General features: G+C 48.4%; 1 protein-coding gene across 1 annotated transcript; it reads left to right on the top strand.

The window, feature by feature from the left end:
* The first annotated feature begins 17,960 nt into the window (after positions 1–17,960).
* Positions 17,961–117,931, top strand: GNA12 (G protein subunit alpha 12). Its single transcript, XM_045993628.1, has 4 exons — positions 17,961–18,376; positions 62,428–62,643; positions 113,947–113,997; positions 115,263–117,931. Exons 1-4 carry the CDS (start codon positions 18,062–18,064, stop codon positions 115,830–115,832), a joined length of 1,152 nt encoding a protein of 383 aa, XP_045849584.1. The 5' UTR covers positions 17,961–18,061; the 3' UTR covers positions 115,833–117,931.
* Positions 117,932–125,149: the final 7,218 nt, after the last annotated feature.

Consider the following 125,149-nt stretch of genomic DNA (forward strand, 5'->3'; position numbering starts at 1 on the left):
GCAGGTGGGTCTTGGCCAAAGCCATACTGTGGCTCCCAAAACCGTCCCCGGCATTGCACAGACACCCTTCACTGCCTACAGATGGATGGATTTCTTTTCCAGAAGAATGAGCCTATGAACTCTGTTTCATGCCAACCACACAGGCATTTTCCCACAAAGCACAAGGTGGGTCTTGATGCATTTTTTTACTGACGGTGTCAGGTGGGTTCTTCGGACACTGAAGGGCGGGCGTGTTGTCTGGCCCCACGCAGCCCCGGTCTCCATGCAGGACCCAGAGCAAGCCTGGGGGCGGAAGTCCACACACCTGTGTAACACAGAGCTGCCCCGAGACGGTGGCGTTCCCAAACCAGAATGGGCACAAGATCATCAGCCGAGCTTGGGAAAGGCCGATCTCTCGACGCCACCCCCAGGACTCCAGTCCTGCTGCTCTGGGCGGGGCCCGAGACTCAACATTTCTCATGAGCTCCTGGGTGTGAGCTCCCTGTGCCCAAGAGAGACTTCTCAAAACTTGTCTGAGGGCATCAGGCCATATATCAGCAGAAGAGCCCAGAATGCCAGCATGAGCTTGGCAGCAGTCTGATGCTGGTTGGTGGGCCCCAGGCCAGGCCAGTGGGGAGGTTTGGTCTGAGCTGCATTGGCCATTGGACTCAAAGGGAGTCGGTAGTCAGGATCAAAATCCTGTATGTGGCCCTTAGGTCCAGCAAGACCGGCCCTTGCCACCTTCGCGGCCTCGCCTGAAATATGATTCCTGCTACCTGCCCCCCACCTTGGGCTCCCACAAAGCTGTCCTTGGTGCAGTCCCTCTGTGATGTTCTGATCCCCTGCTCTCTGATACCCCTTTCTGCTGGCTAACATTTCGGCTGTGGGATCCCCCCCTGGAGAAGCCTCCTTGACCTCAGGACCCTGCTGCATCGCCTGTCCGTCTGCTAGCACGGGGACGGCCCTCACTCTCTCTTCAGGAGGCCACCGCCAAGGGAGTGCCCTGAGCTGCCGGGCCCAGCTGGAGGCAGCCCTGGGCGTGGAGGGGCTGCCATTTCTGCCCTTCCCACGACTCCTTGTGACCCCCCGGCTGGCCTGGGCAAGACTGTCCGAAGCTGCCCTGCCAGCCGAGGCTCTCTCTACCCACCCTCCTTCTTTCCAGGCATCACATCGTGCTCGCCAGCTAGTGTCTCCTCACGTGCTGGTCTGCTACCCAAACGCTATTTTTGGCGAAGTGTCCATTCAGATCGTTTGTGCTTTTTTTATTAGGTTGTTTGTTTCTTTGCCCTTGAGTTTGGAGAGTTCTTTATATATGCTGGATACATGTCTTCGTCAGATGTGGGTTTTACCGCAGCCTCATGTTAACACCGAGGCCCAGCGTGAAGGGTGGGTTTCTGTGCTCCTCAAAGTCAGCCGTCAATTTGGAAAACAAACCTGCAGCAGCACCCACCCAGCGGCGAGGGGCCTGGGCATCCTGGGAAGCTGGAGGGAGCAAGCGCCCACCGGCGGGAGGGGTTGGCCAGGTAACTGAAGAAGAGAACGTGTGTTGAGAGGAAGAGAAGGAAAGAACATTCTAGACCTCTCTGTCCAACAGGCTGGCCCCTGGCCACACGTGGCTATTGAATATTAGACATATGGGTCATGAGACTGAGCAACCAAGTTTTTCAATTTTCTTCTAATTTGAAAACTGACACCGTTCAGTTATTGGGAAACTTTTAAGTACGTTCGGTGCACCTGGGGTATGCGAATCTCTCTTCCCGCTGTAGGTTTTGTGACATCTAAACGCAGATCAACTCTTTCTCATTAAAATGTAGCACCAGAGCTGAGATGCCTTACACGCGGAAAATACACACCAGACTTTGGAGACTTAAACCTGCATCATCAATAACTCGTGTATTGATTACATGTTGCTACTGCTCACACTTTAAGTAAAATATGTTCTTAAAATTTATTCTCGCGGTTCCTTCCTCCTTTTTTAATGAGGCTACCAGAAAATTTCAGGATACCTCCGCGGCTTGTGTTTGCAGCATGCATGCTGTTTGCAAGGTGAGCGGCTCTGCTCTAACCGCGGGAGCGGAAGCTCAGGACGCCCTTAGCGCCCGCGCACTGCCCGGCACACACCTGCCCCAGCGCACACGGACAGCCACGGCAGGGCTGAGCGTTCTCACGTCCAGATCCGAGGAACGAGGCCACGCCCCTGCCACGTGGAACAGGTGTGTTTGTTTTAGCGAGGCCAGGTGGTCCTGGGAGCGCCACCCCACCCGAAACACACAGGGTGCGCCCATGCGCACACCCCCTTTTGACCCCAGGCCTACCCTGGCGGGGTAGGCAGATATCCCCTCGGGGGAGAGAGCTTGGAAAGCCAAATCTTGACCATTGTGGTAGAACAAAAAATGTGGCTCCAAAATCTCTGGAAAGAAACTAAGATCCAGAGAACGCATTCTCCCTGCTCCTAAACTAGCCGGAGCCCCTTCTAGCTGGGGAAGGAAAGAGGAGAGACAGAGGGGAAAGCATGGGGTTTGGATGTCACTGGGGGTCGGACAAGGGGTCCTGCAGCCTGCCCCCTCCAGTGGGAGAGGAGTGAGAAGTCCCCAGGACTTGGACAGCTGGGGACAGACAGAACCCAGGGAAATCTGGTAAGTTGGGGGGTGCCAACACGGAAGGAGCTGGTGGGGGGGGCAGAGGGGACAAAGGGCATGGAAGTAAGTAAGGGACAGCGACCAGGCTACCGAGGAGGAAACTCTCTGAGGCCTGGACACCTCGGGACAAGTAGAGCAAGAGGATGAGACATGCCCCTGTCCTTTCAGGGGACACTGGCATCAGGAGCAACCAATGACCAGGCACCTGCTCAGTGCCATAAGTCTGTATGACCCCCTAGAACATAACTGCCACGCCAGGGCCAAAAGAAGGGCAAAGGGACCCTCTAAACTCTTGAGTTTACCCAGAGCTGGCCAAGATGGCGTTTTCTGCCATGGGTCCAAATAGGGGCTCAAAGTAGCCATCGGGCTGAGTTACCGAGAAACACAGTCCTGGTTTTGCTTCACCTGAGTCCCTGATGGAAGAAATGCATCCCCACCACCCAGGTCATGAGACAGGTGTCCCAGGGTGTGGTCAGAAGCTTCCAGAACTCAGCTGTGTGGGAGAAGGCAGGCGTGGCCAGACCCCTGGGGCTGGAAGCACCCACCTCGAGCTACAAGCAGGGAGAATTCCCTTGGAGCTGTGTCAGGAGGCTGACCTCGCAGCCCTAGGCTTGCTGAGCCTCTGGAGGCTGGGGCAGTTTGTGGGGGGTGGGGGTGGCAGCATGCAGTGGGCTGATGAGTGGCCTTGCTCTCCCAAGTGGCCAAGACCAAGCCTGGTGGACAGGCATAGTGGGAAGCGGTAGAGCTGCTGGCTGGATGGGAGTGACAGCCACAGGCACCCCTGGTCCCGACCCCAGCAACCCCCTCCCCGTGCCATCATGCTTTCTCACCTACAGCTGCCCCTGGCCAGGGAAGGGGACAAGGCCCGGGGTCCCAAGACGCTGGTCACCCTGTCTGGTTCTGGAGAAGGGAATCCAGGCACTAATGAGAACAAATGGCAGCCTGGAGAACTCATTTGTGGCTCCCAGATGAGATTTTCACCCCCCACACACCCCTCCTCATCCGCAGTTCAACAAAACCCGCTCTGAGTTTCCTTGTGTGGCATGAGCGCCACCTGGCGGGTGTCAGTGGGGATTTAAGGCCATGTTCTCCAGGAGGCCAGACCAGTTCAGGGCCAAGGTGAGACCACCCCCTGAGCCAGCAGCCGCTCAGCGGGAGCCTGAGGACTTGGACACAGTGGCAGCAAGGTCTAGCTACAGGGGCCACACCTCCCAGTCAGGAGGACTTCATGCATTCTTTCCCCCAAGCATGCATTGAGTGCCCAAAGCCTGCTAGCTCTCGGGGATCTAGAGATGAACGAACGGTCACATGCCTGGCTTCACAGAGTGTCCACCTTAATGCAGGAGGCAGAGAATGAGCATGTAAATAATGAGATAATTTCATAATGTGTTCGGTGCTGTGAGAATTCTCGAGCTCAGGAGCAGAGTCCAAAATGCTTCTCAGGGTCTTCAGTGGGCCTCGCTTTAGCCTTGTCCCCCAGCACTCACCTTGACACAGACCTGGGCCCCATCCTCCCGGAGCTCCCTGCAAGTCCTTACCTGCTATGCTGTCCAGGCCGCAGAGCCACATCTGTGCAGGCCGTTCCCTCCAGCTGCTTGCCCTTTACAACAAAACTCAAAGATTACCTCTTCCATGAAGCCTTCCCTGATACTCCACAGGCAGAATCAGCCCCTACCACCATTGCCGTAGTACTCGTGCACCTTGTATGGACGCTTCCACAAGGTCAGAGAGTGGAGCATAAGCGCGGGATATGGAGCTGGGAAGACCTTGAGTCCTGCCCTAACTTGGCCACTGCAGGGGTTTGTGGCCATGGGCGTGGTTCCTAACCGTTCTTAGCCTCAATTTTCTCATCAGTGAAAAACGGGACTTAAAATAGCACGTCCCTCCTGGTTGAGAAAACGTCAGTGAAGAGCTCTGCACATCTCGGGGCACATAGAAGACGTGTTAGGTAAAAACAAGCTGCATTCATTCAATGTTATTATTGTGTCAAAGCCAGATGAGCAGCTGTTTGCTTTCTGGCTTTCCCCGCAGAGCTCTGAGTGTCTCTGGGTCTTGTCTTAAGAAGAGGGCCATTTCCTGCTGTCCCAGAACTGTGATCCCGGACGCCAAGCTGGAGGCGGAGGAGTGTCAGGTCCCCCCAGCTGGCAGTGAAAGGGGTAAGATATCTTCTCAGGGCTGAAGTGACCAAAATGCCAGCCCGTCGTCTCCCCATCCCTCCACTGCCGGCCATACAAGCGGGAGACAGGGAGGAGGCAGGAGGCAGGGGGACAAATCGGGAGTCCTGAGGCAGGGGGTGTGTCACAGTCAAGTTAAGAAAGAGACACCGCCCTTTTTGCCCCTCCACCTCCTCTCCCTCCTCTACACCACTCAGGCTAAGCAGAGAGAGAGGAAGAGGAGGGAGGGGGCAGCTGGTCCCTCCTCCCCGCCTCCCTCCAGCGGCCCTCAGGACAAGGCCTGGCTGTTCGCAGGATGGGACAAGATGACCGTGAAATTGGATTTGAGATGGAAGTTTTAGATTCAACCCAACAGGCCTTTTTATTGCCCCCAAAGTGCCCAGGAAATGACAGAATGTGTCCGAGCTCGGGCCAGGAAGCAGAGAGTGGAAAGAGCAAGGCTGAGGGGAGTGAATCACTAGCGGGGAAAACCAAACCATTTCCTGTGCATTCCCGAGGTAGGCCAGAGCGACCATAAACAGCTACGCATGTCCCCAGTGCCTGATGCGAGCGGGTGTCCAAACCCAACTTTGCAGGAGGACGGGGTAATCTCTCCACCCAGGAATTCCGTGCCCCAGACATGCTCCCCGTGAGAGTCTTGGCCCTGGATGCCCCCACACACTCCTACACCCCTGTCTCCATTCCCCCCACCCTTGTGCCCATGCTCTCAGCACACTCAGAGCCCCACACCTACTCTGTTGTTCTTCTGCCTTGAAATTCCTAACACCTTTTGAACCGAGACCCCGTATTTTCATTTTGTACTGGGGCCTGCAAATTTTGTAGCCAGTCCTAGGACAGCTCCTTGCTCCCGGTCCTGGAGGACACAGAAACCCACAGTAAAGTAGACAGCATTTCCAGACAGGTGCCATGGGATGAGAAGGCCAAGGGCAAGGAGGGAGCCAGTCTGTAACAGGAATAAGGTAACCGCCCACATGCCCGACTGAATTCCTCCCGGCTATTAATCCGTTTCATCTTTACAACCTGTTCAGGCTTGCTTAGTTCATCTCCGTTCTACAGAAGCAGAAACTGAGGCACAGAGAGATAACAGGTCTAGAAGTCGGCACAGCCACCAAGCGGCAGGCAGAGCCTAGTATACCCAGGATATATTCTGCTCCCTAAGTACTTTCCGTGGAGTATCTCTAACCTTTGCAGGAACTCCACAGTAGTTATTAGTAGTAACCAAAGATTTGGGGTGTCTTCATGGTCCCTTGGTTGAAACAGACACAAGCAGCTGTGGACCAGTGTGGGGCTTCCCCAGAGGACTGGAACCAAGAAGCCATTATATACACATAATACTATGTATATAATAATTGTGTATCTAATGTGGTATATATATATATATTTATTTATTTATTTCTCAAGAGGCTTATATTTATGTACAACAAGAGACTTATTTTTTTTTTTAAAGATTTTATTTACTTGACAGAAAGAGATCACAAGTAGGCAGAGAGGCAGGCAAGAGAGAGAGAGGGAAGCAGGCCCCCTGTTGAGCAGAGAGCCGGATGCGGGACTCGATCCCAGGACCCTGAGATCATGACCTGAGCCGAAGGCAGCGGCTTAACCCACTGAGCCACCCAGGCGCCCCAAGAGACTTATTTTTTAAAACTGGCTCACAGGGTTGTAAGGCTGACAGGTGTGAACGCTGTAGAACAGGTCGGCAGGCCGGAGACCCACGCAGGATTCCTCTGCTCAGGGAAACCTCAGTTTTTATTCTTTGTGCCTTTCAACTGATTTGATGAGGCTCACCCGCATTCACAGGTTAATCTCCTTTACTTAGAGCCCACTGATTGTAGGTGTCCACTACGTCTACAGAGTGCTGTCCCAGCAACCTCCGGGTTAGTGTTTGATTAAATCACTGAGTATGATGGCCTCCCCAAACGCCTCCAGCTGACCATCCCAAGTTCTGGCCAACAAGCTGTGCAGGAAGAGATTGTCACTTCCTGGTCGTTCATTTCACTGCGGGTCCAAAAGCCTCCAGAGCTCTTTCTTTCCCTCTCCTGGGCTCAGCAGTCTTCAAGGTGGTGGCTGCTGAGTCAGCCTGAGTCCCGGGATGAGTTGAAATAAAGATCTCAGGGTTGCCTGGGTGGCCCGGTGGGTTGAGCGTCCTACACTTGATCTCAGGGTCCTGGGGTCAAGCCCCGCACCAGGCTCCACACTTAGTGGGAAGTCTGTTTGGGGATTCTCTCTCTCCCTCTGCCCCTTCTCTCTCTCTCTCTCTCTCTCTCTCAGATAAATAAAATCTCAAAAGGCAATCCCCGCCCCCAGAACCTTCAATGGACTTGAGGTGGGAGCCAGAAATGAATAAATCTTGGGTTTAGGAGAATTCCATGAGTCTAAACTAAGTCCAAAGAACGTGTGAACTTCTCCTTCACCTTGCATTTGTGTAGCCCTTGTGAGCTGGCTATTTCTTAAAGGAAATTTTCTTCTTTTTTTTAAGATTTTATTCATTTATCTGACAGAGAGAGATCACAAGTAGGCAGAGAGACAGGCAGAGAGAGAGGAAAGGAAGCAGGCTCCCTGCTGAGCAGAGAGCCCAATGCGGGGCTCGATCCCAGGATGCTGAGATCATGACCTGAGCTGAAGGCAGAGGCTTTAACCCGCTGAGCCACCCAGACGCCCCGAGCTGGCTATTTCTTGAGCATCCCTCAAAGGCATCCCCAGATCCTAATCTGCTCCTCAGAGGTAATACGGAATTCTCCACATGTGTGGCTACCGAGGGTGAAATGATAACACACACCAACCTGTGATGTTTGAACCCGGACCAACACCTGAAACAAAAACTCACCCCACTGTCCAGATGGCTATCTGGTTCTCAAAATTGCTAACTCTTAGATCCCATAAATGTTCTTCTTCTGGCACGTGGGGTTAGGTTAAGTAGAACCTAGGTTCAAATAGAGACGTGCCAGCGCACATGAGTCCTGGGCCCATGACTCATGTTCCTTAAAAACATGCTGACTCTGGGTGAAATAGTCAACCAGCAAGACAACTCTATTCTAAACCATGGCAGGCACCACCCTGAAGAATTCCCTTTTCCCCTTCCAAGAGAAATGACAAGGCCTATCTTAAAGAGAGGTTCCTTTGTGATGCCTTCAAGGCCCCTGGAGACTATGCCTGCCATTCAACCAGCCATCTACTCATCCACTCATCCACCCACCCACCCACCCACTCACCCACCCGCCCATCCACCCACTCATCTATCCATCCACTCATCCTTCTATCTAACCACCCATACCCATCCATCCGTCTACCCAGCCAGCCAGCCAGCCAGCCACCCATCCATCCATCTATCCATCTACTCATCCATCCATACATCCATCCATCCATCCATCCATCCACCCACCCACCCACCCATCTATCCATCTACTCATCCATCCATCCATTCATCATCTAACCATCCATCCATCCATTCATCCATGCATCCACTCACCCACCCATCCAGCCATCCACCCATCCATCTGTCCATCCATGCATCCATCCATCCATTCATCATCTACCCATCCACCCATCCATCCATCCATCTTTTATTCCCTTCTTTCTTCCCACCCACCTACCCAACAAGTAGTGATTGAATTCCTACTAAGTGCAGGTGCAGGGCTCCACCCTTACATAGACAGACTGCCTCATCGATGCCATTGGTGAGACATTCGACATACAAGGACACAAATAATTTTAAGTGTGATGAATGCTGGAAGTGGAAAGCATGGGGTACTAGAAGAGCAGACAATGGGAACTGACCCTAGTTTGGTGGGTAGACGGGAACGTTTGGGGTCAGGAAAGGCTTCCTGAGAAAGTATGGTTTGTGCTTAGCCCAAAAGGGTGAACGCCTGGGAGACAATTGAGGGCAGGACAGTTTTGGGAGCTGAGGGACTAACGAGAGGAAGATCCTAAGGCAGGAACAATCTTTCCTCAGAATATGAGCCAGAATCACTAAATTCTTCAGAGTGGATGGGCATGAGGGGAGCAGGGGAAGGAAGGAATGGTGACTCCCTTCCTCATCCTTCAAAGGGGGAGACACGTGATGCTGTAAAGGGGGCAAAAGCTGCCAAGGAAGGTAGAAAAACAGGGGTGAAATTCTGGCTTTGCTACCTCCTCAGTGTGTGATTTTGGGTGAGAGACTTTACACTGCCAAGTATCTGTGTCAGTGTATAGAATATGAAGGTAATAATCATAATAATAATCAACATTTACAGAGGTCTTACTTTTCGCATGTCTTTCTTCTTAGGACTTCACAGATCTCATCTAATCTTCAATAATTTCAACTCATACCATTATTGTTCGCACTTTACAGATGACGAGAAGCAGGGCACGGCGAGATTAAGTAATTTGCTCAAGGCCACACAGTGAGTAGAGGACGGAGCCAGGATCAGAATAGAGACACGCTGTGGACTGTATCGCCACATTGCTGTTGTAGCAGTAGGGATACACTAGGTTAGGAAGCAAAAACAACCCGTGATCTTTTTCACTTGATACTGTAACAAACAAGTTTAACAAGCTGGGCTATTTGCTTAGAAAGTCTATTTCTAATTTATAAAACTTTGCAGCTTTCAGAAGATCTACTAACGTTAATGACATCAAATTTAACTTGACACTTTTTTTTTTTTTTAGGTAGTAATATCAAATTTAACTGCAACATGGTCAGAGAATGAGGTCTGGATGACACCAGTCCCTGAAAATGTGTTGAAACTTGCCTTCTAACCCCCCTGGTGGTCAATTTTGAAAATGTTCCTTGCATTTGAACAGAATACGTATTCTGTAATTGTTGGGATCGCAATTCAGCCTATCTGTAGTAGGTCAGACTTGTTCATTGTCGCTTAACTTATTTATTGGTGCATAACAAGTCGGTCCAAATCTTAATGACTTAGCATTTCATGTGGTCATAACTCTACAACCTGGACTCAGTCAGGCAGCTGTGCTGGTCCTTCCCTCGGTGTGGTTCTGCTGAGCCTGAGGGCACAGCTCAGCTGGGACACTCACTGGAGCAGTCTCCCTTTGCAGGTAGTCCTGGGTCTTCACCTTTCCCAGTGTCTGCAGCTCAGCACCTGGACTTGTCAAGGCAGCACAGGGCTCTGAGTGCCCAAAAACAGAAGCTTGCAGGCTTCCTTAAGAAAGCCACGCTCTAGGGGCCCTTGGGTGTCTCAATGCGTTAAGCCTCTGCCTTCCACTCGGGTCATGATCTCAGGGTCCTGGGATCGAGCCCCACGTTGGGCTCTCTGCTCAGTGGGGAACCTGCTTCTCCCTCTCTCTCTTGGCCTGCCTCTCTGCCTACTTGTGATCTCTCTCTGTCAAATAAATAAATACAATCTTTAAAAAAAAAAAGAAAGAAAGAAAGCCACACTCTATTTGTCAATGCACACCCCACATCCAATCCAGATTCATACTGGAAGTGATTGTTCTGGGGGCTACAGTAATAGACTCCCACAACGGCACCTTTTGATTTCTTCAACTATTAATTACTGGCAGAAGTATGTTTAACCCACACCCTCACCCCAGCAGTGATGGTGGATTCCTCTGTGAGGCTGTGTCCATTCTTTCCTTTCAGTGTTTGAGGATGTTATTAGGTGCATACACGTTTAGAATTGTCCTCTCTTACCAGTGCCATAAAACTTTTATTGTATAAAATGACTCTTCATCTCTAGCCGTGCTTCCAGACTTAAAATCTACTTGTTCTCCTATTACTATAGATAGGCCAGACTTCTTTTGTTGGGTATCTGCCTGGCAAATCTTCCTTTACTCTTTGGCTTTGATCTTTTCTGGGTCATCAGGTACGTCCTTTAGGAGCAGACAGCTGGACCTTGTTTTTATTTCATCTAGTCGGACAGACTTTGTCTTTGAACTGTTTCAGTCTGCCCACACTTCTTTTTATGAACCATATATTTGGATGTATTTACACCTCATTCTGCCCCATTTGTCCTGCCTTTATTCCTGTGTTTCTCTCTCTCTTGTTCCTCACATTGTTTTGTCCTGGTTGATTTCTGCTTCCTCATTCCATCTTTCCCCTCTGCCTGGGTGGAATTTATGCACTCTATTTCTCTCTTTTTGTGCTTACCCTCAAATTTTCAGCATGAATATTTAACTTGACAGAGTTTAACATTAATCAAAATGTTTATTCACCTCTCAAACAATTAAAAGTTCTTAGGACACTTTATTTTCATTCTCCCCACGTATATATATGCTTTTGGTATAATGCTTTTTGGTGTTTTAGGGCTATGTTCTCTTTAACCCCACAAATTAAAATTATTATTGTTATTTAATATTGTCAGTGATAAGAATTACCTATGTGTTCACAAACTGTCCCTCTTTCTTTTTGTCTGGCGGACCTTCCTTCTGAGATGATTTTTCCTTCTTCTTAAAGCAAATTATAGTAGATTGCCATAGCAAAAATACTGCAGACTCGATGGCTTCACAATAGAAATGAAATTCCTCACATATGTGGAGGATAGAAGTCCAAAAATCAAGGTGGTGGCAGGTGTGGTATCTTCGGTGGCTTGTCTCCTTGGGTTCTAAGCAGCCGTCTTCTTCCCGTGTCTTCACATGGTCTTCCCTCTGTATGCATCTGTGTCCAGACTTCCTGTTCTTATGAGGACACTGGTCATGGGGTCACGACCCCCACCCAATGACCTTGTAACTTAATTACCTTTTTATTTTATTTTATTTTTTGACAGAGAGAAACCACAACCAGGCAGAGAGGCAGGCAGAGAGAGAGGAGGAAACAGGCTCCCCGCTGAGCAGAGAGCCCGACGCGGGGCTCGACCCCAGGACCCCGGGATCATGACCTGAGCCGAAGGCAGAGGCCCTAATCCACTGAGCCACCCAGGCGCCCCTTAATTACCTTTTTAAAGACCCTATGCCCCAACAGAGTCACATTCTGAGCCCAGGGGATTAGGAGTGCAACATATGAATTTTGGGATGAAGGCACAGTTACGTGCCCATAACACACGTTATTAGGATAAAGTAATTGTCTGGTTTTGTTTGAAATGCCCTCATATACTCCCATTTTTCTTGAAATATATTTTTACTGGGTTTACCATTCTAAGCTAATGGTTATGTCCCCTCAGTGCTTTTAAGATATTAATTCCAGGGGCACCTGGGGGGCTCAGTGGGTTAAGCCTCTGCCTTCAGCTCAGGTCATGATCCCAGGGTCCTGGGATCGAGCCCTGCATCGGGCTCTCTGCTCAGCAGGGAGCCTGCTTTCCCCTCTCTGTCTCTGCCTGCCTCTCTGCCTACTTGTGATCTCTCTCTCTCTCAGTCAAATAAACGAATAAAATCATTTAAAAAAGATATTAATTCCAATCTGGCTTCTCCTTTGGCCATTGAGAGATCAGCTGTCCATTTCTGTGGTTGCTTCCCGGGTTTCCTGAGCTAGAACATGCAAAATGCTTAGAATAGTGCCTGGCCCCTAGTAACTCTCCTATAAATAGTAGCCATGACTGCTTTCTCTCTGGCTGCTTTCAAGGTATTCTCTTTGTCTTTGATGTCCTTCAAGGTCATGATGGTGTATCTCCATCCAGATTTCATTTATTAAGCTGAGCAGTTTGTGTTCTTTGCTGACTTAAAATTCTAAGCTGTGATTTCTTCAGATATTACCTCTTCTTCTCTCTAGTCCCTCTGGAACTCTGATTAGATGTTCAGTAGGTCTTTCCTGTCTCTTATTCTTCGTATTTTCATGTTGGATTCAAGGCGATGCTTTCAGATCTGTGTTCCAGCTTCCTCCATTCATCTGTGTCTTAGTCTGCAACTTAACATACCCATTACATTTCTATTTCAATTGTAGTTTTCATTTTTAGATGTATTATTTGGCTCTTGTTCGCATTCTCCTGAATGTTTTTTAATAGTCTCTTATTCCTTATTCATACTTTCAATATCCTCTCTTATTTCTTTTTTATTGATTGATTGATTGATTTTAGAGAGAGAGAACATACCCATGCATATGGGAGCAGGGGAAGGGGCTGGAAGAGAGGAGAGAGAGAGAGAGAAAGAATCCCAAGCAGACTCTCCGTTAAGCACGGAACCCAACATAGGACTTGATCCAAAGACCCTGAGATCATGACCTGAGCCAAAACCAAGAGTCAGATGTTCAACTGACTGAGCCATCCAGGCTCTTTTATTTCTTTTGCGATATTAAGCATCTTCATTCTATCATTTGTATTTGACAAGTGCAATATCCCACATTTTTCAGTGTGATTCTGTTTCTGTATCTTGGGCTGGCTTTCACTCATGATCCTTTATTTTCTTCGGTGTTCACTGGTTGTTAAAAAAATGTACACTTGCTTCCTTTGGAACTTAATCTGTTGATAAATGATTGACATCCATACTGTTGATTTTACCAGCTCTATCATTGAATATGTAGTCCTTTCTGGTCCTAGGTTTACATGGGTCTCTTCTATCAGACTCCCTACCTTCAACGATCTTTAGGTTTTTATCGCCTGAAGCCGGGAAAATAGAACCCTAATCTTCAAGAGTTCAACAGATGTTGTCAAGAAAGCTGGTGGCTTCAGCTGTTTAACTCAGAATTTTTTGTTTCCATTTTGATTTTGGCCCCCGAGTTTTTCTTAATCAGCTCAGTGACTCTTAAAAAAAGTTTTGAGTAGTTTATAAGGCATTTTTAATTTTTGTAGCAATTTTTGAATATTTGGTCTGCAACACTGTCAGAAAAGGAAGTCTCTTTACTGCTTCTTTTTTCCATCCCTCTCCCTAATCCTTCTAGAACTCTTAACATTTCCATGTAACTCTCCCTTCCTTCCTCTCATGATTCCCATCTCTTTATACTTGTCCTCTGGGTTTCGAGATTTCTTTCACTTTATCTTCCAGTTCTCTCATCTTGTTTTCAGTATTTCTCAATGGTTACCACTATCATTTGCTGTTGTTGTACAATGCCTCTTTATCATTTTTATTTTTTTAAAGATTTTATTTGTTTATCAGAGAGAGAGAGAGAGCACAAGTAGGTAGAGAGAGAAGCAGGCTCCCCACTGAGCAAGGAGCCCGATGCAGGACTCGATCCCAGGACCCTGGCATCATGACCTGAGCTGAATGCAGCGGCTTAACCGACTGAGCCACCCAGGCATCCCTATCTTTTTTATTTTTAAAAAAGATTTATTTATTTGAGAGATAGAGTGTGTGAGCAGAAGGGAGGCGGAAAGGCAGAGGGAGATAGAGTTTCAAACAGATTCTGCATTGAGCACAGACCTGATGCAGGGCTTGATCTCATGACCCTGAGATCATGACCTGAGCTAAAACCAAAAGTCAGGTGCTCAACCAACCACATCACCCAGTTGCCCCTACAATGCCATTTTATTTTTTTTTAAAGATTTTATTTATTTATTTGACAGAAATCACAAGTAGGCAGAGGCAGGCAGAGAGAGAGAGAGAGAGGAGGAAGCAGGCTCCCCGCTGAGCAGAGAGCCTGATGCGGGGCTCGATCCCAGGACGCTGAGATCATGACCTGAGCTGAAGGCAGAGGACCCACTGAGCCACCCAGGCATCCCTACAATGCCATTTTATACCATGAACAACTCTCCTGAGGAGGGATGATGATGGCGGTAATGGACGGTGCTGATGGTGACGATGGCGGTAACGATGATGATGGTGACGATCATGGTAGTGGTGGCGGTGATGGTGATGATGTCACGCTTTCATCCATTTATCATTATTTGAGATGTTCCGTTTCTTCTCCCTGGCCCCTCGGTCCCCTTAAGCCTATTCAGACTTTCTCTTTTCTACTCACAGCTCTTTGGCTTCCAGGGAAAGCTCTTAGGGTCCCTTTGTAGTGAGGAAATATGAGGTAACGGGCTAGATGTTGCTCCCCTGAGCCCACAGAGGAAGCTCCTGTGTTTCAGCAGTTGTGGCTGCTGGCGAGCTCCCATCCTCAGAGACGGGGAAGCTTTCAGCCCCTTTGCCCACGCAGCTCTCCCACATTCTCTCCAGGCCAGAGAAGACATCACACAGGACTACATTCATAGGATCCAACGGGAGATTATTCCTTTTGGGAACCCCAGAGTCTTGGGCCTTATCCCTGACCTTGAAGCTGCTGATGAGTGAGAGTGAGAGTTGGAGACTGGGAGTCCTGTGGCTGTTCTCTTTTCCAGAGATCCCAGGGAAGCTCGCTATTCCACATATGCATTCCAAGCCCTGCCATTGGACCCTCCCTCCTGGCTGCCCCTCAGCTCGGGAGGCAGGATTGAACACAAGGTGGGAGGAGCATTCAGGCCACCCCTCCCACCCCTCCACCAATCTTTAAACACATGGTGGCCATCTGTTTACCAATTTCGGTCTTGCTTATTTTTAGGAACTGTATGTTATTTCATCTATAGGGCTGTACCTGAATTTATTTAACCTGACCTTTCCCCAGGTTTGAGATTTTAATATCATACAGTGTCTGGTCCTTCTGGACTCTTCCTCATCATGCCTGTATCATTGTTCTAAATTTCTAGCACTGGATCCCCGTGGCTCCAAGATGACGCTAACAATGTTAGAAATTAATGAACGCCCATATGTGTTAGGGCCTTCCTTCTATGCGTGAGCTTATCAACACTTATCACAGCCCTGTTTTTTCTTGATTTTACCGATAAGGAAACTAAGTCTCAGAGAGGTTAAGTGAGATCACATAGCTAGTAGGTGGTAGAGCCAAGCTTCCAAGTTCTCATGCTTTCATCCATTTCATACTGCATGAAGACACTGGGTCAGGTCTCCAATCAAGCTTCCGCAACTTACTAACTATACTTCCCGCGACATGTGACGTGAACTTCCTGGGACCCAGACTGTCCTGACACAATAATCTCTGCCTTGCCTCCCTCCCAGCAGAGGACAAATGAGATGGTGTATGTGGAAGCACTTAAAAAACTACAACTCATCACACGAATGTAAGGGGTAATTAAGAGGTCATTATTAAGTACACAGATAAGCTTGTTTACTTCAAGCACCTGAGCCCTTTGACAAATGTAAGGGCTATGCCCAGACGCCTTATCAACTCCCCAGATGGATACTATGTAATAACTGCATAAACACAGACACAAAGTTATTTATAAAGATGTAAAGTTATTCGTAACTTGCTCAACAGTGTTTTGTGCCTTACCTTTTCATAATTTCCTTTAACTGAATAAAGAGCTAACTCTGGTCCACCATTGAAGTCTACATTTTCCTCTTTATTTGCTCAAAAGTCCCGTTTTCTGTTTAAGAAACACTGCTTTCTGAGGCTTCAGCAAGTCCTTTCCACTTCTGTCGTAACACCGGTGTTGTGTCTTTCTGCGGAAGGCCATTTTCACAAAGAAACAAGACTTTCTTTTTCATCATGTTCGAAGGATGACAGAGTACTAGAACATATGTTGACTCATAAGTAATAAAAATTCATGCCCCTGTAAATGACATGCCACCCATCATTGGGACTTCGGCTCCTCGGGGAGTTGAGATCCTGGAATATACTGGATCTGGGGCAGAGACTAGGGACTCCTGTAGTCTCCAGTGTGCTCAGTGACTTGAGCATCCTGGTTCCTTAACTAACGTGGAAGTTTCTTGACACGAAGAATACATCTTTTCCATCTTCAGCTTCCTCTCCTAAAGTCTCAGTGCCTGGCGTTTTCATGAGTATGTAAACGTTATTTGTAGAATGGGATGACCTAACATTCAATATCACTTTTTCCAACACTCACTCCTCTCTACTCAGAGGCACTGATACAGGGAAAGAGAGAGCAGGGCTCCAGTCCATCCTGTGTAGAACCTGGGTACTTGGGTCGGTCGTTTGCAAGCTGGTTTTTATTTTATCCACCTGGTGAGAAGTGTTTGGGGACAGGATCATCTTTAAGACTTGCTAAAACAATTCAACAAGGAGGCCATTAGACTAAAGTGTCTTTAATGCAGTGATGGCTTTGGAAAGCAAACCAAAATCCAAGCCTGTAAATGCTTCACAGTTACAAAATCAAAACGCTGAAGACAACCAGCTAACCTTTAAGCTATAGAGAATCAATTTCCTTTCTTTGCTCCTGGCACTTTCTCTATAGAAGTCTTTTCCCTGGCCCATTCCGAGGAGTATTCTTAACCACTTCTGGTTTGACTGAATTTTTGCTCCAATACTGCAAACTCTTAAACATTTTAATACACTTCAGTTTGGCTTTTAACAGACCACGGTTCCCAAATCTGGCCAGTCACCTGGAGGTTAAGAGACACCTGAGCTCCTACCAAGAGGTTCTGACTCGCTTCACCTGGAACAGGTTCAACTCTGTATTAAGGTCCGCTAACTCCTAGCACGATCTTACTTGGGTCTCAGCGGACTTTGAAGTGTTTTACAAATTCACGTTCTCAGTCTGTGTCTTCATAACCGTAGGAGGTCGTTGCTCTAATCGCCCCCACTTTGCAGAGAAGATTGACGCTAAATAAGCTGCTTATAAGCTTCCGCAACCAGTAAGGGGTTGAGGGAAGATTCCAACTCAGACCCAGCAACTGCAGACCCCAATCACTGTGCTATCTAAGACTTTTTCGGGGTGGGAGGGGGTGCTTCTGGTGATTTGGATGCTTACATCAGCTTTCAGAGAAGACAGACGCCCAGAGGCCATGCCACTCTCAAAGGGTGCATTTGTTTGAAAATGTGTGTCCCCTTCCCCCGTGTTTCTCGAAGGAAATGGTTTAGGAACAGCTGTCTCTGTAAGCCTTTAAAGAGCAGCAGCACCTCCTATTGGCATTTTCCGGCAACGCATAGTCCACTCAGCGAACCTTCTGGTCTCACAGGTTGACCCAATCTGGGAACCCAGGGTGCATGTTTCTGTACACCTGGCACTTCTGGTCCCGCCCGGTTTCGCCAGTCCCCCAATCCCAAGCCCGTTCGCCGTGATGGACGTGATGCCAGAGCAATTATAATTGGTCATGGCGGACGGCCGCTCCACCTCCCCGGCCACCCCGCCTCCCTTTCATTCTGAAAGAAAGAACCTCATCCCGGGCGCCCAATGAGAAGCGCCCCCACCCCAAAGATCCCGCCTCTTTCGGCGCCGGCCCCGCCCCGAGGGCGGAGGGGCGCCCGCCTCCCGGCGCGGCACGGCCCAATCGGAGGGCGCGTTCGCCCGGATGGACGACAGCCGGCCCAATCGCCGGGCTCTAGAGGCGCGCGCACCGCCCCTCCGCCGGGGCCGAGCGGCGGGCGAGAGCGGGCCTCGGGGCGGCGGCGGCGGACCGACGCGGCCTGAGGGAGCGGCCGGCTGCCGCGCGGGGCTCGCCTCGCCCGCGGCGGGGTCCATGGCCTGAGCGGCCATGTCCGGCGTGGTGCGGACCCTCAGCCGCTGCCTGCTGCCGGCCGAGGCCGGCGGGGCCCGCGAGCGCAGGGCGGGTAGCGGCGGCGGGGCCCGCGACGCGGAGCGCGAGGCGCGGCGGCGCAGCCGGGACATCGACGCGGGGCTGGCCCGCGAGCGGCGCGCCGTGCGGCGCCTCGTCAAGATCCTGCTTCTGGGCGCGGGCGAGAGCGGCAAGTCCACCTTCCTCAAGCAGATGCGCATCATCCACGGCCGCGAGTTCGACCAGAAGGCGCTGCTCGAGTTCCGCGACACCATCTTCGACAACATCCTCAAGGTGCGCGCGCCTCCGCGTCCCCGCCCGCGCACCTGCGCCCAGGTGCGCCCAGGTGCGCGCAGGTGCGGCCGCAGCTCCCGGCTGCCCGGGCTGGGGAGCGGGAGTGCGGGGTGGCACGGGAGGGCGCTGGCCGGGGAGGGGTGCCTCCGCCTCTCCCTTCTCGGGGGCTGCCGGCTTCGGGAGGTTGGGAGGGCCGGGTCCTGGACGCCGGGTCGGGGACGCGCCCTTGCGGGATGGTTTCTGGGCGCTTCCCACAGCCAGCCTCCGGGGGCAGGGAGCGCTCCTTCTCCTGCCCTCCCAGTAAGTGCGGACGAGCCTCGTAGACCGGAGGGGGAACCGGCTGCAAGGCCCTCGGTGGAACTGCTTCTTAGGAAAATTTCAGACTTACCCACAGTCCGGAGAATAGAAGGAGCCGTCCGCACCAACGCCCCCTCCCCCACTTTCGGCCCTGATCTCCTCCTTACAGCCGGGTTCACCCAGACCCCTGCCCTGTGGCTTGCGGCAGATCCCAGACACAGTGCTACGCCGTTAGAAACTCTCGTAGCGTCTGTCGCCGGAAGATAAGACCTCATTTTAAAAACAGCCCTGGTACCCTTATCAAACCCAAGAGTTCGTAACTCCTTACTTAATATTCTCAGATACCCAGCCTGTGTTCACATTTCCTCCGCGGCCTGTAATTGTTTTGTTTGTCTGCATCAGGATACATAGTCCTTCCTTGCTTTGCAACTTTCAGAGTATCTCTTAAGTGGTATGTAATCTTCTGGCTCTCCTATTCCTTGCCCCTCTTATTCTTGCCAGTGTTTTGGGGGGAAACCTGTAGAGCTGGCAAAGTCTGGGTTCTAGTCTCTCTCTACTGTGAGTCTGTGCCAGAGGGCCCCAAAGAAAGGAAATCTGGATAAAATTGACCATGAGCGGCAGGAAGTAGTTTCCCTCCTGCACCTATGATCATTGCAGAATTTTTGTTTTGTTTTTTAGTTTTCCCTACTCCTTTCCTAGTCCTCTCACCTACTCTTTCCTGGGCCCATTTTGGGGAAAGCAAATTACAGGTATGTCTCAAAGCCGAGGTAGAGGAGAGTTTGTCTTACCAGACAGCTGTCTGGAGACTAGATTTTATGGTGCTCCAAGGGACTTTAAATTTAGCAGAGGGCTGTAGAAACCTATCTGGTACATTTCTTTCACTTCACCCATGAGGAAACTCTCCAGGCCTTGGAGGAAAGTGGCTCCTCATGGGGACCCGAATGATGGAACCCTGGGTCTGGCCTCCCAGGCCTTCCTCCTTCCAGGCTTGCATTGGTATTCCCACTCTCTGTATTTGTTATTAAAATAATTTATTTTAGTAGAAATAGCTCTTTTAGAATCTTGCTGGGGAATGAAAGGAAGGGAATAATTTGAATGATAAAACACTCCTTTCCTTTTCACCTCTTTCAAAAGCCTCTCTGTGAGTCAGCTCCGGCCAGTACTTCATCAACTTTAAGGCTAGGAGCCCAGTGTGATTCAAGGGGATCCACTGTGTGCTTAAAATTCCCCTCATCTTCTGGGGTAAAGTGCATGTCATTGTCTTTTTCTATCACAGAGCCATATTGTATTTTTGCTGCTTTTCTGAACCTCCAAAGCAAGCAGGTATAAAAGTATAAGGATTTAGCTGACTCCCTCCCACTTTCTTTTAACGCTGGAGGTGGAGAGAATGTTTAGAAACTTGGAATCTTAAATCTAAGTCATCGTCTTAAGTGCATTTTAGAAAACTCCATCTTAACCTTTTCCCATTGCTCAGAAACATTAACTTTTACAGACTTCCTAGTCAACAGAAATAAGATATGTTAGCCAATATCCTATTTTCCTTCCCAACTTTTTACTAACTATAGTTTCATTTTGAACTCACTTTATCTGTTGTGACTATTCAGTAACTAGTTAGAAATTTATCTTCCAATTTTTAAAACCAAAAATTCTTCCCCGGCCACACCATTTTTAGGCCGATCAGTTTGGGAAAAGACCTTTTAAAGTAATAGCTTTGTCATGGCTTTAGCAGTGGACGTTTGAATGACACTGTTTAGAATAATACTTGGGTCTACATAGGGATGTGGTGTTAGCAAGCTGTTTTCAAAGTACTCACTGTGCCGTGCATGTTACCCTGTCCTTCACAAATGACATTTGCCACTTTTTACCATTTTTCAGTTGGTATTGTTCCATTTAGCAAATGAGAAAATTGAGAATAGAGAGTTTAAAATCTGCTCAAGGTCAGCCTCCCAGTAACACGTGGCAGAGCTGGCGACCAGACCTAGTCCTTTTTTTTTTTTTTAAACTTTAATTTTGGGATAATTGTGGAGTCCCATCCAGGTGTAGGAGAGCCCATGTACCCTTTACCCACTTACCTTCCATGGTAATAGCTTGCAGAGCTGTGATACAGTATCACAACCAAGATATTGACAAGAGAACATCATCAACATGCAGAACATTCCCATCACCATTAAGGATCCTTTATGTTGCCTTTCATAGCCCCTCCTTTCCACCCTTCCCTGACCCTGGCAGTAACTAATCAGTTCTCCAATTCTAAAACTTTAATTCATTCCAGATTATTACGTAAATGAAGCCATGCAGAACATGACCTCTTTTATCATTCTGCACAATTCCCTGGAGAATCGCCCAAGTAGTTGTGGGTATCGAAAATCAATAGTTTGTGTCTTCTGTTTGCTGAGTGGTATCCGTGGTACAGATTTAGCACAGCACACCATGTAACCATTCCGGGCCTCTGGGTTGTTCCAGTTTTCTGACTATTATGAATAAATCTGTGAACATTCATGTGCATGTATTTGCACGTACGCACATCTTCACGCGTGTGGAATTAAGTGCCCAGGAGTACAGTTGCTCAGTTGAATGGCAGTTGCGTGGATAATGTTACAGCTGCTTTTAGAGTGCCTGCATCATCCTGCATTCCCACCAGCCACGTGTGAGTGACACTTTCTCTGCATCCTCGCCAGCATCAGAGGGCCCTTTCTTTCTTTTTTTTTTTTTTTTTAAAGATTTTATTTATTTGACAGACAGAGATCACAAGTAGGCAGAGAGAGGAGGAAGCAGGCTCCCTGCTGAGCAGAGAGCCCAATGTGGGACTCATCCCAGGACTCTGGGATCATGACCTGAGCCTAAGGCAGAGGCTTTAACCCACTGAGCCACCCAGGCGCCCCTCGGAGGGCCCTTTTATTTCAGCCATTCTGATAGGCGTGTAAGAGCTAGTTTTTGTTTCCCTAACAGTGGATGAGGTAGAACATCTTTTCATGTGTTCATTTACCATCCATAGATCCTCTTTGGCGCAATGTCTCTTCATGTTTTTTACCTGTTTTCTAGTTAGGTTGCTTGTTTTTTGTTGTTTGTTGTTTATTGTGCTTTATTGTTGGTAAATGTTTTGAGAGGTGTTTGTGTACATCCTAGATACCACGCATTTGTCACGTATTATGTTTTACAGATATTTTCTCCCGGTCTGTAGCTTTCCCTTTCACCCTCTTTTTTTTTTTTTTTTTTTTAAAGATTTTATTTATTTATTTGACAGCGAGAGAGAGAGAGAGAGATCACAAGTAGGCAGAGAGGCAGGCAGAGAGAGAGAGAGAGGGGGAAGCAGGCTCCCTGCCGAGCAGAGAGCCTGATGTGGGACTCGATCCCAGGATCCTGAGATCATGACCTGAGCCGAAGGCAGCGGCTTAACCCACTGAGCCACCCAGGCGCCCCCCCTTTCACCCTCTTAACAAGGTCTTTCACAGAACAAAACTTTGTTTGATGAAGCCAGTTTCTCCAGTTTTTCCCCTTTATAGGTAATGCTTTTGGTATCAAAGCTAGGAACTCTTTGCCTAACCCTAGATCTCCAATTTTTTTTTCCTAAAAGTTTGGTAGTTTTACATTTTAAGTTTAAGTCCTTGATCTATTTTGAGTTAATTATCCCATGAAAATGTACAAGGTGTAGGTTTTTTTGGTTTTGTTTTTTTGTTTTTGTTTTTGCCTGGAATGCTCAATTGTTCCAGGACCACATGTTGGAAAAATTGTGCTTCTCCCATTGAATTGCTTTGCTCCTTTGTCAGAAATCAGTTGACATAATTGTATGGACCTATTTCTGGGTTCTCCATTCTGTCCCACTGATCTGTATATCTCTCCTGCCATTATCATATTCTGTTGATTACTACAGTATACAATAGGCCTTAATATCAGATAGAGTGCTTTCTCCCACTTCATTTTCCATTTTCAATATTGGCTTAGCTATTCTAGGACCTCTGCCTTTCCATATGAATCTTAGAATAAGCTTGTCTGTGTCTATTAGAGAAAGAAAATCTTGTTGGGATTTTGATAGCAATTGTATTAAACCTATAGATCATTTTGGGGAGAATTAACATCTGTATATAGTGAGTCTTCCCATCCATGAACATGGTTTATCTTTATTTCCATCTTCTTTGATTTCTTCATCAGCATTTTGTATTTCTCAGCAGACAGATCTGGTTTGTGTTTTGAATTTAAACTATCTTCTTTTCCTTAGAGCAATTCTAAATGATACTGTGTGTTCTTTTTTTTTTTCTCCAGTTTCCACATACTCCTTGTTCATACACAGTAATAGACTTGATATTTCTATCTTGATTTTGTGTCCTGTAACCTTGCCAAATACACTTAATGGTTGTAAGGGCTTTCCTATGGATTCCTTGGGATTTTCTACACAGATCATTGTTCCTTGGAGATAGGGACAGTTTTATTTCTTCTTGAAGCATGCCCTTTATTTCTTTTTCTTGCCTTACCACAGTGGCTAGAACTTCTGATATTATGTTGAATGAGAATGGTGAGAGGCATATCTTCTCTTTCCTTCCTGGTGTCAGTGATTTGCATCTTTTATTTTTGTCAGTCTTCTTAGAGGTTTATTACTTTTATTTCCCCCCCTCATTAAGAACCAGCTTTTTATTTCATTATCCTTATGGCTTTCTTCTTTTCAATATCATGTATTTCAGTTCTTATTTCCTTCTTTGTGTTTATTTTGCTCTTTTTTCTCTAGTTTCTTGAGGTAGAGATTTGGATTATTTATTTGAGACCTTTTCTCCTTTCTAATGTAAACATTTTAAGTGCTATAAATTTCCCACATGGCATTGTTTTAGCTGTGTCCACATATTTTGTTATGTTTTATTTTAACTTTTATTCAGTGTCATGTGTATTTTTATTTCTCTTCAGATATTTTCTTTGTCCCATGTATTATTTAGAAGTGTGTTGAGGCTTCCAAGAACTTAGAGATATTCCTGTTATCTGTTATTGATTTCTATGACTTTATTAAGGTTAGAGAACATATTTGATATTATTTCAATTCTTTTAAATACTTAAGGTTTGGGGGTTGTCCGGGTGGCTCAGTGGGTCAAAGCTTCTGCCTTTGGCTCAGGTCATGATCCCAGGGTCCTGGAATGTAGCCCCACATCGGGCTCTCTGCTCAGCAGGGAGTCTGCTCCCCCAACCCCCACTTGCCTCTCTGCCTACTTGTAATCTCTTTGTCAAATAAATAAAATCTTGAAATAAATAAATAAATACTTAAGGTTTGTTTTATGGCCCAGAATATGGTCCATCTTGGTATATATTCTGGGGGCCTTTGTTGGTGAATGTTCATGGACACTTGCACAAAATGTGTATCTGTTGTGTGGTAGAGTTTTCTACACAGGTCAGGTACTGTTATTGATGGTGGTGCTCTGTATTCTCACAGATTTTCTGGTTAGTATTTCTGCCAGTTCCTGAAAGTGAAGTGTGGTGGTCTCCCAACTATAATTGTCGATTTGTCTATTTGTTCTGTCACTTTTTGCTTCATACATTTTGAGACTCCGTTGTGTGATGTATAAATATTTAGGATTATTATGACTTTCTGGTGGATTGATCATTTTGTCATTATGTAATGTCCTTCTTTGTCTCCAGTTACTTCCTTTGCTCTGAAGTCTGTTGTATCAGATATTCTATTTTATTTATTGATTGATTGATTTTTAAGATTTTATTTAGTTGACAGAGATCACAAGTAGGCAGAGAGGCAAGGCAGAGAGGGGGGGAGCAGGTTCTGCTGAGCAGAGAGCCCGATCTGGGGCTCTATCCCAGGACCCTGGGATCATGACCTGAGCTGAAGGCAGAGGCTTAACCCACTGAGCCACCCAGGCGCCCCTGTATCAGATATTTTAATATAACCACTTTTTTTTTTAAGTGAATGTTTTCATGTTGTGTATTTTCCCATCCCTTAAACCTACCCACATTGTTACTTTGAAGCAAATTTCTTGTAGACAACATATATTTACATCATATTTTTTTTTATTCTGGCCGATTTTATTAATGTGCGTATTTAGGCCATTTACACTTAAGGTAAGGTAATTAATATGTTAGGGCATAAGCCTCCTATTTTGCTGTTTTTCTGTTTCTTTTGTTTTACTTTCCTGTGGGCTATTTAAACATGTATTAGGATTCCATCTTGATCAATTGGTGATTGCTTTTTGAGTGTATTGATTAAAGCTTTGTTTACTTTCTTGGTTCCTCAAGGTTTATAACATACACACATAGCCTATCCCAGTGCACTGGCATCAGTGTTTAACAGCTGTGAGTGAAGTGTGGGAACTTTATTTCCATTTGGATCCCTTTACCCTCCCCACATCTTAAATATACATGTTTTAAGTATTTGTTTGAGTATTTATTGTTATATCCTGAGTCCCACATCGGATGGTTTTATGTCAGTCATGAAATAGGATTTAAGAAACTTGTGAGAAGTAGGATGGAGAAGTAGGATGGTTTTGTTATTTGTTTTTTATATTTTTATATTTTTTTATTTTTTGTTTTTGTTTTGTTTTGTTTATGTTATGTTTTTGTTATATTTGTTTTTTATATTTTTATATTTGTTATAATTTATATTTTGTTATATTTTTGCCTGCTCTGAGGATCTTTTCTTCCTGAGGTTACCCTTTCCTTTCTCTGAAGTTTCCTTAGGAGAACTTCCTTTAGCCATTCTTAAGGATGGCCTTGCTTACAACAAACTCCGCTTTCCTACATCCAAGAATGTCTTTGTATCCCCTTCGTCACTGAGATCTCTTTGCCAGTTACAGAATTCACAGCTGACACATTCTTTTAGTACTTGAAAAATGTGCCTTATTCTTGCCTCCCTGGTTTCAGATGAGAAATCCACTGTCATTTGAATTGCTCATTCTCTGTAAGTAAATGTGTCCTGTCTCTCTGGTTGCTTTGAAGATTGCTCATTAGTCCTTTAGTTTCCAGAGTTTAACTCTGATTTGTCTGGACATAGGTTTCTTTCAGTTTATTATGCTTAGGGTGTGCTCAGCTTCTTGAATCTGTACAGATGTGTCTTTTGCCAAGCTTGGGAAGTTTCCAGCCATTATTTCTTCACTTTTTCAGCCACGCTTTTTGTCCCCTCCCTCTGAGACTCTGGTGTTAGGAGGGTCAGTTGCTCTTATTCCTGACCTCTAGGTCCCTGAGCCTCTGTTGCCTTGTTGAGTGGGATGTGACATCAGCTCGCCCTGGCCTGGCTGGTCCCAGGGTGTACTGGGGGCAGCACGGTGGCACCCCACCCAGCCTCCCACCTCCTTTTCCTGCCCTCTGGGACTGGGTCAGGGTGAAGGCTTGTCTTCCCACTGAGGCCACCCGGGTCCGGGAATTGGAGCACCTTCTGCATTTCCAGGCAGGGGCTAGGAGAGGAGATCCTTGTTTGGCCCTGCCAACATTACCTAGGCCACTTAGAAGATGCTTCCTGGTTCTTCAGGGCAGGAAGGGGAAATGGGAGATCAGCTTCCCTTTCAATCCTGCTGAAACCTCAGTGGGTGATGTGTGCAGTTTTTCTGTTGGCATTTGGCTAGAATAGGATAGGTGTTGCCAAAAAGACTTTTCTGTTGTAAGACCACCCTTTCCCCAGTCCTTCTGCTAGGAGGGACAAGCTTTTCTCGGAGCTCTTTTCCATCTGCACCTTTTGGCTTTCCAGCTTGGAGGCTGTGCAGCATGTGTCTGGGGACAGGCAGTAAGGACCTGCGGACTCCCAGCCAGGTGGTTCCTCAGGTCCTGAAGTCTCAGGCAGCCTGCCTTCCTGTCTCCACCGTCTTTCCTATTCTTGCTTGTTGTGTTCTGTCCAGAGCGTCTTTAGTGGTAAGGGAGAGGACTCAGGAGAAACGGGGCTACTTGCATCTTGGCAGAACCAGAAGTTTCCATCATCCTGGTCTTTTGATGACTGGTCCAGGACTCCTCTTTCAGGATCACAGTTGTGCCTGAATTTGAAACTCTCATTTCTTTAACTTCATCCCCTCACACTACCCTCTGCAGGGATGATTTGAATCTATTCGTTGCTTTGACCTCCTGTCAATATTCCCAGTAAGACTTCTTATTCATTCTTTTCATTTTTGTAATCTCAGAGATGCTAGTTTCTCCCTCTCTGGGCTGTTCCTAAAGCTTGTGTATGTGGTGTTCCAGAACTTGTGTGGTAATGCCTCTGGTGACGGCAGGTGCCGGTGTCTACCCTCCAGGTACTCTGACTAGCTGGGGAGATGGTTATATTCTTTAATCTAAAATCTGAATGGATGTCATTGTAAAAGGAGACAGGTGGCTTGGTGAGAACAGGGAAAATTAATTCTGGCTGAGCTACCAGGAAACGCCCATGTAGGAAGTGTGATTTGAGCCAGCCTCTGAAGGCTCCATGGCGATTTAGTAGGTGGGGGGAACACACACATGAGAACATCTCAGTGCCACGCATTTCTGCCAGTTAGGACAGAGAATTCTAATAGTATGGAGTATTAAGGGGCATAGGAGCTAGACAGAACTTTCTAGTGCAGAGAACTGGTCATAATGCAGTGGCTGGCTAGAGACCTTGGTCAGGATGCCCTTTATTTGAAAGCTGTGGATCTTTCCCTAGGAAGTTTGTACACCTGCACGTAGTTTAAAGGAGTTCCTCGCCATCCTAAGCCTCAGAGTGGGCCTACTTGTGCTCTGTGGATTGCAGGTTAAGAAATTTAGTGGTAGAATGCTAAGATTATGTTAAATTGCAGTAAATTAACATCTTTTTTAGGATTGTTCTGTGTCATTACTTTTTGCAAAGGCAAATAGGACCTTGAAGAAGCCTCCACTGCTGTTCTGTATTATTAAGCACTTTGAAGCTCCTGGCCAGCAGAGTCTTTGTTTCTTGGGTTCAGCATCCCTTTGTGCTTGATGCCACAGTGGGCTTACGTGAGAACAGACGCGGCAGTGCAACTTCCAGGGCCTGGGAGAACAGTTGGGGTTTTACTGCCTTGTTGGCTAATTGCATTTAAGTAAGCAAACTTACTCTTACACGTGGACACACGTGGTTGGTCCTTTGGTAATGCTGAGAAACAAAAATCTCTCTTTGCAGGGGTTCACAAAATCCAGAGGCCCCTCCGGCCCTTGTTGGGGATTCGTGGCACACGGACGGTTGGTCTTCCCCTCCAGCTTTCAGGCTGACATGTTGGTTGTTTAACCAAACCGACTTTAGGGGAGCAGTTTTGACCCTCTGTCATCAGTCATGTGAGACTTGAAATATAGCTGTGCTTGATGTTAGATGGCGTCGTGTGGCTAGCTCATGATTATTTTCTGTTATTATGAAGTTGAGAGCGAGGACAGGATTCTGTCCATTGTGAATGGTGGATTCATACTTCAGGCTTATCTAGAGATGTAATTACAGGGCGATCTTCAAACCCAGGAAACCAGTGTGTGCCCCACCTGCCAGGCGTCGCCCCGAGGGCAGACCCTCCCTTCTCGCAAAGGATGCGAGACTTTGTTTCCGGTGCTAACTCTTGTAGTCTCTATTTCAGCAAAAGCAGTGCTCCTCCTTGCCTCTTCTGCCCAGTGGGATGGACAGAGCAGCTGCTTAGTTCCTCCCGAAGGCCTGTCGAGTGGGCAGAACATGAGTAATGGTTGCTGACCACAGAGTTAGCTTTTTGGAGTGATTCTTTGGTGCGTGAAGATGTGTGTCCGTTGGGTGCCCGTTCAGGTGGGCCTGGGCACGCTGGGGTGTGGAAAGGAGAACCCAGGTTGCGTTCCGCAGTGTGTGTCGGGAAGCCACTACTTCTGTGTCGGTTCGGTGGGCTGGGTTCATCAGGAGCTTGTGCTCCAGAGGTGCCGTGTCCGTAGGACAGAAGAGGACTAGTTGGTAACTCTTGGGAGTATTTGCAGGTGGATAGAAAGGACCTGGAGAGCTGCCATGCACTTGTCAGGGATGCCAAGAAAATGTTCCCACCTCTCCTGTCTTTAGCAGAGGCCGAGTAGACAGCGCCTCTCTCTGAACTTGGGCATCTGATTTACTCTCTAGCCTAAAACCATGGCCCCTGCTTTGCCGAACAGCTCTGTGACATCAAGACTCAGCAGTGAAGACTGATCTTAATAAACACTGACTGGTGCTGGCCAGTGAACCCAGGCCTTAGGGTGGCAGCTCCTGAAACTGAGTGGAGCAGAAACGAAGCCACAAGAACAGTGATTCAGAATCCGTGTACTGTGTTGTGTTAATATTGTCATTGCCTTGGTGGAAGGTTCTGGTGATTGTGCGTGGTGTGGGTTCCATCTGGTCTGGCGCAGGGAGTTTCCCTGCTGTACCCAGGCAAGGCCAGGATAGAGGTCAGGGGCACAGCAAGACCCACTCCTGATTCAGAGCCAGGCGCCTTGCTGTGCTCTGTGCCCAGGGGTGAGTCCTTTTGCACCGCGTACCTGCCTGGTTGGCTTGTGTGGGGACAGGAAACAGGGGAGAGTGGTAAGGAGAGGGGACATCACTGGGTAAGGCACTGGGAGGGTGGGAGCCCCAGCCAGCTGAAGGAGGCCATCATCATCCCCTGCAGGATGTGTGTTGAGATTCCTCTGGACCTGTGTCTGGGATGAATCAGTGACCAGACTGCTGAGAAACCTGTAATAGGGCAGCTCGGTGCTGGGCGCTGGGCCAGGGGTACGGGCTTCACAGCCGCCAACCAAGCCCCCCGTGAAGCCCAGTGCCGGCCTTTATGGGATAAGATGGTGCTCATCTCTGTGGACAAGTTACACAGCATTCCCGGCAAAACACCTGCCATTTGCCAAGGGAGGAGAGGGAGTGATTCTTTAAACTCTCACCTTGCTGCTGGTTTCTGTTACAGGTGAAAGAAGTAGCTGCTTTAGAAGTTTGTTTCTGGAATTCTATTTTATTTTGAGGATTTTTTTTTTTTTTTTTTAAATTTGAGAGCAAGCAAGAGAGAGAGAGGGAGTGCATGCATGAACAGGGGCAGAGGGAGATGGAGAAGCAGGCTTCCTGCTCAGCGGACCCTGGGATCATGACCCGAGCCGAAGGCAGACGCTTCACTGACTGAGCCGCCCAGGCGCCCCTGATTTTGGAATTTTTCTAACACGGGATGTTTGATCTGTGTTTTCCATCAATTACCAATTCTGTTTCTGCAGTTAGCACAGATGGGATGATCCCCAAGTATATATTTGCGGCCACTTACATGTTTTCTCCAGGAAATGAAGCTCCATAATTCTTGTTCTAGGTAGGGGAAGGGCAGGGCCTTCGCCCAGAACTCAGAGGACTTGATTAGAGACCTGTAGGCTGAAACATGCGAGTGCGGACCACGTGGGGGAGGAGACCCTCCCTGGGAGGTTCGGGGCTGAGAGCTGGAAGCCTGGCGCTCTGCTCCCTAGTAGTCCGCAGCCGTACGAGGATAAAGGAGTGCGGTGGGGTGTGAAACAGACGCTGCCAGAGCGCCCTCCTTCCAGCAGATGTCTCGTCACAGCAAAACACAGAGATAGAGAGATCACAGAAGCCAAGAGGACCGGCTCTTGGAGGCCCCTTCTACTCCTCAGTAACCCTGTGAAGTCAGGGTGGGGGTTTTACCCTAACTGGGGATGGGGCTTCAGGTCCAGGGCGCTCTTGCCTGCCTTCCCAAGCCCTCTGTGCTGACCGGAGGAGGAGAGAGCCCCGAACCAGTGAGTTTGGAGGAGGAACGTGCTGGTCTCTGGCCCTCGAGGCTCCCCTCTCTGGAACCAGCCTGTTCACAGGGAGCTAGCTTTCCTGTTTTGGGGCCTTCGCAGTCGGGCGCCCCTCCCCTGCTCCATGTCTGCCCGGCTGTGATGAGGGATGCCGACTGCTCACTGGTCTGTGAAAGCCTGGGGCTTGACAGTACCTCAGAGTCCCTGAGCTTCTACCGTCCCCACAGTGTCCCTCACGGGGGCACTTCAGCCCTCCCTCCCTTCAGCAGCTCTTAGGCCAGGAGCTCCCCCTGGGCCACTCCTATCCCCGGATATGCTTCTTGAGGCCGAGTCGTTACAGGGGGCCCTCAGACGCCTGGCCCCACCTGACACAGTGTTCCGGGGAGCAGCACAAGCTACAGACCCTCCTTCTGCGTGATCGCTTTCGACTTCTCTGATTTACTCAACGGATTCCCTTCCTACTGCAGAAATAACTCAGAACAAAACTGGGTTTTCCTGCCCACCCCCCATGGGTAGAGCTGCTGTTAGCCCCGTGCTGTGCCCTCGGAATCCGTGTCCTTTGGGGGATTCCGTGACTGGAGGCGGAAGCACGTGAGTCCCGAAGACAGGAAGGCAGCGGCTCTGCGGTGAGCTGGAAGGGAAGCCGTCGGGCAGAGTGACTGAGGAGCAGGCCCCGGTGCGCCGAAGCAGTAAGGCAGGGAAGCAGCTGGCGGTTAGGGAATCGATGCTGGGCGCACGGTGGAAGAGAAACCCGGCTAGGATCTGGCTGGGTCCCCTTGGCCAAAGTCATGCCCCTGGCAGTGGGCCGTGAGGGCAGAGTTGTGAGCAGGGGATTGCCGTGATTCCCTGTTCGGTGACCCGTCTGGGGCGGGATGTGAGGATGGAGCCGGTTCCCGGGACCTTCTCCCGTCACCTGATGGGATGCGTACATACATTCACAAATGGATGCGCATCTGTTTAAAAATCATCTTACATGTGAATATGAAAAAATTCGCCAGAAGGGAAAGAGGCCTTATTACATATGTAGGTTGAAGTGTCTGAAATTCTGATTTTTGAAACTCTTGACCTACAAAAAAGAGCAGTTTCATATGGTCCAATCAAAAACAACACAGCCAAAGGCAGGAACATGATTCTCGGGCCAGGTGGTTCAATTCTTGGCCTCAACCCCAACCCCCAACAGTGGTGTTGAGAGAGGGTGGTGGGTCAGTGCAACCCCGAACATCTCACTGATCCCTTCCAGTTTGGAGAGAAGCAGAGCAGTGGTCTGGAATGGAGCCCTGGGAAACATGAGGGAAAGCGCTGAGAAGCAGAGGGACCTTGGCAGAGGCAGAATGTGTCCTGAGCCAAAGCTCATGAGACAGGAAGTGAACTTGAAGTACAGGACATTTCGTAGGGTTTCAAGAGAAAGCCCCCTGTGCCCCAGACAGGGTTCCAGCTTCCTTCCCCTCCCTTCCCGCAGACACAGATGGAAAGCAGCATCCGTCTGTCACACTCAGCTCTGGTCTGGGAAGTCAGACGAGGAAGAAATGCTATCTGGGAAACTGCCCCAGAGTCCTTGTGTGACGAACAGGTTGGTGGAGAGACTCTGCCTGGCCACTGTGAGTTCTGTACCCAAAGGAGGTCGGGAGTGGCAGGCGGAAGGCAGGTGAAGATCCAAGTCTGGAAAAGAAGGTGTGCTGTGAAAGCATTTATTGTAAGACCAGAGCCTAGGGGTCCAATAAACAGTAACATGAGAAAAAAAGGACAAGTGCAGGGCCAGCAAGACACTGAAAAGTCACACACGCCATTGGGGTCTCATAAGTAAGTCAGACGCAGGAAGGGCCTGCATGGAAACTGCGTCAGGACACGGGGGCGGGTCCAGTCCTGCCATCACTGATGTCCCCCCGTTGGGGAAGGGACCTTGGAGCACCAGCCGGAGTGCTGCTGGCATCTGCAGGGAGACACGCACCTAAACCCCATGTCCAAGTAAGCCCTGCTCTTCTCATCCCTGTGCCCGCAGAGGTGGACAAGTGCTGCACCGTTCTCTCGTTGCTCCAACTGTGAACTATTCCGGCAAGGACTGCAGGTGGGCTCTGGGCTTCAACTCATCTGTGTTTCACTATGACCCTTCAGACTCCACAGCAGAGAACGAGCCTTCAGGTGTAGGCCTGTGCACTAAACAAGGATCTGTCTGAGCAGAGGGGAACTTCCTGCCCTGGGCACCTGCTACGCTGAGGTCCTTGAGAGCAGGAATATCTGCACTGGTTCTGCTTCTCTGGTGTTTAACCTAGTGTGCACAGCTAACGGGAATGGGAGGACTCAGGGGCAGGCACCTACAAAGCTGGGTAACAGCCTGGCCTTTCTCCCACCTGCCTCCTTGGCCCCATATAACAGCACTGACTTCTGCATGCGTGTGGCCTTATGGTTTTTAGACCTCCTTTCCCGAGGGTACCTCCTTAACTGTGGCAGCTTCCTAATCACAGGTGAAGGGCAGGGTCGGGGCCATGCTTCAGGTGAGAACACCAGTGGCTGGCTGTTTGTACCACGTGATTTTGCCGAACGGGATTTGGGGAGAGAGGACTATGTTGACTTTGGCTCCGCTTTTTAAAAAATGGGCGTGTTGCTTAAGCGGTGATACCCTTAGCAGCAGTAGTGTGTGGTTTCGCTGTGCTAGGACAGTAGTGGTAGGTTTGGAAACTGCAGTGTGACAACTGTCACCACCGAGTCTCACGTGGGATTGCTGCACAGAACTCAGAGACACATGCCCTCCGCAGCAGTTCATGGACTGTGATCTGTTGTACAAGTAGGTGTGACCGTACCAGGAGAAAATACCAGAAGAGTAGCAAAATGCCACCTGTTTATTTCTGTGAAGCAATTATGAATCTCTTTTTTAAAATGTGTGTTCTGCGGTAAACATTAGAGTGCCTTGTCATAGTAATTTTATAGTATGCGTCCTTAGGAATCTATCCTGTGTGATTAATGTAATTGATATAGCTATGATAAATACAGTTTATATTTTAAAAAATCCAGTAGTGATGACTTAAAGTCCTTTTCATTTTTAATTGTAGGTGTTTTAACTTTATTTGTGGTTTGAATCTTCCTTTAGAATTTTTGCAATCTTGAATATTTTCAGAATGTGTAAATATTTACCAAGGAGACCACAGCATCTTTAGCATTTTTTTCAACATTTTTTTTTAATTGGAAACCTGTCTTGTTTCCGAATGCTCAGAAGCTTCAAGAGCCACAACATTGCCTGAGCTCTCTTTCCTGTATCTTCTACAAAGTAAAACTCTCTGACAACGTAAAGGCCTTTTTCTAGTCTTCCCTTAACTTTTAAAATCAATAACATTCTTAAAAATAAAGTATTGGGTATAAGTTTTTAATGTAGGTGTTTTTGAAGTAGAGTAAAAGACAAGTCTTGAGCCTTGTCCACTGTTTTTATAAGTAATTGGTGATACCCATGAATAGTTATTTTCTTTTGCACTGTTTTTATAGTTAATTACTCAGGTAATTGTTTCCTTGATGATGACTTTTTCCCCTAAATAGTTTTGACATTGCTCCTGTCATCTAAACTGTTTTATGTAAACAGTGTGATCCAAGAGGAGACCTTTGAGTACTCAGTAGATGGAATCACAGATAAGTCACGGTGTTGTCTGGAGGAAAGGTACTTCCCTGCACAGAAACATTCTTATTTCAGACTGGTACAAGTCAAGGATGCCAGGTGCTAATCTAATTCAGTGACATTGTGGAGTTTCTAGTCGATTAAATAGAAAAAAAAAAAAAAGGAATTATGCATATCTACTAGAAAAGAAGGGACAAAATTAGCATTGTAAGTGGTAAATATCACCCAGAATGTTGTTGGAATTAAACACAGTTCCAAAAGTTGCTGAATACAAAATGTTGGTGTTTGAACATGTGTGCCCATGTACTTTCCTATAATAGAAAAATATCCTGGGGAAGGGAGGGAAAAATAAAATAAGAGAGGAGAGACAAACCATTAAGAGACTCAACTATAGGGGCGCCTGGGTGGCTCAGCAGGTTAAAGCCTCTGCCTTCGGCTCAGGTCATGATCTCAGGGTCCTGGGATCGAGCCCCGCAACGGGCTCTCTGCTCAGTGGGGAGCCTGCTTCCTCCTCTCTCTCTCTGCCTGCCTCTCTGCCTACTTGTGATCTCTGTCTGTCAAACAAATAAATAAAAATCTTAAATAAAAAAAAAAAGGTAGTGGGGCGCCTGGGTGGCTCAGTGGGTTAAAGCCTCTGCCTTCGGCTCAGGTCATGATCCCAGGGTCCTGGGATCGTGCCCCGCATCAGGCTCTCTACTCTGCGGGGAGCCTGTTTTCCTCCTCTCTCTCTGCCTGCCTCTCTGCCTACTTGTGATCTCTGTCTGTCAAATAAATAAATAAAATCTTTAAAAAAAAAGTAGATCTTTAAAAAAAAAAAGAGAGACTCAACTATAGGAAGCAAACTGAGGATTGCTGGAGGGGGAGGTGGGTGGGGGTCGGGTAACTGAGTGATGGACATTAAGGAGGGCTTGTGATGTAATGAGCTCTGGGTGTTATATTAAAAAACAATAATACACTGTATGTTAATTAATTGAATTTAAATAAAAATTTTAAAATACATATCCCATTCATAACAGCAACCTAGGATAAAACACTAGGAATAAGCAAGGAAGTAAAACCTGTATGAAGAAACCATGAAAGTGTGCTGAAGAACATAAAGACTGGGAAAAATTTTTTGTGAGTAGGAATTCTTAATACTGTAATAATACCAGATTATGAAGTGAACACAATACCAGTCAAATCCCAATTTATTTTTCTTAGAACTTGACAGAATGATTCTGAGATTTGCCTGATGAATAAATTCTGGGAAAAAAATGCTTTGTGTTTGGGCAGTTACCACGAGAAGCTGCTGCGATTAAAGCAGGGTCGTACTGGCCCAGGAGTAGGATTGGTGAGGTAGAGACTCAAATCCCAGACCGACCCACCTGTACCAGGGCCTTTAGAATATATGAAGGCAGGCTTTCAGAACAGTGGGGAATGAAGGATGGCTGAAGGAATGGTGCGTGGAAATGGCTAATCATGTAGGAAAACAAGAAAGTTAGATCCCTTTCTAATACTGTAATTCAATATAACTAAGAGCAAAAACATTAAAGTCAAAATACTGTAATAAAATGTAGATGGGTACTTCTGTGATGTCAGGCTAAGGAAGGCCTATGACGCTAAGGACAGGATAAAAGGGATGGGGTATGGATCTCTTTGACTCTGTAACAATTTCTTAAATTCTGCTTGGCAGAAAGGAGATTGAAGTGGAACAAATGGGGAAGTAGTATTCATGGGATATGATAAAAACGGATGTCTTTAGTCCTCTGATATTCTACCATCTACTGGTAATTTCCAAGTTCACACATTTAGCCCTGATTTCTGGACCCTTTCACACCCCCTGGGTTAAGTGTTAAGTGAAAAACACTACACATAAAAGGCTACACATTTATATGAAATAGAACAGGTAAGTGAGAAGAGGGTGAGAGAGCACAGATTAGTGGGTTCTGGGAGGGGGTCACAGAAGGCAGTGGCTTACTGAGTCCATGTGTGTTGTTTTCCCTTTATCCTGTCCTCGACGTCTCCACCTGAGTGTGCAATGGGCATCTCAAACATGACTCGAAGAACCTAACTCCGGACCCGTCATTCCACTGTCCTCTGCCCGGTCCTGCAGTCGCCCCCTGGGTGGCCTCTGTTGGGAGTCCATCTGCTGGCTCTGCTCTCCATTTGGGTGCTTTAAATCAGGACAGCAGTGTCCGACATTTCGGTCAGACATCGAAAACGTAACTGGCAAAGTGCTTTGACATGATCTTTTCATTTTTTCTCTGCTTTTTCCATGATCAAGGTCAGAATCACATATCATAAAATTAACCATTTTAAAGTGAACAGTTCAACGGCATTTAGTACATTAACGGTGTTGTACAGCAATCCTCTCTGTCTGGTTCCAGGGTATTTTCATCACCCCAAAGGGAAACATGGACTCAGTAAGCCATTGCCCTCTGTGACCCCCTCCCAGAACCCACTAATCTGTGCTCTCTCACCCTCTTCTCACTTACCTGTTCTGAGTATTTCATATAAATGTGTAGCCTTTTATGTGTAGTGTTTTTCAAAAACTTAACACTTTTTTTTTTAAATTAATAAACCTTGTTTTTGTTTTTGTTTTTAAGTACTTTCTTAAATCACAAGGGTGGGGAGGGTAGGGAAGGGGGTAGAGGGAGCCCCTAACGCAGAGCTCAATCCCAGGACCCTGAGATCATGACCTGAGCCAAAGGCAGACACTTAACCTACTGAGCCACCCAGACTCCCCGTGTGACCACTGATCTTTTACCATAGTTTTGCCCTTTCCAGAACATCATATAGTATGCAGGCTTTTCAGCTTGGCTTCTACCATTTAGCAATATGCATTTAACGTTCCTCCATGTCTTTTCATGGCTTGATCACTCTTTTCTTTTTAGTGCTGAGTAATATTCCACTGTCTGGGTGGACCATGGTTTGTTTATCCATTTACCTGTTGAAGGATCTCTTAGCTGCTTCAAAGTTTTGACAATTACAAAGAAAGTGTTTATACTGTAAACATTTCTGGGCAGGTTTTGATGTAGATAAAATTTTTCAATTCATTTGCGTAAGTGCCAAGGAATGTAATTGCTGGTCAGAGTTCAGTTTTGTGAGCAAGAAAGTGAGAGAGAGAGAGAGAGAGAGAGAAGGAATTTTAAGAGTTCTTTGTTGTTTTGAATACCATGTGCACTGAGATGGTTTTCTCCCAGCTTGTGACTCGTCTGCTCATTCCCTTCACCTGCTGTTGGAGGGCCCATCCACGCCGCAGCACACATGGGCACTGCCTGGCTTCTTAGGGCCAGATCACATTCCGCTGTGCGAGGAGAGCGCATTCTGCCCCTCCAGCCCTCAGCGCCTGGACATGGGGGTTACTCCCCCTTTGGGCGCCTCTCTCTAATGCTGCTGTGGACTTTCGTGTGTGGGTGCGTGTTTTGCGTGAACGAGTTTTCTCTCGGGTATATACCTAGGAGTGGGATCGCTGGAACACAGATGGTCAGCACTTGGCAGAGCCTTGTCCGCACCATGGTACGTTCCCTCGGTTCCCTCCAGCAGCGCACGAGCGCTCCGGCTTCTCCTCCTCGCCAACATGTGCTCTTGTCTGCCTTGTGGATGGCTGCACTTGGGGTTTTGACTTGCATTTCTCGTGGCACTGAGGAGCTTTTCATGGGCTTGTTTGTGTTGCTTTCAAGACTCTTCGTTTTAACTTCTTCACTTCCACTTCCTACTTACACCTATGTGAGGAGTCACTGTATTTTTATAATCGTGTGTGTGTGTATGAAAGCTACTGTTTTCACCATTCTGATGCCAAAGAATTGGAAATATGAAGAAATATTAAGGAGGTTTTTAATTATTTTAAGGAGAATGCTGAGAACCTAAAATTAGGGTGAAAATGCTTCCACGGCGGGTTCTTCTGTGCTGTCTTGATTGCTGTGTGCCTGCATTTCCCCAGTAGCCATTCTGCTGGTTTGTGTGCTCTGTGTTCCTATTTCTTTCATGCCCTTCCCATGACTGTCAGCGTGAGCCTTCTCAGACGGTTTTCAGAAGGCTGTGTTTCTGCTTCAGAAATTAGTGTCCTTGATCTCCGTTTAGACCCGGCAACTTCTAAGCCAGAGCTGACCACAGTCACTGTCTATTGGCACAGATACGCTCCCTGCCCTTGCTAGGATGGTTCCCTACCTTCCAGTTCCTTATTTTTTTACCTGACATTTTCCTCCCTGCTTGGCTTCTGTATATTTCGCTATAAAAGGAGGACACACTGATTCTGGGAAAAGGGAAAAGTTTCTGTGGGAGTTCACATCTGGCAGCTTCTCTGGGCCCCTCCACCCTTTCAGCTCAGCTCTCTGCCCCACAGGGCTGACCTGCACGAGTTTGGTGCTCTCTGGCTTCTGCTTGGCCAAGAGCCATCCTCCCACAGCCTTTGGTTTGTATTTCAAGTACACGTAGACCACCTGGGGGTGCGTGGAATCCCATGCCAAGATTCCCGTCTATAGTCTGGCCACAGATGGGGGTGGAGAGGGAAGAGCATGAGATCAGGGCATTTGCTCCCCCCGACATATTTTCCCAGTGCCCCTCAGCCCTTTGTAATTGATCCCTAGTCTGAGTGCGCTGCTGGTCACAGGGGTTTGTGTACCACCCGGGGCCAGTGCGTCACTCTGCGTGACCCGAGACAGGAGCCTCCCTCAGGGTCACACTCGGGGCACCTGCTCACCTCCCCTTGTCTGGGCCCTTCCCTGTGCGTGCAACTTCCCACAGTCTTGTGAAGATGCAGTGTCCTGTTCAGTAGGCCTGGGAGAGAGAGGGCCTGTGGAGCAGCATTTCCAGTAAGATCCCGGGTGGGGTCCAGGCTGCTGCTGGTCCTCACCACACTTTGAATGGCGAGGGTCCATGCCGCAGTGGTGTTTGATAACGCTGACCCCCGAACACCTGACTGCCAGCAGTAGGGGGTACTTGGTTCCATGATAGCGCGCACTGGGTACCACATAGCCAGTGAGAAGTCATCTCACTCATTTATTGGATGTCCCTACGTGTTACGTACTTAGGATGCATCCGTGGAAAGAAAATCCCTTTCCTTTAGAGCTTGTACTCTAGTGTGGGAAATAGGTGGCCAACACAATCAACTCTTAACTTCTCCAGAACATTAGAAGGTGTGAGGTGCCGTGGGAAAAGGAAGGAGAGCGGAGGGAGGAGGCGGGGCGTGGAGCAGAGTGGCCTGGAGAGAGCCTGCTGTCAGAGGTGACACTTGAGCAGTGCGGGGAGGCCAGGAGCTAGCGGGGGGCATGGAGGCAGTGCTTCCCACAGAGAAAAATGCCAAGGGGCTGGAGCCTGGCAAGTGGGTGGCAGCTTGGAACCAGGAGAACCCCCCACTCTGCCCCAGAAAGGGGAAGGGCCTGAGAAGGGGTGCAGATCCAGTGGGGCCTTGTAGGTCCTTGGAGGGACTCTGGCTTTATGTCTGGGGGACACGGGCTCCATGTGACGGGTTTCCCCAGAGGAGTGACCCGATCGATTGGAGTTGGACATTCAAGGGTTAGTGACATTCAAGGGTTAGTGCTTCCCGTCGCTCGGGAGGGGGTGGCCGGGGTGTGAGGGGTAGAAATGGTGAGAAGTGACCGGGTTCTGGGAATATTTCAAAGGTGCTGATAGTGAAAATAATGTGTTTGAGGCATGGAAACATGCTTGTGATATGTTTAACCGAAAGAGGAGTGAGCTGCTATTCTTCAAGGTCCAAAGTTTGAGTGAAATAAGTAAGTACATACATACATGCGTGCATGTGGGGGGGTTCATGATTATAGTCACCAAAACATGGTGTATACGTATCTCTCATTACAGGGGATTTATTCTAGGGATGCCTAGGGGGCTCAGTCGGTTAAGCCTCTGCCTTCGGCTCAGGTCATGATCTTAGGGTCCTGGGATCGAGCCCTACGTCAGGCTCTCTGCTCAGCGGGGAGCCTGCTTCTCCCTCTCTCTCTGCCTGTCCCTCTGCCTCCTTGTGATCTCTCTCTGTCAAATAATCTTTACCAAAAAGGGGGGGGGATTTATTTTTATTTTTGCTTACTTAGTAAGCGCATGGGTTGCTTTCATCAAAAACAAAGACTCTAAACAACTTTTTCTGTGCAGTTTCACTGCAAGCCCTTTACTCCGTCACGGCCGCCCATTGGCAGTGCACTTTATAGATATTAACCTGTATTTCGTACTTTATTGTGTCTGCAACGTGCTTTTTAAATTTTTTTATCTTTTTAGTTAATTTTGTGCGTCGTCCAACTAGAATTCAAGACCCTTTGAGGTCCAGGAGGTCCTTTTGATTTTCTCTGTGCTCCACCTTGGACAGATTCTTCTAAGTGCTTATTGGACAAACTGTTCCAGCTCCTTTGAGGAAGGACTGGGCCCCTTCCAAAACGGTTTTCTTTTTCTAAATCTGTGGAGGTTCGTCATCGTATGATTGAAAGACCGAGAATGTCTCATTCTTCCTGGCGCTCAGCTCCTCACATGCTCCATCACCTTCCTGGGGCGCTCATCCTGTCCCGCTGGAAAGGTCTCAGCTCGCAGAAATTGTAGACCTGGGACCCAGTTTGCCCTTCCTGCTATCAATACTTTAGTTAGATCTGTAGCCCGTTCTATAAATAGTCTTGTCCCTGCAGTCGCAGAAAAACAGGGCCCTTGGGTCTAGTGGTGGGCGGGGTGCCGGTTCGAGGAGGAGGACCCAGCCGTGCGGGGAGCTGGCTCTGGGCTATTCAGACCAGCACAGGGGGAAGAGCCCTTCCAGCAAAGCCTGTCACAGGACCTCAGGCCGGACTTTTTATCATTACAAATAACATAGGAAGAGTCACTAAGAATTAAAATTACTTGTTTCAAGGCATGGTGGTGGTGGTTGGTTGCTGTAGTGTTCCTGAAAGGCTATTGTAGCTAATCTCTTAAACCGTATTGAATTCTGGTAAGTGTGAGGGAACTGGTATGAGGAATTCTGATGATAAATCCAGTGCTTTTCGGGTGGGGGGTGAGAGGGCCAAGGATGTTAATTTTATCCAGCTCCTCTGCAAGTCACTGTCTTTTTCTTTAGTGGGGCTTGAGAAAGGGCCTCCCTCAAGGTAGGTCTTGGGTTTGGGAGGTAAGAGTATGCAGATCTAAGGTCCCTGTTAGGCTGAATTACCACTTCTGGTTATCGGACACCTGCAGATGCTGGTTCAGATGAGAGGATGGTCTTTGAATTCAGAGACATGTGAGAGGGGGAACAAAAACCTTGCGAAAAGGGGTGTCCAGCAGCAACTTCATAATTTGCAAATAGAGCTGAAAAGTTATAAAACCAGAACATAGGAAAGCCAAGGAGGTAACATTCTAACATTTTTTAAGCTAAATTTATTAAGAAATTGTCACATCATTCTGAATCTTTTCAGTCTGTGTGCCTTTATTACATTTTTACCTGGTTCTAGTTGGTGCGTCCTGGAATGCCAGTCCTGGGAGGATGTGCGGGGACCTGACCTCCTGTGCCTCGTATCCCAGAGGCCCGGCATGGTGCGGGCATATGGGAGTCATTCATATATTTGTTGGACGTACAAGTAAGTGCTTTTAGAGGAAAGAAGTCAGAAAAAACTCGAAAATCCAATTTTAATTTTGATGATCTCATAAAATATTTTTCGTGTTTTAATAACATGAAGGTCAGGACTGTCGTGTATTTCCTGGCCGTTAGTCCTGTGCTAGTAGGAAAGGGAAGGAAGAAGAATCGCCTGCCTGGTCTTGTGTAGAGCTCTCTTGGTAAGGTGGAGTGGAAGTGGAACAGAGGGCGCAGAGGGTAGGACACCTGCACAAGCCACCATTACCCCCCTCCCTCACCCCAGGAGTGTTCAGGGCCAGTCGCTCTGCCTTGGGCCACCCGCTGAGTTAGCAGGGAGCTGCAGCCTTGTTTCTTTATATACAGCCCTACGTACGGATTGGGAGGTGTATGAGTATCTGATAAAGGGGGTTCTGTCTTCATTATTCCATGTAACTGAAAACACGTGGGTTTAATTCCTCTCTGCGGTCAGTTGAGGGCCAACATCCATGTTCTCACAGTTGTGTTTACGACCTACCGAAAGGAATGCTAGTGGATTAGTTCGTCCATGAGATCTTTCTGCAGGGGGGCAGGATGGGGGGGGGGCGCCTTTGGGCACCTGAGCACGGGAAGCAGCAGGTTTCCCACTGTTGAAAGAAGGGGTCTCCGAAAATAAAGCCCAAGTGATCCTAACGCTTTTCTTTGTCAGCCTGTCTCAGTGGGATGTCGATAATCTAAAAATCTTCACAAAAATTTTTAAGCCTATGTACAATAAGCAGAACATTAATCAGAAAATCATTCATCTTTCGCTTAAATCACATTTTGTAGAACGTGTGGGATTCCCGTGGAGTTTTGTCTGTGTTCATTAGACTGTGGCTGCAGTTCCATCTTTTTTGAGGTACAAGGTCAAAGCCACGGTGGTCAGTTAACCGGGCGAGCATAACTGATTTGTGGGAGCAGGTCTGGACGTCACACAGCTGGCAAAGACTCCCAGAGGAAGCCAGCCCTGCTGATAACTGCGGGGAGAGTGCTGCAGGCAGGGGGAACAGTGACTGCCAAAGCCCAGAGGCTGGGTTGTGCCCTGGCATTGGATTGACAGGGCAAGGTCATTGTGGGTGGAGTGTAGTCAGCAAGGGCAGGGATGGGGAAGATCATACACGGTCTTAAAGGCCACACTAAGGATTTCACGCTTAAAACCAAGTTTGATGGGGAGCTCCTGGGAAGTTTTCAGTAGAGAACCAAAATGATCTGACTTGTGTTTGTAAAGGGATTGCTCTGGGTACCAAGTGGGGAAATGGGACTATGGGCCAGAGGACGGGGAGGGGGAGATCACTTGGAGGACCTCAGGAGTCCGTGCATATTATTACTGATAGTTCAGTTAGGTTGGGATCAGGGGACGTGGGTTTTTCATCATCTTGCTGGCCTCAGTCTTCCCATCTGTGAAATGGGGGTAATAACTGTAGCTGTCTTCTGGTTGCCCTAAGAATCAAGTGAGTTAATGCCTGTCAGACTGGTCCCTAGACATAGTTAGGGTTCAGTGAACACTGGCTTCATTCTTAGCCTTATTACTACCAGCTGCTACCTTTCTCCCCAGAGCAGCCCCAAGCATGAATTTGATTGTATTCACTCTGTGTTTTGATACTTTTAGTACCTGTGTATGTATCAGTAATCAATATTTATTTCACGTGTTTGTAAGAGTTTATATAAGGAGCACCTGGGTGGCTCACTTGATTAAGCGATTCTTGATTTTGGCTCAGGTCACCGTCTCAGGGTCATGGGATTGAGCCCCACATTGGGTTCCACACTCATCTCCAAGTCTGCTTGGGATTCTGTCCCGCTGCCACTACCCCCCAGCATACATGTGCATGTGTGCGCACACACATGTGCGAGCATTCTGAAATAAATAGTGAAGAATTTATATAAACGGCCTTTTGAGTATATTATTTTAGAAATGGTTTTGCTCAGCAGTATGTTTGCATCCTGTCCATGTTGGTACCTACAGATCTAGCTTGTTACTTGAACCATCGTGCTAATTGCGTGATTTCTAATCTCTTCCTATTAACGCGGAGCAACATGGCTTCCCGATTTCCCTGTGACCGGCAGAGCCATCCTATGTGTCCTCGTCCATGTCTGTGGAAACTGTGGCCACAGTTTCTCCAGAGCATTGCTTACACGTGGACTTGCCAGGTCAGGTCTGTGCATCCGTAGCTTTGCGGAGTGTTGTCAAATACCGCTCCTCGTGGAAAGTCTTAGCGAAGCTATTAAATGAACTGGAGAACTATTCCTTATTTCAGCTAAGTGAAAAATTCCCTGTGTATGTGTTTGAGTGGACAAAGTATTGGGACTTGTCAAGTACATGAGCTAGAGGAGCCTAGGAAATTCACCCAGATTTGTTTTAAGTGCGAGTGGTAAGACACATTGACACGGAGATGGCGGTCATGAAGGAAGAAGTTCATACTGACTGATCTTCAGCACAGGGGCACGGCCCACCTGTCAGGGCCCCCAGGAAGCACCAGGGTCCATCAGGAGGCAGAGGAGGAAGGAAAAGCATGGCCGGGAGCCTCGGTGGTACTTTTGTGGGAAAGAGTGAGCAGAGCAGGATGAGAAGCACCCTGAGATGGGGAGAGAGTTGGCAGGGATGGTCCCTGCTTGTCCAGTACCTGGCCTTGCATGGTTGGAACAGGGGGATCCTGCCTCCTGGGCTCCGCATTGGCTGGTTTGTCTATGAGAGGGAGTTAGCTAGCCCTGGGGGAGGCCATCCCTCCAGGATTGCAAGCCCCACAGATGTCTGGGCATCATGAATACAGAAAATAGAGAACACAATTAACACAAGAAGAAACAACTCAAAGATAGCTGTGACCTAGACTAGGAATGCCCAGAAACATGAAATTGCTCTTTTTTTCCTCCTCCTGCAAGCCTGTTGGCCCTCATAGTTCAGGTGGTAGGAGGTCCTTCTGGAAGGGCCCAGCTCAGGCTCCACCCCTGGAGACTCCCGATTCTGTGGGTCTGAGGTTCAGCCTGGGCATCAGGATGTTTAAAACTCCCTAGGTGACTCTCCCAGCAGCCAAGGCTGAGAAAGTGGTCTGCAGAGAGAGGACCCTGAAAACTCATTCACAGGACTTTGTAACATCAGATACACTCACCTTGCAGGGAAGAAGCAGAAGTCACAGGAGTCAGCAAATGTTCTCTGTAAAGACAGTATTTTAGGCTTTGAGGGCCAGGAGTCCATATCAAATCTATTACGTAGATTATCCATGTAATAAGAAAGAAAATTTAAATGAATTTTTTTGCTGATAAAATCCAAAGTGTAACAATGAGACTTGTTACGTAGTTTTATGTAATACGGGTGTACTCTCAAGAAGAGGATTCTCGGGGGCACCTGGGTGGCTCAGTGGGTTAAGCCTCTGCCTTCAGCTCAGGTCATGATCCCAGGGTCCTGGGATCGAGTCCCACATCGGGCTCTCTGCTCAGCAGGGAGCCCGCTTCCTCCTCTCTCTCTCTCTCTCTGCCTGCCTCTCTGCCTACTTGTGATCTCTCTCTGTCAAGTAAATAAAATCTTAAAAAAAAAAAAAAAAAGGATTCTCGGGGGGGGTGGTGGATGACATTGACTTTAATTGGGGTTCAAAGCTAGTGTTCCTACCATCGAATCAGATGCAGATATTCATGTCAAAGAATCATTCTTAGCTCACAGGCCAAAGTCAGAAGATAGGATGGGTTTGGCCTGCAAGCCTCCATCTGCAGACCTGCCCCACCCCAGGCGAGCCAGCTGAGAGCGTGGAGTTCTGAACTGGGACCAGGAGGGCCTGCCGCTCCCTGTTTCTGCTCGCAGGTGTGACAGCGTTCCCTCTGCTCTGGATGGTGCTCAGCCCAGGGTGGCCCAGGGAAGAACATTCTGTATATTTTTTGGTATTGTGAGAGTGCGATGTAGACCCATTTGTGGTACCTCGAGGTTTGTGTTTTCCCCCGAGGTTCAGACGACTGCACGCTGCTTGCCAAGGGTCAGCTCCCGAGCACCGGGAGCCTCCGGTAAAGATGGTGCTAGAACTTTCACTTTGCCCACAAGTACAAGAAGCCCGTTCCCTAAAGTGTCCTCTCTGCCCTGAACCACCACTGTGTGTTGAGGGCACGTACAAATAGAACCCTCTGTTCTCTTGTCTTCTTGACGGATGGTGGAAAAATCTGAAAGCACCTCTGTACATGCGGGTAAACTGATAACCCAAAGAGCCCCGCTCCCAAGTGGGCTATTTCTGAATCCACTTTGGCACATTTTTAAGATTGTTTGGTGAAATGACACTAACATTACATTTCTCCTAGTCCTAAGTTATGGTTTGTAATATCTTTAAACCATAGTCCAGGAAAATTGCCAACACCCTGCACCTCGGCAGCCTGTGGAGTCTGCACCCACAAGGCTCGACTGCGTTCTCCACTCCCCCCCCACCCCCTCCCTGCTGGCCACGCTCCAGCCCCTCCGGTGTTTGGTTTCAGTGTTTAGAAACTGCTAAGCTCAGGGCCTTGCTTCCCTTCTGCTAGGAAAGCCCAGCCTGCCGCTTACCGCATGGCTGGCTCCTTCCTGCCCTCCAGGTTAGCTGGTCACCCCACTGGCCTTCCCTGACAGCCCTGCTGACAGTGACCTTCTTCCTCATTCTCTCTGCAGACCCGTTAGTGCCTGGAGAGCACTCGTCCCCTCCCAGGGCTGAGTTGCTGTGGTTTCTTCTCTCTCTCTTGCCTTCTCTTGATTCGTCTCTCCCCTTGCCCTCCTCGTGAGCTGCAGAGGGCAGCGGCCTGTCTTGTCTCTGCCATAATTTGCGTACCTGCCACAGTGCTGGCACCTGGTGGCTTTGACAATGACCTGAACTTGACCGAAGGGGCTCCCCGCCACAGGAGAGAAATGTATTCCTCGTTGCTGCCTGTGGTATAGCATCCCTACGGTGTGTCCGGCGTAGAAATAAAATGGCACATGCGTCCCAGGCACTGTGCGGAGAATACGGGGCCTGGTGGGTGCCATGGCGAGGGAAAGGTGAGCCGAGGGCTGTGTGGAAGAGGGAAAGGTGGGGGGTAGGGGCACAAGGCTCAGGAAGGTGCTTAGGAGTTGTGGGATAGCACAGGGAACCCCTCTTCCTGTCAAACATAGGCTGGTAATCTTTTACAGGTAGAAAAAGCGGATATGTATAAGGAATTCCTGTCTGGAGGGTGATTTGTGGCTGCACCTTTTAGAGGTCCTTCTAACTTTGAAATTCTGTGAAATTCTGTGCCATGAGAAAGTGGGAAAAGGAAGTAAGGAGGTTTGTGGTGGGAACTGTGGTTTTCGGTAGGACAGTTGGCTGAGGCCTCACTGAGAAGGTAGCTCTGGAATAAAGACTTGATGTTTGGGGAAGACCCCCGGAGAGTGTTGAATTTGCCCCCGACTGGACTTGTGAGCCAGCATTGGGAGAGTCTTTTCTTCTGGTGTCTTTTGTTGTCCTCAGTTGAGGTTATGGGGTTCGTGGGGACAGAAGTTGACTTGCATGCAGCAGGACAGAGGACAGAAATTGGACGTCTGCTGCTGGGCTGAGCACACACACGCCGAGTGCCACTACGGCTGCCACCACGGCCCGGACTGCCACCGCTCTATGCGCCCAGCCAGAGCCGGCTGGAGCCAGGCACCGCTTCCGGAACGGCTCCAGCTGGTCCACGAGTCTTTGCAGACGGGCGGACCCAGCTGTGGCCTCAAATCCCAGTCTTGTGACTAATCCCAGTGCCTCCTGATTTTCCAGTTCTGCTCTTAAACCTCACACCGGTGGATTGCCTGCGTTTTCATCTTGTTTTTCCCTCCCGCACTGCTTGGCCCCTCCTTTCGGGCCTGGCCACTTTTTCCCATCTCAGTGCTCTCCCTGAATGACTGTCATTTCGTCCCCAGCGTCTTCCTCTGGAAGGGCCACAGGTACAGTCGGTCTCTCGGCACGAGCTGGGCTTTACTTGCAGGGACAGCAAATGTCCTTGGTGTCTGTAGCCCCTGTAGCATGGGGCACCCAGTGGGTACTCTGCGTCCTCTGCCCCAGGGAGGGGGCTACCTAAAGAAATTGGTGCTGTGAGCGTATGTTCTCATCTACTCGTTAAATAATTGACACCGTCAAAAACGTCATCCTGCTGAGAAAGAGCATTCTGTTTCATCAAAGCTGATACATATTTACAGTTTCGAGGCTATAACCTCTTCTTATTGGAGATGAAGTCATTATGTTTTAAAAGTCACTCACTTCTTCTGATTTTGTGTATGTGCCATTGACCCTGGAATGTCGCAGGTTTAGACTACAGTCCACTTATACATGCTTTTGTGGGTTTTTTTTTAAAGAAATACAACACTGTATGTGCATTTTTCCTTCTTGATGATTTTCTTAATACTTTCTCTACAACTCACTGCTGTAAGCATACAGTACAGAATCCATAGAACGTGCAGAATGTGTTAGCTGGGTATTTGTGTTCTCCCTAAGGCTTCCTGTCAAACAGCAGTAGTCAAGTTTTGGGTGAGTCACAGTTACGCATGGATTTTCAACGGTGTAGGGGGGTGGGGACGGGGTCGGCACCCCTAACCTGCACTTTGTGTACAAGTCAGGTGTGTTTATCCTCAGATCCATCTACCGATGCTCGGTAACTGTGACTGTTTACCAGCTTTATCCCTAGTGAAAGGTGCAGGTTTTGCGGTGCGTTGCTTGTCTTTTTCTGTGCTCCCCGCCCCTCAGGTTATCTAGATGGCCTTGGAAGATCACCGTGAATGTTTGTGTGTTCACCTGGCTTTGGCAGTGCAGTCAGGGAAATCTGGTGTGTCTGAACGGTTTTAGGAAATTGTAGAGGTCTAAAGACAATGTTGGTGTCTTAGCAGCTTTAAAAGAAAAAGAAAGCAAGCTAAGGAAAACACTGCCTCAATGATTTATCATAATTTTGAGGAAAAGCAGATGTGTGTTTTTAAGGAGATATTTCTACTTACTTGAAAACTAAAAATAGTTTGTTGTTTTTTTTTTAACGGAATTAGTAATACAAGGATTAACTTAGTCTGCAGGTTTCTGGTGAAGAACGGTCTGGAACACTGGTTGTATTTAGCACTTGAAAACCTCTTGGACTACCTCTCCTGTAGTTGTAGTGTGGCCTTACTAAGGAAACTCTGGGAGGTTCCTTCCAATCTCTAAATAACTAATGCTTTCTGTGTTAAATGTCAGGTTTCCTTTGGTTTTATATGGAAGCAGTATGTGACTTTTTACCTAGTTCTTTATGGAGGGTGCTTTTTTTTTTTTTAAAGATTTATTTATTAGAGAGAGAGAATGAGTGTGAACAGGGAGGAGGGAGCAGAGAGGGAGGGGAAGCAGACCTGCCTCTGAGTGCAGAACCTGACCCTGGGCGGGGGCTCCATCCCAGGACCATGAGATCTAACCTAAGCTGAAACCAGGAGTCAAATGCTTAACCGACTCAGCGTCCCAGGTGCCCTCTGGATGGTGCTTGCTATGGCCTGTGGGGCTGTGTTTAAATGGTCAGCAGAACCCATTTCGGGGGAGCGAGCCCCTGCTTCCCATCTGTGCTGCGGGAGCACTTGTCTGAGGGCCCGGAACTACCAGCACGACCCCAGTGCTGGCCCAGCAGAGCCTCCCTTAGGTCCACCCAGTGGAAGGGGTCAAGTGTTGCTCACGGGGGCTCACAGTTCAGTTTACAGCCCCTTCTTTAGAGCTCTCCAGCCTGTGAGTACGGGCAGTGGTCTTGCAGGTACGCTGGTTTCACACTGCTTCTCTGAGTTCCTTTACTGGTCAGGAATAAGATGGAGCTGAGTAACAAGCAGTGTTCTCTGACTCCCCTTCAAAGTGCTCCCGCTTTCATCTGTGTTGGGGATCCCAGGGCGGGCGTGGATACACTGGGGTTTTGGTAGCTTTGTTGCTCTTAGTCTTCCACGCCTGCTGGCCCAACACCTACAGCGGCGCCTCCAGGCTCGGTCGCAGTGCTGCGGGGCTGGTGTTAGGGAGAACCAGGTCGGCAGCTGCAGCCTCGAGTACCAGCTGGGACCTTCTTTCTGGGGCTGACATCAATGCCTGGCCTGGGGACCTCAGGCTGGGGCTTCCGCCAGCTCTGTATTCCCAGCCACATTCTCAGCTCCTTTTGCTGTAGAAGAGGAAGTCTCCTCGCTTGACTGTGCGAATGTCCTCATTGTTTCTGGTCCTGTGCGTACTGTCTAAAATGGCCGAGCTGCAGGCCTCAGTATCCCCTGTTGAAGGGCATCTTCCCTGGACCATCCTTCCCTGTTTGTTCTTATCATCTTTCCAGGGACAGCCGGGATGGTCTGCTGGTCAGGAGTAGGTCTAACACCGGAAGACTGCTCCAAGTGCATTATGATTTTAGATAATTATTTGTATCTTACTAATCACAGAAGCATTTGTATATTTTGGAAAGAAGCGATACACAGATGTGGGGCATTTCTTTGATTTAAACCTTCATACTGAAGTTTTAATTTACTTGCTACAGTAAATTAAGCTATCTCTTTTGTTGAACTTTTCCTGTAAACTGGCTTTTTATCTTGGACGTATAGAAAGATCATTTTTAGAGGAATTTCCAGACCCATTATACAACTAAATTACTCTCAGGTAATACACGAGCCAGTGTTGAGTTATTAATCTCAGTAATGACTCCTCGTGTAAGGAGGTAAGATTTCCAGTGAGAAGTAATGTGAAGTGACTGATGACGTTTGGTGTGCACTGTTTGATCAGTTTGGGTACAAGACTTGTCTAGTTGTTAGTATGCACGTACTTTCTTCATGTATTCCTCACTGCACCCTCAGAGGTAAGCAGAAGGGTAATTTTTGTTTAGCACATGAGGAACCTGAAATTCAGGCATTTGTCCTCTCAACAAGTAGACTGCCTACTGTGTGCCAGGCCCCGGGAATGGAATATGGGAGTGAACAGAACAGACCAAGGTTCCCACCCTCAAGGGCATTCTAGTCCCCTGGGAGGAGAAAGCTAATACACAAGATGAATAAATGGACTATAGGGTTCATTAGTCAGCTAGTGTTCAGTGCTAAGGAGGGATATAAAGTGGGACAGGAGAGGTGGTGGGGTGGCAGAAGGTCCCAGTCATATATAAGATGGCCAGTGGAAGGCCTTGCTAAGAGGCTGATCTTTGAATAAAGAATCAAAGGAGCTGAGGGGGAGTGTATTATCTAAGGCAATCAAGGGATATGTGGGGCCAAAGGGAATGGAAGGTGTTAAGCACTGGGAACGGAAGGTGTAAAGGCCCTGAGGCAGAAGCAGGAAAGCCGTGTGATTGTAATGGAGCCAAAGGGAGAGATGAGGAGGAAGTAAAGTCTGAGAAATAACAGGGTCAGGTCAGGTGGGACCTTCTGGGCCTTTTTAAGGACCTGGGCTCTAACTCTCATGAGACAGGGACTCCTGTAGCATCTGAGCAAAGAGAGCCATGAACTGACTTATTTTGAAGATAGACTGGAGGAGACGCCTGCAGATGTGACCTGCAGAGTGCCCCGAGGGAACTTTCCTGTGGGCAGAAGGGTCCCCGAAAGCGCGCTGGGCCAGATGTGCAGCGGGGCCGTGCTGGTCTGTGTACAGTGCTGGATGCCACTGCCCGTTAGCTCTGCATTGGTATCTGAAAAAGGAGGTGGTGGAGTGTGAGTCAGTAGGAAACACATGCACAGAGTCACGAAATACATAGTGAAAATCCTGGCGGCCCCACAGGCAGGGCCTCCGTGTAGCAGCTGGAGCACGGGAATGCAGGAAAAGGTGCGACTAATAACAGGGCTTGTAGGTGCTTTGACCTTGTTTAACCATAGTTCCTCCTCTGCGGGGCCAGGAAGCCGGGTTTGTGATGTTCCAGCAGCTCCTGATGGCACCAGCAGCCACCTCCCTGTTGCCCCCCTGCCCAGGTGTGTGCACGCCGGAGACTTGACCTGGAAGGGTCTCCGCAGCTGAGTGGGAGTCTGCCTCGTGCTGCTCTCAGATGTATGACACGTCCACATGCATTTTTGTGCTGCTTGTGTTCTGCGGTGGTAATTTTATCTTCTTTTCCCCTTTCTCCAGTTAGTCTTGTAGCCAGCCTCAGACTTCGTCGGGTGTCTTAGGAGAGGGGGATGAGAGTGGTCAGCAGGCTGGTGTGCTGTCCCGGCGATCTTTCTGCCTCTTGCCGTTTATCTTAATGCCTCACCATTTCGATCGGTCTCTGTACAGATAAGACTGGGCGTTAGCCCTCCCATCAGATTCACTGCTCTCCTGATGGGGAAGCTTCTAAGATCTCAGGCTAAAAGGTTTTACCTCTTCTCTCTGCCTTCATCTAAGATGCTTTACTGGAAGTACTGGCTGATCTTCACTCTCTGATTGGAAGCAGACACTTTAGAAATCAAGCATTTTTATTAATGGTTACTTCATGACTTGAATCGCTTTTTAAATAACTCACTTTTACTCATCATTTGATGTATTTGGCTTATTATTCATGTTTTATTATTAATAGAACTTAGAGGAGAAATGCTTCTATAAAAGCTTGCTTGAAGTATAGAAGCCAAATGCCTAATAATGTACTATTTTTTCCACACTTTGGGTTGTCAGTATCTATGTGTATGTGTTGTGACACACACATACACACTAAATTTGCTTCATTTTTTTCTTTTTCATTTTTTTAAGATTTATTTATTTTAGAGAGAGAGCTTGAGTTGGGGCTGAGGGAGAGAGAGAATCTCAAGCAGACTGTGCTCAGCACACAACCCGACATGTGGCTTGGATCTGACGACCCTGAGATCATGACCTGAGCTGAAATCAAGAGCCAGATGCCCAACCGACCGAGCCCCTCAGGCATCCCATAAATTGGTTTCATCTTCAGTTTGGTAGTATTTGGAATTTCCCTTGGAACTATGGATTGAGGATGTGACTGGTTAAATATTATTGTAGAGCAATTTTAGCAAAGCCGAACAACCGATTAAAAAAATCAGTTTCAGGAAAATGAAATTTACCAGCTATAAATATGTGTACATTGGTACAGCCTTTCTGGAGAGCAATTTAGTATAATACTTATCAGGAGCCTCAAAAATGTACGCATCCTTTTGACCCAGCAATTTCATCATGCGACTTTGAGGAATCTGTCACAGGACAGGAGTCTGATACGTGCAGATGTTCCCGTCCATCTGCGGAGCTCCCGGCCTTGTTGTTCATACTTTCCATGCTTTGGAAACAACTCAGAGGTTCAGCAACAGAGGATCCGCCTAATTATAGCCCTCCCCATAGGTGGGATTACTACACAGCATTTACAGATCCTGAGGTTTTGAAACAGTTAATGACCTGGGAAGTGTTTATGATATAGTGCTAGAAATGTTTTTGAAGACTTAGAAGATGTTTATACATACATACACAAAGACAGTTCTATGAAGAACAAGACCGATAACATTCTGCGTTAACAACAGTCATTTCTAAATAGTAATATTCTTGAGGACTTAATTTCCTCTTAATGTATTTCTGTATTTCCTCTGTTCTCTATGCTCAAAATATTTTTGTAATCGGAAAGAAACAAACTGTCTGAAGAAATGTTCACGTGAGTGATTCAGTCCAACAGAAATATAATGTGAGCCACCAATGTACTTTAAATTAGCCATGCTAAGAAAGGCAAAACAAAGAAAATTAATATATTGTGATAACCCGAAATATCAAAACATTATAATTTCAACGTGTGATCATTATTAAAAACTAAAAGACATTTGTGTTTATTTTTCATAAGTCTTTGAGAGGCAGTATGTGTGGATAACACTTCTCCACTCAGACTGGCCACTCTTCCACTGTTCAGTCGTCATGGACGGTTAAGGACCTCTGTGTTGGACAGAGCAGCCGTCGAATGTTCTAATTTTGTGCCCCCAAGGTCATTTACGTGAGTGAAAGGTTCTTACTGTTCAGAGATTAAAGTATGATCCGAACTCACTAAATTTTCTCTAACTTAGCCAGGTGTAGGCATATCCCATGCTTCTAGATTTTAATTACTCTTTCTTTGTTTGTTTGTTTTAAATCTTACAGAGAATACCAGAAATGTCAGGTCCTCAGAGGTCAACTCAGATCTGGTTGTAGTCTTGGGCCTGCTGTCAGCTGTGCGAAAGACAGGAAGCAGACAGACAGCTTCTGCCTCCTGCCTTTGTGCCTTCACTTCCCTGATAAACCCATAGAGGAATAGACTATAGGTAGATAAGAAACACCACCTGTAGAACCTCAGAATCACATTTAACTGGCTGTGTGACTGAGCTTCAGTGTTTCCCATCTGTAAAAAGGGCACACTCCTGCTCACCTTACAGTGTTACAGATGAGCTCATGGACGTTAAGCACTTGACGCAGTATTATTCACATGGCAAGTACTTTGGTATGAGTGATGTTACTGTCACGTCCCTGACCCAGCCTCTGGCTTGCTGAGAGAGCATGACTTTTGTGCATGTCTGCATCTGCTCATTGGACGCCCTGATCAGAATTTAAAGGATTTGTGGAAAGATAGCATTTTCGTGACCTCCATGTTGTTGTTTCCCACCATATGCCAAGGCCCCGAGCTTGACTAGGCTGGACACAGCAGCTCTTTTCCGGGACTGGCTTCTGATGTGCGCGTTACACCCCCGACCTCGGGACGAGTGGAGAGGCAGTCTTTCTGCAGCCCGTGTTCACTGCTTGTCCTGACCAGAATCTGCAGGGTAGAAAATATCATGAGATGTGTGCCCGGACCTCTCCTCACTGTCCAAGATGACCCTGACAGTTGGGCCAAGGTTGTGTTTCCTCAAATGCAGTCTAGTGGCCCGATTTTCTCACACCCCCTCCCTTAACCTCTTTCCACACTGTTATCTGTTCTTCCCCAAACCCAGCTCCTTACTGTTTGGAGTTCTGAGCCTCAGCTCAGTCCTGTTAGCTTTGAAGTGGTAGAGGCACAAGAGAGGGCCCACCCTAGAGCAGAGACCACGCAAGTCTGGCCAAGTCTGGCCCCGTGGCTCTCTGAGCACAGTGCACGGCAGAAAATACATCTTACCCAGAGCGGGTGCCTATGCAGGTGCCTGGACATACACAGACACGTCCATCTGTGTATATACCTCTCCCTGTGTATGCAAGTCTTGCTTTAAAACAATTTTTTTTTTAAATATTTTATTTATGTTTGAGAGAGAGAGAGGAGCACAAAAGGGTAGAAGATCAGAGGGAGAAGCAGACTCCCCATGGAGCTGGGAGCTGGATGCGGGACTCGATCCCAGAACTCTGGGATCATGACCCGAGCTGAAGGCAGTTACTTAATGAGCTGAGCCACACAGGTGCCCCTAAAACAATTGGATTTAAGTAGGCTCCACACCCAGCATGGAGCCCCTCTTGGGACCTGAACTCACAGCCATGAGATCAAGAGTCAGACGCTCAACCGACTGAGCCCCCCGGGCACCCTAACACAGAATTTCTGTGAAACTCTTGCTGCTACTATTACAGGTTATTCGGATATTTACTGTAATGTTCTATTCCATTTTTTTAAAAGTTCACTGTGCGGATCCTGACTTGAACTTTGAAAACACTGAATTAATTAGCACACTGAGCTGTGTTCCCAGTGTGTAGTGTTTATGGGATCTCCCCCCTCCCCCCACCCTGGAGTGATATTTTGTATTTATTGTTCTTTATTATTTACTTGGACAAGAAGGTTTCGTTCCCCCTTGCGCCAGGGCTTGTCTTTATAACACTTAGTAGCTGTTTAGTCCAAGCCGATTCCCAGGTCCCGAGCCTGCCACTTGAAAGAGAGGAGGAAAGGTTGCTCCCTGCGCGGCTCCAGGAGGCGACTTCAGAAGCCTGCAGCCTGTGGGCTCTCGAGTTCTGACATTCAGCATGGGTTTTCACATTCCATTTGAGGAGATCTGAGGAATTCTGAACTGATGTTGAATTCCTTGTTTGCTTATTTATTTTTTAGCTTTTAGGAGCACCAGCCTTTCCTGGGTACCCGGAAAAAGCTCGTGATTGACAGTTTGCTTCTCCACTGTGCTTCCTAAATCCAGAGTTTTTCTTACAGTTCCGTTTCCTTAACGTGTTGCCTTGGATTTCCTGCTGTCCAGTTAAATTTAATTTGTCTTAAACTTACCCAGATCTCCCCCATCCCGAGCCAAACCGTCGTCTGGATTCAGCTCGGGAGAGCTGATTGGTGGTTTAGTTGTGCATTCTCTCCGCTTGTCCCACTCTCCACATTTGGTGACTTCTTTCTCTGGCTGTTCATTCTCGTCTTCCTTTTGGGGGGTGGGGGGCTTCTGAATGCCCCCCCCCACACCTGCACTGGCTCCGTCCCACCACTGAGTCTACAGGCAGAGGCTCCTTCCAGACCTGATGTTTCCTGCTCCCTCCGAGTACACACAAATACACACACCCACCCACCCACCCCCTCCAACTCCACAGCTCTCTGCTCCTCTCCCCTGAGGGGGTAGTGCCCGGCCACCTCCTCCTGCCTCTGAATATGGCCTCTGCACGTGGTGCTTTGTGCTGCTTCTTGGGGGCCCCGCGTTTACCACCTTCCTGGTCCCACCACCTTCCCTGGCACTTGTCGTTGTCTGAGGGACGTCTCAGTGTAGAACTCCCAAGGTGGCTTTCCTGGCCAGTGACGGGTGAGGACCAGCCTGTTCTGTTACTGGGTTTGTTCCCAGGAGCCCCGTGGGGAGGCACGGTGGGGGAGGGGACTGGCCCAGGAGGCCGCAGTCCCTGTCCCAACAGTAGTGGCGCTCTGCGGACCTGGCTGTCCGCTTGCCGCTTCCCCTTCTCACTTGTTCTCTGACCTCTCAATTAGAAGCTCGCCTTCGCTTCAGTTTCAGAGAGAAACTAAGAGGAGCCATCTGCCTTTGCTTGCTGGACTCATTAACTTAAAGAAATGTATCCTGTTTACATTTCTGGCAGCATTTCTTTTATTTGGATGGCAGCCAAAAGCAAACAACTTGGCCCTCGTGGGCTTAAAAAAAATAATGTAAGAAAAAGAGCTTTCCAAGTAGATACGTTGTTATCTGATTGGGGAACATTCTAAACCTTAACATGTCCTTAATGTCACTGTTTCATTCTGTAGAAAAAGCTAATTTGATCTAGCATGTTCGATCTATCTCAGCTTTAGTATTTACTGTGGGAAGATTTTAGTAAGGAATGACCGAAAAGATTTGGTTTGATTAGGGGCTAAACAAACAACATTTATTTTGAAATGAGATAACAGGATTTGCAAGTTTTGGTCTCCATCCAGTAAAACTGAAAAGCCCCCAAATCTACATCCCCAGCACACAGGGAACCTATTCTTTGACTAGAAGTTTAAATTGCTGGATTTATAAGTTGTCTTAAAAATGTGCTCTTTGAACAGTCTAAAGTGTTACATAGTATCAAGATGAAGTCACCAAACTGCTAAAGCCTTTAACTGTTCATATTTGTGTAACTGAATAAGGGGGATAGTTCTCAAAAAATTAATACTTCCGTAACATTGTTACTGAAAGAAGAGTTCTCCTTAAAGCCATTATTTAGACAAGCAGATTGTCTCCTGCCTTCATTTTTTTTCCTTTTCTTCTGAGTGTATACGGATTTTCGGGATTTTCTGGACTCTGTGTTTCAGGAAATAGATTTTTCATCACAAAAGAATGAGGCGAGGTGTTTTATTTTTTGTCATATGCCTGCTGTATAGCAGTATCTTTCTTTGAAGACATCAGCAGCTCTATAATGATGGTGAACCCGCGTAGCTATCAGTTCTGCTAAAGTATAGTATATAGAGCATTTCCAACGATTTTATGCTCTCTAAAAAGCAAGAAAAAGACTCCAATTTTAGGCAGATGTCCCAAAGTAGAAACCTCTCCTTTACCTTGATTTTGGATGTTCAGAACAAAGTTGGCAGAGAGTATTTTTTTACTAGGATAAATTTAAAAGGGCAAGAGGAAGCTCTTTTTTCTTGATGCTTTTTTCCCCTCCAAATGAAGAGACTAAAATATAGAAAACAGTCCATAGTTAACTGGTATAATCCAAAGTTCATCAGTTTTGTCAATTTCCTTGGATTTTTTTTTTAAGATTTTATTTATTTATTTGACAGAGAGAGATCACAAGTAGGCAGAGAGGCAAGCAGAGAGAGTGAGAGGGAAGCAGGCTCCCTGCCGAGCAGAGAGCCCGATGCGGGACTCGATCCCAGGACCCTGAGATCATGACCTGAGCCGAAGGCAGTGGCCTAAACCACTGAGCCACCCAGGCGCCCCTCCTTGGATTTTTTTTTTAAAGATTTTATTTATTTATTTGACAGACAGATCACAAGTAGGCAGAGAAGCAGGCAGAGAGAGAGGAGGAAGCAGGCTCCCCGCTGAGCAGAGAGCCCGATGCGGGCCTCGATCCCAGGACCCTGAGATCATGACCTGAGCTGAAGGCAGAGGCTTTAACCCACTGAGCCACCCAGGCGCCCCAATTTCCTTGGATTTTTAAAAAGAGAAATAAGGAGACTTTTCTTCGTGTTTGGGAGCAGTTAATTTGGACCAGTTCCAAGCTTGCCTGGGTGGCAGTGTGCAGTGGGAACACAGGCTGCTTTTGGATAGACCAGGGTTTTCTAAGCCAAACCTGTATTCACTCCAATAATTAGGGAAGGCCTGGTCTGTGCTGTGTTGAAAACAGGCTTGGGAATGATCACTTAGTCTTCTAACTCCGTTTTGATTCCCTGCCTTCAGCTCCAACATATAAAAACGAAACTCCCTAGGGAGCAGAGGTTCAATTTCCCTTGTGAGCTCCTTGTGAGGCTGAACTTTTTTCGTGTGTGAGAAGAGCACTGAAAAGATACCTGGTGTGTCAGACCGAATTTGCTGGGTGTGACTTGTGCGGGCTGGGCTGTCAGGAATGGTAGGTGGGCTGGTTGCCTGACTGGGGTCTGGGGTTGGGGGTGGGGCTCGAGATTCTGACTCAGCTCCTTCGCTGAACAAGGTGCCTCATGTGCCAGGACAGTGGGGAGCTTTGTCTGATTTGCACGAAGCTGCTGTGACCCTGCATGTAACCCTGTACTAGACCCTGTACTATAAATCTCACTGGAGCGATTTCATTTACCTTCTCTGTACGTAGATACCTTTTTGTCGTGCAGCATGTGGAGAATATGAAACGCCTTTGTTTTTTTAGGTTCCTGAAGCTTTCCGATATTGTCCTTTTGGGCAGACGGGAGTTTGGTGTGAAGTTGTCAGAGGAAGTGGGAAGATGGGAAGGACCCAGAAGCAGGAGAGCTGAGGATTTAGTCAAGTCCTGCTCCCCCGACTGGGTGGGTTCTAATCCACTCGTGCCACTTGCTGACACTGACCTGCACTTTGAAAGCTCCCTTCAAGACCTGTCCGTCTCGCTTTTCCTGCTGGCCCCTAGTAAACCTTCCCTTTCCACACCACGAAATTGGAGCATTTATCGTCACGGCTGCTGGTTAACGTCTTAAAAAGCTTTTATTTTGAAATAATTAGTTCTCAGGAACTCAAAAAGATCACAGGGAGAGGTATCACACAGTTTCCCCCAGTGGTTACATTTTCTAGAACTGCAGTGCAAACTCATCACCAGGAAGTGGACGCTAGTGCTGCGTGTGTGTGTGTGTGTGTGCGCGCACGCGCATGCGAGTAAGAAAGATTCTGTGACGTGCTTTCCCACGTGAGGGTCTGTGTAACCAACACAGCTCAGCTCCATCACCTCCAAGATCTTCCAGCTACCCAGTCACCTGTCCTCCTGTTTCCCCGGTCATCCCCGGTCCCTGGCAGCTGCTAATTTGTGTCCTGTCTCTATAACTTCGTCACTTCAGGAATGTTATAGAAACAGCGACCCAGTACGTGACCTCTCGGGACTGCCTTTTCCTACTCGGCATCATGTTGAGATCCACCTGGGTTGTCCCATGATGCAAGCGTTTGTTCCCTTCTACTGCTGAGTCCTGTTCCGTAGTGTGGAGGCCCCCACGGTGTGTAACCATTTCTCCATTGAGGGACTTCAGGGTTGTTACAAATAAAGCTGCTCTGGACATTCTTGCACAAGTTTTTGTGAGGACCTAAATTCCCGCTTCTCTGGGTTCAACGCCCAGGAGTGAGATTGCTGGATTGTATGAGACGTATGTGTTTAATTGTTGAAGAGACTGGAAAACTGGCTTCCAGAGTGGCTGTGCCATCTTGGCCCCCCCCCCCCCCCAGCACATGAGACAGCAAGGACCTCTGCATCCTCACCCTTATTTGCTGTCCTTGCTGGATTTGTTTTAGCTGTTTTAATGGCAGATGGCAGAACCTTGCGGAGGTCCCACCTGCTTCGCCCTCACCTGCTCACTTGCTGTGTGTGCGCACGCTCTCTGGTGAAACATCTCTTCATATCTGTTGCCCATTTTCTGACTGGATTGTTTTTCTAGCTGTTGAGTTTTTGGTTTTGTTTTTGTTTAGCTGTTGAGTATTGAGTGCTCTTTATATATTCTTGATAGGAGTCCTTTGTTAGAGAAGTGGTGGGTAAATATCACCTCCCAGCCCAGAGAGCCTCCCTTCAGCCTCTTTTTTCTTGTTGTTGTTGTTCTTCTTCTTCTTCGGCCTCTTAAAAGAGTCTTTTGCAGAACAGAGTTTTGATTTTGATGAAATCCAATTATGGGTATCTTTCTTTTATGAATCATGCATTTAGGACAATGCTGTAGATACTGAACATTTTCCCCCCCCTCTCATTTTATGTTTTGAGTTAATTCTGTATAAGATCTAACGTTTGGGTCAAAGCTCCTTTTTCCATTGCCTGTGGTTGTCCAGTGGCTACAGCATCATTTGTTGAAATGGTTGTTCTTCCTCGGTGTAATTGCTTTTGAATTCTTACAAAAATCAACAGGCCATACTTGTGTGGGAGCATCTTTGGGTTCTGGCCGGTGTTCAGTTGACCTGTGTCACTGAATCCACACAGTCTTTATTATTGTAGCTGTATAGGAAGTGTTGAGTGATTCCTTCCACTTAGTTTTTCTAAACTGTTTTGGCTAATCTAACACCTTTCCATAAATTTCAGAACTAAAACACACACACACAGAACATATACCATATCCACATCTTTACCTATAAAAGAATTTGTTGTGATTTTATAGACATTGTGTTAGACTTGTGTACCAGTTTAGAGAGCATTGATGTCATTACTGTTTTAAAGCTTCCAATCCATGAACATGGTATGTTTCTCCATTTAGTAGGTTTAGTTGGATTTCTTTCATCAACATTTTGTTTTCAACATACAAGTTCTATACATGTTTTATAAGATTTATATTTTTCTAGCAATTGCTAATAATACTGCCTTTTAGATTTCCATTTCCACATGCTCACTTCTAGTAAACAGTTGACCTCTGGGGGTTGATTTTTACATCAAGGGACCTTGCTGAATGAGTTCATTTGAATTCTAGGAGGCTTTTTTGGTAGGTTCCTTGGAATTTTCTACAAAGACACCATTTCATTTCATCTGAAAGGAGGCTTGGTTTTATTTTCTATCTCTAATCTTTACACCTTATATTTCTTGTCTTTACCTTGCCATACTGAGGAGAACTACCATTACCATGTCAATTGGTGCTGCTTAGAGTGGCCAGCCTTGTCTTGTTCCCAGTTTTGGAGGAAAGGATTCAGATGTAGGTTTTTTGTCAGTGTTCATGAAGTTTTGGGACGTTCTCCTCTATTTCTAGTTTTCTGGGCATTTTTATCATGAATGGGTGTTAATATTTTTTAATTCCTAGGTCTTTCTGTCTAGCTAGATTCTGAGTTCCTGGAGATCAGACTCTGCTTCGTAAGCATTTTTGCTTGCCCGCAGTGCTAGCTTGTGCTTTTCCCGGAGTAAGCGTTGAACGCATGTTTGTGGATCAGTACAGATGGGCCTGGTTACCAACGGCAGATGCGTGTGGGCCCTAAGGAAGGAACTCACAGGAATGCCTGTCACCAGCAGTCCTGATCTGCCAGGCCTGGAGGAGATATCCTCCCTACTCTTTTTGGTCCCCGTTACATTCAGCTCGGTGGTTCCAGGCAGAAACAGGTCGTAGGCACCAAACCGATGCAGCAGGAGATATAGTAAGGCAGAACTGAGGAGTCCGCTCTGACCCAAGTGTTGGAAGTGAAACTTTTTAGGATAGCTGCCAACTAAAAACCACTGAGTTGTACACTTTAAATGGGGGAATTGTATGTTGTATGACTTATATCCAATAAAGCTGTTATTTTTTTTTTTTTAAAGCAAGTCCCAAGTGGGCAGTGAGCATCCTGGGGTTCTCTGTGCCAGGGGGTGAGTTACTGTTCCCGGTTGTTCGGGGTCCTGCCAGCCTACTCTGAGCCCACGAAGGCTTTTCCAGACAGGCCCCCTGCTGCTCTTGGCCCAACACCATATCCACTGGATCCCCTCGAACTCAGAAACTGGCTTACTACAGTACTGCTCATTCGGAAGCCCTAGCCTAAGAATGATGAACTGGACCTGATTCCTGGGGAGGGCCTGTCCCCTGCAGCCTGGACACCTCTGCTCCTATACTTAAGGCGGTTCTCCATCCCCTGGGCCCCGACTGCGAGGTCAGAAAGGGGCTGGAAATACTTATATTTTAACAGTGAGGAACTAAGGAAATGATGAAAACAGTGGGCGCCTGGGTGGCTCAGTTGGTGCAGCATCTGCCTTCTGCTCGGGTCATGATCCCAAGGTCCTGGGGTCGAGTCTGCTCAGCAGGGAGTCGTCCTCTCTCTTGCTCTGCAGCTCCCCTCAACTCTTGCTCTCTCGTGTTCTCTCTCAAAACAAATCAAAGTCTTAAAACAATAATGAAAACAGTTTCTCCTCATCACTAGCAGTGGTGGCATTAAATCGAGGATCTGCCCCCCCCACCCCAGTTCCTGTTTTAGTGCTGGGGCAGGCCGCTCAGCTTGTGGTCCATTTCGGTTTTGTCCTGCCTCCAGACTGCTGACCCCTCCTGAAGCTGAAAGAGGCACTGTGTCCCCCTGGTATCGAGGAGCGAACCAAAGGACAGGGGCCTGGGAGTTTCCTACTCGAGGACAGTTGATGCACGGGCAGAGGCTCTCTGTGGTTCTCTCATCACAGTTAAACCCCTTCTGTGTCTTTCCTCTCGCAGGGCTCACGGGTTCTTGTTGATGCTCGAGACAAGCTTGGCATTCCATGGCAGTATTCGGAGAATGAGAAGCACGGCATGTTCCTCCTGGCCTTCGAGAACAAGGCGGGGCTGCCCGTGGAGCCTGCCACCTTCCAGCTGTACGTCCCGGCGCTCAGCGCTCTCTGGAGGGACTCCGGCATCAGGGAGGCTTTCAGCCGGAGGAGCGAGTTCCAGCTGGTGAGTGTGTCAGCCTCCAGGCGGCATGGTCGCATGGTCGCGTTGTATGCAGTTGCTTGGACCTTCAGCAGAAGTTCCTTGAATACCGTCAAGGTCCCAGCAAGCTGCCCATTGCTGTAAATCCTAGTAGTTAATGACGGGGCTTTCCCATTGCCCCTCTCAGGCTCGGGACTCCGAGCGGCCTTAGTCACCACCTTCCTTAGTCTCGTGACCGTGACCGTCCTCCATCTTTTCTTGGTTTCTGTGGCCCTAATACTTAGAGAGCACTGGTCACTTACTTTGTGGAGTGTCCCTGTTTGGGTTTGTCTGGTATTTCCTCATCGTTAGGATGAGATGATGCATTTTGGGGCAGGAAAACCGCAGAAGGGATGATGTGTGCCCTCAGAGCTCAGGGGTTCAGCTCCTGGTGACGTGAGCCTACAGCGCTCAGGGAAGGCCGTGCTTGCCAGGGTGTCTGCTGGAAAGTTCCTGTCGCTCTCGTTACCATTAAATATTGGGAAACAATGCAGATACCCGGTTTCTCTCAAGCTTACGCCTACTCATTTTGCTCTGCATTGGCGGATCTTACAGGTGACATTCTTAGAACCCTTTCTCCCCCTCGCAGTCTTTTTCAAGTTTACTTTAAAAATTAAGGTGGAAGAGTCAAAAGAATGAGAAGGTGGTTGTCACGGAAAGGAAACCTTAATCTTCTAAAGGGCAGGAATATCAGAAACAACCAGGGAATACGATATCTCGGTGTGAACTTGGGGTCGAAGTCTTTCTCCCTGTAAACTGGTATGTTCTGGGAGAGAAGGCGGAAATTGCTACCCACCCATTGAGAATTTACCAAAGCAGCAAGTGTAACCATCCAGTGCCAATTATTTACAATTTGTGTTGAAGAAGCGTTCGATCTGGGAGGGTGGTATGCTGGGGCAGTTTTGCCAGACTTCTGTCTGCTCGTTCCATTGCATGCAGTATCCTCGAGCTGGAAGGGACCTACTCCCAGCTGAGTAGGTCAAGGTCTCATGTGGGTACAGACAGGGAAGCAAGCCAGAGAGGCTATGGTTTGCTGCAGGCCGTGTCTTCTTAGTTATTACCATAAGGAACTCGGGCCTCAGAAGCCAGTCTGCTTGTTTCTCCGTTCATTCACTCATCGAACATTTATGGAGCACCTTCTGTGTGCTGGCCACTGCAGTGTGCTGGGGTACAGCAGTGATAAGACCAACCATGAGCCTGTCCCCGAGATCTTTTAATCTAGACTCAACCTTGGCCTGGGGTTCAAGTAAAGCTGCCAGAAGGTGGGTATCGGTCTTTTTGTTTCCATCTTGTGGGCCCCCCCACCCCAACCAGCTGGGCTTTCAGAAGACTCGGTACCCGGGAAGCGCACGGTTCCAGGGAGCTTTGTGTCCTTCAGGCCTGTCCTAAAGCAGGGGCCACAGTGACCGTGGGTTTGGTTCATTGGGTAGTAGGTACATGTGTGTTTGTTACTCTCATACTTTGTGCTTTTCTGTATGCTTTATTTTAAAAAATTAGAGCCTTTTCTTAGAATAGGTGGACACTAGGCCTTCCTCATCCTCACTGCCAAGGCGTGTTGTGAGGGGTGTGAACGTTGTCATACATCACGATCAGCCCTCCCTCCCCCGTCTGCAGTGCACCCCTGGCCTCTCCTCTCTGTGGATCTTCCTCTTTGTATCAGAACCTTTCTAGTGTGATGCTTCATCAGCTTGTTTTTGCTTTTTGTCTCCTCCCCGGGTGACAAGCCTTTGACGGTCTCTCAATGGAGAAATCCAGTAGCTTTGAGAATTGCTGTCAGCCAGGTGTTAGATTTTTTTTCCTGTTCCCTCTGCCCTCTAGGTTTTACTTGCCATTCCAGGCAGAGGCAGAAACAAAAAGGAGAAGAAGAAAGGCCAAGTCTGGTGACAGCTTTGTGAGGGCCCTTTCTCCTTGGTGGTGGGTAGTAGGGTGGGTGCGCAGGGCGGGGACTTCTCCCACTCTGGAGAGGACACGGCTGTGCCCTTCCGTGTGTTAGTGGATGTCGACTGCCATTCAGACACAAAATTCAATACAACCCCTTGCAGCTCAGGAAAAAGAAAGGAAGATAACCCATACCATGTTGGACCGTAGCTTTCGAATAAGTAAGACATAATGAGATGCTAAACCAAGAAGTTTTTCTTATAGGCGCAATGAATATAAATATTGTCTACTTCTATGACCTTTTTCTAATAAAAGAGAATTTTAGATTTTTAAACATGTCTTGCAAATTATAAACTAATTAATCTGCTTGTAATACCAAATAGGGATATTATTTCCACAGTTTGTCTGCTTTCTATTATACCTTTGAATTTAGGGTCTCGCTCATCAGAACGGTATGGCATTGGTGTGCCTGCTGTCTTTGGGGCATAACTTCTGCAGCGACAGGGCCCATGGGCTTGCACGTCGTCGTCCTCCTTGCTGGGCTGTGGCCAGCGTGCTTTCCCCCTTCCTGCGTGCCAGGTCCTGTGCTGAAGGCGAGTTCCATTCATTCTGAAAGCAGGTGTGCAAACAAGTGATAGCAGTAAAATGCCGCAAGCAATATACTTGAGGAATATAGAGTCTACATTAGGGTGAAAGGGAGAAAATGGGCGATTCTAATGTGGCAGGTAGTGGTCAGGGGAGAGGTTTTTTCGAGGAGATTTGTAAAGATGAGATAGATTGAACCACTGGGGACGTAGGCAGTGAGATGGGAGAGGGGGCACTGTGGACGACGGGCAGGGCCATGAGGGCAGTAGGAAGCTGCTCTGGGCCTTCCGTAGTTCTGCCCCCTTCTCTGGGCTCGGGCCTTCCGGGTCTAGCTTCCCTGCTGGCTTTACCGCTACCAGGTGGGGTGGGGGCTGGTCTTCTGCACTCCCCTTTGTTCTATAGTTAATTCTCCTCTTCACCTTCACCATCGGACTCCCCCAGCCCCCCAGACGTGCCGGGTGAGCAGTGAGGGAAATCACAGGGTGCTGATCTCCCTGAATGGGTGGAGCCGGTTGTGGCTTCTCACAGCGTGCTCTCCAGAGTGTGGCTGACCCGCTGCGTTTAGGGCTTGGTGCTGCTCCAGGTCCGGTGTGTCCTCTGCTGGTGCCTCCTGTTGGAGTCCTCACGTGCCTTCCCGTGGCATTTGTGCAGAGCTGGGGCCACCGCTCAGGAGGTGTGCCTCACACACAGGACAGGCCACGTGGATTGTAACTCACTTCTCACAGCCGTTCAGCGCGTATTTCCAAGTGGCAGGGCTTGCCTTCCTGAGACTGCCTTCCTTCTCTGGCTTTGGAAGATGGGACTCAAGGCTCAGTTCAGAGGAGCAAGTTTATGTGGACTGTGTGGGGTTTCTTGATTTCTGGGAATCAGGTGATTGTGCTTATGACACAGAATGATTTTTGTTTCCTGTCACATTGCAAGGAACTGAGTCCCCGAAACCTTTCCTGGAGGTTGCTCGGAAAGGCTGGGTGTTCTGGCTGCTTTCGATGTGGCAGACGGTGTTCATCACAGTTCTGTGTGTGGATGCTGCCTCCTTAGAAGCCACCGAGTGTGATGTTTCCAGGGTGGACGTGACCCTGTGGCTTAGGGAATAGCACGCCGGCTCTGAAAGAAGCCCTGGGATTGCCGGCCTGGCGCCTGGCATGAGGTCCCCATGCGTCAGACTCAGTTCGGTGGTGCCTGGGGCTCCGGAATTACTCTGAGTTGATCACATAGCCCTGCCAGGCACGGTCTGTTGGGGCTTCGCCTGGCCGCCTGCTCCTCCTGTCCCTCACCCCTGGGATGTGGGCTTCTTGAGGGCTTAGGAACAGGCTTTACAAGTTCTTAGGCTTGGAATGCCTCTTCCCTAAAGCTCCGGGGTAAAGTAGTGCCCCAAATTCTCCTTCACATTCCTGAAACAAACATCAGTTACATCATTTGAGGAAAGAATGAACCGGTCCCTTTTCAAAAGGCTGGATGCCGCAGGTTCACGTTCCTCAGCTCTCTTAGTGAGCCTCTGGGACTCCAGAGGGCGAGGCTAAGTGAAGATAAAGCAATTTGTAGCTACAGTCACTTTCCGTGGCTTTTCTGAGTGCACAGGGTCAGAGGGCCTGCTCCCCAGCAGCACAGTTACCGGCAGCCAGCCCCGTCCTTCTAGGGACAGATGTCCTCCATGGTGGCCTAGCTGGTTCTCTCAGCCACGCAGGCAGTACTCCCTGGAAGCTGGTGGGTTAGGAGTAAGACTTGAGGTCACAGCGTGCCCGGCAGGTGACAGGTTATGTCTGTGGGCTGTCTGGGGAGAACGCAGGCATTTTCCACTGTGTCTGGCTGGGTCTCTGCCCGCCCAAGTGCCGCCCGGGCACCTGCCGCACCCTGGACTCCTTCATTCCATCTTCTCTCTGCTCTCAGGATACCCTGTGGCCGTGATTTTTTTAAATGCTGTCATTGGAGGTTTTAGACGAGAGGGAGACATGAAAATCCCCAGCAGTGCAGTGAGCATTGCCTGTAGCTTGCGATATTTCCTGTAGTGCAGTTTGGGGCGTTTTAGACTATCTTTCTGCTTTCAGACGATGCTGGTGCTCCTGGGCGTCTGCTGCTGCTGCCATATTTGGTGGCACGTGGCAGAAAACTCCACATGGGAGGGACTGGTTTTTTTCCCCTTCTCTGGTGAAGAAGTTCCGGGACAGCCAGTCCAGGGATGGGAAGGCAGGCCTCTGTCCAGGCCCTTCCCAGTGTCCTGTTGTGGGGCTCCTTTCCCTGGCTTGCTCCCCAGCCAGAGAGCAGGAGTGGGTGTGGAGGAGCGGCCGGCCTCTTCCTTCTAGGGCAGCTTCCTAGGAGTCTCGCCAGGCGCATCGTCATCAATCTCGTCTTGGAGCTGAGTCCTCTGGCCACACCTGCAGGGGGGACTGCGGCCTGTGGGCCCTCCCAGCCTGGTATTCCTGAGCCAGAAACACAGAACGGCCCCAGGCTGGGCTGGCAGCCAGCAGCCTCTGCCCAGTCCCTTTGGGACCTTTCTGCCTCTGAGTTGATTGGGGGCAGGGGTTAGTGCTCCATATGGAGCCCCAGAGAGGGGAAATTGGGTCTCTAAGTTACTGGAACTCTCCTTTGTTGAGTAAGGAGCCAGTCATAAGAGCACATAACAGAACACGGAAGTATCCTGTACAGACTGATGCAGACACCTCCCAACTGTGCTTGCCATCTTGTGTGTCCTTCTGAGTTCTGTGGAATTCATTCCTGCTGCAAATATTTGTGGAGCAGCCGCCCTGTGTCCTGGGGGGAAAGCAGCAAACAAACAACGCAAGGAGCTGACTTTCTGATAAGAGGATCCAGTCCCTAAACCAGCAGGCATGTGTCGTGTGTGTTAGAGGAAAGCATCAGGGAGCTGGGGGAGTGTGGGGAGAGAGAAGCCTGCTTGGATAAAGAGGGTGATCGCAGGGTGGGCGTTCTGTGCTCCCTGCCGTCACGGTAATCGAGTTGAGCGTATGGCCCCAGAGCCAGGCTGCATATTCTACTATGCAGGGTCGGGTGCAGCCTTGGGACTCTGTTCCGAGTCTTAGTCTTAAAATGACTGGACACGTCTGCCCCAACCCCTCCGCCTCTCCACAGGCTATTGACCAGTGCTGAGAACCTGGGTGCTCAGCACAAGCCCACAGTGGAAGTGATGTGCAGAACACGGCAGAGACACCCAGACCACTTTGTTGAAGACTCTGTGTCTGTATTGGGAGCCCAAACTCCTGTAGCTTCCCCCAAGTGGCACTTGAAAACCCTGAAGGAGGTGGGAGAGCAGGACTTGTAGGTGTCAGGGGAAGGGGGAAGTGTCCTAGCTGGGAGAGTGACCAGTGCAAAGGCCCTGGGGTGGGGTCAAGCCTGTGTTCCAGAGCCCAGTGACCAGGTAGAGTAAGAGGGGACAGGGTCCCAAGAGCAGAGCAATTTCTGTGGTTTGATTTACATTTTAACACAATTGTTTTGGTGGCTGTTTTGAGAATAGAAACAGGGAGGCCTGTTTGGAGGCTTTTACAGTAATCTAGGTGACAGAGTGGGGGTTCGGACCAGCATGATCATGGTGGAGGCAATGAGAAGTGGTCAAGTCTGTGTCTTAGAACTGGAGGGAAATTTGGAGATCCTCCAGTCTCACTGCCCATCCAGCTTAAGAATTCCCTCAGTGTTAGCCCTGTGGCTCATACTGAACCCAGTATTTTATTTTAGATTTAAATTGAGGACACTGTTGGAAAGTCCTTTTCTCTTTGCAAGTTACTTCCGGGCCGCCTGTGTGTCTGAAACGGCCTCTGGAGCCCACGGAAGTAAACCCTGCGTTCATGGTATCTGTGTCCAAACGCACTCTGCCGTCTGTGCTCTCTGCATCAGGCTGCACGTCCCCATCTTTCTGTGGAGGTCAGTCACCCTTCATTTCCTCCAGGTGCCAAGAGTGAGGATCTAGGGCAGCAGAGGGCAGCTTAGAGACCTACACGCCCCCGGGGAAAGCGTCAGCCCCTCCTGTGCTGCTAGGGGAGCAGCGGAGGTCACAGGTGTCCCATTAGCATGGAATTGGTCTTTAATTGGTGAACACAGAAGTCAGCAAAGAGCCCCTCTCATGCCTGCAGCACAGGACTTCCCTGTCCCCTCCTCCGTCCTGCGTTTATCTCCAGCCATGCTAGTTTCATTCCTCTTAATTCCTTAAATTTTTACCCTTAAAATTCCTTAAAATTTTACCAGCTGAAAAGTGGAACAACTCCATGATTATTAGGTTTTTTCTTATGTATATTAGCCACTTATAGTTATTCTTTTGTGAGTTGCCAGCGATACCCTTTACTTCCTTTCTTCTTTGGGGAACATGTTTCCGTTGATTTATACGTGTCTGTTTCTAGGTGCCTGTTTTTGTCAGACTTTTTTCTTTAACTTCTTAAATTTGATTTAATTAATGATAAATTAACTTCTTAATTTAACTTCTTGATATTGAAGTAATCATAAATTCGTGGAAGGTTGCAAAGAGAGGTCCCTGCGTCCTTGGCCTGTTTTCCCCCATGGGTAGATCTCACAGGACTCCAATATAATAAGAAAACCATGAAATCGACATAGGTGCAGTGTGTGTGCATGTGCGCGTGTGTGTGCATGTGTGGTTCTGTGTCACAGGTAACCGCCCCTGGAGTCAGGACACGGAACGAAGTGCTCCCTCACCGCGGAGATCTCCCTCGTGCTGTTCCTTTTGTAGTCACACAGCTCCCTTCCTCCCCCACTGCGGCCCCTGGCAACCGCTGATTTGTTCTCATCCCTAAAGTTGATCAGGTTGTATGAATGCTGTCATTCAGTGTGGGACCTTTTGAGGCTGACCTCTGTCTCAGTGTAATGCCCTTGAGATGCAGCACGTCCGCCGTGTGCCTCTTTATTTCCGGGGAGCCCTTCCTGTGGGGGCCATCACCGTGACTACAGATGCAGCCAAGGGTGCTGGCACGGACTCCTACGGATGGACGGACAGAGAGCAGCTCAGAAGAGCAGCTCAGAAGTGCTAGAAATTCATGGATAACTTCAGGAGAAAGTGGAGTTCTGTTTCAGGTACTAGGAGACCAGAGGTTAGTTTCACTTTGGTACCGTGTGTGTGCACGCGTTTAACCTTTCAAACTGAGGTAACTTTCATAGTGTGATTCGTAGTGGAAAATGCAGCCTTCTTAAAACTAACTGTTCATGTCAGAGGGGCTTGAAATTCTCTAACCAAATCCTCCTGTTCGCTCCTGAGATGGGTTGTGGCCTGGGAGTTGAGGCATTTTGGCTGCAGTGACACAGTTAGTGAAGGGCCTGGCAGAACTCCAGTGCAGAGAACCCCGCGTAGCTCCAGCCTTTGACGGCTGCTCCGGGTCCTGATCCCAGTGCCAGGCGGAGGGGGGGGCAGCGAGGGGGCCACACCGAGCTTTCCTCCTGGTGGCTCTTGCCTGAGGACACAGAAGCAGGAAACAGACTTGTGCTATTCTTGGATCAGGGGCTGGTGAGAAACTTACATGTTCTTGCTCATGATGTTGGCTTTTCCCTTTCATTAATCATGAATAGTATCATATACTTACAGACCTCTAAAATCTGCTTCTTTAGGGGGAAAAAACATGAAGTGTTAAGCATTTTAACGCAGATCCCTGTGGATAATGTTGCTGTCAAGCCCTGCCTCTGGAGGGTTTGTAAGCTGGTGCCGTCGTGGTCCAGGTGGAAATGTGATATGTGCAGGCCGACCTCGTTCCCTGGCACTTTGCACGTCGAGTGTTCTTTACAAATTAAAGGGTTATGGAAATAGCGGGAGCCCCAGAAGTGGAGCCTGCAGGCAGAGCTGAATTGCGGCCCTTGAGAGAATGAGGGCCTGCTCCTTACTGAGGAGCTGCGAACGCAGTTTCTCGAGATGGCGTTGGCTCCCGATGAAGATGCTCTGAGGGTTGTTGAAATGATACCAGAGGATTTAGAATATTGCATAAACAGAGTTAGTAAGGCTGCGGCAGGGTTGGAGCGGATTGACTCCAGTTTTGAAAGTCCCGTGGGTAAAATGCTATCCAACAGCATCACGCGCACCAGGAAAACCCCTCGTGAAAGGAAGAGTCCGTCCGTGCAGGAAACGTCATTGTTGTCTTATTTTGAGAACTTGGCACGGCCATCCCAACCTTCAGCAGCCACCACCCTGATCATTCTGCAGCCATTGACGACAAGGCAAGACTAGGACTCCCTAAAGATTAGGACTCCCTGAAAGCTCAGGGAATGGTTAGCGTCTCGTAGCCATCAAGCATTTCTTTCTTAAGGCAATTCTAGACATAATGCTTCTGCATGCTTAACAGACTGCGGCGTAGCTTAAACTTAGTTTCTGTGTGTAGTGGGAAACGAAAAAATTCATTTGACCGGCTTTATTCTGCTGTGCACTTTACTGCAGTGGTCTGGAACCGAACCTGCATCATCTCTGAGGTGTGACCGTGGTGGAGTTAATAACGGAGTATTTTGTGTGATAACAAGGCCAGAAACCCCAAGAGAAAGAATAATGGATTTGACTGAGTTAACATTTTTCGCTTCTGTATGGCAAACATCAGCACAAAGAAAATTAAAGGGGAAATACAAATTAGGAAAAAATCGCAACATGTAACAAAGGTGTTTTTTAACATGTTGAGAGCATAGGAAACAATTCCAACATGAGCTCTTAGGAACCAGCACGTGAAGACTGCAGAAGTCAAACCCGCCATCCTCACCGCTCACCTTGCAAGTGCAAATACAAAGTAACTTTTCTTTTTAAGATTATTTGAGAGAGAGAGAGAGAGAGCAGGGATGCAGGGGAAGGGCAGAGGGAGTGAGAAAATCTCTAGCAGACTCCTCGCTAAGAGAGGAGCCTGATGTGGGGCTCGATCTCACAACCCTGAAATCATGACCTGAGTTGAAACCAAGAGTCAGCCGCTTCACCGACCTCCCGGGCACCCCAAGAAGTAACTTTTCGTCAGTCAGACTGGTCGTGGTGGTGAAGAATTCGCTGATTGAGGTCCTGGGAAATAGGTACTGTCATCCGTAGGTGGCAGGAGAATGAAGTGGTTCGGTTTGTCAGTGTATGTCAAAGCAAAGAGTGTTACTTCCTCTGGCAGTAATTCATCTTCCCAGGAATTTACTCTGAAGCAGTAACTGTGAGATTTCTGGCTCCTAATTACCGCAGACTTGTTATCCAGAGACTTCTGCCGAAGATAACTGAAAATGCTCAATGGAATGTTGAAAACAACTTTATGAAAACCTCTAAGTGCCGAGAAGATGGTAAAGACTCACCAGGCCAACCTGAGAGTGTGAGACCTGCAGAGGTGAGCTGAGCCCTGACAACTGCTTCCCTGAGATGTCCGGTGATCTAAGCCATGAACCTGAAACTGCGCTGTTTCATAGACTTTTCAGGGTTCAAAAGAAGGTAGAGACTTAAGATTGCCAGAGTTGAGGAATCTGATAGGAAATCCCCCTGCAGTGAGCTGGGACCTCAGGGTATAGGGGGGATGAACCAAAGTAAACCCTCAGAATGGGGAGAGTGGAGACCACTGCCTGACTGCTCAACCGGGGCAGGGAGGGGGAAGAGACGAAACCGTCTAAGGCAGGCTCCCTTGAGGACGTGGTGCTCGGCTCTGTAAGGCAGTCCAAGAAACCCCCCAGCGCTCTGAGTTTAGTTTAAAGTGATACCATATGGAGTGGTGTGCCTGAGTACCTGGTAGAAGCAGATAGAAACCTCTCTGGGAAAGACACTTTCATCCTAAACCTTGGATATTCCCCAGAAATGTTTTTAAGGATAGGGGTTGGGGGGAGCATCCTTAGAGATAGCCATAATCACAAGGAAACAAGGCACAGTGCCTAGAACCAGAAGAAAGGACAGCAGAAGTGTTTAGACATTGGGCTTACCAGACACAGACTTTAAAACAACTATACTTGGGCCGCCTGAGGCTCCATCGGTGAAGCATCCGGCTCTTGGTCTCAGCTCGGTCTTGATCTCAGGATTTGAGTGCAAGTCCTGTGCTGGACTCCACGCTGGGCATGGGCCTACTTAAAAAAATAAATAAATAAAGTAAAACAATGATACTTAATGTGTTCAGGAAAATAAAAGTTAGAAAATTTCTCCAGGGAAAAAACCTGGGAACTATCAAAAGTGACTTAACATATTTTTTAAAAACTTCTAGAATTGGCAAATACAAACACCAAAATTAAAACGCAGTGCATGTGGTAGGCAGTAGTTTGAGCCCAATAAAAGAGAATATTAATAAAGTAGAAGAAATACAGGAAGCAAATTTCAAGAACGTAGAACAGAAGGACGAAGAAGGAAAATAAAGTTCAATTGAGAGGCACGGAGCCTGGTGCGAAAAGGTCTAACCTACTTTTCAGCAAGAGTTACAGAAAGAAGGCTGGAGTAAAGGCGCTACTGAAGTGCTAATGGCTGGTAAAACATCAGATCACGGTGAAGAATCCTAATGAGTCTAAAGCAAGATTAATTTAAGAAAATAAATAAAACACCTAGAACTAGACCTATCACAACAGAACTGTAGAAGCCAAAGACAGAAAAATCTTAAAAGCAGCTACAGAAAATGGTAGAGATGAACTTTCATGGAGGGACAGTTTGGCAGTTTGCTTCCCAAGAGCTACAACAGAAACTATAAAGAGTGAATGATGTTTGAGGCAGTGGTGTGTTTGAGAGAGTATAACCACTAACCTAGAATTCTGCAAAATGCAGGTAGAACAGAGACATTTTCAGACAGAGAAGGAGATTATTATCTGCTATACCAAAGACTCCACTTCAGGCAAAAGGCAAGGGATTCCAGATGGAGGGTTTGAAACATGAGAAAGAATGAAGATTAATTTATCTGTTGTTTCTTCCTTTGTTGGTCACGCTTTTGGTGTCAAATAAGAAATCATGACCAAACACAGAATTAGGAAGATTTATCCCTATGTACTCTCACATTTTGACTGTTGATCCATTTTTTAGTTAATTTTTGTATATGGAGTGAGGTAGGGATCCACGTTCGTTTTCTTACACATTGATGTCCAGTGGTCCCTGTTGAACATCTGCCCTTTCCCCGTCGAGTGGTCTTAGCCCCCTGGACAAAAATCGGTTGGTCATACATGTTGGGTTTATTTTCTATCCTTTTGGTCTATATGTTTATCCTAGGCCAGTAACACACTATTTTGATTACTGTAGCTTTGTAGTAAGTTTGAAATCAGGAAGTGTAAATCTTCCAGCTTTCTTTTCTTTTTCTCGTTGTGGTCTTGAATTGCTCTCCCCTGAGAACTAATATGTCAAGCTACTTTTAAAGAAAAATAAAGTAGAAGGGACTTGCTCTTCATAGAGGTCAGCAAACTACGGCCCGCAGGCTGACTTTCGTGGCATGCTTTTGTTCAGACCCCCCGCCCAAGCTAAGAATGTTTTTTACATTTTTTAAAGCTTAGAGAAAAAGAAGAACATGCAATAAGATGACTATATGTGGTTCACAGAGCCTAAAATATTTACCATCTGGACCTTTACAGGAAAAAAAAAGTTTGCTAATCCCTTCTCTAATAAATCTGACACTGCGATTTGTATTAAAAAAAAGAGTTAATAACCAGTACAGTGGGGAATTGGTGCAGCAGAATAGGAAGTAGGTCGGCGGAACTTCATGGAGAACGGTGAAATCGGACCCTGTGGATACACACCCAGTTTCAAATGGATTAAAGACCTAAATCTGAAAAACAAAACGATGTATTTTTTAGAAGTTGGTATAGAACAGTCTATATGATCTTGGTACAGAGAAGAATTTAAGTGATTAAAAGTGCAAATGCCGGGGGTGCCTTGGGTGGCCCAGTTTTTCAGGTGTCCGACTCTTGATTTCGGCTCAGGTCATGATCCTCAGTGTCCTGAGATGCAGCTGGGGTCGGGCTCCATGCTGAGCCAGGGAGCCTGCTCAAGATTATCTATCTCCTACTCTTTCTGCCCCGCCTGCCCCCATGCACATGCGTGCTCTCTCTGCTTTAAAAAAAAAAAAGTGCAAATAAATGCAAAAGAAAAGGTTAATAATTTGACTACGATCAAATTAAGAACTACAGTTCATCCAGAGACCCCACCAGCTGCGGGAGCGGTGAACGTGTTCGTCATCTGTAACTGACAAAGGAAAAGTGTCCAGAATGTTTAAAGAACTTCCACAAATCCGCAAGAAATAGTTCTGTAGAAAAATGGGTTAAAGGCTTAATGGACATTTTCAAAACAATGAAATGATATTAATAATATCATTATCTTGTGGCTTGCTCACCCGATTTGCAGAATTAAAACATTTGACAATCCCGAGAATTGGCAAGCATGTAGAGTGATGAGAACTCTGGTAAGCCCTGGTGCTAGTGAGTATATAAATCCAAACCTCGTTTAGAAAACAGATTGGTGTTATTTGCTCAAGTTGCAGATCTGCATTCCCTGTGGCTCAGTAGTCCCCCTCCTGGCTGTGCAGACAGATGTGTGTGCCCATGTGCAGATGGCAGCATCGTTCATAACTGGAGGCAGTCCAGATGCTCCTCAGTGGTCAGATGGGTAAAGAAGTTGGTTTTTATCCGTGAGTACTGCAGCAAAAACGGACAAAGGACCGCTCCTGTCAACAGCTACCGTGATGTTGAACCGAAGAAGTCCTACCTGCCGGCGTATTACCACAGGGTTCCAGTGCGAGGCAGACCCTTGCTGAGTGCCCATGCTGTGACAAAGCTCCAGGGAGCAGTTAGGAAACGTCCTCACCAGCACTGGGACGGTGGCTCGCTTTACAGGCCAGGGCGGGCGCTGTCCCTGGCTCACGCTGCCTGTGGTGGCCGCTGTGTTTACAATCCAGTTGGACATTTCTCTCTCAGGCGCTTGTCTTGTGTCATGTGTCATTCATAGTAATAATGGTGAGGATTTGAGAAGGAAAATGTACTTAGATGCATATGCAAACAGTATGTGTAGAGAATGTTCAATGTTTTGCTCATAAATGCTAAAGCAAAGAAGAACTAGCCCAGACACTCTGAAGGAGGGACTGGCTGACCACCTGTGAGGCCGCCGACCATGGAGCCGATGCGGCACAGGTAGGAGAGAAGCTGGAAGAGAGCCTTGTGCATTGACACGGGAACAGTTCCCTGACACATCAAGTGAAAACAGACCGAGAAGCAGTACACACATAAGAAAGAAAAAGGTGTAGTGTATATTATATTAGTGTATATGTATATATGCACAGAAAATTAAAGCCTCAAGTAAATATATCCACTGGACTACTCCAGCTGTTACTTTCCATTTTATGCATGTCTATAATTGCAAAAAGAGTCTATTTTAAAAATTATTTTTAATTGTGGCAGAAATATATTATTTTTATAATCAGAAAAAGCCATGAAAACATTTTAAAATGAGTTGTAAAAAGTAACGTCCACAGACAATGATTCATAAATCTTTTGCATTGTTCCCAAAAGAAGGCTTAAGGTCTGAGGAATTCTGGTTCACTGAAACGCACTGTTAATCTGCAAGTTTCAAAGGATGGCAGTATCACCCTCCCCCTTCGCCCCCACCTCCTCTGAGCAGATTTCAAGAAATGCGGTCCGCTTGAGCACGTGCTGAGTGAGCTCAAGACCTGGGGAGAGGCCTGGACTCTCATTCCCCTTTTGCTGCCTGTCGTGGGAGCTCCAGTTCCGCACGTCTCCTTTTAGATCAGCTCTGAGCGGTAAAAACACCTAGTAGCATCATGCTGCCGTGAACTAGTATGCTGGTTTAGAATGTCTTCTGTACTCAGTCCTGGGCTGTGGACTGCAGGCGGAGGCTTCTCTTCCTTCCTTCCCCCCAACAAGCCCCCCGCCACCAGGCACCAGGGCACCCCAGCACCTGCATCTCCCCATGTGCGGAGAAGTCCTCATAAGCCTGATGGTCGGTCCCTGTCACAGAGACAGCTGGACCTTGAACAAGGTGGGTTTCTAACGAAAGCCCTCATATGGACACAGGAAGGAGGCCACTGCCAGGTTGATAAGATCGACAGATAAGTAGTCAGGAGACTGAAAAACTCGGCTGGGTCTAGGGAAAGAGGCATCTAGAAAAGCAAGCATTGCCCTGTTCCTGCTGTCCTTAGGGGAACTTTCCTGAGAATTTTGTATTAAAGCCAGATGAAATGGTGGATTTATCGTTATGCCTTTTGTTCTTTCTTCCTTTTTTCTTAATTGTGGTGAAACACCTTTTCTTTGTTGTAAGTCACCAAGGGTTTCTAGCAGGTCAGTATTAACTGAGCAAATGTATCCCAGCGAGTCTCGGGAAAGTCTAGCTTGTGTGTGAGCATTTCCTTGGGGATTCCTTGAGGGTGCGGACGGCTGGCCATTTAACAAATAGGTCAGGAGATTGGATGGGGCCCTCATCTTCTGATATTGGAAAGCACCTTTGCTGGGATCACCAGGAGCGCCCCACAAGCTTGTATAGCACACTTGCTGCTTGTAAGTTCAACGTTTAGAAACCGATCAAAGGTGTCATCTGTGAACCTTTCAGATCGGGGCCAGCAGATCCCACGGCTGCCCATCCTGACTAGAGCTGCTGTAACAGAACACCATGGCGGCTGGAGTGACACAAATAGCGGGCATCTCTTTCTCATGGTTCTGCAGGCAGGGGGTCCAAAACTGGGGTGCCTACAGATCTGGTTCTTGGTCAGGGCCCTCATCTTGGTGCCTGCTCAGACCAAGCTCTGGACTCTTTCCTCTTAGGAGGGAGAGTACTAATCCCATCGTGGAGCTTGTCCCTCAAGACCTCCCGGTTAGCCCATTTACCTCCCAAAGGCTCCACCTCCCAGTCCCGTCACATTGGTGGGCCAGGGGAAGACACAAACATTCAGCCCACAGCAGTGACCCTGCCCTTGCTCACTCTTCCCTGCTTCCTTTCCCAAAGGCAGTTAACCAGCCTCTCTTCCTCAGCTTACTTTAGTCCTTTGTGTTTGTGCATTTCTATAAGAAGACATGTTTTATGTGTTTGGCTGCATGGCTAGATCTGCGTTAATGTTATACATTGGATAAAGGATGCCTTTCTAGCTAAAGTAGGATTGTCCTCCGCCCTTTCCAAGAGTTTGGAACCCAGAATATTAGATGGCATTGAAATTTTTATTTTAAAGGAGATCTCAGCCCCCTGAATTGTGAGGAAAGCAGAATTCAGGGAGAGAAAGAGGAACCAAGGTTTGCGTTTGCTCAGGGCATTAAATGTAGGACGTTTAGAATGCTGCTGTGTTCATAATAAGGGTAGCTCTGAGATGCACTCAGCCCTATGAGCCCAGGACAGTCTCTGCTTTTTGCCTTCCCCCTCTGCCCTTAATCTGGTGTTGGCGGTAACAAAACTGGTCACCAAAACCTCTGCTCAGTAAATGGGGTCTCAGTCCCGGAAACCAAGTGACTTTTTATTGCCAGTTTGGTGTATGCACTTTCCCTGGGCTGACGTGATTGTGAAGTTCCGAAGGCCAAGCTGATGGTGTGCATGGGTGCTTTGGTGCTGTGACATGGTACCCCGGGAGGGACAGTCCTGGCCGGAACCTGTCTCACAAGGCACCTTCCTTGATTTCATTCCTTATGGGATATTTGATATAAAAGGAACTCTGTATGGCCGAGGCCCACTGTATGGGTGTTTTGCATCATTCCAGGCATTTTAGCAAATTCTCCAGAGCTTCTTTCTGCGTTTGTACTTCCCAGGAGGTATGATGGGACGCCCAGTGGGACTGTCCGTGGAGTTCTGGCATCAGTCCTGGTTTCTGCCTGAGCACAGGAAATCGGTGACTGCACAGTAGCCCATGTTCCCAAAGTGCCAACAACCCACAGCCCCCGTCTTCTCCCACCTGGTTGTGCTCCCATTGTGAGTGCTGGGTTCCGGGGGTCCGACCCCCGCTCTGTTGGCACCTTGCTCAACACTGGCTGCCTTTCTCTCTTCCTTTTCATGCTGATTCTCGGATTTCAGGTATCTCCTCCTGTCGCTCCCCTTGCAGGATAGCCTCATGCACCCCATTTTAGTCCTGTCCCTTGGGGGACTTTCCCTTCCCTTTGCTGCTGTCACAGGCACTTCAGAATTGCAGAAGGATGCTGGAGCCAGAGAAAGACTGGTGGGTGGCCGGCACTGCCCTATGAGTTTCTGCGGCATTTATTAACAACACTGGCAGAGACTCGGGGCATGGTGGCCCTCCTGAGTTCTGCTAAGACAGGGGAGGGGGACTCAGGCTCCATTTCCAGGTTATTTTTCCTCTTCTCTCTTATTCTTGACCTGGTGCTCATTTCCATCCAGAACTTCTTCTGAAATCCTAGTCTCCTGAGACCATTCTGGCTGGCTGATGGCTCATTCCAGCTTATATCATGGTGTTTAACCCAAAACAAGATTGTCAAATCAGGAAAAAGCAGTGTACCAACTCCAGGAAAGGGATAACGTGATCAAGCTGAAGACCTTAATAGCTGGGAGACCTATTTCTCCAGGGCTCCCCTGACCCTCTTTTTTAAACTTTGTGAATTTTGTACTATGTACATATATTATCTATTCAAAAACTTTAAAAATGTTAAGTGATTCATAATACAGTGAGAAGTTCAAATTCTATAAGGAAAGTATGTTACCAGCAAACTTGAAAGAGGAATGTCAATAAACTTAATTATGTAATTCACAGTTTTTAGATTATTATTGATTGTGACATTAATAGTGATTCCTGTATAGTAGGTGCTTAACTGTGCTGTCCACTACGCATGAGCCATAAACCAAACCCCGAGTAAGAAGTTGGCTCTTCAAATACATGTTTTGTTTGATAAGTATATGCAACGTTGTCTTTTTTTTTTAAAGGAAAAACTAATAGACAAGGCTTTATGCATATTTTTGTTCTTATAATTGTTTGGTTTTATTCATCTTTGAAAGTGTTTTGTCTAAAAAGGAAGACAAATCTTAAGTCCGAAAGAGTATTCAGTAATAGGTGTTAACTTATGTTCTTGAACTTTGTGTTTTAGCTGTACTTTAAGTAATTAAGATGTTTGATGAATTAATGATGTGGAATCCTGTTTCCCCACACTCCTACCTCCTGCTCCTTCTCTCCTACATTCTGCTCTAAGCATACAGGCCTTCTTGCTATTCCTTCAACATTCTGAGCACAGTCTGGCCTCAGGGCCTTTACACTTGCTGTTCTCCTTCCCTGGCATCCTCCTGCATCTTAAGTTGATTCAAATGTTACCTTCCTTGAGGAGTTTGCCCTGATTTTCTTGATTAACATCGTGACCCCACCCACCACTACCTCACTTTTCCCTGCTTCATTTTTAAAATACTGTTGTTGGAGAATTTCTTTCACATGTATATATATATATATATATATGACACGTGTGTGTATATGCATATCTATGCGTTATAATTATATATATAAAGAAGTGTGTATATATTAACTCAGTTTTCACAGACTGAACACATCCACGTAACCTTACCCAAATCAGGATACAAAATGACCAGCACCCCAAGATCTGTTTTCTTGAGTCCCTCCCGCGCTACAGAAGTAACGAGTCCTGACCGTCAGCAGCATAGAAGGTTTTGCCTGGTTTTGTACTTGGTATATGTGGTTCCATCCATTATTTACTCTTCTGTAACTGGCTTCTTTCCTTCCGCATTGTGTTGCATGAGACTCATCGCATCAGGGCACGGCGTGTAACTCCTCCATTCTCACTGGTGTGCAGGATTCTCTTGAGTGGATATAATGCAATTCAAGATGCACCCCCCTGTTGATGGGCACTCGGGATTTTGACAGAACATACTACTGTGAATATTGTAGTCTTTTGATGAAGAGAGGTGGGCATTGTTGTCTGGAAGTAGAGTCACTGGGACAAAGGATATGTGTATGCTCAGTTCTAGTAGCCTTTTTGCAGCATTTGTATCCATTTCTACTCCAGCAGCAGAGTTCAAGTCTAGCCCCTTCCCCTCCTTACCGGCCCTTGCTATTCTTTGTCCTTTTCATGTAGTTATTCTAGGGACCATGTAGCGGTGTCTCACTGGCTCACTAACTGAGAAATCACTGGCGTACATGAATGAACAAACCCTAAGTGTGTACAGCTCACTGAATTCTACCTGTGCATGTACTCATGTAACCACCACCTAGTCTAAAATTTAAAAAGAAATTTTTTAAGAGTTTATTTATTTATTTGACAGAGAGCGGTCACAAGTAGGCAGAGAGGCAGGCGGGGGCGGGGGGTGGGAAGCAGGCTCCCTGCTGAGCAGAGATCCCGATGCAGGCCTCCATCCCAGGACCCTGAGATCATGACCTGAGCCGAAGGCAGAGGCTTAACCCACTGAGCCACCCAAGCACCCCTAAAAAAGAAATTTTTTTCAGCGTCCCACAAAGATCCTCCTGCTTCTTCCAGTTGATACCACTCCTCCCAGTGATACCACTGAGGTTTTTATCAATATAGATTAGTGTTTTACCTGTTTTTGAAGCCCATTTAACTGGAATAATTTATGCCCCTAAATCTGGCTTAATTGTTTAGTATAATGACCAAGATTTATCCGTGTTGTTACATTATTGGTAGTTCATTATTGTTTACACACAAAGGGAAGTGAGAAAGGAATTTAAATCTTTCGCTACTTTCATGGCACCTGGGTGGCTCAGTTGGTTAAGCATCCAACTCTTGGTTTCAGCTCAGGTCATGATCTCAGGGCTGTGAGATCAGGCCCCAAGTTGGACTCCATACTCAGCAGGAAGTCTGCTTGAGATTCTCTCTTGGTCCCCTGCTCACACGTGTGTGTATGCTCTCTCTCAAATAAATTTTTTAGAAACTCACTACTTTCAACTAAACACAAAAGAAAACAGTAATGCAGGAAATGAATACAAAAGCTACAAAACAAATAGCAAAATGACAAAGGTAGGGCCCTCCCTATCAGTAATTATTTTAAGTGCACATTGATTAAACTGTGCAATTAAATGACAGAGACTGGAAGAATGGATGAAAACACATGGCCCCATTATTTCCTGCCTGCAAAAGATTCACTTTAAACCCAAAGACACAGATAGATTGGAAGTGAAAAGATGGAAAAAAATATTCTGTATAACTAGTTAGCAGAAGAGTGTAGGGTGGCTATACTAATATCCTGCAGAATAGACTTTAAATAAAAAAAAAAGTTGCAAGAAACAAAGGCTTATATATTAATAAAAGGTTCACTACAACAAGAATATACAAGTTATTAACATGGATACCTAATGACAGACCATCAAAATCCATGAAGCAAAAAGAGACAAAGGGAGAAGTAGACGGTTGTACAATAACAGCCATAGACTTCAACACCCCACTCTCAATAATGAACAGAACAACTGGACAGAAGATAAAGATGGAGATAAAGGAAATAAACAACACAATGAACAATCAGACCTAACAGGCTTATACCAGCCACCCAACGACAACAGCCTACACACACTTCTCAAGTGCATGTGGGACATTTTCCAGGATAGACCACTAACTTAGACTACAGATAGATCCCAGTAGTGTTAAAAAGGTATCATAAAAATCATCTTCTTTAATCACAACAGGATGAAGTTAGTAATCAATAATAGAAGTAAAACTGAAAAATGCACTGATCTGTGGAAATTGAACAACATACTCTTAACCATTGGGTCCAAGAGAAGTTAGAAAATACTTAGAAATGAATGAAAACAAAAACACAACACACCAACATTTACATGGTGTAGTAAAAGCCATGTTAAAGGGGAAATTTATAGTCGTAAATCCTTACATTGTAAAAACAAGAAAGATCTCAAAGCAGCCTAACTTTACAACCGAGGGAATTGGAAAAAGAAGAACAAACTAAACCCAAAGCTAGCAGAAGGGGAGAAATAAAAGATTAAAGCAGGGATAGACGAAATAGAGAATAGAAAAGCAATAAAGAAAATCAATGAAAGCAAAAGGTGGTTTTTCAAAAAGATCAACACAGTTAACAGACTTTTAGTGAGTTGGACTAAGACAAAAAGATTCAAGTTCTAAAATCAGAAATGAAAATGAGGATTTACCACTGATTCTACAAAAATAGGGCTCTAAGAGAGAGCTGTGAATAATTGTATGCTAACAAATTTGATAACCTAGATGAAGTGAGATAAATTCCTAGAAACATAAAACCTATCCAGACTAAATTATGAAGAAATAGAAAATCTGAATGGACCTATGACCAATAAGGATATTGAATCAGCAATCAGAAATCTCCTGGCAGAGAACAGCTCTGGACATGATGAATTCTACCAAACATTTTATTTTTTTTTTAAGATTTTTATTTATTTATTTGACAGGCAGAGATCACAAGTAGGCAGAGAGGCAGGCAGAGAGAGAGAGAGAGGGGTAGAAGAAGGCTCCCTGCTCAGCAGGGAGCCTGATGCGGGTCTTGATCCCAGGACTCCGGGATCATGACCTGAGCCAAAGGCAGAGGCTTTAACCCTCTGAGCCACCCAGGCACCCCTCTACCAAACATTTTAAAAACAACTAATACCAATCCTTCTCAAAATTTTCCCCCAAAAATGAGGAGGAAGAAGGGAACACTTCCTAACTCATTCTGTGAAGCCATCTTTACCCTGATACTAAAGTGAAAGACTATAAGAAAACCAGTGTCCCTTACAAACATAAATTCAGAAATCTTCAACAAAACACTAGCAAACCAAATTTGGTGGCATATTAAAAGGACTGTATACCATGATCAAGTGCAATTTATTCTGGGAATGCAAGGATGGTTCAACATATGAAAATTGATCATTGTAATACCCCATGTTAACAGAATGAAGGATGAAAGAACACATGATATTGTCAGTGCAGAAAAAGCGTTTGACAACATTCAATACCCTTTGATAAACACAGTCAGTAAGCATAAATGAATGGAATTTATTTCTGTATGATAAAAGCCATATGAAAAACCCACCACTAACATCATACTATGTGATGAGAGGCTTGAAAACGTCTCCTCTAAGATCAGGAACAAGACTGCGCTGCCTACTTCCACTACTTCTGTTTAATGAAAGGAGCTTTCTCAACTTGATAAGGACTATCTTCAAAAAAAGCTATAGCTAACATCACATTTAATAGTGAGAAGCTAAGTTTTCCCATAAAGTTCAAGTATGAAGCGTGAATGCTCCTTCACCACTCCTTACCAACATCATACTGGAAGTCCATGCTATTGCAGTAGGCAAGGAAGGGGAATTAAGAATACATATTAGGAAAGAAGACCTAAAACTGTTATTTGTTTGCAGATGACATGATCATCTGTGTAGAAAATCCAAAAGAACTGACCAAAAAAATCCCAGAACTACAAAGCAATTATAATGTGGTTGTAAGATGCAAGGTCATACAAAAGTCGGTTTCTTTCCCAGATGCCAACAATGAACAAGTGGAATTTTAAATTTAAAACGCAACATCATTTACAGTAGCACCCTAAAAATGAAATACTTAGGCATAATCCTAATAACAGAATATGTACAAGATCTGTATGAGGAAAACTACAAAATGTAGATGAACAAGATCAAAGAGCTACGTAGATATTCCATGTCTATGGATAGGAAGACTTATTATTTTCAAGATGTGAGTTCTTCCCAGTTTGATGTACAGATCCGTTGTAACCCCAGTTAAAAATCCCAGCACATTATTTTATGGATATTGATAAACTGATCCTGATGTTTATATGGAGAGGCAAGAGAAGATCCAGAATAGCCAACCCAGTATAGAAGGAGAAGAACAAATTTGGAAGAGTGATGCTACCCACTCTGAGATTTACTGGAAAGCTATGGTAATCAAGACAGTGAGGTATTGGCAGAAGAACAGAAAAGTAGATCAATGGAACAGAATAGAGAGCCCAGAAATAGACCCACATAAATACAGTCAATTGCTCTTTGACAGAAGAGCGAAGGCAATAGAGTGGAGCAAAGGTAGTCTTTTCAACAAATGGTGCTTGAACAACTGGACAGTCACATGCCGAAGAGGAAGAAGAAAAAGAAAGACTCTAGACAGAGACTTTACTCCCATCACAAACCCAAAAAGGATCACAAACCTGAATGTAAATGCAAAACTATAAAACTTCCCAGAAGATCTTAGGAGAAAACCTAGATGACCTTGAGGGTCTAGGTCTTGGATACCTTCTAGTGACTGCACCGAAGACCTGACCATGAAAGAAAGAATGGCTTTGCTTTAAATTAAAATTAAAAACTTACTCTCCACGGAAGACAATATCAAGTGAATGAGAAGATGAGCCACACAGACTGTTAGAAAATATTTGCAGAAAATGTACGTGATGCGGGCATGTTATCCTAGACACAAAGAACTCTGAAAACTCAACAGTAAGAAAACAACCTGATTTAAAAATGGGCCAGAAACCATAACAGACAAGATACACAGATGGCAAGTACGCACACGGAAATATGGTCCACACTGTATGCCAGCAGAGAAGTGCAAGATAAAACAATGAGCTACCGCCTCGCACCTGTGAGAACAGCCCGGATCCAGAACGCAGACAGCCCTGAGTGTTGTTAAGGACATGGAGGACCAAGGATTCTTAGACATTGCTGGTAAGGCTGTGGAATGGTACATCACTCGGGACACCTAGGTGCCGTCTTACAAAATCAGACATGCTCTTAGCATATAATCCAGCAGTCATGCTCTCAGCTATTTACCCACAGGAACTGAAAATGTCCATCCACACAAAAGCCTACACATGAATATTTACGGCAGCTTCCTTCCTAAGTGCCCAAGCTTGGGAACAATGAAGCTGTCTTTCTGTAGGCGAATGCATTAATCAGCACTAGTCCATCCAGACCATGGAATGTTATTCAGCTCTGAAAAGTAATGAACTTTCTCCAAGCCTTCCAGGAGAGAGGGAGGGAGGAAAGGGGGAGAAGAGCACCCAGTGTCCAAGGCAAGCTTGGCACTCCCTGTGCCCACCGCTGGCACAAAACATTTTAAAAATAATAATAAAAGAAATAAAAAGAAATGAGCTACAAAGCCATGAAAAGACATGGAAGAACCTTAAGTGAAAGAAGCCAATCTGAAAAGGTTCCCTACTATAGGATTCCATCTCTATGACATTCTGGAAGAGGCAAAAAAAAGACAGATCAGTGGTTATGGCTGGCACAGGGCAGGGGGTAATGAAGACATTGGCCAGAGGATTTTTTAAAACAATAGAAACATCTTATTACACTTTTGTCCAAACCATACGATGTGCACCACCAAGAGTGAACCCCAAGGTAAACTATGGCCTTTGGGTGATTATGACATGTCAGTGCAGGCTCAATCTTGGTTTAAAAAAAAAAAAAGGGGGGGGTGCCTGGGTGACTCAATGGGTTAAGCCTCTGCCTTCGGCTCAGGTCATGATCCCAGAGTCCTGGGATGGAGCCCCGCATCAGGCTCTCTGCTCAGTGGGGAGCCTGCTTCCTCCTCTCTCTCTGACTGCTTCTCTGCCTACTTGTGATTTCTGTCTATCAAGTAAATAAATAAAATCTTTTTTAAAAAAAAGCTTCATTCTGGTGAGTGGTGTGCGTATGTGGGGGCCAGAGGTTTGGGGGAAGTCTCTGTACCTTCTCAATTTCAGTCTTTTTGAAAAATAATTGTACTTTTATGCATTAGCAATAAATAATCAAAAGTTGGAATTAAAGTAGCCTTTACACTAGCACAAAAAAAGACATACTTTGCATTAAATTTAATAAAAGATGTGCAAAATCTTGCAGTATTCTGAAAAATCACAAAAACATAGCTGAGATCCAAATAAATACATGTATAGATAAATAATAAATAGAAGATCTAAATGTATAGACCGCTATACCATGGACAGGAGTCAGAAGACTTGATATGTCAACGTATCTTTTCTTCCCTAATTGATCTATAGGTTCAACAGAATCCCAGTGGGCTTTTTGTAGAAATTGACAATTTGATTCTGAAATTTATATGGAAATGCAAAGAACCTAGAGTAGCCACGACAACTTTGAAAAAGAATAACAGGGGCGCCTGGGTGGCTCAGTGGATTAAGCCGCTGCCTTCGGCTCAGGTCATGATCTCAGGGTCCTGGGATCGAGCCCCGCATCGGGCTCTCTGCTCCGCAGGGAGCCCGCTTCCTCCTCTCTCTCTGCCTGCTTCTCTGCCTACTTGTGATCTCTCTCTCTGTCAAATAAATAAATAAAATCTTAAAAAAAAAAAAAAAACCAAACTAACGGATTCCAAGACTTACTATAAATCTGCGTAATTAAGACAGCATAGGATTGGCATAATGATAGACAAATGAGTCCATGAAATGAAATAGAGAATCCAAAATTTATATATATATATATATATTTTTTTTTACCGTAACATGTTTAACTGAAATCAAATCGAGGCCCAAAAATTAAAATCTGCATTTGAAAGACACTTTTAAGGGAATGAAAATGAAATATTTGCCGTTATAGATCTGATAAAGGATTTGTATCTAGAATATATAAAGGACTCTTTAAAACTCAATAATAAGAAAATAAATGACCCAGAATTTTATTAAAGGGCGAAAGATCTGAAGACGGCAGATTTAAACACATGAAAAGGTTGAGTCAGTTTCCTGCCAGTGCACAAATGCAGGCGGAAAGCACCGTGAGGTCCCGTGGCACCTGTGAAGAGGGCTGAGCCTGCAGAGGGGTGACCCTCAGCTCTCCAGGGCTGCCAGCAGGGAGGGAAAATGGAATTGCTGCCTTGGAAAAGCATGTGGCACTTCATCAAGTCAGACCTAGCCTTCTGTGAGCAACCGTTCTACTTCGAGGTGGTTTTTAACAGAAACGCAAAGACTGGTCCACAGATGTTGAGAGCAGCCTTATTTGTAGCCGCTGAAAACTTCGAACTTGCCTGTGGACAAATGGATGAAGGCCATAGTCACCTCTGCGGCTGCCACACGGTAGAAGGAGCGGACGGTGCACACCCACAACCGCGTGGGCAAACCTCCGAATAGCTATCCTGAGCGAAGGAGCCAGCCTCACACGGGTCCACGCTATCTGATTTTATTGGTGTAGAATTCTAGAAGATACAGGCTCATACGTGGTGACAAAAGCAGGTCAGTGTCCCCTGCAGCCAGGAAGGGAGTACGGGAAAGAAGAGACACTCTGGAACCTCGGGGCATCAGGGGGGAGGCGGAAGGCGCGTTTGTCACTGGGATTTGCCACAGCGGTCCCAGCTATGTGCACATTGTACCAGAAGTTTGCACATCGCACCCTCCACATATTTGCAGTTCCGAGCTCGTCGGTTATACCTCAGGCCTTTTCAAATAATGATAATGATGATGATAATGATAATAATAATAATAATAACAACAATAATGCTCTTCATTGACCGGGTCAGGTTTTAAGTGGATTCTTTTCCTGGTGCCTTATGAAGGTCCCTCATTGAACAGAGCCTTCTGGGAATGTCACTGTCTTTGTTTACATATTCAGTTCAGCAAGGCCTGGGATCTCTCTGCCTTGGTTGTTGGGAGGGGAAGGAAGGGACTGCCTTTCTTCAAGAGCTCCCTGGACAAAGCAGCCTCCCTGCTATCGTTCCAGAAGTTTCTTCCTTTCACCGCAGGGTCAGGGTCATCTGAGGGCTCTGAGTGCCTCCTCCCTAGACTGGATCGATCCTGGTAACTGGCCCCCGAAGGCGGCTGCGTTGTACTTGGTGATTTAAATAGAATACTGAATGTAATTGTTTGAAGACCGAGATTTATCTCGTGCTTCCCGAGTTTATGTCTGTTGTAGAAAACATGCCAATGAGTGTAGCCGGCCGGATGTGTTTACCAGGCAGGCTGCTTTAACGCTGCCTCTCCTGGACCGACGTGACATTGTGACAGCTCCCAGAACGTGTGTCCTCCAAGTGGGAAGTGTGGTGCAGGAGCTGAAACTCTTGGCACCCAGTCGAAAAATTTAATTTTCTGGGCTTTTTTTTTTTTTCTTTTCCTTTTATGGAAAAGAAAGGCAAACCACGTCTCCCAAACATGGAAAGCAGAGATATTTTATTAGGAGAGACGACAGGGTAAGTGGGGGGTAGAGAAACAGTAGATTACAAAGTACTATGCCTACCTTGTGCAGTTCAGTCTATCCACAGTCAACAACAGACTTGGTTGTAGATTTGCAACTTTAGGCACATGGGATGTTGTTTTTTGTTTGTCCGGAAAGTCAGACAAAATGCAGTTTGCATGTTGGAGATTCTTGAGCTCTGTATGTCAGGCCCTTTTCTTCGATTTTAATCATTTCGTTCCCTAATTTTCTTCCTCCTGACATTGCTGTGGCAGGAAGTCCTCAGAGCCTAATGCTCACAATCTCCATGCTTGCGCGACCTTAGGACACTGCCGAAAGGCTGCGTAACAGCCTGGCATTTAAGCAGGGAACAGTTAGGGAGCATATGGGGCCATAATTCTGATTTGTAATAATCCTGCATGGAGAAACAGAGTTAGAGGCGCACTTCCCGTTAGCTTTCAGGAACTTGGCAAGGTCTCAAACTACCAAGGGAGGCCGATTCCAGGGGACCCGCACTGCCCTGTAACCAGCCTTGCTGAACGAGGTCACACCTGACAGGGTTCTGGTGACTACTGAGCCACAGTATATCCACATGTAAAATTTGATGACACCAATCCGGGCGTGTTGTGCGTGGGGGGAAAACAAACCCTGCTAATAATTTTACCAGGACAATCAGCTTGAAATGGGGTGCCCCAGGGCAGAGTGAGGCTTATGGTTATCCTATTTACAATATGGCAGTGAACTTAAGTAAAGCCATGCGTTTTAGAGTTATGTGTGGTTCTCTGTGCTCGAGCAGATAGTCCATTTTCCTCCTAATGCTCAGTGTGTAGTCGGAGCTGGACCCTACCTCTGCATGTCACCATGGTGTGTTTCTATCAGGAGTTGTTACTACGAAGTGTTTGCTTTTATAAGTATGAAACCCCCCTTCCCCTGGTGATCAGGAGAAAACCCAGACTGTAATGAGAGACCACCTTTCACCCATCAAACTGTCCGGGTAGGGGAAAAAAAGAAGAAATTAGATTGCGAATATCTGGTGTGGTGAGGCCATGGGAAAACAGATCCCTTCAGCCTTTATTCATTGAGACATGAATTGGTGGAACCTTTTGGTGAGGCAGCTTGCCAGAGCTGTTACAGATGTAGACGCGTGTAGCCTTTGGGCGGGCAGTTCTGTGTGTGGGAACAGAGCTTACAGACACATGTGTCCCAGGAGGGCACTGTGGGGACCGGTGCTGTGGCACCGATGGTGGTGGCAGAGACTGAGGGCACGTCCCCTAGTCCTAGTCAGTAGCTCCCGGGGCTGGTTAGAGGGGGTGAAGATCCGCACCACTGAGACATGGTAGGATCTGAGTTGAAGAAATGATACATAACGTTTGATCCCATCTATGGAAAGCCAAACAAAGACTAAAACTGTCAATTTCGACACCTACATCTGCACCTTGAATTTGGAGACAAAGGTCCGGAAGAGTACGTACACTTAGTTGGTAATGGTGGTTAACTTACCGGATGAGTACGAATCCTCTTTTATCCCTGTTTTAAAATTTTTTACCTGTATGTATTCATTGGTTACCTAGTCTTACAAATGAATGAATTTTTTTCAAGGTTTTATTTATTTATTTATTTGACAGAAAGAGGGAGAGAGCACAAGCAGGGAGACCAGCAAGCCGAGGGAGAGGGAGAAGCAGACTCCCCACTGAGCAGGGAGCCCGATGCGGTGCTTGATCCCAGGACCCCGGGATCATGACCTGAGCTGAAGGCAGATGCTTAACCGACTGAGCCACTCGGGTGCCCCATAAATGATTTCTTTAAAATGTCTATAAGTGCATTACAATTGTGGAAGAGATAAGAAATGATCACTATTAGCATTTGATTTCATTCTAATCTTTTTTTCCTGTGTCTTCTATCCATGATTTTGAAGGGCGGATCATAGAGGACTTTTGGCTATTTCCATTCTGAGCCGTCCTCAGTATGGCTATTGTTTCACTGAGCTCCCTGCATCAGAGAAATAGTAGAAAAACCTTAACCTCCTAAGGCAGGACCTAAAATGGAAGATTCCTCACCTTCCTTAGATTGAACTCAATGAAAGTGAAGCCAAGAGATACAGATTCAAATTAGCAATTCCTTGGTCACTCCACTTAGTGAATATAAACTTTGGTGATGGAAACATTGCTCATTTGGCAGTAAAACACATTCTGACCTGATCTGCACTTGCTTGTTGGCAAAACCTGACCTCACTTACCTTTGGGCATTTATCATCTGCCTCCCCAACCAGACTTAAATACTCGTGTGTGTGTGTGTGTGTGTGTGTGTGAACATATGTATGCATGTTATAGCATAGGTATTAGCATATTTGGTTATAAGGTGCTACCCGAGGTCCCAACTGGGGACATTTTGTAATGTAGAGCATATGAACCATATTACTTCCCCCTATCTGAAAATTTCTGAATTCCAGAATACATCTGTCTAGTCCAGATGGTTTCAAGGTAAGGGATTGCAGTACCCATGAAGTAGTGGAGAGGTAAAACATGACATTTGAAACAAGCCAGCCAAAAGTTAATTTTCACTCCTAAAACACTGGGAGGTATTTGCTGTCATCTGTTGGGAGCTTCAGTAAGGATGTACTCGTGCCATCATTGTTCGCAATAGCAAAACACTGGAAATGCGCCAGATGGCTGCTGATAGGGTCAAACAGATTTTTACACATTTAGTATTATTGTTATTATATAGTAATTATTATTAGTTTACACATTCAGTGGAATGTTTAAAATACTGTTTTAAAAAACATGGGCCTTTATACCACATACAAAAATTAGCTCCAAATAGATTACATACCTAACCCTAAGACTAGGACTATAAAACTCTTAGAAGAAAATTAGGGGAAAAGTAGAAGAAAATTAGGGGAAAAGCTTCATGAGACTTGGACTTGGCAGTGACTTCTTGAAGAGGACACAGGCAGCCAAAGCAAGAATAGACCAAGAGAACTACATCAAACTTAATTTTTAAGTTTTTGAGCATCAGGGGACACAATCAACAGAATGAAAAGGCAACTGATGGAATGGGAGAAAACGTTTACAAGTCACAAATCTGATGAGTTCATATCTAGAATATATTTTTTAAAGACTGCAACTCAACAAAAACAAAATCACCCTATTAAAAAAAAAAGACAAAGGATTCAAATGGATCTTTCGTACGAAAATGACCAGCACTGTATGAAAAGATGCTCAACATCAGTAATCATCAAAGAAATAATAAATCAGAACCAGCTCACGCCCATTAGGATGGCTGCTATCAGAGCACCAGGAATTAACAGGTGTGGGTGAGGACCTGGAGATCTGGAACACTTCCGCCCTTGCTGTGGGTGAGATTGTGAAATAGTCCAGCTACGATGCGAAGAGGGCATCAAGGTTCACCATGGGTATGTCAGGTAGAGTCATAAAACCAGAACATAGATTAGGGGTCCCTCGGGGGGAGGGGGTTGGGGAGCAGTACGGCAGGGAGCTGTCAGTAGGTCAAAGTTTCAATTTTCAAGAAAAAATTCTGGAGATCTGTTTCACGACTAGTGAATAGATGTAACACTCCTAATTGCACGCTTAGAAGCAGTTAAGATGGCGTATTTTGTGTGTGTGATAATAGGGAACACAAACAAGGTATGTTGCCGGGGATAAACACCGGATACAGACCTCCCTGCTTGTTAGAGGTGATTTTCTTCACCTTTTATTGAGTATCTGAGTCACAAAATCCAGAAGTGAGTTCTGGAGTTTAGAGAGCACCCACTAGTCCCTGCCCATCATTTCAGCAAAACCTTCTTGTTTTGACTTTGGCCATCAGCCTGGCAAAATGAATGTTCCTTTCCCCAAAAGCAATTATAAATGTCAGGGGCGAAAATTTGGGGGAAACTTAATTGGGGTTCCAGGGGTTGCGCCTCCTTTCCCTTCAGGCAGGATCCCCATTTTCTTCGGGTTACAGATGGTTACTTTATCACCATACGAAATGCAGTGGACCTGCCTCGGCACTTCCAGCGCTCAGCCTGAACAGAAGCATCTGAAATAATTAATGCTTGCTTCCATCTCCAGGGCCTCCATTCACTAAGAGGATTGGGCAGAGTAAGGGCAGCAGTAATTACTGCCTGCATTCCCATCAGGATTCGCTGGCACGTGCTGTGAGAAATGAGAGGTACTTCAGATGCTGCCCAGTACCCAGCTGGGGCCAGAAAAACAGCTCCCCTCAGCCTGGCAAAGGGGAGCCAAGAGAGACGGACGCGTTCATTCGCTGCCCCGCTCAGAGGGTGGGCCTTGGCTTTGATTAAACGAGCGGGTTGGCTGTGCGTTAGAAATGCTTTGGGTTTCTTTCCCTCAACTAAGAATACTAGAATTGAAATCTTGTGAGTTTTTTGTGAACTTTTTTAAAGGCTATGGTGTTAGCAAAATATTTGAATGAGAGGAGATTCTTTGGCGTGATTGTGGATCCCTGAACTACGGTAGAGAAGGTAACTCCTGGAGATGTTGGCAGCAGTCCAGCCTGATACCCAGATGCAACAGAGAGAGGCCTGAAGTCCGGTGAAGGCCGAGCTCCACCATGGTCTGGAGGATTCAGATAACTGACCGAGTAATGTCACCCAGAGTCTCCACTGTAGCCTGGTCAGCAGATCCCAAGGAATGTCAGGTGCATATCACCGTGAGCACTAAACCGGCGAGGAGACCAGTGCAGCAGCCTTGGGAGACTTCTAGAAAAGGCACCGCAACCTTTGCGGGGAGAGCTCTGGACTCTTCCTGCAACATCTTTATGCGACAGTTAAATACACAACCAGCAGACACAATTTGTTGTATCTGGGAGTCCCCAAGGCGGCCGTTCTGCAGACACGGCATCGTCCCGTCCTTCCTATGGATGAGTTTCGAGAAACATACTCCCAGTAGGCATTGACTGGGCTTTCTGAAGTATTGTTAGCCACCTTCCTCCAACAGCACAAGTATAAAAGATCTCTGGTTGTAATTTCTTTTAACTCTTTGAGATTATTTTGAATTTAAAGAAAAGTCACAAGAGGTGTTCTGAGAACTGCCTTCTGCCACACCCACTGTCGAATGGCTTCCTCCCTCCCTCCTTTCTCCCTCCCTCCCTCCTTTCTCTCCCTTTCTCACCCCTCCTCCCTCCACCTCTCCCCCCATCTTCTTTCTCATACAGTTTTTTGTCTGAAAGCTTTTTTCTTTAATCTTTGCCATCTCTCTGCCTCAAAGTTGTGACACACATAGGTCCTGACATAGTTCCCATCAGATGCCAAAGTGGTTTTAGTAAATTATAAAGGTAACAATTTTGCCCCCTTTTTTCGTAAAGACGCATTGTGCAGAGGACTTTCTTTCCCCTCATATTTAAAGGAAGGTCAGGATGCCTGGGTGGCTCAGTCGTTAAGCGGTTGCCTTTGGCTCAGGTCATGATCCCAGGGTCCTGGGATCGAGCCCCACATTGAGCTCCCTGCTCAGTGGAAAGCCTGCTGCTTCTCCCACTCCCCCTACTTGCGTTCCCTCTCTTGCTGTGTGTCTCTCTGTGTGTGTGTCCGTTAAATAAAATAAAATAAAGGAGGGGCGCCTGGCTGGCTCAGTGGGTTAAAGCCTTTGCCTTTGGCTCAGGTCATGATCCCAGGGTCCTGGGATCGAGCCCCACATCCGGCTCTCTGCTCCGCAGGGAGCCTGCTTCCTCCTCTCTCTCTCTGCCTGCCTCTCTGCCTATTTGTCATCTCTGTCTGTCAAATAAATAAATAAAAATCTTTATAAATAAAATAAAGGAAGGTAGAGTTTTAGTCTTACAGGAAGAACGAGTCTGACAGTAAATAAATGTGAGAAGAACACATAAAACCCAGCCGGCCTTGCTTCTGGGCTGGGGGTGTCCGCACCTGTCCTGCAGGAGGGGAGCCCAGCAGTGGCCTCCTGCGCAGACCTTCCTCAGGGAAGCGAGTGCTGTCAGAGAGGATGCACTTGAAGAAGGAATCCCCGGACGAGCAGCTGTACCGAACCACACACCTGGCTTCTGCCTTCCTTTTTTAGGGGGCTCTACGAAGCCAGAACTGTATCAGCACAGGGAGACGCTGCAGACTATAGCTCTGCTCCCGGGACCTGCTGTGCCCACACCCTGCTTCCTGGGCGGGGCACAGCCCTTTGAGGGGAACACGCAGACGCCTGTCGCTCCATGTGGGGCTACTAACTCGAGATCCTTTTAATTGACATTCAGGGTCTGTTTAACTTCCTGCGGCTGTTTTGTTAAATACCAGTGGTTTAATAAAGATGGAAACAGCCCCATAACACACTTTATAACTGGAGCTTTACCTGCCATGAAAACTTTGAGCCTCCAACTTAGTTCTTAGACCTGAACGGAGAGGATTAATTCTCAGTGTGAGCAAAACAGGAGCATTCTTGAGTAAATAACTTGGTTTCATGGAAACTTTTTTTCTTTTTAGGCAGCTTTTTCTAAGGGTACTATTCAATGACTTCTAGCAGATTTAACTACCGTGAGTTGTAGGACTTGTCCCTCATCCCAGTCAGGTCCCTCGTGCCCGTGTACACATATCCCCAGCCCACAGCCCCAGGCAGCCCCTCATCCACTCTCTGCCTCTGTCGATTTTCCGGATATTTCATCGGAATGGGGTCATGCAGTGTTTGGCCTGTAGTGTCCGGCTTCCTTCCTTCCTTTCTCACGACATGTTTGGGGTCCCCTCCTGCTTTAGCCCGGGTCTTCATTTTCCTCACTGACTCGTAAGTAGTCCATGATGTGGATGAACCACATTCTATCTCTTCCCCTGTCAGTGATGGACATGGGGGTGGTTTCCATTCTCCAGCTGTTAAGAAGGATGCCACCATAAACATTCTTAGGCAGCTTTTTAAAGAAAATCTATACTAAAGGTGCCACCAAGAAAGCTGAAGTTTGGCTCTTTGGAGGTGATGTTTGCCGTTAAGATTTCAGGATCTCTTAAGGAGAGTGAGTTTGATCCCTCTAGTGAAAGAAAGCAGTGAGTTAGCCTTCCCAAGTCAACTCAGCGGAGCACAGGGATCCACCATTAGTGCCCATTTCGGCCTCAGCGGACGCTGATCACCAGAACTGCTTTTCTGGTTTGGGGCAGATTTTTTTTTTTTTTTTTAAGTAAATCTGTATTTTGTCTTCTCCATGAATGTTCTATTCTTAAAAGGAACTTTGTTCACTAGTTTCAGGCAGAATGTGATAAAATATGTGTGTCTTCCCTGAGCTTTAAGAAGCAAGATTTTGTGAAATAACCCTACAGTTCACTCCTTTATTTACTGGGTTTAAAAACGTTTTTTGGAAATATCAAGCAAAGTTCTCCATTTGAGGTGGAAAACATGTTGCTTTGAGAAGCAATTTATTGACACCTTTCAAATGTCCCCTTTGTCCAGGAGGTTCCTGCTGCTCAGGCTGTGGGTGGCTTGCGTTTCCCTTGGCTCTGTTCCTGGACAAATCTGTGATGTTGTTCTAAGGAGGTACCCCAAAGGTAGCCTGAATTGAGGTTTATGCGCATTTGTGGGCATCCCATGAAGAGCACACTCCAGTAGGTGGCACTTGGCTCGTGAGGTCCAAATTCTAACCCTCTGGCTGTTGCTGATTTTTGTTTTTTTAATTTATTTGAGAGTGTGTGTGAGAGGGAGAGAGGGAGACGCAGAGGGAGCAGCAGACTCACCACTGATCAGGGACCTGGACACAGGGCTCCATCCCAGGACCCTGGAATCATGACCTGAGCTGAAGGCAGACGCTTCACCAACTGAGCCCCCCAGGCGCCCCCAGCTGGTGCTGATTCTTAAAGGCAGAAAGTGAACTGGATGTTTATTTCACATCCAGTTTTCCCCTACAGAGGAAAAGAAAAAAACCAGGGTGTTGATCAGGACCCTTAGTTACTGACTAAGGTCTAACTTCCAAATTGCTTAACAGATCAGTTTCACAGAAGTAATTACATAAACTTTCCTCTTGCCTTGACCTGAACGTTGCTTTTGTAGGTGGCTTTGACCAGCTCACCTGGTACTGAACAGTCTCCCTCAGTGACAAACCAGAACCTAAATAAAGATCATTTTGCTCAATTGGTTTTTGTAAGGTAATCTTTTTAGAGTAGAGGTTTACTACTGTGATTTTTTTTTCTTTATCTTTTTTTTTTTTTTTTTTTTGGTTAAGAGCAGTTAGTGAAGGTTCCAGACGTTTAACTTCCCTGGCACCATCGGAGAGTTAACACAGTCGTTGCCTGCTTCCAGAATCTTCTTTATGATGCATATCTGGAAAATGTAAATCTTTGCATGGCTCTCTCCAGGTATTTTAGACTTTGGAAAAATTCTCTTTTGTTTTGAGCTAGCTTTAGATCATAGGACCATGCAAAGTTGGAAAACAAGTTTGTGCACGCGTATAGGGGTTTCATCCCCCTTGACAGAACTGCCCTGTTGCCGGGGTGAAGGAGTTCGGGGAGCTTTTTCAGACCAAGTGTTTACTCAGACAGCAGGCGCGGCCAGAGGAGGAAGCCCTTTGTGGGCTACCTGTGCTGGAGCTCTGAGCGTCGTCTGCCAGAGGAGACATGTAAACTGTGCTGAGTGCACACCAACGGTCCTTATGCGTGGGGCTCCCACGGCTCCCTCCACATGCTACCGGGCATCGGATTCCACTGCGAGTCCCCTTGGGCATGCTGCCCTCTCCTTGTGCTTCCATGGGCTTTTGTGGTGGGGGTGGGGTCTCAGGAGTCCTGCAGACCTGGTCAGCAGAGAGTGTTTCTGTGATTCTGGAAGGAGAGCGGACTTCAGAGTGTTTGCGGAGGGGGTGGCTGCTGAGTCCGTGGTCCTGCTGTCTGAGGGCACCGAACCCTCCGCCTTCAGCCCTGGCGGTGAGGGCCTAGAGCACAAGGGCTCTTTACGAGGAGCTGACACGTCTGGGGCACCCGTGCCTCCGGCCTCCTGCCCCTGCCTCCCTCTCCTCCCAGCCAGCTGCAGCTCCGGTTGGTTCCAGGAGCAGGGCTGGCCTTTGGCTCCAGAGGGCCAGACTGGAGCATTGCAGATGAGTCAGTTTTTGGCAGAGGGGAAGCTGCATTGGGTGCTTCTCCTTCCCTTTTGTTCAGCCCAAGGTGGGGGAGGATGAGGCTGGGTAAACATCCCACCGAAGGCGCCCTGACCCATTGGCTTTGGCTCCCTTCGCTGTTGGCTTCAAAGCTCTGCCGGGTTAGATGCTTTATCCTCTCATTGTCTTGCCTCCCTGAGCTCTGTCTCCCTGACGGGTCATGTGACACATGAGATTACTGTCCTCACTCCAATTTCTAATTGAATTTTTCAGAAGCACATTTGGACTTCAGTCATGAACACAGAGCGTGGCGTGTGGTTCTTGGTCACTTACGCTGTTTGCCCGTCACCCCCGGCACCGCACGCGGGCTGCTTACCAGCTTGGCCTTTGGGGTTGAGCAGCTGTTTCGACCTTGGGCAACTGAGCTTCTAAGCTTTGGTTTCTTCAGGTAGGAAAGTGGGAACAACTGGATTGTTTGGCTTCCATGAGACGGTGCATGCCCGGTGGCTGGGCGAGCCGTGTAATGATCCGGCCACGTACCCCATCGGCGATCTCGCACACCTTGAGGGTCTAGGTGGCGTCCCTTAGCCAGACACCTGCTAGGCCCTTACAACTCCTCAAGAGGAGTCCGATGTCCACTACCCCCCAGCCTCAGAGTCAGAGAGTTTGGGGCTTAGAGTCAGTATTCGGGGCATGTCTTGCTTCACAGATTTCTCTGCTGGCAGATTTTTGTTAGGGGACTGACGGGAGAGGCGGTGGTTGTGCAGGAATGAGGATGAGGGTGTGACGTTTGTCGGGTTTGTGAAGGGTCATGGGCAGGCTCTGGTCACAGATAGACAGCTGGGCAGCCGGACAGGCCGTGTGGCTCTTAGGCTCTGGCACTGTTTGGTACAACTGCTGGGACACCGTGACTGGGAGCCGGAGCCGGAGTTGTGATCTAAGGAACCATTTGGCACTGAGCACAACCGGAAGTACAACTTTCATTGCTGTTGGTTCACTTTTTTATCACAACAGTGCCGATCACCTTTCTGTTTCCCAGTACCCCATGCTGGCAACTGTTGATGGGATTGCTTTGTTTTGTTAGCAAACTCACATATACACAAAGAAGTACCGGGAGTTGCCAAATGGTGCATGGAGAGAAAATGTGCCTGAGTTCAGGGCCGGGAGGCGGCTTTGGAAGCACGTATTCTGTGAAGTGGGGGTTACCTCCGTCTTAGAGATGAAACAGATCAGCGGGCAGCGGTTCTGGAGGATGGGAAGGTCACGTCCAGCAGCTGCCGAAGAGCCCCTCAGGTTCCTCTTTCCATGGAGCCCACATCACATCTGGTTAATAATTTTTTCCTGGGTTTTCTTTACTTCGCCTTCCATCTGCAGTTTCTTGGGTTCTGTCTCCACATCAGCCATCCTTGGAGCTGTGTGAGTTCCGAGGCTTGCTGTCTGAGCACTGGTCGCTCCCAAGGGAACCGTGGCCCCGGGTGCCTCTGTCCCGGCCTGGAGACAGCTCGGGTTGGGGGGTGACAGGGGCACTACAGGCTGGGACGGGAACCTCCTCTCCAGCCCTGGTTTTCCTCCACGAGCCCGAGTCGGAAAGGACTCCTGCGGCCGAGGTCCGGGCGGCAGAGGAAATGGGTTGGGGTCTGTGAGGTGCACGTTGTGTTGTGGCTCTGTTTAGATTTTCTTGTTTCAGGCCCAAAACGAGCTGGGCCCAAATGAGTCACAGACTGGGAGGACTGACAAGGCCACCCTTGTCCTGACTGAGGAGGATAGAATACACTGGGGTGAGGAAGAGTCCCCGCAGAAGAGCCACTCCCCAGAACGGTTGTGCATGGGGCGGTCCCCGCCTTCCTGGGGTCCGGACTGCTCTTCTTCATCAGGACCCTCCATGCTTCCAGCGAAGCAAGCATCTGGGGCCTTCGGAAAGCCAGCCCCACCAGCAGAGGATGTCCCTGGAGGGAAGACTGGAAGTGGTGGGAGCTAAACTTAGCTCCCCGCAGGAGCTGCCTGCAGGAGGAGGGGCGAGGGATGTGGGGGCGGGGTGTGGAGGCTTAAAGGGACAGCCACCAGCTTTCTGGGGGGCTCTGTGGGGACTCTCGGGCTGTGTGGTAGGTGCCCATGTGGACCTACACCAGCTCTGGGAGGTGTCCTGAGAGCTCGGCTGGTGCTGTGTCCTGGGAGCCCTGAGTCTCTGGGGTCCAGAGTAAAGAATGCCCATCCCCAGAGGGGAGAACCTCGGTGTCGTCCAGACGGCTGGAAGACCACTGCAGGGTTGGCGACTCTGGCCACCAGCTACGGGCCGACTCGTTTCAGGGCTGGTCAGACCTTTGGGAGCAAATCAGGCATGGACTCAATGGCAGCGCTGCTTGGAACTGGTTCGCTAAAAGTGACCTCTCCCGGACTTGGAAATCCTGAATAATTCCTGATGACTGCCTGGTTAGTCCTCTGTCAGGGTTTCCCACTGCTGCCCGAGGCAGGGGACAGGGCGGCTGCGGGTCAAGAGCACACCCTCTGCCTGGTCCGGCACCTGTTCCTTTCTCCACTCTTCCTTCCGCAACCGTGAAGGGCCAGGTGCTCGTCTGGTCTGTGTATTAAATGGAGTATTTGTGTTGTGTTTGCGTGTTCACAGTCCCGTGACAGCCTGGTGGCAGGAGGAGGGGCAGGCGGGAAGCACGCAGACCCCCACTGGGGGGTCTGGGAGAAATGCTCGAGACGGTCCCTGGACAGACAGATGTACTTGGCTGAGAGCCAGCCGCTGGAGGGATGCCCTTCCCTGCATTTTGGTCTCTCGCACTCTGTTCCTTTCTAAAATTGTAAGATGTGTGAGTATTGCTCCTGTCCTGTATGAGTACAGAAGAGGGTCTGAAAGCACATACAGTTTAAGTATAACGAGCCACATGTCTGGACCTGCCGCTCAGATCAAGAACACTGGTGACGGTTTGCCAGCCACTGTGCGCACTCTCTATCGAGAACACCGCTGCCCGGACTTGGGCTCATCCTTCCTCTCGTCCATATTTACCACCAAGGGAACCCTAAGCGGTGCTAAGGACCCGTAGAACTCGCCTGCTCTTACCCACTCTGGGGGGAGAACAGGAGTGCCATCCACAAGCATTGTTCTGAGGTAGAGTTACTGTGGGTAAAGCCCTCAGATCAGCGCCGGGCACATAGTACGATATGTGTATTAAGCTACTGGAATCACTGTTACGTTTAGTTTTGCCAGTTTGTTTGTTTTTTTTAATATTTTATTATTTGACAGAGAGAAATCACAACTAGGCAGAGAGGCAGGCAGAGAAAGAAAGGGAAGCAGGCTCCCCGCGGAGCAGAGAGCCCGATGTGGGGCTCAATCCCAGGACCCTGGGATCATGACCTGAGCCAAAGGCAGAGGCTTTAACCCACTGAGCCACCCAGGCGCCCCAGTTTTGCCAGTTTTTAAGCATCACGTAAATCAATAATATAAATATTTTACTGGGACTTGGGTTTTTTAATTCACTGTAATATTTTGAGTTTCATCCTGTTGATGCCTATGGTGATAGTCCCCTCCTGTTCATTCTCCTGTGCTGTTCCTGTGCTGTTCTAGAAGGTGCTGCCAGTGAGTTATCCCTTGAACTCAGGGCTTTCCTAGCTTCGGCTTTGACGATCTTGCCGCTGGGCGGATTCTGGTACACAAACAGAGGTCTGTGGGGCAGTGGTTCTCAGAGTGTGGTCTGGGGTCCTGAGACCAGCATGATTTTCAGGATAATACTGAGATAGCCTGTGTCTTTTTCACTCTCATTCACTCAGAAGTGGACAGTGGACTTTTCCAGAAAACATTTGGCATGTGACAGTGTCATCGCTCTGAAAACTAACCAGACTTATGCTTGTCTCTTCCTCTGTTTTTTAAATTTTGTCAGTTTGTCATTTCTAATATGGTCAATAATGATAGTTCAGGAGATACTGCGTTTGGGGGAGGGGTTTCCTTTGTTTGATTTGAATAAGTCAGTCAGAGTACAGGGGCTTTCCATAAAGAACCCGAAGAAACTGACTCATCCCCTTTGTTTCGAGTTAACAAATGATAAATGCCTTAGTTAGCGAGAGATTGTTCAGATACTCACCAGGTTTTAGAGCGTCTGTCTTAGGGGAATCAGGCAGCTCTATTATAAGGAGAAGGAGAAATCATTCCTATTGCCATTCCAGTGTGGGGGCAAGTCTCTCTAGATTGATCCTAGACACCAAACACAAGGCAGGAATCCACCGAGTTACCCAAGGAAGGAGTGTCTAAGCTAGCACCAGGAGATGCTGCTTTGAAAAAAGCCGTGTCTTCATTCACCCACAAGCATTTGGTACCTACATGCCAAGACACTGTTGGTAAGCTGGGAGCATACCAGAGAAGGTGACCCTTTCTTTCCTGGTTCCTGGATTTTTTCCTAGCCCTGTTCCAGGTCCCTAATTGTTACGGTAAAGCCAGGTCAAACCACAACACTGATGGACTGTCTCACAGTGGATGCAGGTCAGAAGTCCCGGTGCCTGGAGTTCACTGGGTCTGCTCTTGCGGTCTCGCCAGGCTCAGATCAGGGGGTCCATGGGGCTGTGGTCTCATCTGTTGGCCTTTCCCGGGTCCCCTGTCATTGGCAGAGCTCATTTCCTTGGAGTTGTGTGACAGAGAGCATCATTCTGCTGGTTGTTGGCCAGCAGCTGCTCTGGTCTGCCCTGCCAGGTGCTTGCCCTGGGTTCCGTGCCATGGGCCCCCTCCTCTCACAATTTGGTGCCTCTTGGTAAAGGCTCACTTGCTTAGATCAGGCCTACCCTGGTCAGCTCCAAGTAGTCCAGTCTGGGAGTGCTGCCCCCTGCTGGAGGGAAAGAGATCGTACAAAGGCACAAGCCGGTGAGGCCCCATCTTAACACTCTCCCAGCACAGACCTCTTTTCCTAACCCAACAGTGCGAAGATTTTCACCTATAGGTTGTTGGTTTTTTTTTAATCTGTAGTTTTAGTTTCAGTTGTTACATTTATGTCTGTGACATATTTTGAGTTAATTTTTGTGTATGATATGGATGAGGGTCTCTGTTCCTTTTTCTACCCCCCATATAGGTCACGTCTTTCCAGCACCATTTTTTGAAACAATGTTCCTTTTTTCCACTCCAGTTGCCTTGACAACTGTCAAAACCTACTTGGCGTCTGCGGGAGGTCCTGTTCCCGGACTCTCATTTCTCCTCTGTTGTCTGTATGCCTTTCCTCTCACCAGTTCCACCCTTGCTCCCACTTCATAGAAGGTTTTGAAATCAGGCATTGTAAAGATGTTTTCTTTTATAAAATGAAGTTACTCTAGGTCACTTTTTAAAAATATATTTTTAAAATGAGCTTATCATTTTCTGTGTATGCACGCGCGCACACACACACACACACACACACACAAAGCCTGCAGGGCTTTTGATTGGCATTATACTGAGTATCTCTATCAATTTGGAGAGAACTGGAATCTTAACAATATTGAGGCTTCTGAAATTCATTAACATGGCACATCTTTTCAGTTATTGGGTCTTGAATTTTTTGTGCCAGTGTTCTACAGTTTCCAATGAAGAGGATTTTAACCTTTAAAAAAAAAAAAGTCTGTTTTAGCTACTGCAGTAAGACAGCAAATATAAGAAAGGAAACCTGGGGCACACAAATCCAAAAAATTCTTATTGGCAGATGACATAGAAAATGCCAAGGAATCAACCAAAAAGTCACAGAACTGGTGAAATCAATTCAGACAGGCTACAGGACACAGGTAAAAAATGAACATTATTTCTGTGTATTAACAGTGAACACATGGAAATGGAAATTTAAACCGCCAATACCATTAACAAGGGGAAGGAAAAGGGGAAATACTTTGATGTAAATTTAGCGAAACACGTACAAGACTTACAGGATTAAAAAGGACAGGGGGCAGCTGGGTGGCTCAGTGGGTTAAAGCCTCTGCCTTCAGCTCAGGTCATGATCCCAGGGTCCTGGGATTGAGCCCCGCATCGGGCTCTCTGCTCAGCGGGGAGCCTGCTTCCTCCCCTCTCTCTCTGCCTGCCTCTCTGCCTACTTGTGATCTCTGTCTGTCAAATAAATAAATATAATCTTTTTTTTAAAAAAATGACAGAACATGGGTGCCTAGGGGGCTCAGTCGTTACGTGTCTGCCTTCAGCTCAGGTCATGATTTTGGGGTCCTGGGATCGAGCCCCACATTGGGCTCTCTGCTCTGTGGGAAGCCTGTTTCTTCCTCTCCTACTCCCCCTGCTTATGTTCCCTCTCTCACTGTGTCTCTCTCTGTCAAATAAAATCTTAAAAAAACAAAAAAAAAAGACACTCATTAAAGAAATCAGAAGATCTGAACAGATGAGACAGATCACGCTCCTGGATTAGGAGACTCACCAGAGGGACGGTGTCCTCCCCACGTTTATATACAGATTTCTGTTCCTACTAAAATCTCACACCTTCTGTAAATATAAATATGATGATTCCAAAATTTGTATGGAGAGGCACAAGCATAGCCAAAACAATTTTGAAAGTGAACGATAGAGTGCTTGCCATTGGTGTCTCAGGTCTCGCGAGACCTGGCAGGCCTGCGCAGTAATCCCCACAGTGGTACTGGTGAGAGAGGGGCACGTGGGCCCCCAGAACAGACCCAAAGCTAGCACTACGCAAGTATGCCCAACCGATGTGGGCAGAGGTGCAGAAGCAGTCCAACAAAGGACGGCTGTGTGTGGTCCTGGTGCTGTTGGAGATCCATTGACCAAAAAAGGAAAGGAACCGGGACTAAATCTCAGGACCTTAGGTACTATGTAGACTGGAGCATAGACTTCAACATAAAATAGAAAGTTCGAAAAACATAGTAGCAACTGGGACCTGGGGCTGGGTGAGGTATTCTTAGACGTGATCCCAAATGCGAAACCCATAAGAGAAAAAAAAATCATTTTGGAGAGAAAAAGTCAATTTTCATTTTCTCAAAATGACAACTTTGGCTCTGCAGAAAGACCCCATTGTAAGGCTACAGATGGGAAATATTTGTGAACCACACATCTAACCAAAGACCCTTCCCTAGAAAACATAAAGAATTCTTGAAACTCAACAATAATAAAACAATCCAACTGGAAAGTGGACAAAAGATATCAACAGATCTCCCCCAAGGGGATGTGCACGTGGCAGAGAAGCACGTGGAAGGATGCTCAGCATCACCAGCCACTGGGTCTTTGCAGATTAGGGGAAATGCAAAACCATGCTGAGATACATGCTAGAAACCAGAAATGCAAAGCAGCAGCCCTACCAAACAAAGGTGGTAAGGACGCGGAGAAACCAGGTCTCTCCCATGTTGCTGGTGGGAATGGAAAATGGCACGGCCATCCTGGCTTATAGCCTGGGAGTTTCTTCTGAAGCCTACATATGTACTTAACCATGTTACCCAGCCATCTCCTGAGCACTTCCCCAGAGAAAGGGAAACTGTCCACAGAGCAGCAACCAGTCATGCAATCTGCATGGTTTTATTTCTTCCTTTCTGATTCTTATGCCTTTTATTTATTTGCCTGCTTTTTTGCTTTTTTTGTACTAGCTAGGCCTCCCAACATGGACTATAAATCAGAGATTTCCACAACCCCCTGCTTGGGTTTAATTTCCTAGAGTGGCTCAAAGAACTCAAAACAGTTTACTTACTAGATTAACCTGTTTATTACAAAGGGTATTAAAGGATACAAAGGAACAGCCAGACAAAGAGATACACAGGGCAGTGCCATTCCAGAAGGGTTCTGAAGGCAGGAACTTTTGTTTCTGTGGAGTTTGGGGTGCACCACCCTCCCAAAAATGGAGATATTTTGTTGAGCAGCCTAGAAGCTCTCCAAATCCTATAGATCAGGGATTTTTGTGGAGGTTTCATTGCCTAGGCATGATTGATTAATTATTGGCCATTGGTGAATGATTCAACTTCAAAGCCTCTCTCCCTTCCCCAGTGGTGGGGGTGGGGCTGAAAGGTACAATCTTCTAAACCAAGGTTGGTTCTTCTGGGGACCAGCCCCTGTCCTTGGGAGCTTTCCAAAAGTCCCCTTAACATAAACACAGGTGAGGTTGAAAGGGGTTTGTTATGAATTACAAAAGATATCTTTATCTCTTTATCACCTAGGAAAATCCCAAGGCTTTTAGGAGCTCTGCCTGCCAGGGAATGAAGACCAAATATACATTTCTTACCATAAATCACAATACCCCAACTTGCTGAGGTTTTGTGAAGAATACTGTGTCTGTATAAGGTGGCTTTGGTCTGTAGTTTTGCTTTTTTGGTAATGCTTGTCAGTTCTGTATCAGGGTTGTGGTGGCCTCATGAAAGGCATTAGCAAGTAGTCTTCCTCTTTGGTTTCTTTAAAAGTTTGCACAAGATTAGCATCACCTCTTTGAGTGTTTGCTAGAATTCATCAGTGAAGCCACTGGGCCTCAGGTTTTCTTGTGGGGAACATTTTTTATAACAAATTCATGTTTTGTTTTTTAAGTAAATATAGGTCTATTCAGGTTTCACTGTTGGTAAATTGAAATCTTTAAAGAGTTTGGTCCATTTCATCTAAGAAATCCAATTCGTTAGCATGAAGTTGTTCATAATGTTCTCTTAATATCTCTGTAATGTCTGTAGGGTCTGTAGTGTAACTCCCCTTTCACTGTCAATGCTAGTGATTGCCCTTGTTCTTACTGTATTACTCTGGCTAGAATGTTATACATTTTGTTGGCCTTTTTGAAGAGTCAACTTTTGGCCCCGTTAATTTTTTTCATTGTGCATCCATTTCCTATTTCAGTGATATGTGGTTTTTTTCATTTCCTTCCTTCTACTCACCTTGAGTTTTCTTTGCTCTTCCTTTTTAGGCCCTTTGAGAAAGAAACTTCGGTCAGTGATTTTGGATTATTTTTCTTTTCTAATATAAATATTTTTATTTTAATGGCCATATAGTTAACATACAGTGTTATATTAGTTTCAGGTGTACTATGTAGTGATTCAGCACTTCCTACATCCCTAATATAAACATTTAGAGGTACAGATTTCTCCCCTAATTTATACATTAACTACATCTGAAAGTTTTGGGGGGTTTTTTGTTGTTTTGTTTTTGTTTTTGTTTTTCCAGATTTTGTCCATTTGAGAGCGCACGTGGGTGTGGGCAGAGGGAGGAGAGAGAGCATCCTCTGATAGATGCCCTGCTGAGCACAATCCAGTGCAGGGCTCCATCCCAGGACCCTGAGACCATGATCTGAGCTGAAATCAGACACTTAACCTACTGAGCTACCAGGGCCCCTTCAAATATTTTCTAATTCACTTTGTGATTTCTTCTTGGTTTCTAGTAGTATTTCCACATGATTCAAGGAGTTTCTCTCTCCCTGCTTGCATTTCCCATCTGTTCTTGCATGTTGTGTACTTCGCTGGATTCAGAGTCCAGAGTGCTCACCATTACACCATGGAACCGCATGTTGTGTACTTCGGCTCAGGTCATGATCTCAGGGTCCTGGGATCGAGCCCCGCATCGGGCTCTCTGCTCCGCAGGGGGCCTGCTTCCTCCTCTCTCTGCCTGCTTGTGATTTCTGTCTGTCAAATAAATAAAAAATAAAAAAAAAAAAAAAGAACCCTTAACATATAAATCTTAATTATTTGAAATTCCCAGTCTTTTCATTCCAAACCCTCTGCCATATCAGAGTCTGGCTCCGATTCTTGCTTTGTCTCTTTGGACTGTGATTTTTGCCTTTTAGTGGGCGCTGTCATTTTCTGGTGAATCGGGCATAATGTGTCAATGGCGGGCTCCAGCCACGTTGTCTGTCCCCAAGAAGCTGTAAGTCTCTGTATTCACCTGCCTCTCCAAGGTGCGGGGCAGTGGTTTGCCCTATAACATCAGATCTGGGCTGGATCTAAGAAGGGTTGTCAATTATCAGCTTCTTCAGCTTTTGTCTTGTCATGAGGACTGGAGTGACAACTTGGAGGTTCTTTACATGTGGGATCAGAAAGATGGGATTTTGCAATGGAAATCTTTAGGAACTCTGTGAGCCCTCTCCCTCCCCACCCCCAGCCTCCCTCACCCCCTGAGGTAGGCGCTTTCTTATCTGGAGGAAAGAATGTCTGAAATCATGCTCTGGAATTTCTTTCTAGTTCCTTTTTTGTGGTGGTCCCTGTGATACAAAGAAGACTCGAAATCTGTGGCCGTCCAGGCTGAGTCTGTATTTCTTACTACTAACCTAGAGGAGCTCCTCATACACCAGCAAAGTTCTTAATGTACAGACAGCACCACCGTAAAAGCCAGACAAGATCACAGTGAGACACACTTCACGCCCAGTAGCGCGGCTCCAGTTAAATACCCGGAGGCTAGCAAGTGCCAGTGGGAACGGGAGGGCTGCTTACCTTTGCTGATGTGGATGCCAGTGGATGTGCCCACTGCAGGACACAGTGCCATGAGTCCTAAAAACTTAAACATAGAATTGCTGTATGACCCAGAAATTCCACTACTAGGTGGAACATATGCCCAAAAGGATTGAAAATGGGTGTTCAAATGAGAACTTGTGCATGACCGTTCCTCGCAGCAGCCAGGTGCTGGAGGCGGTCCAGGTGCACGGACACCGTGTGGTGCATGCTTGCTGTGGGGTATTCAGAGAAGGAGGGGGGGAGAAGGGAGGGAGGTACTCACAGCTGCTGCGACATGGGTCAACCACGAGCACACATTGCTGAGGGGAACACGAGGAGCAGCCGCTGCTGGACGCGGGGTTGCCTTCGGAGGGGACAACAGTGTCTTCCAACGAGGTCGAGTCGGCAGTTGACCCTCACTGTGAATACTTTATATGCCACTGTATTTATACACTTGCTTTTCAGGATTTTATGTTTTTTTTAATGTTTTATCGATTTAAGTAATCTGAACACCCAGTGTGGGCCTTGAACCCACAGTCCCAAGATCAAGAGTTGCATGCTCCACTGAGCCAGCCAGGTGCCCTATACCACCTTTCAATGCTTAGTTTTATATTATGTGAATTTGACCTAGAAGTTGAAGAGAAAGAAAAATCCCAGATGAGAGGGGCTTGGTACTCTGGACCTATTCCTGGGGTCTTAATCATGGATGGCAGGGAGCAGCTGTCCCTGGGAACTGGGGTGGGGGACTTCACAAGCACAGGGACATCCCAAATGGCAAGGCAGGGTCGCCAGCATGAGCCAGCCTTGGGCCGGCTTCCTTCTGTCTGTGGACACTTGGGTTCTCCCTGGGCTTTGGATGTTGTAGAGCTGCTATAGTGAATCTTGTACCTAATATTTTATGATTACAAGTTAGCAGCAATTTATTGGCATCCAGATTAAAATTTGAGAATCTCCATTTGTTTGATGCGTATTAATATGATGCTCTGTGTTTTTCCGTACTGTCACAGCTATGATACCATTTACTCTCACAAGACCCCAGTGAGATGTCATAGGTATTGGCAAATCCCAAATTCAAGTGAAGGGTTTTCTTTCGGGAGTTAGATCATCTTTTTTAAGTATTTGTAGAAGTTGTATATTCAAACGTTTAGTTAGCCAAACAACATTTGGTTTTTGGATAAAGCCAAAGTTATGTCTTAAGTTTGATATTTATTAAGTAACAAAAAGGAAAATCTGACCTTTGGAATACGTCGTTGTTGTTCCTAATATACAGCAGTTTTAAAATTTGTCTTTGTAATTTGTTATGTTTAAACGAGGGAAGTAAACTTCCGAGTCCTCTGGCTCACCGTTGACAAGCCCATGTCTCCATCCCATGTGACTGACCCCATTTTGGAACACAGAAGCAACTTCACTGGGTCCAGAACTTTAGGGACAGCTCATGCGTGCAGAGATAGGCTTTCAAACTGAAAGGGCACCAGCTCTAAGTGCAGATTCATGTTTCTCTTTGTAACCGCTGTCCCCTGATGTCCCCGTCTCCACCTTCACACTTAGCGTGGTTCTCACCAGCGAGTACTCATCACGCCCTCACCTCTGCTGTGCATCTGTCAGCCCACAGCACTGAGAGCAAGTACCAGGACCTGAACCAAGGGTGTGGGAGAACATGTCTCACTTCTAGCTGGAAAACAGGTGTGGCCATTCGACCTGAAATATTGATCTTGATGGCCTGGTCTTGTGCGGCGCTGAGAGAGTCGAGTCTGTTCTCTTACGGTCTTGAATTAGCTGGATGAGGTGCACGAGGTCCGCTGACATCCACTGACGGGGCTGGTTCATAACGCAGGGACCACCAGCACACGACGGATGGGTGTGCAGGGGGCTAGGTCTGGTTGTGGGGACAGAAGCTTCAAAGCAGCAGCAAGCCCACCACTTGTGATGAGTCGGCAGCAGGTGTGGGTCACGGGTGCTTCCAGGGAAGACACTGTAAAGAATAGAGTCCACTGGCCAAAAAGCTTATTCTCTTTACCAGTGTGGTATGTCCCCACCCTGGCCACTGTCTCCAGCCACGTTTGCCTCTCTGTGTCACAATTGCAAACACCCCAGGAAGTCTCACTGCTGCTTGATCCACCCTCTTCTCCATCACCAGCACCCCCAGACCCATCCAGCTGGTGGTGATGAAAATGCACGTGTTGCTGGGAGTTGGGTCAGGAAAGTAGTGTGACATTGAGCATGTGCCCGGTGGCCTCTGTGCATAGGCTAGCAGATTCTGTCTTGTCTGATCCATGCACCCATGGTGTTAAAGAAGTGGCTTAGATTTTCAGACCAGGTAGGGTTAGAAAAAGCCCATTTGTCACGTACTCTTTCTCATCAGACCACGTGACTGCAGTGACCATCGAGGGGACCCCGAGACTGTTTTCACCACATGTGATACTCTTTTTGTCAAGGTGGCATCTTCACTACCAATATTCGTGAGGAATATTCTGGAAGCTGGAAACCCCAAGGTCAAGGTGCCCACAGACTCAGGGTCTGGTGAGAGCCCCCTCCTAGTTCACGGACAGCATCGTCTCGCTGTGTTCTCATGAGACAGTGCTCTGGGGTTTCTTTTATAAGGGCACTGACCCCATTCATGGGGCTCCACCCCGCAGAGCCCTGCTGCTCGATGACAGGACCTGGGGGCTAGGTTTCAGCATCTGATGGGGCTGGGGGGCACAGTCCTTCTGCAGCGGGTGCTGAGTGGTTCATCCCATGGGGGCAGTTTCATTCCTACCACTCGCCATGACTCCATCCCCCAGGGTTGGAGATCCATCAGAATTTAAACCTGGACGCTTTTGTTTTTTGGTTTTGGGGGTTTTTTTTTAAGATTTTTATTTATTTATTTGACAGAGATCACAAGTAGGCAGGGAGGCAGGCACAGAGAGAGGGGGAAGCAAGCTCCCTGCTGAGCAGAGAGCCCAATGTGGGGCTTGATCCCAGGACCCTGGGATCATGACCTGAGCTGAAGGCAGAGGCTTTAACCCACTGAGCCACCCAGGTGCCCCAAACCTGGACGTTTTAAGGAGCTGATGCTCTGGGAACCTTGAAGCCCACGTGAATGATCATTCCGTAGGCTGCGTGTCGAACGTGATGGCTTACATCCCAGTCCCTAACGGCAAACCACAATATCCAAACCACAGTTCCCACTCAGCCTGGCGGGGCTGGTTTGAACGAGCTTCCCCTCCTCTTCCCCCCTGGCCGCTCCCCCCAATGACAGAGAGCCCCGTGGACAGACAGCTCCGGGGCAGCTCTCACGTGGACCCACGAGGTAGCGCCAAGAAGAGCCCAGCCAGGCTCAAGACTGGGTCCACTCCTCATGCGCCTGTAGGCAATGGAGAGAGTCCCAGATAACTCCTGTACCTTTGAAGGAGTGAAAGGATGCTAACATCAGAGCACAGGTGGGGCGACCCTGACTTCAAGCTCACTAGGATCTTTCCATTCAAACTGGGACATAAAACTTTCCCGTTTTTCTCGTACTTCATACTTAGCTCGTTCTCAGGGGCACTTTTCCTTTCACAACTGTGCCATGGGGTGAGCACACACGTCTCGGTGTTTCCCCAAGACGGTTGTCACGCCGTGGTGACAGAACATTGGCCAGGCCATCGGCACTGCCGTGACTTCATCCTCCACCGAGCCCTGGTCGTGGAGCACATTCCACCTTGTTTTTGCCTGGCACCGTGGCACACCTCAGAGCGGCCCCGGGTGGCCCGGGCTGGGAGGGGCTGCCACCAGCTGGCCTCCAGGTGCACAGACACCGCAGGCGTCTTCGTGTGCCCTCCTTGCACATGCAGAGTCTCTGGCCAGGAGGCAGGGGGCTGAGAGAGATGGGGTTCTGGGGGAAGTCACGGATCGGATGGGTTTGTCTCTACCTCTTCATGGACCAGTTGCCTCACGCTGTCCTGTCCTGCAGGGGAGTCAGTAGGACGAGCAGACCAGCTGCCTCATGCTGTGGAGATGGCTGTCCTCATGCCCAAGCTGGCATCGGAGGGGGACAGGCGCCAAAGGGTGCGGCTGGCAGAGCAGCAGAGGCTGGTGCCGGGAACTGAGGGCTTCATCCTGGAGCTCCAGGTGCCGTCTCCCCTGCCGCAGTCCCTAGAGCAGAGAGCAGACTGCGCCTACCAACCCCGATCTTTGGGAGGAGAACTGCATTTGTGAATCTTCCTCTGTGCCCGAGTGTGTGTGTGATACATGTTTCTGTCCCTCTTAAAAATGCTCTTTTGCGAATCCTCCAGAGGCTGTCGTCATAAAACAGGACGGCTGACTCCCATCGAAGGAAGCTGCCTCTTTACTGTCTTCCTTTAGGCCTGTTGGAGGCTGACTGCACCTGTCATTTGTATCTGTTTTCTCTATTATTTTATATAAAGTCACAGACTTGAGCCGTAATCCCATGTCTCCCCGATGGTGTCTCCTCCGTGACAGTCTAGAGCGTCAGGCTGCCCCCTGCCCGCTTCTGTGCAAGCGCACGTGGGCATCCCCAGCGTGCCTGTGCCCGGGCCCACATAGGGGAGCCTGTGGGAAGCTGTGTCCTCCATGTGCGTGGGGTGTGCGGACTCATCTGCGTTCCACTTCTGCGGGGAGAATCGCCGCACCTGTGCACTCACCCCTTGCCCTGTTCCACTCCCTTCAGTCCGTGTTTGAACGCCCTCTAAACGCTTTTCCTGAGACAGGCCCTGGGTGATCGTAAAGTGCACATTGGCTGGAGACCAGTGTCTGTCTGTATCCGCGTTCAGGGCAGAGCACATCCGGGGGGGGGGCGGTGGGTTCACTGTTCCACCGCAGGAATCCAGCCGGAAGGTTCTCCTTGCTCAAGGCTATGAATCAGGTCGTACAGATGTGGGGAGTAACCATGGCATGTTAGGCCTGTTTCCAGAACCTGGGAAGTGTGTGGTCCCAGTTCTGTTGTGGAGGATTCGCCCTCTCTAGAGACCACGTCTGCAGTGGCCTGGGCTATCTCTGTCCACGCAGGACTGCTCATGGGGTGCTCTCGGGAGCCGGCCAGTGAGCACATCTGGAAAGGGAGAATTAGCCCAGTCATAAGGGCCGGCACCCTGCCTGTCACCAGACTCACCCAGGTGCTTTAAAAACACAGTCTGAATTGAATCCTGGGGAAACTGCATTTTAAAATGTTTTCGACTGTGTTTTTACTTTTTTTTTTTTTTTTTTTTTTTTTTTTTTTAAAGATTTTATTTATTTATTTGATAGAGAGAGATCACAAGTAGATAGAGAGGCAGGCAGAGAGAGAGAGAGAGAGAGAGGGAAGCAGGCTCCCTGCCAAGCAGAGAGCCCGATGCGGGACTCGATCCCAGGACCCTGAGATCATGACCTGAGCCGAAGGCAGCGGCTTAACCCACTGAGCCACCCAGGCGCCCCTGTGTTTTTACTTTTTAAAAATGCCTGTACGTGCTTAGTCTCTCTGCCTTCCCATTATATAGAGGCAAAATAACACTCACGGGATCCGTTGTGATCTAGTGGCCAAATCAGGGTTCTCCACCAAGACTGAGTCGTGCATGTTTTTCCTCCATGGCAGGGTGAATCGGTGAAGTACTTTCTGGATAACTTGGACCGGATCGGCCAGCTGGTGAGTACAGACCCCAACCCCCGTGCCCCGAGAGCCACAAGCCAGGGGTAGGAAGCCCGTGAGTGAAGGCTGGAGTGGCCCCCGGCATGCGGGTGTGCACAGCATCCCTGGGTGCCCCGCGTCCAATGACTGCGGACGGGGCCGTGGCGTCTTGCCTTCACTCAGCTCCCGACTGTGTCAGAGCAGAGAGAATGTCCATGCTCACTGTGAGCGTTTCCACCTCCCATTCTCGCTCTACCACAGAGGACACAGGGATGCATTGGTGAACAGAGGATTTCCTTTAACATTTTGTGATGGGACACACACACACACACACACACCCCATCGGACAAGCCCCCGGGCCAGTACCCCCGGCCCGGAGCACATGCATCCTCGCGTCATCTCTCAGTAACGGCTCCGTCCAGCCCCTGCACCTGTTGCCGGTGTTGCTCCTGAGACACCGCAGCATGGCCCAGTATTGCCTGCCGTCCGGTCCACTCCGGCATGTGCCTGGGGTGCTCGTTAGCATGTTCCTGTGCACGAATGGAGTCCGTGCCCTCGTAAGGCTCGTCCTTTGCGGTTGGGTCACATCTCTCAAATGTCTTCTACTCTGTAGGTTCCCCCTCGTCTTTCTTTTTCTCCTGGTTTCTGAGTTGAAGTAGCTGGATCATTCCTGCGTGGGGGCCTCTCGCGCAGATCGCTGTTCCCTCCCTACAGCGTTAGCCAGGAGGCCTCTCTGTCCCCTGTGCCCGTGCACACAGTCTCTGGACCCTGAGGCCGCCTCGTCCCTGTCTGGATTCTAGCGGGTCTGCTGCCCACATGATTGCACAGTGCTCGCGGAAGGTTTTAACTGGGCAGCGCCGCAGTTGTGGAAGGCCTCCCAGAATGAAGAATTACGTATATGGCCAAAGCCAGCTTTGCAAACCTAGATTAGGTTGGTTCACAGTAAGGTTTGGGAATGCACATGCTCTTCAAGCCTGGAAGTAAAGAGGTGGGTGTGGGCAGAAACAGACCTGGTGGTCAGCTACTGTGGACGGGAACGGGTGAGGGTCTGGCTGCAGCGGACAGCAGGGATGCCAGCAACCTGCCTCGGGCTGGGGAGCCTCTGCACGCTCAAAACAAGCCGCTCACTCCTTCACTTCGGTTCTGTGGCCAGTGTCTGATGGTACAGATGGGAGTGGCTTTGGCATTTGGTTCAGCTTCTTGCCCAAGTCTGTTGGACTCTTGATCCTTATTTTCCCTGGTTCTTCTCCTGCTCAACTTCTCCCTTCTCCCATATTTTACAGAATTACTTTCCTAGCAAGCAGGACATTCTACTGGCACGGAAAGCCACCAAGGGCATTGTGGAACATGACTTCGTTATTAAAAAAATCCCTTTTAAGATGGTGGACGTGGGCGGCCAGCGGTCCCAGCGCCAGAAGTGGTTCCAGTGCTTCGACGGGATCACATCGATCCTGTTCATGGTGTCCTCCAGCGAGTTCGACCAGGTGCTCATGGAGGACAGGCGCACCAACCGGCTGGTGGAGTCCATGAACATCTTCGAGACCATAGTCAACAACAAGCTGTTCTTCAACGTCTCCATCATCCTCTTCCTCAACAAGATGGACCTCCTGGTGGAGAAGGTCAAGACCGTGAGCATCAAGAAGCACTTCCCAGACTTCAAGGGCGACCCGCACAGGCTGGAGGACGTGCAGCGCTTCCTGGTGCAGGGCTTTGACCGCAAGAGACGGAACCGCAGCAAGCCGCTCTTCCACCACTTCACCACCGCCATAGACACGGAGAACATCCGCTTCGTGTTCCACGCTGTGAAGGACACCATCCTGCAGGAGAACCTGAAGGACATCATGCTGCAGTGAGAGGACGCCCCTCTCCGCCACCCACAGCAGCCTCGGCGGCCGCTGTCCCACCTCCCCGGGCCTGCTGGGCACTTCTCGGACCTGTGCCGCCACACTGGCCACGCCAGCCACACGGGCCACGCCGCTGCACTCCAGGCCCGGGGACGCGGACACTCAGACGTTAGCTACTGAACCCGGGGCGTAGTCAAACTACTGAGAATCCAAGGGGTCACTTTGGTATTAACACGTAATACCTAGTAACACAGCTTTCTCTCTCTTTACAGAAACTGTATTCCTTCTTTGACACCGTTTAATCGAGGACTGTGTGTGAGCGGCGGCTGTGCACACGTGCCCTCACGCACACACTCGGTAATGACAACACAAACAGCTGACCTTGCAGGTGGCTTTTCCCTCTAATGTGCAAGTCTTCCGTGAGACAGATGAGCCCGAGTGCTTGGCCTGAGGGTGGTTTGCGGGAGAGCAGGTGTCTCCATGCCCCTCCCAGAGCACATGCGTTGCCTTGTAGAACCTGGTGCCGGTTCCTTGAGAGACCCTGGTCCAGGCACCCGAGATGTGGCCAGGGGCCCCCAGCTTTAGAGGGTGGGCGTGGGCTTGCCTTAATGCCCCATGGCCGGCGTGCTGGCAGGGGGGTGTGCCTGTTACACGCACCCACCCACCCTCCCCCTGGCCTTGCAGGGGTCTGTTCTTACGCTGCCCCTCCAGCACCAGCACTGGGCTGTATCTGCCTTCCCTCCTTGTGGAAGGTGCTAGAGCGCTTCCTCTTCCTCTGAGGCTTCTGAACACTGGCAGGATTCCTAGCAGACCTCTGTGAGTGCCACAGCTGGCCTTTCCAAAGCCCAGACTCTCCGAGTTTCTGCAGACTGCCGCCACCCCGATGCCTTCGGACAGCCAGTCCCCACTCTCAGCTGTGCTCGAGGTCTTGATTCTTACCAAGGTCTCTTGTTCTATCCGTGTACACATGTCACCAGCAAACACCACCGGACATAGCTCTCGTCCGGGAGAAGCTGCCCAAGCCCGTGAGTGTGGGCATGGGCAGACACATGTCCCCCTCTGTGCACTTGGCCCCTTAGCTCTGTGCAGGTCTCTCCCTGGCTTCAGGACACTGCATCCCACGCTGGTCCCGCCATGCGTCCCTCTCCTAGGACAGTCTGTCCTCTGTGCTGGGATTGCTTTGGCTAACCAGCACTGGCCCATTACTGTGGCCAAGTAACAGCTGTGAGGCCCCCATCCCCAGGCACCCTCTTCCCGGTTCTGTGTCCCCGTCTCGTCTCCCTCCTGGCTCCTTTCCAACAAGCAAGGGAAATGCAAATCTTGGGGCAGATGCTGACCCATCTGGGGTCAGGGAGAGGGAGCACAACCTTCTCCTGAGTCATCCTTGTTATCAATGTTCTTAACGAGGAAACAACATGAGAGCCTTTCTCTTTCGGTGCTCAAGGCTTTGTGTCCGTGGATGTTAGCGTTTTGGTTCCCTTGGCTGGGAAAGAAAGTGCTGTTCCTGTTCTGCTTCATAGACTGACGGATGTGACCCAGGCTCCGTGCCGATGACTGTGGCTTAAAGGAAAAGGAGCGCTCTTGGCAGGCTCCCTCAGGGAGGTCTGGGGTCCTTCCAGCCCAGTCCCCAGCGTGGTGTGCCTTTCTTGCAAGTCTCTGTCGGGGCCTTACCAGCTGCCGCTGGCCACGCTGCCCCACCGGCCGTGTGCGCCATACTCCGGCCCCTTGAGCCCACGGAGTGGACACTCACAAGCAGGAGAGGCTAGGGCGGTGTGCTGAGCTGTGTGGAGAGCAGGGCAGGCACTGCGCCCTGGGTCCCTGGGCAGTTCGGGGGGCAGTCTCTGAAGGCCCCAGCTCGAAGTTCTGGGCTTCGTTGGAACTGGGGAAGGAAACTATTTGCAAGGCTCGGCTAAAACCATTCACAGCTTTCCCACACATAGACTGTAGTTGTTTTTGTCTCCAAAACCTTCAGCTTTTGTATTTTTTTTTATTTTAACTTCACTGTTATCCTTGATTATTGTCTTTTTTATTGAGTTGTTGGAGAAGCAGGAGATAGTCGTGCCTCATCTGTTATTGCAAAAATGTAACAATAAACTTCCTCAAAATAAGATCTTTCTTATTAGTTCTACTGTTTACATAGAAGGACACATGTAGGCTTTTCCTGGAAATATTTTTCTATTTATAGAGAAACGGTCTGAGACTTTTTGTTTACCCTGGTGATGTACAGTGATCTCCAGCATCCATATTCTTCTAACTCTTTTACTTCTTAGATAAAAGAAAAATAAGATTCTTTTATTTCCGAGATCCAAAATTACTCTCCAAGATTATTAGGACCACCTCACTTGGGCATCCTGGGGACAGGCGGACATGGACTCAGTGGGACTTGTAGGGGGAAGGCACCCCCGGGATGCATGCGGGCCACACGGCCAACGTGTGGCTCCCACCTCACTCCCGTGAGCCTTGGCTGGAGGGTCCCATGTGGTGACAACTGCCTTTACTCTGGGTGTCCGTTAAGCTCTATCCTCCGCATTCAGACCGGATCATCGTGTCACATTTCCAGTCCCCTAAATTCAGAGCCCAGCAATGCCAACCCAAACCGTACTTGAAGGTTCACTATCCGATAATTGGCTTTTATTTCTGAGAGCATGCTGTGTGGAAACCACCTGAAACACAGCTTCAGAGCTAATAAAAGCGTCTTGTACACAGAGACGATTGTGTGCGTGTGTATGCACACATGCGCGGCCCTCACATGCGGTGAGGGAGGGAGGCCCTACATGCCGTTCTGAAGTCTGAGAGCTTGAGGAGAGGAGAGGATCTGCGGACGGACACTTGGCACGGCCCAAGTCCTGCGATAGAGGGCGCCAGAGGGAGGGGCAGGTAGGGAGTCTGCAGTCCTGACTCCCGAGGTTCTCCATCATACTGCAGTCTTTTCCAGAAAGGGGCCTGCGGGTGCTGTCCAGCAGCTGTGGCTTGGGGGAGCCCCACGATGTACATGTATATGTGGGAAGGGTAGAGACCCCCCGCCCCAAGAAAAGCGCCGGCAATGAGCGTGTTACGTGTATGTGTTACCCAGGGCTGTGGGTTATGGGCTAAGCTCTCGGGTCCCAATTTTAACACGTGTCAATGCTGGTCGGGACAGCGGTTCATGCAGGCGCCGCAGTCAGATCCCCCGACGAGCTTTACAGAGGCCCCAGGCTGAGCCACCCAGGCGGGGCCCCTGCGGTAGGAACATGGTCCAAGCAGATCGAGGTCCTGGAGGGTTTCTCCCAGGCAGGATTCTGTGCTTAGCTCGGTGAGAATTCTGCTTCACAATCTAACTCAAGCCACCAGCTCTGCCCTGCGCTGGGACCAGCAGCCCGCCTCAAGAAAGCAGTGGTGGGTTTTCTCTGGAGAGTGAGTTCTGGCCGAGCCTTTCCCAGCGTTGGGCGGTCTCTAATCTTTTGGTCCTGTCTTCTCTGTAAGGTGTGTTGGATGTGCCTTAGGGGCCTTGTTTGGAACAGTCCCCGGAAATGGAGGGAGCTGGTGCATGTGGTTGTGTGTCGCCGACTTGGCGTCAGGGCCGCCAGTCCTGGTTGGGAGGTGGGGGGTGCTGCAGTTCAGGGGGCTGAGAGCCCCATGTGGGGACATTGGACTCTTGTGTCCTTCATGAGGCCCTGCTGGGCGCTGACAAGAAAGGTGTCAGGTCCCCTGAGGAAAGGAGCTCGCTTGGTTCATGAAGACGGTTCACCAGCTGGCACGTGTCGCGTCACTGCACTTACAGGCATATGATGGGCCGCTCTGCGCCGGAGCATGGGGCAGGGTGTGGAGTGGAGCGGGGCCTGGGCCAGCGCGCCGACGAGCCAGACCTGCCATGCCGCGGGGAGGATGTCCCTTCTCCAGCGGCTCCTGTTCTGCCACAGCAAGGGGCCCTTGTTCCCGACCTATCCCTTTGAGGCCTTTTTATTAACCGTGAGTTCACTTTATTTTGTGTTTTTAAAAGCTGATATATTTCCCCAAAGTGAACAGAGTCCCAGCCAACCGCAGCTGTGGTCAAGTTTCCCTGTGGGAACAACCCTTCCCTGAGGGCCTGCGTGGACCACACGTAGTCTGGTGAGGCTGCCCTGACGGTCGCCGCAGGGCGGAAAAGAGCTGGACGCCCCTCCCCCAGCTCTGGGTCAGCTGTGCCAGAGGCCGTCCGAGTGGCCACCCAGGAGGAAGACAGAGCCGGGAGACCGGGAGGCCGCGCTTCATTACCCGCGGTCTCTGCCCTAAAGCTGGGGCCAGAGACCATCTGTCCTGCCACTGACGGGTCGGGAGCACTTGGGGGAGTGCCTGTGCCCACATGCCCCTACTCCTCCAGGAATGGCCTCCGCAGAAGCCTCCGCAGCTTTGGGTGACACCGGGGGCCCTCCCCCCACTGCCCACCCTGCTACCCTCCTCAGACGCCGGTCCCTGCCAGCTGTTGGCAGCAAGCTGTCAGCCCTCTGGGGGACTGGGGACCTGCCCTGGGAGTTGGCCAGGCAGTCTGGGCGAGCTCGGACACCTTTCAGATGCCCCTGCTGACGGGTGGGCAGAACTCTGGCTGTGGTCTGTGGGTGGCAGGCGGGGGGCACAACTTTGGCCGATCCCCCACCATTTGTCCTGTTTGGAGTTGAGCTCTTGCTAGACTCGCCTGCTTACGAAGCAATTTAAAACAGATCTTTCTATTCCAGAATCTTAAAGAATCACCTTTGGACCTCTTCCAAATATTCTCTTAACTCCGTTCAAACCAACTAAATTTGGCAGGTTATCCTCTGACCCGATGCAGCAGTCCGTGCCCACCCTGCGCGCGCCCAGGGCTGAGCGCCCAGAGGACCCCACGAAGGGCAGGGCTGGTGTGGCGGCATCAGTGTTCCTGTGGAAACCCAGCTCAGAGCCCATCCGCGGGCTTCACTGAGGGAAACTCTAGGAGGAACGGCTGCCCACTCCGCCACAGGCACCGTCCTGGAAGTTCGCGCAGACCCAGCCTGCCCACAGTGCCACCTGGAGGCCTGCGTTTGTGAACACCGTGTGCCAGGTGAGCGTACCCACGTGAAGGGTAGAGATGCACTGTATGGCCACAGTGGCGGGTGTACCGTGTTCTGTGTACGGGGTTTTGATAAATGTACTACAATTTGCCTTCAATTGCCTGCTTTCCCAGCGTTTGGCCAAATACCAGCTCCCGCTGCCCCGCAGCCCCAGCGGGCAACAACTCTCTAGGATGGAAAAACACGGGTGACCATGGATCCTGGAGTGCATGGTTCGTGGGGCAGACGCCATTGCAGAAGCTGAGGCCTCCCGCTGGGTCTCGTGGGCGTGTGGCCTCAGGAAGGTACGGTGAGTGGATGCTCATGGCCTCAGTTCTAGGCCCTCCCTGTTCCTGCTTGCCACTCATCCTCTCGGTGCCAGCCCCGACAGGAGCAAGCAGCCGGGCGACAGTGTGGAGCCCCAACCTCGAGGCAGGAAAATGCCCTGTCGGTAGTGTTAGCATAAATAGAAACACCAGCCCCGCCTTGGTTGTCTCCCATCCCTTCAGGCACAGCCTTGACCCCGGAAACACAGGAAAGGGAGTGAGCCAGTGTGACAAGTAGGATTCCTAACCCCTCCCCCTCGCCCCCACGCCCTGTGCACCTGCAAGCCCGGTGGGTGGGCGGGCACCCTGCATCCCCACAGGAAGGAGCGCCTGCTCCGTTCGGAGGGTGAATGCTCTCGTTTGCAGCTGGGCTTCCAGCATGTCCCCCCGCACCGGGCTTTTTCTTCACGTGCATTGACAGCATTTATTAATTTTAAGAATGGAAACATAATTCAGAAGCGCTCCAGAAAATCTGAACTGTGTAGAGTTTACTCCGCGTGTCCAAGGCTCCTCAGGAATCCCGGGACTAAGACACCCACGCCCCGGCGAATTTCGCCCTGGCTGTGGGACGTTCATAAGCACGGACGATGCCAGTCTGGTGGTTTACACTGGTTGTGCCGGGAGCTCCTGGGATCCGGACGCGGTGGGGGCCGCAAGCGAGGGCTGCGGGGCGGGGCGGGCTGGGGAGGGTGGCCCCAGAGCAGAGGGCATGGGGGATAGTGCCACAGGGGTGTTGGCCCCTCCCCGCCTCTTCCGTGCTTTATGCTTCGGGCAGGCGACAGAGCTCCTGCGGGTCCTGCCCGTGACACAAGGTGGCTTCTCTGAGAAGAGCCCCTTTCTGCACACTCAGGCCTCACACAGTGCTCTCTCCCAGGACCCCCGTGCTCCAAGCCCTGTCCCCCAGCTTGTGACTCACCCGTCTGTCCAGCGCAGCCCCCGGGAGCATCCCTCCAGGTGGGCAGAAGGAGGAAGGCACCAAGCCGGCCTGAGGGCTCACGGCAGAAGGCCCGTCCTCACAGAAGGGTCCGGCACACTCCCTCTGAAATTCTGCTCTCACTCTACTGGGTGTGGCAAGACACAGCAAACCTCCATTTGTTGCCAAAAGTCCAAATGAGGGAAAAGACAGTGACATCCACCTCAGGTGGGATCCTCCAGCCAGAAGCCCTCTGCTCGATTGGCCACCTGTTCCAGGGGCACGTGAGTGCATCTCCACATGCCATGCGGGCGGGGAGCTGGTGGCAAGCGGGACTCGGTGTCCTGCCTGGTCCCCGCGGACCTCGGGCGGGTGAGAGACCCACGACACAGCCTTACAAACTTGGGGAAGCCGAGCACCGTGAGGAACGTGACATGGCGCTCAGCATGTCAGTGGGACCTAAAAGGTCCCATGTTGGCCGCGGCTGAGAGGCGACACTGAGGCTGCGGTCTAGCCAGAGAGCTGCCGGGAGGGAGGGGACAGTGCTGGAGAAGCAGCGCAGTGGCGCATGTGCAGGAGCGGCCCGAGGACAGGGGACACTGGGCCTGGCCTTGTGGCCAGAACCTCACAAGCGTGTCAAGAGGCTCAGGGTAGCCACAACTTGGCCTCACAGGGAGCCTCGCTGATGGTGTTTCTGGTTCATTCGTTGGGGGTCTGGGGTCATTTCTGACCCAGGAGGTGGAGGCCGGCTGCACGTCAGCTGGGGCACGGGCTGCACCCTTGAGCCACCTCTGGGGAGCGACTCCGCGGGTCACATGGGTCATCACAGGGCGGGGGTAGACTGAGCACCTCGTGGCCCCTGGAGGTTTTTTGGAAATTGTTTTTTTAAACCCCTGACTAGCTTGTTTTTGTTTGCATCTGTGCCCAAGAATAGAGTTCAAAAATAATGCGCGGGTGTTCCAGGCTCTCATGAGTCCAGGTGCTGCTGGGCGGTTCTGGGAAGGGCAGTGGGAGCCGCCTTGGCCAGTTCTGCCCGTGACTCCCAATCACCCTGTGGCGTCCGCTCGCTCTCTGAGGGCCTCAATTTTGCGATCCCCGGGCATCCTTGAAACCCGGTTCCTGTCCATGCATAGCTGCCCCACCGCGAGGGGGAGTCCTCCCGGGCTGCAGTGGCCTCCGCAGCCCCGGGTCCAGTTCAAGAGCCCCCCGAGGAAGCCCTGAAGCCACCAGCCCTCCCCGGGGCACTCGGACTCGGCTGGGGCCTTGGCCCCTCTGGACAAACAGTCGTGGAGCCCAAGTCCTGGTGCTCTTGCCCCAGAGTGCTGCCCCCAAGCCACGTCCTGCGGCAGCCAGAGCCTCCCGGGAACCTCGGAGCTGGGGCCCCGACTCCCCTTCCTGCTCAGCCTTCCCCCGCATGCTTCCGCAGAGCTGGAAGCAGATGGGCCAGTGTGCCCTCCAGCCTCGCAGCCTGGGACAAGTGACAGACGGGCACACGTCCCTGCTGCCTAGATGGACCCGCTCGAAGAGACGGGTTCTTTGCAGGAAGATGGGCCTGTCCCTTCCTGGGTAGACTGGGGTCCTCAGCCGCCCCTGCCTGTCGAGTCTGAAAGCAGCTTCTCAAGGCCCCGGGCTCAGACCTCGAGTGTGGGCATGTGAGCGCACCCCTGGAATGGTGTAGCTGCTCTTTTGAACTTGACGGGATCTAAATTTGGACACTTAGCTTCAACATTAGCTGCATGGCCAAGGCCTGGCATGTTTGGGGCTATTTTTAAGCCTTTTCGAGAGTTCATTCCTCGGGGAAAGGTCTGAATCCGCTGTCCCATGAGACTGTTACCAGGCCCACAGCCACCTCTGGTGCTGTGCGGGAGTGAGACAGCAGGGCCCTCCTGTGCCCACAGGGTACACCCGGGGGCAGGGAGGAGTGGCCACTGGGAGAGGAGGCTGCCGTCATACCCACCTTCATCAGAACTGTTTAGATGGGTGCTGAAGCTACTTCCGAAGGCAGGTAGGTTCCCAGCGCCCCCGCCCTGCACTCGGGAGTCACCATACACGTGATGTCGTGACCCCAGAGTACCTTTAGCCCCGTGTGGGACTCACGGGGACCGGGGACGGATACAGAGCTCAAAGGCAATACAGTCCACTTTGTATGTTTATTAACAAAAACCAGGCCCCTAGGGAGCCATGGTGTGTCTATACCCAGTTCCTCTCGTGTGACGTGTGCCACCACCCCTGGGGACTGTCCCAAACTGCTCCCCACCCCTCCAGCCTCCTTAATGCCAGAAGGAACCTCTGCTCCTCCAAGTTTTATTCTCACAACGTTCCCCCCAGCAGCTGGCTGTCGAACCACTGTCCCTTTGCAACCGGGAGGCAGAGCAGGCAGCCAGCCACCCCCATGGCCAGGCTCCGCCCCGAGCGCCCCCTCCTCACATCCTAGCTTCTCTACTACCATCTGGAGACCCACCTTTTGCAGAAGACGGAAGGAAACTGGGAAACAGATAACGTGACCGAGGCAGCAGGAGGGCCAGTCCAAGCCGTGCTCACGGAATGCTCCCATTCATCCCAGCTCTGCCTGACCGTGCCACCACCATCCTTAAAGGGAGGGGTCCCAGGGACCCTCCCTGTGAACCTGGGTGACGGCTGTGCTGGGGTATGGGGGCAGCGGCATTTTGGGGTGCTCCCGGAGGTCCCGGGCCCGTGGCCTGAGCCCCAGGAGCCAGCCCTCCATGCAGCCGACCTTCCTACAGACTCTGCCCCCAATGCAAATGCCTTAGCTCTAAGCACAGGGTTGGGGCTTTAAGGCACGAACGAAGGTTGGGGGCTTTGTTCGCAGCGAGAGCTCCCCAGGCACAAGCCTTCCTCTGCTGGCTTCTCCCATTTCCCTCCCTGACCTCCTGGTCATGGAGATGCCTACGGCCCCAGGACTCTGACCTGGACCACACCTGCGCCCAGTGCTTTGTGGACCTGGGACCCTGTGCTCCTACCTGGAGTCTGCAGACAGGAAGCTTCGGGTCTGCTTTCTGGGGGAGGAGATCCTCGATCTGGGTTGTATTTTGCAGTTTTTCT

Source organism: Meles meles, chromosome 21 (genome assembly GCF_922984935.1).
Source record: "Meles meles chromosome 21, mMelMel3.1 paternal haplotype, whole genome shotgun sequence".
Classification (NCBI taxonomy): domain Eukaryota; kingdom Metazoa; phylum Chordata; class Mammalia; order Carnivora; family Mustelidae; genus Meles; species Meles meles.

Coding starts and splice junctions, on each gene's coding strand:
- GNA12 (XM_045993628.1), top strand. CDS start 18,062: ATGTCCGGCGTGGTGCGGACCCTCAGCCGCTGCCTGCTGCCGGCCGAG. Junction 18,377..62,427: donor TCTTCGACAACATCCTCAAG/GTGCGCGCGCCT, acceptor TTCCTCTCGCAG/GGCTCACGGGTTCTTGTTGA. Junction 62,644..113,946: donor GGAGGAGCGAGTTCCAGCTG/GTGAGTGTGTCA, acceptor CCTCCATGGCAG/GGTGAATCGGTGAAGTACTT.